Source organism: Pungitius pungitius, chromosome 18 (assembly GCF_949316345.1).
Source record: "Pungitius pungitius chromosome 18, fPunPun2.1, whole genome shotgun sequence".
In the NCBI taxonomy this organism is placed as follows: Eukaryota; Metazoa; Chordata; class Actinopteri; order Perciformes; family Gasterosteidae; genus Pungitius; species Pungitius pungitius.
In genome coordinates, this window is record NC_084917.1 from 2,759,454 (window position 1) to 2,889,607 (window position 130,154).

The 130,154-nt window shown below is 46.1% G+C and overlaps 2 protein-coding genes across 2 annotated transcripts; both read right to left on the reverse strand.

Annotated features, from left to right (window-relative positions):
* Positions 1-1,961: 1,961 nt before the first annotated feature.
* Positions 1,962-9,241, reverse strand: aif1l (allograft inflammatory factor 1-like). Its single transcript, XM_037485475.2, has 6 exons — positions 9,096-9,241; positions 8,845-8,906; positions 7,443-7,509; positions 5,750-5,791; positions 5,189-5,354; positions 1,962-3,328 (listed from the first exon to the last, which is right to left on the reverse strand). The coding sequence occupies exons 1-6, from the start codon at positions 9,112-9,114 to the stop codon at positions 3,241-3,243; spliced, it is 444 nt and encodes a 147-aa protein (XP_037341372.1). The 5' UTR covers positions 9,115-9,241; the 3' UTR covers positions 1,962-3,240.
* Positions 9,242-25,907: 16,666 nt separating this feature from the next.
* lamc3 (laminin, gamma 3) lies at positions 25,908-92,741 on the reverse strand. Its single transcript, XM_037485188.2, has 28 exons — positions 92,226-92,741; positions 86,490-86,794; positions 76,649-76,779; positions 74,458-74,624; positions 67,153-67,341; positions 65,874-65,991; positions 62,675-62,773; positions 61,960-62,099; positions 61,213-61,332; positions 55,155-55,359; positions 48,723-48,832; positions 46,893-47,120; positions 37,542-37,730; positions 36,976-37,215; positions 35,856-36,009; positions 35,590-35,732; positions 35,309-35,487; positions 34,000-34,171; positions 32,779-33,029; positions 31,658-31,734; positions 31,199-31,333; positions 29,484-29,670; positions 28,846-28,992; positions 28,593-28,695; positions 27,666-27,868; positions 27,430-27,570; positions 27,257-27,356; positions 25,908-26,877 (listed from the first exon to the last, which is right to left on the reverse strand). The coding sequence occupies exons 1-28, from the start codon at positions 92,611-92,613 to the stop codon at positions 26,621-26,623; spliced, it is 4,878 nt and encodes a 1,625-aa protein (XP_037341085.2). The 5' UTR covers positions 92,614-92,741; the 3' UTR covers positions 25,908-26,620.
* Between the last annotated feature and the right edge of the window lie 37,413 nt (positions 92,742-130,154).

Below are 130,154 nucleotides of genomic sequence, written 5' to 3' on the forward strand. Positions count from 1 at the left end.
ATAAATAAATGCAGATTAGATTAACAACTTTTTTCATACTGTGCACCCATTATTTTATGTCACAATATATGCCATCAATATAACATCAATATATTTAAATTGCATGTAGTCAATTGTGGTTAGTTCTCCTGTTCATTATTTATTTTTCAGGGGAGAATTTGAGAAGTGAAGGCCACCAAATCTCTGTCCATAAGTGTGTTTCAGAGCACTAATCAGAGACCGAGAGACACAATCCCCCAACCTGAGCTCAGGGGCGCCACCTTGTGGTAGTTTGTCACTCTCACAGCCGCAATTTGCCTCCTTAGGTCCAGGTCAGCTCTTCTTTTAGTGAACCCAATGTTTATTTATTTGTAACATATCTTTTTTTTGGTACTAGGTTAAAGAAGGAGGTCCGAGTTTAATGTGATGTGAAGTCCACAGGCAAACAGATAGCAACGTTGTCCAAATTTGAGTTGAAATTGTCCAAAGGTGTGCGTGTGGATAATTTTAAGACACTGAGGCAAATTGTACAGAAGAAAAAGACACAACCGCTTTATTAATACTTCATGACAAAAATGTAAATAATGAGAGAAGCTAAATCAACAATATATATTTTTATATATACTACATTTGAGACGATATAAATGTGTGGCAGCCTGGCAGACGTGTTGTTTTCAGTGATTCTAATTTGCAAAAATGATTTCATTTTTAAAAGTATAAACCCAAACCTCTGTGTGGGAATCAGTGCGTCGTAGTATCACCTGTAATGCAGAGCAATATCTTAATACTTAACAATTGCCTTAGATGCATATAAATACCATATGCGTGTGCTTTTAGGTTGAATATTGACCACGATCGTAATGGAGCAGGCTTTAATTCATCATCCGTCACCAAGCAAACGTCTCACTCGTGTCTTCCCACGGATTGACCAACAGGTGGCAGTAAACCTTTAAAGAGCGGACCTGTCCTTAAATCACTGCGGTGATGCAATCAAGTCAACGTCAGCTCAACGCCATCAATCACCGTCGATACAGAACGATCCGCCTCTCGAACACTCGACTCGGCGACCACGGATCAAGGTCAATTTAAACAACCGAGTAACGGTGACAGGAATGAGTTTTGTGTGTCCTGAAGCAGACCGACTGAGGTACATGAAACCATTCAGACTGAGAGGGAGGAGAGTGAAGTGGTGAGGATCCAGCTCATAAAGAAACCCGTTTGGGCCCCTGAAACAACTTACAATGCAAAAGAAACGCATCTGAAAGGTGACAAATCAACGAAACTGGGGCCCAGTGTCATCATCACCAGCTGCTTCTACTGAAAGTAAAAATACAACATCTGTCAAACCTTCATTTATTCCACTAAGGCTGCATAAGATGTGTTATGTTACATGGCAGCAATAGTTAATAATGACTTTAATCAGATGTGCTTAAAATACTTCCACAAAACCAGCCTGTTAAAAGGCTTATTGAAGTAGGCGTGTGCCATTTCACACCCAAAGCACCGATAGATGGCGTTTCATTAGAGAAAAATCCAACACAATCAAGGAGGAGCAGCAGCTATTTGACTTTTTATTGAAAAACGTACATGGAGAAATCTGAGCGTCAAATGAGAAGAAAAAAAAAATGGAAGGAGCCAAAGATTCACACAAGATGTGTCCGTCTTTGGGGATGAATTGGGAAAACTGAGATATACTCAATTAGGATGGATTCAGTGATGCAGCACAGGTCTTTTATCACATTTATCAGCACCGACAGACAAACACGTGTTGTGGTCATCTATAATAAATTGATTCCTTAAAAAAAAAAAAAAAAAGATACTTCCCAGGACTTTATTGACAGTGTTTGACTGTCGTTACGGCCATCAGTGGAGGAACAAATTCTAGTGTTAACTATTGAACAAAAAAACCCACTAAGAATATTCTACCTGCTTCCAAAAAATGAGTTTGAAAGAGAGCAATGAATAATTCAAAACGTAACAGGCCAGTGTAAGAATAATTTTAATTCCTTTGGTGTCTGCAAACAATGTGCATCTCAACAACATTAAAAATACACCCGTCAGACAAGTAATAGTTTAAAAACACGTTATGTGGATTAAAAACACTACAAGTAGCAAATTCACAGTAAGTAGCGTGAGTTACAGCAACACTGAGGCACAAATAACAGAATTCACAGGACAATGAACGCAGTTCAACAAAAGGGAGGGAGGGAGGGGGCCGGAAAAAAATGATGAACACATGTATGAAATATAAGGTAACCTAACAAAAATAATGCTTTAAATAATGTTAACAAAAAAAAAAAAAAAAAGGAAAAGACCACCTCACTCAAAATGTAGTGGAAATACAATACTAATAGACTTCAAACGTAACCAAAACTATGCCACCAAATAACAAAGAACATTTCTTCCTGTAACTGGTGAACCAAGAGGACTGCTGCGGCACGGCCTCCTCGTTCAAGCGGTGTGTTTGAGCTCCACAGCATCTGCATGTCGAGGCACTTGGAAAGAATATGATTGTACTGTGTGGAGTATATTATGTACATTTGTTACACACGTGTGTGTGTGTGTGTGTGTGTGTGTGTGTGCGCCTGTAAATCACACTCCCTCCAGAATGCACATGTGCTGAACCTTACAGATTCCAAAAAAAAAAAAAAAAAAAAAAAAAAAAACAGTCAACATGATCTTATTCACTCACACTTGGCTTGACAGAGGAATATTGACAACGCTTCGCGCTACAGTAGTCTACAAAAATATTACGAGATCACCAGGTGACCATAGTTAGCCGGGTACTGATTCCAGATCAGCGGTTCAGCCTCGCGGTTTTCGATAACTAGACGACACGGGGGGGGGGGGGGGAACAGTGCAAAATATGTGGTGCTTCTTGTTCTTGTGCTTCCCTGGAAGCATCCCACTCTCTGTAAAACGGTAAAAGCACACGTCTGAAGCCTGGAAGTCTTCCCTTAAAATGTATCCATGACATAACGATTACAAGTACGACTACTAATGCTACATCTACATACAAAAAAATAAAGGATGAATGATAATATTCCCAGTCAAACATCGTTTAGTGGCTTGTGGGACCTCCGAAATGACAAAACAGCTTGCTTACGCACACACACACACGCACACACACGCACACACACGCACACACACGCACACACACGCACGCAACGACGCAACACCCCCGAACCACCAGGTCCCACACGAACACAACACTCCCCCCCCCCGCTTCAAGTGTCCGTCCGGAGGGCTGAGCCCCCGCGGTTAAGGCAGGCTGGAGATGTCCCGCTTTGGGGGGGGGCCGTCCGGTTTGCAGGTGGCGCCGTTGGCTTTGTCCTCAAAGACCAAAATGCTGTGTGTGGAGAGAGAGAGAGAGAAATGATTTAATATGTAAGCAACCCGCTGGATGAAAAAAAACAAAAACAAAGACGAATGAAACATTTGACACTTTTAAAATGAAACACGTGGGTTCCCTTTACGGCTTCACCTCTCGACTGTTAGTGATAAAATCGACAATATCAAAATCAGGCGAGCGTCAGTACACATTGATTGGGATGAATTTGCATGAGCAGACTCGAAAAGTACAACTGATACAAAACGATAATGCAGAAGTCTGATTAACATCATGAAAACATCTGTAAGAGTGTAACAATGCAGTCGGTATTGTGCATTTGCATTATTACTGAAACAGCTTTGTTAGATCATTATTACTTGTCTTTTGGTCCTTAATTAAGCTTTTTATTTGGTGGCACTTCATTAATTCATTATCAATTTAAAATGGGAACTTCTGCTTGAAAAGTTTGATAGAAAGCGCCGCAGAAGCAGCCGCTGAGTGGGAAGTGAAAGGAAACCACTAAGGGGGAAGTGAGGGGAATAGTGGTTTGGACTGGACACCGCAGAGTGAGCTATTCACGGAATGCCCGCCTTTAACTTCCTTTTTGGGATAACTCGGCAAAGCTCCACTAAGCTCAATGATCCCCGAGGACGAGAAAACGCCACTCGGCGGCTGGGGATCACACCTCATCAGTCACCTACTGAGGGGTCAAAGGTCCCGTTTCTGTAAATAGATTCTTCACGGCGGGTTTGTGTCGCCTCTTATCAGGACTGTTAATAGATAAGCTACATGGTGCCCGAATGACGTTTTCCGCGTACATACATATAAAATAGAATAAATTAACAATCGCTAGTACGAAATATTAAACGTAAGGCTCGTCTGGAGTTCAAAAACCTCTCGGAGTGCCAGTGTGTCCTTGTGTGACTTCACCCAAAAGAAAGGTCCCAAAATGGGCTCGACGTGTAGCGTGTGACCTTTAGTCATTTTCCTCCGTTACAAAATCAATTGTTGTGGTGCCAAAAGGCGTTGAATAACACGGTTCTAGAGCTCATTGTACCCTCAAGCAGCACCCCACCCCCCCTCCCCTCGGGGACAAAAACAGCAGAGCACAAGGGAGGCGTTGTGGACCTTTGCAGTCATCACAGAGTGGGGAGCAGAAACAGCAAGGTGCTGTGTGGAGGTAACCCACACCCTGTGACCACGGTCTCCCGCCTGCAGGTCAGTGAAAACGTGCACACGCACACACACACACACACACACACGTTTGCAGCCAATTGAAGCGGAGGCATTTATAAAAAAATAGCCGATTACAGGATACACTTTTGGGAAAAAAAGGGGGGGGGGGCAAAAGGAGGAAAAGTTCTGCATTTCCTCTGCTCTGCGTTTTGGGGATTATGAGGGATTTGTCTACTGAAAAGACTCCGGCCAGTCGAGTCGTGCAGAGCTGACCCGCAGGCTCACACGGGCTTCACCGACAGGCTCCAGGAGAGCAGCACACTACTCAACTCGTCCTCAAAAAAAAAACCCCAAAACATATTATTTGATTAAAAAAGAGTATCTATTGTAAAAAGCATTTCATTGGTTGGTGTTTTTCTGCCGGTCCCGCGTGACTCGTCCGCGGTTAATCAGCCTATAATCAGTTACCTAAGCACATGAGCCCAGCTCAGGATAAGGACGGGCTGACCATGGATAGGCTTACGTAAATGGGCTTTTGTCGCCATGGAGATAACGACTAATGCAGCATGTGGGCGTTAGTCGAGGCGGATCCTCCCTTTCTGAAGGATGGGGGGCAGAAGGCCGACGCAGCAAGTCACTCATATTCTCCCTCGCAGGCACGTGAACGCACAAAATGAGACACACACGCACACACACACTTACAGCTTGAGCACGGCAGAGCGCTTGCCCAGCATCATCTTCACAAAGTCCCTGTAGTCGATGGTGTTGCTGCTGCTGCCTCCAGTCACCTCCACGATCATCTTTTTCAACTCCAAGTGGGTCTTGGGCACCCCGAGCTTCTCCATCATGCGCTTCAGACCCATCATGTCTGAGAGAAGGTACGGTGGACAAACGGTGTTAGAAGCCTCCTTTTGGTTTTACTAAACGGGCCTCTGGAACGAGCCTGATCATCATCATGGGAAATGTGGGAGCTGGTGTGTTTGGAGCTTCACTGAGAAAAAAAGTCAGAAACTGAAATGCTGGAGTAAACGTCCAGGATCGGCTTCAATAAAGCTCTCCTGGATCCTGTTTTTATTGACTTCATAAAAACTTTGCAAGAAATATTTTTTTCCAGAAGGACCAAATATCAGCCCATCTATCGTAGGTGGACCAAACAACTTTTTAAGACGCCAAAACAACACAAACATTGACATGAAGGACAATTGGACAGAAGTATTGATTACTGCTGAGAGCGGGCGGTGTTTTGGTGCGTCTGTTACTCACCGATCTCTCCTTGGTCATTCAGGTCAAACTCTGAATATTTATCTGCCGGACAAAAACACACACAAAGGGGTTGTTAACGACACACACACACACACACACACACACACACACACACACACACAGCAGTGCGGTGAGACTGAAGATAACAAACCGCTGTCCAGTGAGACAGCTGAGCTGGCGGAATAAAGGACAAAAACAGCTGACCAAGACAGGCGCGTCCCGTTTGTTTTGAGCGTCTGGGGGGTGGGGGGGGGGGGGGGGGGGGGGAGGTGGATCCATGACGCTTTTCACACGACTGCAAAATAACTTCAACTTGTTCTGGTTCCAGCTGAACAAAAAGCTGCAGTTGTGCTGAATGTCCCAAAATAAGTCGTTTCATTATCAAAAGAGTCTTTTTTTTCTGCGGCTGTGTACTATGACGAAGAAGTGGAGGGATTTCTGACTGAACTCGCTGGGGGGGGGGGGGCAAGGATTAATAAAAGGAGCCCTCATGTGTAAAAGCTCATTGTTAAAAAGGCACTCTCCGTAAAAAAACAACAACAACAACAGCTGACATTTTACCACTTCTCCCCAAGTTTAACTATCGCACTACCTACTTCTGTCCCACACTGGAAGCTGTGTGTGTGTGTGTGTGGAGGGGGGGGGGGGGGCGAGAGTGGGCACTGTGTTAACTGTGTGAACCCAAGGGGAACAGGACAATGCTAACCCTGTTAGTAAACTCTGAGAGGGGCCTCCGCACATCATGCGCGCACAACCACACACACACACATTCCAACCCCCCCCCCCCCCGCAGTTCGAGGCGGCAACTTGCCGCCTGTTGATCATCTGCAGCCGCAGAAAATGTCTCTGCGAACAGAAGCACGTTCAGAAGATCGTTCCTACTTTTTAAAATGTTCCTGTCTAATACAAACTCCATCTTGACACCAACTTAAAAAAAGTCAACAAATACAAATTGTGAAATATATATACGTTTTTTTTTTACAGAAGTGGTGACAAGCATCGGCCGTATGATAACCATTAAAACAAAGATAAGACTTGGATCATTTCAAATGAGCGAAGTGTTCGATACGTATATTTATTTGGGGCATTGGCGTGATTTAGAGGCACCCAGTTCAGACGCTGACCTCTGGGTCACCATGGAAACAGAAGGGGGTAAAGATGGAAAAGAAGAAAAAGCAGCAACGCTCTCAGGCCCCCCCCGGGTGTCGGGTCCCCTTTTCTGTTTGTGTATTAATGCTCCACTTCCTGCGGCAACCAGGGAGGGAAAGTAGGACACCGCAGCAGCAGGTTTCTCATGCCCTCCATTCCAAGGAACAGCCTTACGCTGTCCCCGCCTGGAAGCTCATCCAGGGAAAAAAAAACAGAATGCTCTACATGCAAGCAGAGCGTGCTCCCCTAGTCGGCTCCAGGTCATTTCGTGTTACCCAGCGTAGCTCTGAATATTGAAACAACAACAGGCGGAGGAACGCCCCCCCCCCCCCCTGCATTCCTGCAGAGCCCTCTGAGGACTCGGCCTCGCTGTCTCCTTAGAATATCTCGGCAGCGCTTTCCCACATTGGGAGACAGAAAATACTGTACGTGTGTGTGTGTGCGCGCAGACTGCAATCAAAGACAGAAGCCAGATAAGAGGAACACACCCTGGCAGGGACGACGGCACACTGAAACTACGGAGGGGAGGGCTGAAGCCGCTTACTTTTGAGCCCCTCCAGTTTTTGGGCCAGGTCTTCTTCATCCCTGTATTTCTGGTCTTCCAGGTATTCCTGAGAAAGGAGAAAGAGGAGGGAGGGAGTGAAGGGGGGGGGGGGTGCAGAATTAGAGGCAAATTGGAGCAATTGGATTGAAAAAAGTATCTACAGAGACATCACTTATCGCTGTATTCATTAAGTAGAACACCCCACAAGGGTGCAAAATGAGAGCCTGAAGGGAGCCTTTCTAATGAAATGATGATGACACAATCTGCCGTGTGGGAGTCAGCTCTTAGGGGTCGGGGGGGGGCACACACACACACACACACACACACACACACACACACACACACACACACACACACACACACACACACACAAAGAGACAGGTTGTCCTCTGAGTTGACCTCTGCGGAGCTGGAAACGAAAGGTCGAGGAGGATGAACGACACATGTGGCTGTATATCAGCGAAGCCTGACTCAGCTGTGCTGATTCACCGCTGGCCCCCCCCCCTCCTCCCACACACACACAGGAATGTCCCCTCACAGTGTATCCTGAGCCTGTTATCACTAAGGATGCATCACAACGCGGGGGTCAAACACAGAATGTCTCCTCCATACGATGCGATTATTAAGGGTTTTATTCTAGGTCAAGCAACGTGTCTTTTAACGGCCGGTTTAGTTAGAGGATCTTCTTAGTATTATTAGGTGTAAAACAATATAAAAACACCCAATGGTGGAGAAACTGGAGTGAATTTCGTTTGCAAGGTAAATGAGGTTCTGATGAGATTAACACAATTGCATTGCAGTACAACTGGTATTTTTAGATATAGCCGTTCAGGAATTAAGGATTTATGGAGCAAATGTAGGATTTTACAGGACATGACGTGATGGGCGTGGAGAGCCGACGAGTAAAAGGAGGGAAACAGAGATTATACGTGCGGTTAATCTGAGGAACGAACGTTACTTCAGAGCAGACAAAGAGCTCATCCAAACACACGGGCCCTCAACGCAACAATGCGTGTGTTCTTCACCGGTGTGTTTAATACGACCGGGTCGGTGGGGGGGGGGATCCTCGTGTGACGGCATGCGGCCGTCCAATAAGTGCCACACCAACGCAGGGGGCGTAAAAAAAAGAAGAAAAATCAATAAAATGCATCAATTCTGTTACACGCGTGATGCGTTCAGGGGCTGCATTATTATGGAGGGATACACGCGCACACACACACACACACACCTCACCGCCTCGAAGCTGCAGCGTTCCCGCACGATTCAAAAAACAAGGCCAATGCCAAGTCAAGTGTGTGTGTGTGTGTGTATGTGTGTGTGTGTGTGTACGCGTGCGTGCGCTCGTTCAATTCGAATTCCCCTGAGGTGCCGCGAGACACGCCGATGAGGAGAACACGCGTACCTTGTTTATTTCTTCCAATTTGGACCTTTGCTGCTCCTTCAGCAGACCGAAGGCTTTCCCTCCTGCAGAACAGAGCAGAACATCACGTTTTTACAGCAGCGATGTGGGTTTAGCCTGGAGGGGGGAGGAGAGGAGTGGGGGGGGGGGGGGGGGGGGTCGGCCTGCTGATGCTCTACCGTGAAGACTCAAAGCGCCTCTAGCTCGCTGCACATGAGAGAGATAAACAAAGAGACAAAGCGCTTGTTTCTTACCCTGTACGTTCGAAGGCATCCCGGAGTTTATGTTCAGGTTACGGGTCCGAGGAATGAATTTACGTCCGAGGCAGAAGACTACCGCAACTGTCCGCCGGGGCGATACTAGTCCGAGAGGGACGAGGCTCAGCGGGTCAATAAGTACCGGCGTCAAGCCGGACGTAACCACAGGGGGGAGCATCCTGTTCACCTTTTCAAAATAAACTTTTGACCCCCCCCCCCCGTTAAGAGGAATATAGTTTAAACAATAAGTATGAGGGAACTGTGTAAGAAAATTGTCAACTAGTATAGAGAAGAATATTAATATTAAATATTGCAATATTACACTTCAATCACTCACATACATATATTATGTTTTACTATATATACAGACAACAAATATGTAAAATGAACCTTTCAATCACACTCAATTTGGGTGAGATACCACTTTTAATTAAACTAAATGGGTTTTTTTTTAAGATTAGGTGTTTACGAGCTCTTATTTTGGAAGACAAAGTGTCAAGATTCCGGTGTGAGTATGGATCGCTATTGGGTGATTGTGGATGATCCTTGTGGAGTCGCCTCTAACTCGCGTCCACCACCACGTGGAGGAGGAGAGAACTGTACGCGTTGGTGGCGTCATTCTGACAGTGGCCCAATCATAACCCTCGAGACAATTTAAACCCTTTTATGAACGCTTTGCCGTAAATCCGCATTTTGCTGCAGGCTTTGCACGAGGGAATTACCCAGAACCCCTTGCAGTCAGCGTGACGCTAAACACGGGATTGCTGGTTGTGGAAGCGTGGAGACGTGAAAAGGTAAACAAAGAGGACGGCCCACGTGTTCGGTCAAACCAAAAGGACATTTACTCAGAAACGATTAAAGACGGAACATAAAACACAGGATCAGACGTATTGGAAGCAGAGATTATAACAGAGTCAAATAGTTCATTCGAAATATCTCACATCTTTAATAGTAATACTACAATAATAATAGTTTTACGTTGTCATGGTGACGAGGGGGGGGGGCTTTGGCATCAGGCCAATACTGGTTATTCCTTTCTGACTGTGAAACCTGTAACATCTGCCATTTTTTAATGTGCACTGCCCCTTATCAAATAAACCGATAAATAACCCCCGTTTTCAGCTGCTATATTATGGGCTGTTTTGAATGCACGTTGTGGAAAGCTAATAAAATCTGCAGAATAAGGCATCCACAAATCTCGTCGGGCCAGATAAAGTAAACAGATTTAACAGGAGCATACGTTTAAATGTATGAAATTGTTTTCAAAGCAATAAAAGTACGACGGCCCTGCAGCCTCACATCCAAGCCAAAGCGTTTCACTCCCCCCACTTAAAATATTGTTTTTCCACGCCGTAAATGTCCTGTAAACACTGTGATTTGAAGCCCTATGAGGCAACAACAATGACATTCATCCGCTGACTGCATGCAGATAATTCACATTCTCTTGGTCCAAAGCGTTTCTCTGTCTTCTTATAATTGGGTTATGGAAACACGTTGGGACAGATGAGGCTTTATGCCTCTTAATGTGATGTCATTTTAGCCTCATAAAGACACCCTTGGCTCTACAGCAAAGCAGTTTGGGGACTCATATTGTTTACTTCATGGAGGAAATTTTCCGGAGCATTTTGCCAGGATTTACAGCGCCCTTCAAATCCACCGGCCTCACCACCAAATGATATTTAACAAGTCATTTCAAAGCGTATACAAGCCTGTGATGTAGACAGACTTAACCTCTATCGTTAATCATTAGGCCTTTAATGTATGCAGAATGTCTGACTTTGAAAGTGGTCACTATGTTTTCTCCACACAATGTTTTGTGAGATTATGAGCAGCATTGAGAGCCCGTCTAGTTTATAAACATCGTTAAATTGCGATTTGTAGACCACACACAGCGCAGTCCGTTTCTTTCCAATTTAAATAGTTGACTCACAATATTAAGTATTATATTAAGTAGAATGATTATCTACATTTCTGTTTTTGGCCTTTTCTATAGGACTGAATGTAAAATTTCAATGAAATGCATTAAACAATTGCAATACCCCCTTGTGGTCATTTGTTATAAAACACTCCAATTAATGTTGGATCTGATGAGGTCACTCTCACAGATTATCATTATTGATACACTATTTCTTTTGCTGGGTGTTAAATTTAGGAAACATGACGAAATTGGTAAATACTTCAGTTTTATGGGCTATTAACATTATTGATTAACACATAATCATTTGTGAAACATGTTGGAACCTTTTATCAGATTGCTTTGGTTGATTGCTTTTGCAGTTTCTCTTATAAACATATTTTAAAGTCTACTCGCCTCAGGTCTTTATGAGATGAACGAAAAGCCGTCTAATTAGATTCTTATTGTGTTTTCTCCCAGTTTCATATTGCATACAAATATATTCAAGTTTTGTGTGTAGGGCTGAATAAATATAATGCGTTTACTGAATAAAGCAGATGTTTGAGTGTGCTGCTGGACACTCAATCTACAATTAGCAAATTAGTAGTTTTTGTGATAGTTGCTTGACAAAATCCTTTTTTTCCCCATTTGACATCTTCAACTGGAATAAAATGTACTTTGGATGTGTGAGAGCCAGAGTAGGATATGAGGGATGTGTGCAAGAGAGGGGTGATCCATTTTTTTTGGGGGGGGGGGCGGAAGAACATCTGCAGCTTCGACCCTAGCGCCTGTTTCAATAATAGGATAATTGGGTTGTGTGAGGAGGTGGAACGTCACTGATGTCACGCAGACCGAGGGGCGATGTGGAAAGAAGGAACTGGGGCAACCTGCAATTTGGTGCAATGGGGGAAAAGTCAATTCAGAAGGATGAAAAAGGAGATCGTTAGTGAATTAGCTCAAAGGTTAGAGGGTAATTGCCTCCTTGGAGGGTGTCTAACTTTTTCTCAAAGTGAGAGACGCAGTCCTCTGTGAAACAGCCAAAACAGGGCTGAGATCAGAAAGAGTTTCATCAGGAAAAGGTGAGGGGAAGGAATCCAGTCGGGGGGAGATGGGAAGGGAAGGGAGAGGGGGAGGGGGAGGGTTGAATGCGTCCCCTCATACGCTGAGGTGAGAGAAGTAGGCAACGAGGACAGAATGTCCCAGCGGGTATTTTCGGGCAGATAAGAGACGAGCTGGGGAACCAGACGAGAGGACGGGTCGGACACCGGGAACCCGGGCCTTCTGACCCACAGGTAGAAACTATTGGAGAGTCAGAGAACCCTGAGGATCAGACCAGCTGAGGGCAGCAGAGATCCACACCGCAGCCGCGCTCATCCTTTTCTCTCCCGCAAATCCACATCACAAGTGTCCCCATCGAAAAGAGGACCAAACCCGTTTTAAGAGACACGTCTCAACTGCCCACCTGGGGATGGTCGGCACGTTTGTCCCACACCACTCAGCAGCTGAAGCGTTTTAAGCGTGAAATTGATCTCCAGTGGTTGACTTAAGAAAAACTGATTATATATCATTTTCGCGTCATTGTTAACTGTTAATTAAATTGACCATTTTCATTAAATCGTTCACTATCAGTAAACAATGTAGGAAGTTGATAAACAGTCCTCGCCATTTTATCAGATATTAATTAGCTTCTAAACAATGACTGATGCACTGCCTCACACTGATTATCAGGGTTTCTGATAGTCATTACATTTATCTTTGGTTGGATCATGTAATCTGTTTACAGCATATTCCGATAATCTAAATCGTCTTTTCCCTCTTTTGAAAAGTGAAAAACTTGAGCTGGTAGACTTTGGAAGTTGTAATGTTACGTCCTCCTGAATCATAGTAAAAAATGACATTGACATATGACACAATTTCTTTTTTCCAACAATGCCCAGCGGCCTGTTGTGCTAATCGTTAGCAATGCTAACATGCGAGGCTAAAGGTGAACATTAGGCCCGCTAAACACTAGCTTTTTAGCACAGCCTGACTATGTCACTGACACCTCAATTATAATATATTATAATTGAGGTGTCAGTGGTATATATATAATATATATGTATAACAGCAGAGCAGCCATCACAACCCCTTTATGTCAGATACTAAAGAATAAATATTGGTTTTAGCTACTTTCTGGCTCACATCGACATCATCATATTACGTCTCCATCTCCGCCCCGGAGGGACTGGACTCATTTTATCTGCTGGCGTGGACCGTCGGTCGGACGGTCACGTCCCAACGCTGGCGGGGCGAGCATCACATTTCAGATGGACCGGTTTGTGTGCCCCCCCCCCCCCCCCCCCCCCCCCCTGCGGCTTGACTGGACACAGGGCCCAAACTGCGACGTGAAACGCAAACATTTTCTGCATCGCTTTCATTTCAGCTCAGAATCAAGTGGCTGTCCTACACGTGACTTTCGCCAGGCGGCGTCGGTTCGTTAACGTGCCCCCCAGGAGTCATCTCCATTAGTACAAAAAGCCCGGTTGACCTCGCACGCCGATACAAATTCATCGCATGTAGCCAGCAGATACACAATGTCTGTCAAATGCCTTCAAATAAAACGAGTCAATAGTGAGGCGGGGTGGGTGGGGAGGGGGGGGGGGGACGAAGGGGGCTAAAAGGCTTTTTTCTATTGCAGTTGTTTTGAAGATTGTTATTGTGCCGCAGCGTGCACGGTCATAAATAGACAGAATGGGATCTTCAGCTGTTGATTTCCCTGTCTGAGGAGCCTATTTATAATCCCACAAAGGAAAGAAAAATGATTCATTGAGGGGCCCGAAGCGAAGCCCTCCGAAACATCTGCTCACTGTCCTCGAGGTAGACTTAACCCACTACCTTCAAAACCAATTAGCCCCTCCCAAAGAGCAGCGTTCCAGCCGTCGTGACTCCTCCGAGGGCCCCCCCCCCTTCCCCCCCCCCCCCCCCCCGAGGCGCATAGTTAACTCACGACTTCCCTTTGTGGGGTTAAAGCGAAGTTACAAACTATTCCGATTTTAAAAAACGCAAACTCGAACTACAAAGAGTTTAGGAGCAGCGAGGAAATAACCCTCTATTCTTAGGACTCTTTATTTAGGGTCTTCTGCACGCATCCCCCGCCCAACGGGGAGGTTTCATTTGTTTTATTGCAAATCTAATTTAGAGACGGAAAAAAAAGCAAAAGGCAGTCAGACGCATCATGGAGGCAGCATTAGCGCCATTGAATCGCTAAGCTCCAGCTGATACAATCTGCAAGCAACAGGCGCCACCAGAACCTCAGCCAGCGAAAAGGTTCCCTTCAAAGTATCACCGGTCTACAGCGTCCCTCATAACCGCCTTTAAGAAGGAACGGCTGGAGTCTTTAATCAGAAGCAAAGCAGCACCCTGCACACCTCCTGTAAGCTTGCAATCTTTTTTTTTTTTTTCATAGAGAGGAATTTTTACCCCACAAGGTCAGTTGTGAGGCTAAATGGGACTATTTAACATCACCATAGCAACCAGCACGCCTTTGCATTCTCGCTGTGCTGCCATTCGTGAAGATCGTCTCAAAAGTTATCTTTGCTACGGAGCTTTTTCTTCTTTTTTTTTTCACTGCTGGAATCCAACACCCCAGCGGAGGAATCCCCTTCGGCCCTTTCGTCCGATCTTCACATCGCGGGGGCCTGTGACATCACTCGTCTCAACACTCCTGATTGACGGGTGGCTCTCGGGGCTCATTTAATCCGCTGCGACGGCCCCTGTCACTGATCACGGCCTGTCTGCCTTTTTCGTCTCCACGGAGCAGATTGCCAAACGGAGAGCACCTGGTTTTGAGAGGAGAGGGAGGGGGGGGGGGGGGGGGGGGGCTGCTCCTGGTTTGGATCGAAAATGAAACCGATCTTGCAGCCATTGTGGTGTCTGAGGGGCCAGGGGGCGTGACATCCGCACAAAAGATGCGTTGCCGCTGGTTACGTGGTGTCACGTGTCCGCATTCACACCACAGCGGATCTGCTTCTACGGAGGTGTCATCTGTGGTTTATGAGTCTTAATTGTAAGAAGTAGGAGTTAAGTTCAATAAACTGCATAAACAATTCATTCAGAAATTGATGCGACATTTTTATAATAAAACATAAAAAGTACAACAATGGCTGACGGTAAAAAGAACAGTTAGACATTGATCTTTTTGCCTGAGGAGCAATTAGGGGTCAGGTGTCTTGCTCAGGGACACTTCAACGTGGCACGTGGGGCAGCCGGGATTCAAACCACCAACCTTGTGACTCACAGCGCATCACACTGCTCCACCTTAGAGCACGCTGGCAGGAATTGAGACCCCTGTACTGATAAAGGAAGTCAAAGACTAAGATAGTAGTTAGCTTTTTACAACTAACGTTAAAAAAAGGGTTCATAAAGAACCGCTTCCTCAATTCTCAACACATCCGATTGAGTCATAGAGCCGTGCAAAACAATGGTTTGAATTGAAACTTTCAATATATCAAACATGTCATGATATTTAGGATACTTTGTTTTGTTAAACCGTGTTTAAACTGCAGCAGAAGGACCAAAGTTTCATGTTGTAGCGGTGTAGAAGTGATCAGGGGAAGCAGAGGAGAAGAAAAGGCATCCACTATTCTACGGGAGGCCGATGAGTTTCACAGAGGTGGACTGAACCATCCGAGGCCCGATTGGTGCTCACAGATGGAATCGGCCTTAAACAACTGGTGAAATATTGTTGAGGAGAAATATGTTGAGGAGAGACATGTTGCCAATACATTTTAGTTGAATGAGTGTCAGCATTGTGTTCTAAAACCAAAATGAGCCAGAAACAGCTGTTGACATTTTGGTCATTTGTTTGAGCTTTATGTAAAAAGGAAGGAAGTTAAAATGAAGAAGAGGAGGAGGAAATGACCAATGCCGTGTCAAACTGCTCAAAGTGTGAAAGCCACAGAAGCGTTAGAGTGTCAGAGTGGACGTGAGGATGGGACACACTTTATTTGGTGTGTTGGGGCTTTTCTGTGAGTACTTTCTATCTTTTCATAGTTTTTCTTTTCACAACTTTTTAAATGACAGAAGTTAATAGTTTCTGTCAGTTTGATGATGCACCATGATGTTTCTCACTTTATTTTAGCACTGAATATTCTTCTCTACTGTGGACACGCTCAAGGTTTTTATACAACTTTCTTCATTTTGATGTATTCGAGATGATGATTCAACACCTTCTCTCACTATTTTACGTTTAATATTTATGTTCTCTTTAGTTCAATGAAGAAAAGAAAGGAAACACAATTCATTCTTTGCGTGTTGTGTTTGTTTCTAGATGTTTTGCTGCATGTTGAGCCAAACTGGTCCACTTTATTTACTGGAGAAACCGTTACCTTCATATGTGACTCAAGGGAAGGAAACGACTCGGACTGGAACTATGCGATCAGCAGGAATGGTTATGAGATTCACCCCTACGCACCAGTAAATAGATTCACACCAGAATATCTAACTACAGGAGATGGTGGTGAATATCAGTGTGTTGCTGTCCACAAATTCCGTCCCAACGTTAGAAGAGAAAGTAATAAAGTCTCTCTAACTGTATCAGGTAAGTGATCAAAGTTTTACCATCACAGCCGATTTCATTAAAGCATATGATAGAGTGCTAATGTAATATGATACAGTGATAATTAATGAATCTTAACTAGTGTAAAATAAACCTTGAAGTTGACCTCTTTGCTGTTTAGTCAGCTGATCTTTGTTTAAAAGGATAAATTACGAGATAATATTGATCATTTCAAATAAAACAAAGAAAGATGGACTGAAAAAACACAAGACAAACCATCCAATATTTTATCCCTATTGAGAAATTAGAAATGAGTTATTGATTCAATATAGGTAACACAAAAAGGTGAAATGTACTCATTACTTAGTGAACCTTTTATTATTCATTACAGGGAAACTTTGACGTCTTCTGTCTGCAACTTTATGTTAAGTTATAATTATGTTGAAAACTTGAATCACTGAGTCATTTAATGAAACTGATTTATTAAAGCAAAGAACTAAGTGTTCCACAGACAAAGACGTGATCCTTTAACTCCTGCGTCGTCCTTGTATGAAGGAGAATCAGTGACTCTTCACTGTAGACATGGAGACCAGAGAAAGGAGAAGAATGCTGACTTCTACAAAGACAAAACTCTTATTGAGATGGACACAGAATATTTGAGTTGTAAGATTAGTTAATATGTTTAAAGTATAACAATAACACCATTAGTTAATATGTTTAAAGTAGGGCCAGGACTTTAGCGTGTTAATTACGATTAATTAATTACAATGTGAATTAAGATTAATTAATTACACAAAAAATAACACATTAAACATTTTTTACGCATTTTTACACTTATTTTTTGCACCGCGGAACGTTTCTCACTGGATGAGTTTCGGGGGGACCGGTTATACTGGAGCACCAACTAGCGTTCATGACTTCAGACAACAACAAACCACAGTGAACATGAACGAAGAAGCTGACGAGACCGTGTCGGGTGGCCCCGTGAATGGGAAATCTTATTATAATAAACACACGGATGGAAGCGTCGATAAGAGCGTGGTTGTGTGCAAGCTATGCAACAAGGAATTCACATTGAGCTTCAAGTATCACCTCAACGCAAAACAATTAGCAGCTAGCGTGGACCAGATGACTGGTTTAAGGACCAGGGTAACTAAGTCCACGTCTGAAAAAATGTTCTGAATGTACTTGAAAGTATTGGTCTACTTAAAAAAACATAGTTTACAGAAGGTCTACTTACCTATAGGCTACCTGAATTTCTGAAAGTACTATATTTCTAAATATGCTATTGCTACACTTGTCTGCTGGAATTGGTTGAACAAAAATAAAAATGTGAAAAAAATTACGTCTCACTGTTCTCAGGTCAAATATTTATGCAATTAAAATGCGATTAATTTTGATTAATTAATTACAAAGCCTCGAATTAATTAGATTCATATTTTTAATCGAGTCCCGGCCCTAGTTTAAAGTGTACCATTAACACCATTAGTCAATATGCTTGAAGAAACGGATGGAGGACATCAGCCGTGAAAGTAATCCACCAAGGACTCATCATCACAACACGTCTTTATTCTGTGAAACCTCTCTCCAACAGCTGTCCCTCAGCCTGTCCTCACAGTGTCTCCATCATGGACGAGTCCTGGAGACTCAGTGACTCTGACCTGCAGGGTTGAACCTCCGTTCGCAGGATGGAGGTTCTTCTGGTTTAAGGCTGTTCACAAACGGTCCCTCTACTACTACACCTTTGATCTTCTAGATGGTAGCACCGCTGGGACTGAACAGGGTTCCTACATTCTTCATGGACAGACACACACAGCAGGATATGCGTGCACAGCTGGAAGAGGAGATCCTATGATTCACACTCCGTATAGTGATGTGATGTTTGTCTGGTCTGGAGGTGAGTTTGTTCAGACTTTTATATTCTTGCAGAGAAGAGAAGAAATCTTTTTGTGTTGACATTTTCCTCTCAAACATCAAATGTCGAGTTTTCCAAACTTCTTTCTAAAGTAAAGTAGTGTTGCTAGATGATTCTTCTGCTGGATTGGACTGCATTTTGAATAGAATATGAACCTCCTGTTTATTTTCACACACAATTTGTTTGTTATAATTTAAAACTTTTGACTTCAAATATTTATAATCCAATCTTGTAAGGCTAAGACATTTTTCACTGATGCTTTGTATTCACCACCAATTTACAAGATTATAAACTTAATAAAAAACCAGGTTCATTTCCAAGATGCTCGATTTAATCTCTATTGTTGGTCCTGTGTGTGTCTCCTAATGATGTGTCTTCAGGTGTGAATCCAGCAGCGTCTCTCACAGTGAGTCCTCACAGACTGCAGCACTTCAGCACAGAGTCACTGTCACTGAGCTGTGAGGGAACCTCTACTGAGTGGAGAGTGGTGAAGGCTGATGGATCTGGCTTCATGTCATCCTGTGCTTACTGGGGAGAAATGACTGGATCCACATGCAACACCGACATCAGAGCGAGTAGTGGAGTGTACTGGTGTGAGTCTGAAACCCAGTGCAGCAATGCAGCCAACATCACTATACACAGTGAGTTTATATTCAAAGGTTTTTATTAGTGCTGTCGGTTAAATGCGCTATTAACGACCTAAACGCAAACCCATTTTAACAACGGCAATTTTTTAACGGGAGATTAAGGTTTTCTTAAAAACAAAAATACAATTATTTGGGGGGGGGGGCGGGTGGGGGGTGGTGGATGACTGTTGCTGAAAAATGTCAACAGGCTTTTCTGTTTGAGTAGCTAGCTGTTTGAGTAAGCATTTGCATAAAGTCCACTCTTCTATGTTTATAAGAGCATTAAAATGAAAAAAATGGGAAAAAAATGAATGAAGGGAGACTTAGAAAAAAATTGTGATTTGCGATTAATTGTGATACATTTTAACTAACATGAATGTGATTAATCGCTATTTTAATTGTTTGACAGCACTTGTTTTTATCACCTCTGTCAAACAATTAAAATATTTGTAACCTAACTGTTTGAAAATTCGAAAATTTGACTGACATTAATTAATTAATTTAATCGTTCAAAATTAATCCCAATTCATCGCAAACATAAAGGTCCCTTAAATGATTTTTTTCCATATTTTTTTCATTTTAATCAAAACATGGAAGAGTGGACTTCATGCAAATGTTTTATTTTACTGAAAAACAACATTTGCCAAACAGGGTGGTACAAAATAAAAAAGTGCCCATTTCAGGTAAAGAAGGACTCAGCCTACTGAAGAAGGAGGCCTTCCAAAAGCTGATTTATTTTGTAATATGTGTGTTACAGTCCGATGTAGAAAAGGTATAACTGCATTAGACGTTATTTTAAACTAAACTATTTTCAACATGTAACATGAGCAGCAGTGAAAGGTGAATGTTGTGTGATTAAGAATTCATGCAAGTGTATTTGAGTGTATGTGTTGTAGTACTTGTGTATCTTTTCATGGTTGTGTGTACTTATGTGTAGATCCTGAAGAAGCAGCACCACACTCTCTGTTTCCCCTGCTGTTGGTTGTTGGTCTGGTTTCCGGAGTTTTACTGATTCTTCTCCTGCTGTTTCTGTGTCGCTACAGAAAGTCAAAAGGTGAGATCTTTTCCTTCTATTAGACTGATTTCACTGAAATAAGACAGTCACAGATATTATTACACACACTAATTAATGAACCATTTTCTTCCAGCTTCAAGCCTCAGCAGGTTGGTACAAGCCTCTCTTCTCTCACTCTGAACATGACAGCAGGACTTTACATGTTCCTCATTCAATCCTCTGTATTTACCTCATGTTTTGGACCCACAAGGTCTCAGGGGACCAATCAGAGCCCAGCTACAGACCACATGGTCAACCAGGTTGTTACTGAAGACGGACATTACGATTCTCTTCTGCATGGTCAGCTTTAATCTTGATTTATTTAATATTATGTTCTTAACTTTAATGACATTTGCATATCTAGTTATCTGTTTGAGAAGATTAAATAATCCATTCAAAGTGGTTCAAATGATTGAATGACCTTGTCTTCATCCTCACTGCTCTGCAGGTGATTCTTGTGTCTATGAAACACTCAGAGCCTCTGAAGAACGTGAACATGGTGCAGTACATCCTGTTAAAATACTAGAATCAGATGATCAAGTGACTGGTTGACCAGCCTTTAAATTAAAGACAAAGTGTATCGATGATGTCACAGACTCTGTGTTTAAGCTTTAAGACATTGATGGCTAATGTGAACACTTCTATAAGGGATCAACCTGCAGTAGTTGAGATGCTTTTGTAGGCCAGCAGAGCTTTAATAGAGGAGAATAAAGTGTCTCTTCATGCATTCATCTGATCCTTCTAACAGGGACGAATGATGAACCAGAGCAGAGTGTTTACTGTACGTATTGTTTTTTCTCCTCAGTCACTTTTTTAAAGCTATAGTAGAAAACTTTGAATGGAGGCTGGTTTAAAAAGCAGAAAAAAGCAGTTTGGTGTCTTTGAGCTTCAGTCCGTTGGTGATTTTATTCAATATGAAGTCATCTTTTATTTTTGACTAAAAAAAAACGTTACACATTTAATCTCTATTTGTCCAACATTGATGCTCTATAGTCTCTTTCAAAAAGGTTTAACAGGCGCTGCTTGAATTTGATCTTCATCTGTTTGTGTTTAATACATTTTGTAATGTTTGATCATTTTTATACATCAATAAACTTGCAATAAACCAGTCATTTCTTTAATAAATATTATTAGAAGAGAGGGAACATATGTCCACATGCTCCTCCTGCATCACATTAGTAAGACTCATATAGAAACAAATGCAAATGTCTCTTTAAAATAGTCACTACAGTTGAGTGTCTTACAGCTGAATTTTTATTTTCCCACATTGTCATTGATAAAAAGTTTCACGTGAAGTATTTGACCTGCTCATGTTTTTATCTAATTAAACAGGAATAGATCACAGCATCTATTGATGAATTGGATATAATAGGTAATTGGAGGTAACACCATAATTACAGATGATGAATGGCACAAATCTTTAAGTCCAACCTGAAGAGTGTTTAGCTGGAAGTTAAGAATGAGATATTTTAAAACACCTCTAGTACTGTAAGTATGACAGGAAGTATTCCCTCTTTAACGTAGAGGTTGGGGTCCAAAAGGAGACTTTTCTCACATTTTCTGGGATGGCCCTAAATTGCAGAAGTTCTGGGAGGATCTTGAATATAAGACAGTTCAATCGACCCTCAGCAGCTGACTTTGGGAACGACACCTTCAGGTGTGCTTGGGGGAAACAAACTGTATGGGATCAGCACTTCGACAGGTAACTGGCTCAGGCCCCGCCCACCTCCCGGGGACCAGGGGCTGCAGGCCCCGCCCACCGCCCGATGACCAGAGGCTGCAGTCCCGCCTACCTCTTGGGGATCAGAGGCTGCAGGCCCCGCCCACCTCCCGATGACCAGAGGCTGCAGTCCCGCCTACCTCTTGGGGATCAGAGGCTGCAGGCCCCGCCCACCTCCCAGGGACCAGAGGCTGCAGGCCCTGCCCACCTCCTGGGGATCAGAGGGTGCAGGCCCCGCCCACCTCCCGGGGACCAGAGGCTGCAGGCCCCGCCCCCTTTCCGGGGACCAGAGGCTGCAGGCCCCACCCCCTTTCTGGGGACCAGAGGCTGCAGGCTGAGAGGAGGCCACGTCCAAGGTGCTTTTTGACGTTTCGCTATGTGAAGTAACATTGCTTTATGAATGGCTCCTTCACCTCGAGATGTTCCTGGTTTGACTTCAGAAGGAACAACTTCCTCTGCTGCTACACATCTGGATTGTGCTCTTTATTAAAGAGAGGAGAGGAAGCGCATAGCAAACTGCTGTTTAGATTCAACAACTATTAGACAGTAACAGGCCGCGTCGTCTCCCACGTGAGGATGGAGCCCTCTCACATCGGACAGCCTGATTGGACAGAAGACTGCTCTCATAAGGAGAAGGACAGACAGGTCCTCGGTGAATAATCCCCCCTCCACCTTCCCGCGAAGCCGAGTGGCAGACGTCAGGGATCCAAGTGTCGGCGGTATACTTGGACTGCGTGAAGGTTGAGTGCACGTAGGGATTAGTGGGACGAGGCGTTTGAAGTGGGGATTAAATTCTTACACCCCCCGTGTGCCTCTTTTCTTCATTGGGCCCGAGCAGCTGGAGGGAGAGAGGACAGAGCTGTTCATTCGGGTTCTTTTTCAACCACAAACGCGTCTCCGCGTTGGTGCAAGAGGTTCGTGGCAGACCTCGTAAAATGGTCACATGACAATAAACGGCTTCTCCACTTGTCTTAATGACCAGATTTAAATTCCGTGGACAGGTAGAATTCAGTTTTTTGAAGCATGAAATAGAGAAGAACTTTTGAAAACTATTAGTTGAGTGAAAAACGCAACGAATCAGCTTTTGTCTTTTCTCAGGTTTCTACCTCATTTTGAGAAGTGGAGCTATTGAGGCCTGAGAGCAATGGTCTAATAAATCTAAATCCAAGTCTACTAGATAACGTTCACTTGGCTTCAGCTCTCGTTCCCTCAGGTTTGTTCTTGTTATCTGTGCCCCGGCTGCTATTAACAATTTGCACGGCACACTTGATATATTCAGGCACTCAAAACTAAATGCTCCTCCATCATTTCTCCCATTACACGCCCGCCAAGTCTGTTGCTTTTTTTCCTGTCAATATTGAGTCAGAATGCAAATCAAACATTCAAACAGTCGAATGCAGCAACTCGACGACAACTGCATTTAGCGGCGAATACACACACACACACGCAGCAGAGCCTCACCCCACACACAACAGCGGAGGAGATAAAGATGCGCACCTGTTTCCCGTCGTCAATCACCATCAGTCCTCGGCGCGGTGACACCGTTAAACGCGTGTTCCTCACTCACGTAAACACACCAGATGAATGCTGTGATTAACCTCATCTCCCCCCCCCGGCAGGTGCTCCCGTTTCAGGGCCACATTTTAAACGTGCTTCACGGCACAGAGAGCTGAACCCGTGATATCCGTTACATTCAGTAACCCAACACAATCCATTTGGAGCCAAACGAGAGGTAAACGAGGGAATCTGTAACGCGGAGCAGAAAGGATGGGACTTTGCTTCATCCTCTACCTGCCTGCATTACAGGGTGGAACACACTAGCTTTTCAATGAGCTCAAGCCAAGAATAACACAAAAAAACATGTCACCATCCAATTCATGTGACAAGTTGAGAGCCTCCCGGGACAAACATGACACGCATCAAGGGGCTCAGGCCAGCAGGTAGGGAGAGAGAGATTCAATTTAAATTAAATTCATTAAATTTAATCAGTGTTCCTTGTGCCCACTTTGTGTTTTTGAAGCCTTTCAGTGTTTTGTATTCTGTATTTTTAAATGATTACTGATGACTAACAGTTGGATAAGTAATTTAAAACATTTCCTTTGTCCAAATAATAATAATAAAACCCCAAGAGAGCATATACATACCCGTGGCATCATTTTAGAATCATCTACTTGATCTTAACGTTTCCCGATCATCTGCCACCTTTTTTCATTGAATCGGGAATCAGGAAGCGTTTATTGCCATTATATGTCAGACATACATGGAGATTGACTTGGCGGTTGGTGCATGACGGAAGACAAGTACAATAATGACAACGTAGTGCAGCAATAAGATAAAAATAAAATAAAAGTATAATAAAATATATGCTATGGGTTAGTACGCTAAAGCGTCTTGTTTGAAGCCATTGAAGCCACACACACACACACACACACACACACACACAAGCTTTCATGGCCCATTCGAGCTCCGTCAAAGCCTCCCGTTCCCCCAACAGGACTCGTGCTCCTCATCATCATCGGGGGGGGGGGGGGAAACTCGACAGCAGTTTATGCACAAGCTGCGATTGTCAATGAGGTCGTTTCATCACGCAGGGAGCGGATCTGCTTTCTTCCCCCGATTCCCTCCTCACACGCCATCATCAACGCAACCACTCGAATGCACTGATTATTACATTTAAAAGAGGACGGTTCACGATGCAGGATGATCCCGACAATTTGGGATTCCGTGTCAATGTGCCTTTGATTAAAGAGCTCACACACACGTGAATGTTTTGGAACAAATTGCAGAACCTCTGAACGCTCTGCAGAAAAACGTAAAGGCAAATGTCATATTTTGTTTTGAAAAGAAGAAAAAAAAAAATAAGGCGGGTCTGAATATAACAGACAGGGTTTAAAATGCATCTGCATTGTTTACATGATTTGAAGAGGTTAGTTCACAGCACGGACCCCGCCCCCCCCAGCAGTCAAAGGTCTCCTCTTTGTATTCTCCACTCATCTGACATTTAGTTCCCTCCTCGTCACGAGCCCCGTTTAAATCAATAATACTGTCTCTGACGCGAGGGGCATGACGTTTGAGGGTGTCACACACACACACTTTTGGCGAGAGTTCAGGGGGGAGATATATTTGCAAATAAAACGCTTCTGACAGTAAAAACACAATTACGTTTCAAAAAAGTTTTGCAAGGAGCTGCACGGCCTTCGTTTCGTTTGTTTTGCTTCTGTGCAAACCATTTAGCATTTGACAAATGCAGCAGCTCTGTGAGAGCCTTTGAGATTTCCTGGTCCTCAGCGCTGAGACGAGGACACACACCTGGCTGTGCTGCCGATGGAGTGATGGAGGTGAGTTAATCATGGGGGGGGGGGGGGTGTTGTAATAGGCGGGATCGCGGTACGTGAGACTTCCTCCGACGCACTAATTTGTTTTCTTGAGCTGCAACACGCAATTATCTACGCAAACACATTCGCTCCTTTTGGAAAGTGGGTTTGGTTTTGCGTTTCTTTGCCTCTTTAACGCTTTTAATTAGAACTCCAAGTAGCAGATCTGTGATGTGTGAGCTGAACCAATTTGGCTTTAACTTTTTAAGCCAACTTTCTTTTCCAGTAATGTTGTTAAGTGCTGACTGACTCCAACATTTAAAAAACCGAGGCTCACACAAAGCAGACAAAAAGTGGAACAGCACCAGGAAATGATGTTTTTTGACACTAAACAAAAAAAAGATGTAACATTTTAATTAATCAGCTTTTGAGGTGCCGTCTGAAAGTAAAGCTAAGTGGAGGAAAAAAAATAAAGAAGCAAACTCATCAAATGTACAAAAAGGTTGACACTGTGTAGTGTTTTAACACAAAAGAGAAATGCAATTAACTGTTTGGAAGTACAAGGAAATCAAAGGAGATGAGAGCAAATATATTAATTATATTAATCAAACCCCGATGCCCTTTCTATCAATTTGTTTTGCATTGAACATTTGAGGATTCCTTGAACTATCACCTACAAGTGTAAACTTTTGATTTCCATTGTTGCATCGCACTACGATTGTGTCCATTGAAAAGAGTGAGACATTTTAATATTTCAAGTATTCTTTATTTTGAAATGGTTGCTACATACTCAAAACAATTAATAGATGTAAATGTGGAAGTGGTTTGTCTTAAATCTGATTCCTGTATCAAGTATTCAACGTGATTTAAAAACTGCAAAATGTTCATCGCACATCACTTTGCTAAACCCATCCCTCCGTGAGTCATATTCACAATATTAATGAAGCTTTTACATTTCGTCCATCAGAAGCCAGCCAGTGGCACAAAGGTCGTGACCCCCGGGATTGTTAAATTAAAGCGCTCTGACAAAAGGAAGCTCAAGTGTGAATGAAGGCGTCAGTCCGCAGGAGCCCCCCCCCCCCGCCGACTCACCTGCTGACCCCCACACATAAGAAAACAAGCATTATTTCAAACTCGACAGTTCAGAACGATGGCTAATTATTCACGGCGAAATTAAACATTTTGGACGTTGTCAAGTGGGGGAAAAAATTAATGAAAGGTGAATGAAAACCAAGGATCGGGTGTGAAAAAATGGGAGAAATTAAAGGATATATCTGACTTTTGTGAAGCAGAATAATAAAAATGACCATAAACTTTATTAACTAAATGCGTGGTAGAATGAATCGCACTTAAATGTAGATGATCGAACAGATAACTTAAGTAGAATAGGAAATGACCCCCCACCCCCCTTGACTCCTATGATGTTCTGCTGTCTTCTAGTGCAGTGCACACACATCTAGCCTCTACCTGCTCCTGTGGCCTGCGGGGCACGACTGAGGCAGGTTTAAAGCGATGTCCCTCAGACTGTCCCTCTCCTCCCGGATCTCCTGCAGGTCCTGCTCGATGACGGACATCCTGCTGTGCTGCTCCTCGGCGGCCGACTGCAGCCTCCGGATCTTGGAGCCCAGCGCCGGGCTCTCGACGCTCCCGCGCAGCACCCCCAGGCGCCGCGCCGTCTCCTCCAGAATGCGGTCGAAGCGCGCCAGCGGCACGTTCCCGTCTGGCCGCGGCGACAGGCGAGGGAGAGGAGAGTTTTTTTAAAATATTTTTTATTGAGAAAGAGGAAACTACAGATGGAGGCGTCGTGAGTGATTCAAGCGGCCGTCATGACCCAATTAGAGCGATTTGGTCGCTGGCCTCTCAGTCGCGTCAGCGTGAGCACCTCAGAGAACACTTTATGTAACATATGCTTTAATGAACAGGTAATATGTCAGAAAGATGCCCCCTGAATAACTAAAAAGGAAACGCTCCCGGGCCTCGTGAACTGCCTTCGTCCTGGCAAAACCAATCCGAGAAATATTTCCATGTTAAAACGAGGCGAAAAACGACACCGAGCTCTTCAGTGATCTTTTATGAAGATTTACGAGGAAGAGACTCACCGATGCTGCTGATTAGCTCGGTCAGTGTAGCGGAATAGGCCTTTAGCTGGAGCTCGGCTGCCTCCATGTCCTCCACAACGCTGGCCAGGGACACCTCGGGCTGGAGATGAGAAGAAGAAGCTCTAGAAACAGGAAGAACAGATCAATATCCCGCCGTTTGCGATGCGAGGCACCTCCGAGGGGACCCGGGAGCGCAGCGAGTCAGCCAGCGTCTCCTGCTCAGCCAGCTGCTGTAAAGCAGGCTCCATGTGGGAGTCCAGGTGAGCAGACGCGGTCCTGGCCTGCTTGGCCTGGCTCAGAATGGCTTTGGATTCCTGCACACAGAGGGACAACGAGAGAGAGGGAGTATAGAACCAACTAAATAACTAAAATTGACGCGCCTTGCTGCCTAAACCCGACAGAAACGAACCTTTGCCACAGCGTGTGCTCTCCTTTCCGCTTCCTCCGTGGCGTTGCCGGAGAGGCTTGAGTTCTCCAGCGCCGGTTTCAGCATCTTCTCAATTTGTGAGACCCTTTTCCTGACGTCTGCTAGAACCTTCTCCTCCAGGGGTCTCGTCTTCTTCATGGCCGCCTTGGTCTGGGTCTGCCGGCGGGGAAACTCCCTCACCATGTCTGAGTGGAGGAGAAAAGAAAACTTGAAGTGGATAATTGTCATTTTTGTTCCTGTACAATCATGACACTTGAACGGTCACTTTGTGTTATTCATGTCTTCTCTCCCGTTAAGGAGACAATATAAATAGATGACTCACATTACTTGCTTTAAATTAAAGAGGACAAGGACATCGAGAGCGTCAAATGAATAAATCCTGATCGGTGCATGAATGTATGAGACATATTTCCAAATGAGTCCCAGTGGGAAGAGCTCAGGCAGCATCACAAACACAGATATATCTCATCTGGCACGACCATTAGTGTTCAAACAGGGGGGAATATTTGTGCTTTGATTCATGGTGAAAAGCTGATAAAGAAAATAGGCATTCGGGGATTTCAAGACATATTCAGCTTTCAAATGAATTCTAAAAACGGTGGATTCAAATAGATCATCGCCTACCGGCTGAATAACGTCATTATTCATCCTCATTCTGTGCCGCTATACGAATAAAACGAGGTCTGAGGAGAAAAAGTCCCTTAAGATTCTCGACACGGATCATAAACCGTCAGTCGATGCTGTAAAGACGCTGCTGCATTCAATAAAATGACAATTAGGTCAAAATGTTACAACAGTGACGGCGTGTGATTCAAATGGCTCTTGTATTGCTTTCCAGTCTCTGATCTTGACATTTCCATTTGAGTAGAATAAGTCACAGCGTCGGGCTGCAGAAGAGAAGAGACTCACATTGCAGTTCCCGATGCAGGGCGATGGCGTCGGACTCCACCTCTTTCCCCGTCACCACGGACGACAGAGCCACGACCTTTGCCCCCTCAGCGCGAGCTCGCGTCTTAAAAAGCGGAAGACACGCGAGAGGAAACGCAACCTCAGCGGAGGTGTGTCCAAAAACCCACAACAACAACTGATATGAAGGCAAAAAAAATGAAAATGTACTATACATTCAAAGTATTAAAGACACAAAGTCACGTATTAGACTCACCTCACTAATGTCAACCACCGCCTCCATCTTTTCCCCGGCAGCGCGTTTCAGAGGCTCCGCCTCCTCTCTGATCTTTCCGATGAGCTCGTCCTTCATCTGAATCTGCTGGTCCAGCTCTTCTTTTTGTCTTAGCAGGTCCTCCCCCGTCTAAACGGGAAGCACAAATCCACCAAGCGTTAACCAAAAAGAAGAAATCCCACTTCTAGAAAACATTGTGCCTTTAATCATCCATTTTCAGGGGGGCGAATTGGCCCATTTCTGTGTCCTTTTTACAATGTTTGGTCTGCCCAGAGAGGCTGCTGTGTTTAATCACCCACCCCTGGAATAACACGTACCCCCCCTCCATGAGCAGCAAATCCTGACAGGATCCTCTCTACTGCGCCTTCTCAGTGTCCCCCTCTGCTTGCCAATTGTTAAATAAGGGGGGGGGGAAATGATACGGAGGGAGCTACCCACTCTCCAAAGGATGAGGTACTTTGTCTGTACCTGTATATTAGCCTAGTTACATGTCCCAAAAGGGTTCTCAGATCCAATATGTTCAGCTCTAATGAGACCAAATGACCCACAAATGGGTCCATAATGTAACATAATAGTGCCCAGAATCCCATTCATGCACTGCAGGCGCTGTCCACGCTGACCGGTGCCGTGCGGTTGGTCGGGGGCGGTTGGTCCGGCTCGGGCGTCTGACGCAAGGAGGACGACGTGATGTTACCCAGGGCGGGCTTCAGACCAGCCGCCTCCCCCCGCAGGGCCAGCTGTAGGGCGGCGGCGGCGTCGTCAACCCGCGACGTCAGGTCGGCCCTCTGCCGCCGCATCCGCGTTATCCTGAGAGGAAAAGGCGTTGTGAGGTGCAGTACTGTAACGCAGCCTATTACACTTGATTTATAAACCGTTACAATGATGAACAGAGATTCCACGCTTCTCATTATGACTCATTGGAGCAAAACATATTTTACACCACGACTCGGTACATTCAATTTCACAACGTTAGTAAGACGAATTAAAAAAAAAAAAAAAAAAAAAAAAACGCACGCCGTGCCGTATTGAAAATCAATATGAATGTGGGGGAAAGACAAGGCAGCCGTTTATAACAGAGTAAAGAGGATTAAAAGGTACGGCGGAAATTGTGCAGGGAAAGCGTGATGGATTGTGGTGAGGTGTTGGGCACAGCGCAGTGGATGTTAAAGTGCCATTTTCATCACCTCCACAGCTGCAATAATATCCCATCTGTTTTGCCTCAGCAGAGCAGGAACACACGGCATCACAGCATGACACTTTCTTTTTTTTTTTTTTCTTTTCTTCTAATCCTGCATTCAGCAACGAGCTCACATTCTTCTCTCGGGGTGGTTAAAATTATTCATGTACACAATGATTAATTCAAGCACACTAGTGGAGGATGAAGCCTTTTCAAAACAACCCGTAAGGCACAGATCTGGGAACGTGAAAGTAAAAATACGACAATGTAAAAAAAAGAAGTATTCAATACAAAAGTAAAAAAAAAATACATCTTACACTACATAGAATTGTTTCAATGCATCAGTACTATTCCATTGTTATGGCTGGTCATGGTGAGCAGGTTTTTATACAGATCATTTATGTCTGTTTCTGAATATAAAGGACGATGTTGATTGGTGACACGGACTATTTTAACTAAAAAGGATGGGGGTCCTAACTGCAGCCTTGTAATAGCATCCAGGGCTATTGTTAGCGGCTGGCTGGGTCCTGGGGAAACATGTGTAACAAATACAATTTTATGCCGTCCATCTGTGCATAAACTGCACAAACCGCACACACACACACACACACACACACACACACACACACACACACACAGACACACACACACTGTCATACAGCAGCGGCTCACAGATTACCAACACTCTCCTGAACTGAGCTGACTACTCTTAGAAGAGAATAATCAATTTTGAGTTCCTTCGCTTCTTGCTCTCATCGCGGCCACCGGAGGGCTTTTTGCATCCCTCCGTCTGGCGTTGGGGGGGGATAATCCTCGGAGCAATCACACGCCGGGAGATGCGGCGAGCGTGCGGCAAATCCCAGAAAGCAATAGGCTTACAGTGGAGAGAAGCTGTCCCCCCCCCCCCACCCCCCCCCGTGGCTAAATGTCTCACTCCCAAACTGCAATGTGCTTTAAAAAAGGCTGCTGTGAAGCCGAGGCGTTATGCAGGGGACAGGTGCACTTTGTGAATATACCACGAAAATATACCACGAAAAAAAGCCCAAACAATCCAGCGAGCCGCGCCGTTTTTTGGGGGGATCCTTCAGTAAAGGGACGCCTGGCGCGGGGGCGACGGCGTCTCTGCTCGTGCACGAGTGTGTTTGGGTCTGTGCTCACTGCTCCGTCAGGTTCCCGGCGTACTCCTCCGTGGAGTTGTCCCGCAGAAGATCCTGCAGGAGAGCCAGGGTCCGCTCCGACACGCCGGCCGCCCTGCCGGCCGCGGCCTCGATGTGCTCCGCGGTTTCTCTGTGACTGAAAAGGACGAAGAAGACAAAAAGTGAAAGGAGGACGAAAAAAAAGGGACGGAGGAGCTGAGGAAAACAGAGCGCCCCGGGGGGAGGCCAAAAATGTGTCTCGGCAGCAGCGACTTCCCGATTTCTGTAACTACCAAACACAATAACGCTGCAGACGGCGAGCGGCCGAGGGCATCGATTCGCGGCGGCCTGACCCCGGTGTCGCTGACAAGCCCAAAGACCACAGCGGCAGAGAGAGAGAGAGAGAGAGAGAGAGAGAGGGAGTTCCACCGATTACTCCGGTGGCCTTTTTCTCGTAATTGCGCCATTGATCTGTCCTTACCTTTTCACCAGGGCCCGGGAGTCATTGACCAAAGTGTTCCATTCGTTGGGTTCCGACGCCGCCTCAAAAGGAAAGATCTTGGAAAAAGAGGAAGAGAGGGAAACGCAACGTGCTGAGCGGGGACTGAGAGATGAAACCATAAAGGGAAACACTGTTTCCACATATATCTTGATGATCTAATAGTAGAGAGTGATAGAGAGGCGCTTTTTTTTGCGGTTTGCTCAGAAAAATATGAAAGCAGTTAATTTTTTATCCAGGCCCAGATTAGTACACATAAAATAGATATAATGAAGGGTAGAAGTTAATTAGTATTAGCTTTGTTTAAGATGCTTTTCTGAACTACGAGCCCGATGGCCTGCGGCTTGCTTCAATACTTCCAATAATAAAACTCGTCTAATGAGCCTCAACACTTAAGTATTTTAATGCAAAAGAGTTCAAAGGAAAAAAAATAAGCTCCGTCAGAAATAAATCCCCTCAAGTTCCACCCTGATAAATGTGGTGTACACAGTCGAATGCAGAATTCTTCCTCAAGTTCATTTGAGAAAATGCAAATAAAAATAGGAAAACTGAATCAACAAATTACACTCCTGCATGTTTCCTTTTTTTGGGGGGGTGGGGGGTGGCTGCTCTGCTTATTAATACGGAATTAAATTGCTGCCGCTTTAGGCTTACCCGAGTGATAAGGGCTACGGAGGTACAAAGTGCATAAACACACCCAGACACACAATTAAAATAGACAGTTATGAACTGGCAAAACAAGCCCCGTCTCATCTCCCACAATCTGAATAAAACTGCAGCATATCAATGATAGAAATGATTCATTTCATGGGGCATGCGAACAGTCTTTGGATTTTTCTTTAGAGGGAGACATTTGCCGAGCCAAGGGGGGTGGGGGGGGGGAGGGGGGGGGGGGGGGGAGCGGGTTTTGGATGTGAATAAGAAATATTGTTTTCTGCCTCGGGGAGACTTTGTGATCGATACACAGGAGCTCCACCAAGAGGAGCCAACTGCCGGATCCACGTAATGAGGACAACAAAAAGGAATTGTGTTTTACGCTCGTGGACTCGAACCCTTAAACACAGCTCCTCTGAACCTTTCCTGCACAAAATGATTTTGCCAACCATGTTGTCCAGGTCCAGCGTCGCCTCCTCGAGGCGCTTCTGAGACGCGGCGACCGCGAGCGCGGCTTGTGTGAAGGTGTGACACGCCCCCCTGCTCCCTTCCTCCTTCCTCTTCCTCCTCTCCTTCGCCTCTTCCTCCGTCACGCCGATGCTGCAGTTCAACGCGGATGTAATGCCGTGCAGCTGGGCTAAGAGCGCGCCGTGGGAAGCTCCAAGCAGAGAAAATTGTTTTATGAAGGCCTCCCGAGCCTCTGAAAGAAAGAACAAAAAAAAAAAGAAAAAACACATTAAATCCTTCATGGATTATTTTACCAAGAACATTATTCCTGCAATTCTTTGTGCCTGGAACGCAGTGACACTTCTCTCATGTTCTTTGTGAATTCACACTCATCCTTTCTGTCTACCTGTTTCTACTAAGAACCCCCCCCCCCTTCCTGCTCCAAACCAGAGGGAATTCAGTCCACTTCAGTCACAGTCTCACTTTGTGTTCAGCATATTTTCTCTAGTGTGACTGACTGCGTAGCGCCGAGTACAATTAGTACAGCAACGTGTGGGTGTTACATGCTGCTGGTCTCTCTGACTGTGTGTCACATGAAATGAGAGATAACCAGTGGGGTTTCTTTGGCTCCTGAGATGCTGTTGATCTCACATACTCATTACACCGTTATTGGGCCACCTAGTGTCATAAAGGGCAGGGCTGCTAACTACGAGTGTGTGTGTGTGTGTGTGTGTGTGTTGGGAGGGAGGGAGGGTTTGTAAGACAACTGTTATTGTGATCGCAACTATGATCGTAATAAACCAGGGATTAGAGATGCATCGGCTGTCACATAAATAGGGATTAAGTTGGTCACACGGCGCCTTGTTCTATATTGTTATGATTTGTCTCCATTTGGCCTGTGCAGCTGAGCCTGTAAGCCCTTTCCCCTCCAAAGATAATGAGGATGTATCAGCATTGTGTTCGGTAATCGGGAGAGGTTAGCATTGTTGCCTTCTTCCCGATTTAATCGCTTTGCTTTGTTTGATCTGTGACGGTGTCACAACGAGGCGACACACACACACGCACGCCGTCGTGGGCGGTTTCGTGCCTGCTGGTCTCTGCGTGTAGCGATATGTCATGTTATCTTCGCACGGCCCAAATGGGACACGACGTGCGTGTGTGTATGCGGGGGTGTGTGTTGCGTCTTGAAAAGGAGTGAGGGGATTCTGGTCCGGCCGTTACACCTTGGAAGGCCAGGAAATCCTCCAGAGCGTTGGGCAGAGCCTCCTCCCCCTGATACAGCCTGGCCATGTGACCCTTCAGCAGGGGGTGCTGCTGCTTCCCGGATCTCCCTCGGCAGCCAAAGTGAGCCAGCAGCTTCTCCAAATCCTGCAGGCGAGTCCTCATCTTTTCTGCCTGTAGGGTAATTAGCACAGAGATTTAGCAGAGATTTGGCAAATCCAAGACTACCCCAACAAAAAAATATACATGCATCCAGATATGCATTTATTTGTTCAGACATGAGGACTGAGACTTTGATTCTTGGTACAGCATGACATAAAAATGTGGTATTTACAACAGAAAGCAATGAATAAATGAATACCAACAACAGAATAAGGATAAAACACAGTTTTCATAACCACGTCCATTCACACTGTTCCTCTGCGTTGCGCCTGGCCAAAGGAAACGCTCCAGAAGACGACTAGGTTACACTTCTTATAGGAAATGGAATTTTCAGGGGTTGAAAACTGAACGACGGCGTCGCGATTTTGCACCAATTTGTTGACCCTGGAAGAGAAATGGTCGTAGAAGCGGCGCGCCATCTCGCTGTGAGAACACGCCGCGTGTGCATGTGTGTGTCTGTGTGTGTGTGTGTGTGTGGACGTTCGCACAAACGGCGGCGATTGCTGCTCGTAATCGTCGGCGACCACGGCGAGAAAGAGAGCCCACGCGTTCAGTCCAGTAATTCTGCTGTTTGAATGTTTCTGTCTTTTTTCCAAACCTTCCTCCCTTTGCACTCGTTAGTCCTGCGTGCGGAAGCCATGTGAACATTTTTCGAGGAGGTAAGAGGAGTGAGAGGGAGGGAAGCAGAGCCGGCAGGGAGACGGGGGGGGAGTAATTGCAGGAAAAGGCTCGGGCTGTTAACTGAATTGCTAATAGTGTAGAAATCACACCGGGCCTTCAACGCGGGTAGAAGTCGGCCCGGGGAGAGCACGCCGCCCCTGTAACTGGCAAAAAGGATGAATTCAGAGAAAAAGACGGAACATGTCGGTGGTGTTGGATTGACTTCAGGAGGGAAAATCCAGGCAGGGACGGACTACCTTAACAGAAAGAAGCTGCCCAGGAGATCATTGGGGCTAATGTCTCTTTCTGTGCGATCCACAAATTCAAAGGAGCCATACGGCTTTCATGAGGGTCCACAAAGGCACAATGTGAAGGGGGGTGGGGGGGATCGGGCTATTTTAAGATCAAGCCACAGCTTGGATGTAGGGAGAGACGGAAGATGGTGGGGAAATCGTTTGTGTGCTGGCCCGGTCCAACCATAAGACTCACCTTCTCCTTGACGAGGCCGTAGCAAACGGGGCACTCCTCACACTGGTGTGTGGCCCTGCTGTGGAAGTAGTTCATCTCGCATCGGTCACACTTGTAACCCACGGAGCCCCGGCGGCAGTGGCAGGTGCCGTTACCGTGACACTGCATCGAGGTGGAGCCCATTGGGTCACAGTTACAGGCTGCACGGGACACATGGGGAGGGGCGCATTGGACGTTAACAGAGAATTAAGTGCACGGCGCTCGGCGTGTGGTTGCGGTGCCTGGTGGGTGAAGTCCGGCACCTCTGCAGCCTCGCGAGGAGAATCCAAAGAAGCCGACGCGGCAGGAGCCGCACAGGCGCCCCTCCACCCCGGCTCGACACACACACTGCCCTGTGGTGGGATGACACGCCACGGACGGCGAGCCGACCGGATTGCACTTGCACCTGAAGAAGGCGGCGGCGGGGGGGGGGGGGGGGAAACGTGCATTCATTAGCATTTAGAGCTCAGTTCTTTACAGTCTCTTTTAAAAAAGAATCCTACCGAGCGCCTAAGCGGTGGCGTCATACCTCTCACATCCCACGCCTGGCTGGAGGTTGAAGAAGCCGACCTCGCAAGAGCCGCAATCCCGTCCGGTCACGTGGCCGAGGCACTGGCATTCTCCTGTCTGGGGGTGGCACTCATTCACATGTCCAGAGGTTCCTCCAGGATTGCAGCTGCACGCTAGAGGCAAACAATGAAAGCAGGACATTGTTAACTGCCAACATGTTTGTAATGTATCATCGCAGCATGGATACATTTTTATTGATTTGATTCCTTGAGTGCTTGAGGGAAAATTGGATGAAATTGGCAGTGCCTTTTTTTTTTTTTTTATACTCATGAGTTGTGAAAGGCAACAGCTGCAAATGGGGTGAACAAATGACTGTGAGCCAGAAAGATAAAGAGAGTCCAGGGAGGCGGGATGGGGGTTGGGAGAATCAAATAAAAAAAAAAAAGAGATGTAATTGAATAAAACTCCAAAGGCGGCGAGACACCCAAAGAAGCTGTGATGTGCTCATGCTCTGATTTGCTTTATAGTTTAGTTCTGCACGCCTCGGGTCAGAGATCTGTGAGTGGCCTATACGGAATTTGAACTCCTGATCCTTATGAAGGCACCACTCTCCGCGTTCCTTTCACAGCTACACCCAAGGCCACGTGGTCTTTAAAAGAATTCATTCATTTTCCTAGTACTTGACCCTGCCCATCGAGGGTCCAACAGAACAATCAAACTCAAGGACATGAACCTGCATGCCATTACAGCTAGTACACCCACCACCATATTGAGACTATTTAATAGCCAAGTGAAGAGGAAGGTTCTGAATGAGTTGAGTAAGATTTCATGAACAGATGTTTTGATACAGTTTCAGTGGTTTTAACACTTTTCTCTTGTTCTTGATGCAAGAAAGATTCTCATGAAGAAAGTATTTGTTTAAGGTCAACACAGAAACTCTTCACCCCCCCCCCCTCCCTGCTGATGTGGTACTCTGCACATTCTGCAGGGTGAAGGTCAAACACACAGTTTAATGAAGTGAAAGCCCATTTTTTCACCAGTGCTGTTCCACTTCAACATCGTCCTGCAGGAATATACAACTCCTCTCTTCCTCCGTCTTTCTCAATGATCACGACGGAACACGAATCTCAGTGACTCACGCTTGCAACCAGCGGCCTGGTTGAGGGCGTCGCCGTAGAAACCCGGCTGGCAGCGCTGGCAGTGGTCGCCCTCGGTGTGTCTCAGGCATTTCAGGCACTTCCCGGTCATGCGGTCACAAGTCCCCAGCGCGTTGAAGTCCACGTTGCCGCTGCAGTCGCATCGGGCGCACGGGCGAGCCGCGCCCGATTGCCCCAGGGGATCGCCGTGGTAACCGTCTTCGCACATCTGACAGCGCATGCCTACGCGGAGGGGGGGGGGACGACAGGTGTTAAAGGAGCGGGCGGGGATGGACCGCCGCGGGAGGTCGGTTTCGCGCGGGGCGCCCTGCGGCGCCGTCACAACCAGAGCTGACATCAAAACTGACATCAGATGTGTGTGGATCACAGGCGGCGCTGTCGAATGACAGGCCCTGCAAACGAGCCCCTCTAAAGCGCCGCCGTCTTTTCATCGCCAGGCTCTGTCTGTCTGGAAAAGCTCTCGCCCCCTTTGTTCTTGACACAAAGCTCATTATTTACTCTGTGGCGGCGGAATAAAATCATTTTCGCAGTCGGCGAGTTCGTCTCACCCGTCTGTCCCGCGGGGCAGTTGGTGCAGACCACCTGTCCCGTCTTGGCAATTTCGGCACAGCTGGTGAGGCCCGGGCAGGGGCACGGCCGGCAGTCACCGGGCGTGCCAATCACGGCGTTGCCGTGGTAACCGTCCAGGCAGCGCTCGCAGGTCGTCCCGGCGGTGAAGTCTGAGCACTCGCACGCGCCTGCAACGAGAGAGGAATGCAAGCGTTACGGATTCCGATCACACACACGCACACACACACACACACACACAGCCGCTTTTATGTGTTAATGTTTTCCACGCGTATGGGTCTGACACCAGGAGGCCACGCGGGTGGTATTCTCCCCTGTCGCCAGCAGAGTGCGCTGTGTCTCTGACCACAACTAGGCTGAATCCATGCAAACCATTTACTTCAAAGTGCAATTTCGGGGAAAATGAAACACACACACACACACACATCCCCCCCACAGCCCACCGCGGAGGGCGGAAGAAAAGCGAATTCCCACCCGGCTGTAATTGCTTTGGGAAATATAAGAGCCAAATGAAGTCCGAAAGACCTTCAAGAAGTAAAGCCATTTGCCCACCGAGTCGGGGGAGATTACAGACTCTGTGATGTCTTCACAAACACACTGTGGTTTCAAAAGCCTGACAAAATCAACTCAAAGCTCTGAAGCGCTTTGGAGGATTCACGCGGTGCACAGGTACACACATCAAATCTCTGGTTAATTCTCCCCAGTCCATTGAGCCTCATTATACCACATTTCAAGGTAAAATACTGAAAACATTGAAGAAGCCGACATCGTGTCTGATGATGATGCCTACATGCTTTTTGTGCTCGGGCAACTCCTGTGACATAATAAGATGTGGCCTTCTAATTTAACAACTGGCTGACTAGAACACAAAGACGACCACAAAGTCATAAGTGTTTACATCCTTGGAGAAGCACCAAGAAAGAAGCGACTGCCACGCAGCGCAGAAGATCAGAAGACAATAAGCAGAGGGTCATTACCTCTTGAACAGCAATATTTATGCAGTTTCATATGTAACAGATAACAACGGCTGGTTTTGCTGCAAGTAGATATTTAGCATTCCTTCCGTGCTGTAGGTTCTTTTGGCATTTAGTATTCACTTGGTGCCGGCACACCACAGGACTTACAATCATTTGAAATCCCTTTTTAAAGTTTCTGAAAAGACTTGATAACAATGATTATGTTGATTTTTTTTTAAAAATTTTTACCGACATCATCTGGATGCAGGGCGAACATCACTGTCCCCTCGTTGCCTACGGTGGGGTTCGGTGAGCGAATCAGCTCACACCGCCGCGTACAGGAGTAAAAAAAACTATTGGTGGGGGGGGGGGGGGGGTCACTGTGACCGAGGCCCACCGTCTCTAAATGAAGCCCCGTTAGCTTCAGACCTGCGAGTCAAGTACATCGGAAGGAGGCTACAGCGATCACGCCGCCATTAGTGGGTGGGGGGAGGGTGGGGGGGGGAGTAGCGCGCTGCTCGGCGAAGTGTAAACTTCTCGGGCGAAAAAACCATTAGTTTCTCGGAGAGGTGAGGTGACTAATGCATGACTTCCAAGCATGTAATGCCACGCCACTTAGACAGAGTATTTAGTGGCGAGTGGTCTCGTGAAAGTAAATCTTTCTCATCTTTTTTATTTTTTCCCCCCCCCTCCCCCCCACCACGGCACTTCAACGACACTGGACGGCGTGTCCATTTCCCCAAAATGAGCCACGGTGAGCAAGACGGCGGCCCCCACGAAATGTGCTGACTTCGCTGGGCGTGAAGACGAGGGAGCGCGATGCAGAGGAGCCAGCGAGGGGCCTTCCTCCAACGCCATTAGCATTCCATCCAACAAAGAGCCCCCCCGCATGATACCCCTCATCGTCACGCTAATCATTATCACTTCCCAACATCCCCGCAGAATCATTTTTTCTCTTTGCTTTTTTTCCTCGCCCCCCCCCCCAACGAATCCATGAGCGTTCGTTCAGCCTTAATGATTCGGGATTACGCCGAAGCTCCCCTCGGCGCCGCACGCTTCCAACCCCTCCCCCCGATGAATCCACACGATCCGGCTATTCCGCTCCCGCCCTCACGTACAACCCCCCCCCCCCCCCCATCCTCCTCCTCCCTTCAGCTATGGAGCACTGCACCTCAGCTCTCTGCCTGTCGTGTGTGTGTGTTTGTGTGTGTGTGAGAGTGTGTGTTTTGAGACGTTGCCATTACACTCCACAGAGCCACCTGCCCCCTGGTCCCCTGCACTCCTCATTGTGCTCTCTGAAGAAACACACTCACGCGTCCAGGTCTAATGCACTTCATTAAGGAGAAGCCACTTGTGGAGGGGCGCGGATTGGCTGCTTCGGTGTATTACAGCCGCCGAGGCGCTTTCGGAGCAAATGGGGTCGCCGTCAAATTTTTTTTCCTCCCCCCCTCCCCCCCCCCACATTTTCCCTCATCGAGTGGGTTTACACTCGTGCGTCATTCAGGTTTCCTCTCAGACGAAACGCGACGAGTAGCTCCTCCAAAGACATGAAGTTATCATTGTTTGCAGGAGCTTGTAAAGGCTCCGAGGCCACAAAAAGCAGGAAAGGGGAATTAACAAAGAGAAACGCATTTTAAAATACGGGTGCTTTTGTTCAGGAGAAGATAAGAGCGGGCCTCACTTCTGTTTGTTACATTCTCGCCACACTAATCAAATTTATTTACCGACCAAATTGAGTTTCTAAAGATGGTCGCATGTCCTTCGGCACCATCTTGGGAGGTCTCCCCCCCCCAATGTGTGGGGTCTCTGATGAGGTGCGAGCGCAGAAAACAGAAGAAAAACAAGTCCAAAGCAACATGCGGCTCTACGCGAGTAATGCGGCTACTTTGTGCTTCCGCGCGATTGCGAAAGACCTTCAAGGGAAGAATAGTTGATTTCTTTCATGCTTCACACACACACACACAGCGCGAATGTGAAATCCAAAACATGAGCTTTTCATCACATATTTTCCAGGAGGAGGCTTGTCTACTTAGCCCCGGTGGAACATTGAGAGAAAAAAAATAAAAAAATAAGCAGCTCGGGGCCAGGGGAAATGCATTTACTAATGCAGGCAAACGGCCTGTTTTAATGAAGGAAGGGAAGACAACGGAGGGGCTGCAGCTCTGAGGCCTCCGGGGTGAATCTGCAGCGCAAATGTAGGATGGGGATGTCGCTTTCTAATTTAACACAGATGGGTGTGTGTGTGTAGGGGGGGTTGGGGGGGGTGTTGTGCATTCCGTCCCCCCTCGTACATCGTGTACACAGAATGGACGCCGCAGCGCGACCGCGTAATAAAGGCATCAATTCATGCGTCGCACATGGCGGCTGTCGGGCCAGATTGTTGCGTCCGTGGCCCTCGGGGGGGATGAAAACTCCCAACGGCAGTGGCTGTGTTTCATGTTGAGTGGCTCCGGGTCCCTAAGTTGTGTTACGGAGGGGGCTGGGTAAACAATGCACAATGCACCGTTCATCCTACTTGAATCAAATGTCACTGCACTTTAATTTCAGCTGATTTAACAACTTCAAAGAGTTAATTCCAGCCACTCTGGCGGATCAAAATCAGCACGAGACGCAGGTCCGGACCGAAATGCATCCATTAGTTGGACGGAGCTTCCTCATTCACGGTCCACAGATGACAAATCTGACTGTTAACTCAGTGCCACCCGCGGCGTTTCTCAGCATCCGACTGGACGGGTGGGCACAAACAAACCGGTGATACGGATGATCTCCGCTCACTTTTCTTCTAGTGCAATCGTGGTTTGAGAGTGAAGTATTTTTAACAGCTAAGGTTATGACTAAAAGGACTTCTACGGCGACTCCATTAATCAGTCTCTTCAGCTCAGCAGTAAGTTCTTTTCTTTAATTAAGTTCATTGATCTTTAGTTCCCGCTTTGAAAAAAATATTAAATAAATGCATGGTTTATTCATAGCAACACCATATGAAAAATAAATGAATTACAACAACGCACAGGTGTGAATAAATTTACTCAGTTTCAAATGTGAATTCCTAGTTTTTAAAAATTTCCGACACAAACTCCGGCCTCGATGCCCACACACGGCCTTTAAGGTCAATGCAATGCTGTTGCAGAGTGGTTCAGGGAAACAGGCCTTATTTCAGCCTCTAGATCAGTGGTAGAGGATTCTGAATGAGCCCTAATGCTCTGAATACATTATTACCTATAAAATAACGGGCAGGTAGTCATTTCCGTTATTACAGTAATTACAGTACTCCAACCACCGCAGCTACCAGATTTTTTTTTTTACGAGATTTACACAACGGTTTCCATGGCAGCCTGAACACCTAAACACAGAGCGCCAGTGCGTGGAATATTTCACCCGATCCGAGCTGCTAGTTAGTAAACAACGACTTAAAATAATCTTGTTTGGTTGGACGACACCATTCCAAGTCACTATCACTCCAAGTTCAACTCGAGGCCAATATTTAAGCTTTCTTTAATATTAACGTCCAACTTTGAGAAATGATTCAACTTCACATTCTTCTCCTCACCGAGGACCAATGGAAATACGGAAATGAGATTACATCACATTACAATGGCAAAGCCCACGTTCCTACATGTACTCAAGCCTTACACATCTGGTTACTACCACTGACTTTAACTATTCATCAAGCTATTGTTTTTTAATCTAACGGTATTTGAGGTTTTTAATTTAAAAGTTGTGATACAGGGGCTTCACAATACACAGTCCACTGCTTTCTATGCTTCCGCACCACGAACAAAGGAGTCCACCAGGTGATGTGCATTTTCTATGAGAGAGTCTCCTCTCATTGGTTAAACATGCTGGCCTCTGATTTATTATAACCCTCCATGCAGTAGCTTCCCTGTAAGGAGGTGTTGTTTGGTACAACGTCGTACCTGGTAAGGCCTCCGTTCTGTGCTACTTGGGGGCACATTTTGTGCAAGTACATCAATCACGTTCCCAGTGAGGTAATAAAAACGCCGTGGCGCCTCTCTCTGCTACGCTAGGAATACGCTTGTAGGTTATATACGGTCTTCTCATGCTACTGATAGCCGACGTCATCCGGCTGTTAGTCTTTGTTGTTTCTGAGTGTGGTAATTTTACACTAGTTGTCCTTTCATGAGCAAACAAAACCAAAAGAAAATAAACACACTCTCCGGTATCTTCAAGATCTTAATATCTTGTCTGTGACGGTCAAAAAAAATGTCCCTTTTACTGGCTGAGAAATAGCCTCAGAGAAAGTGTATTCCCAACCCCCCCCCCGCGGTGATGAAGGGCCAGTTCAGAGACAGTGGAATGCCTCTGAAGCAGTTACCCGCGGCGACAGGCGGACCCGCCAGGGTTTAATCCAGTCGGGTCCCATCCCATCGCGCTGCGCCATGCGACGGAGCATTTCCCGATGCCGGGAATTAATTCTGACGACTTCGGTGATGTTCATAATGAGGTCAGAAACTTAAAAGTTTACCTTTGCGTCATTAGCGCAGTTCTTGAATGTGCCTTTTAAAACACAAGTAGCAATTCAAAATGAACATCTCTAATTGCTACTTTGATTTTCTCTCCCCGCCCACAACATGGAGCAACATGTGTTTTCTGTGGCCTTCTCTGTAGGACGCAGAGCGCAGTTGTTCTTTTCCAAGGATTCTCTTTGCACCTGCTGTCTTTTTTGCAGGGGGGGGCGCGGGGGGGGGGGGGGGATCTTCCAAATTTTTCACTCATTTTGGCGACACAGCAGATGGTTGTAATTTCATCAAAGGTTGAAGCCTTTTTCAGAAACAACGCTCTGCGACAGTGTGACTCGGGAAAACCCAAGCAGGCCGAACAGAGTGAGCACGTCGTCGATCTCTGTTTATTTTGGTGTAAAATAAACGCGCCGGTTGCCGGGAGATAAGTAAAGCGTGCTGAATAGGATCAGCAGGAGCAATGACACGCTGCGATTCATTCGAACTTCCTACATCTGTCTTTCTTGCTCTTTCTCACTTCTTCTCCCCCCTCCCCCACTCGCTCCTCACATCCCGTCCCGCTGATGCAGGCCAGGCATCTCAGGGCTTAGCCTGCAACAAACGCAGCCCACCAGAGAGATTAGCGGAGCCAAATAAGCCAGCGCCAGAGCCGGCGTCACTCTCGCCATCAGTTTGTCTGCCTCAACTTTTCCCTCGTACATTTCCTCTAAACTAATGACCTTAAAGAGCCAAAGATGGCATTTAAGCAGCCCTTTTGTTGGTAAAAACAGACTTGCTCTTGGTACTGTCTTATTTTTTTTTTGGGACTATTTTGATGTATTTTGCTGCAGGAGCTCCGTTCTCCTTGGAAGACCAGGAACTAAGGAGAAGCTGCTATTCTTCTCCCTCCTCCTCCACCGTGCTGCAGTGGGCGTGACATTTAGCTATGCTAAACCATTGTGCATTATTCAAAAGAAAATTGGCCCTGCACAAATGTCATAGTGAGAAAACACGCACGTGCTGTTGTAAAGGACAACAAGGGAAGCTCATTTATTGTGGGCTTGGTCGAGCACATGCACATGCAGCATCCATGAGCTTGCAGGCTAAACTGGAGCTAGCCTTCTTGATAGCCGCCAGATCATAGCTATATCAAACTAGGTTTTAATCAAAGTCTGTGCTTTGGGGACATGATCCTCAAGTCTGTCTCTGGATGTTTGTACAGACCCAAAGAAAGATTGCTTGGATCCACATCAATCCACTTCTAACAGCTTCTATCTCATGCACAATACAACGTGCCAATGGGTTAGGGTAAGAGAAGAGGAAATTAACCATCGGTTCAGCACAATAATAAGCGCTCCACTAAGTTTCCGCTCGTTCCACCACCAGTATCAACATTGGCAATCTGTTGTGTTGCGCTACGGCAAAAAGAGCCGACACGACTCAGAGAGCGTTAATAAATCATGATCATGAAGCGCGCCATCGGTGAATAAACTCCGCCCCCCCCGTTGGGTCTGCGGGCACACCCGGCACGCCGATGCAAGTCGTTGGGCAATTATGAAGCAATTAAGATTCTGATAGGAGAAACAGCAGGTTGGTCCGCCCTCTTGGTGACAAATGATGAACAAGGGTTTTTCCAAACCGCTCATCTTGATAGTTCCCAATGACCTCAACTTAGATTTTATGGAGCGCTTCCTTATAAATGTTTTTACATTTTTTTTATTTAAGATGAGCCAGCCGACTGTCAGAACATGGCACGCCAGAAGGACCCATTGGAGCTATTTCTAACCTCCTCTGCTGATAGTCAGCTAGTCCTATTCAAACCGGGAGCGCCATGCCAAAGAACACACAACAAGCGAAGGAATTTTGATTCCCGTGACTCAGAGGACACGTCGCGCTGTTCTACGCTCCAACAAATATTTCTAAAGCAATAAAGCGAGTGCGTGTTCGTGGGTGTATGAGAAATCTTCACGGCCTGTGGGGACTTGTAAGGTGTGAACTTTGTTCAAATGCTAAATGCAGCTAAGCTCAACCTGCAGTTAAACGGGTTCATTAATAAACTCACACTCCCATATTCGTGTTTGCAACTTTTTCATTATTCCTGAGCAGCAGGAAAAAACAAAAGAACAGACTTTTCTTTTTTTTTTAATCAGACCACATTTCCTCTCACATCTGCTCTTGGATTTAGGTTGGATTTAAGTTGTCCTGCTCTTCATCGAATCACTTCCAAATCGCACAGCGCGCGGATGGATCAGAGTGTCGGATACTGTATTCACACAAAGCAAACGTGTCAACGGCAGACAGACACGATGTGCGAGGAGAGGCCACCTGAGGGGAGTCTGCACAGAAGCAAGAAACAAAGCCAAGGTGACTGGGGAAAGCAGGTGCAATGCAAGCTGAGAGGAAGAACCAAGACGGAAAGGGGCTCGGTTGGGAGTCTGGGGAACAAGAAGAGTCAGAGAACAAGTGTGTGTGTGTGTGTGTCTGTGTGAGAGAGACAGAGGGAGACATCCAGATTGAGAAGGAACATAAGACACGCAGGAAATCTGCAAGCAAATTAGACATCATTAGCCAAGAGGCGGCTAACAAGTCTAATTAGGGGGGAAGCAGGCAGGCAGTGATACCAGACTTGCTTCCGGACCTCAGATGCACACACAGTCCAAAAAACACACACACACACACACACACACACAGTGGCAAAGCACACTCACAGCCAAAGCTTCAGGCTTCTCCTAACTAGGTCAGATCTCTGATACTTTAAGTCTGAGGGTAGGAGGCAAAGATAAAGAGGAAGAGAGAGATTGAGGATAGATAAAAGATGGAGGGTGGGACGTCGGAAGGGAGACCTGTGTGTTCTCGGCGAGCTGGAGAGACTTATTTAAAAGGTGCGAGAGGGAGATAGTGTGAGAAAAGACGAATAAATAACTGCGCAGAGGTTGACTTGTTTACAAACCCAACAGCTGCTGTTTTTATTCCTGCCATTTACGGGGCGTTGCGTTTAGGATATGAATCTGAGAGAATAGTGCAGCTGCTGTTATTATCTCCCATAAAGATGTCAACTGTGTTAAATACACACGCCTACAGTAGTTTAGCTGTTATTATACAGACTTCCCGTGTGAAAGGAGGGCATTGCTTTTCTAGCACAGCGATCCAGTTCTGGGGTTTTGAGTGATAGCTTGCCAATACACCTGAGGGATGACTGAGCCGCGTTCCCCCCCCCCCTCGAAGCGCCGACGACTGAACGTCGGCTCCGGGAAGACGCACCAAAAAAAAAGAAAGAAATGGCTTCAGTCGAACAGCCCGCGTCTCTTTGTGTCGCCTCTGCTCACTCGCGCGGGGCGCGGCGACATATTGTCTCGACGGCTTCCGATGATCCCTCATCTCGAGTCGTTTACTAACTAGCGGCTCGGATCGGGTTTAATATTCCACGCACTGGCGCGCTGCGCTTAACGATGAGCCGAGCTCGTTGTCATCTGCCGTGCTATTAGCGCTAATAGTTTGGAGCGAGTGAGTTGTGAAGCGTCGGGACTCCCGTCTCGCAATATACGACTAAACGTAAACGACTCTTCTGTCTTTCAGTGTGGGACTTCGGAGAGAGAGAGAGGCCCTGAAAACTTAACGTGGTGCTAAGCAACGTTCAGCCGACCATGGAAAGCGTTTTGTAAAGCTGCGGTGGTTGGAGTACTGTAATTACTGTAATAACGGAAATGACTACCTGCCCGTCTAGTTTCTCCCGCATGCTCCGCCGGTGCAGCGTCTTGAAGGCAGTGAGTGCCGACATGAGGCATCTTTGCCTTTCATACTCAAAGTGACTATTTCGTGACAATGGTGACATATGGCTGCAAGGGAAGTGGCAACAAAAGTCGTTATGCACACACGTGTTTCAACAACAGCGGGGGCACGTGGCACACATTTCTTTCACCTGTCTCTGGATGGCAGGTCCCGTGCTGGTTGCAGTTGCACGGCACGCACGGCGAGAGAGGTCCTCCGGCGGGGTCCCGCCGGGTGAAGCCAGGGGCGCACCGCTCGCAAAACTGGCCCGCAAACGCCGGGGGACAGGAGCAGGACTCCACCCACGGGGCAGGAGGGTGGGCGGGGCCGGAGGAGAGGAGCGCCGAGGTCAGCGCGACCCCCGCAAGCTGCGACGTGTCTGCAGAGGAGGGGGGAGGAGATCGCTTAGATGGCTGTGATTTAAAAGTGATGCTTGAACAAGTCAGTGGTGAACATGCGTGTGTGTATCAAATAACGCTCGTCCATCCCTCCCTTTCTCATTGCAGGTTCTGGCCTGTGTTTACAGTCTGACACCCCCCCCACGCACGCACAAAAAAAAAAAACACACATACACACAATAACAGATTCATCCTCCACCCACCTACCCGCAAATGCCGCACATAATGCTTACTTTCACACACAGGGGCGCTGCGCCCACACACACACACGCACACTCGTCACCGGGGGGAATCTTTGATACGGCAAATGAATAAATCACTGCAGCAGAGCAAGACAAGAAGAAAAGGAGGCAGGAGGCAGGAGACAGGAGGCAGGAGGCGGAGGTTCGTCAGACGTGCGGCTCCTGTGGGCTTCGGGATCCCTCTCTCCTCTCATGAATAGTGATGGCGGCAGGCCATCCTGAGCCGAGTCCCTTTCACCCTGCACTCCACCAGACAAAATGACTTTTGTTCTCGGGGGGGGGGGGGGGGGGGGGGGGGACGGGTGCATCGAATGCCGCGCACGTCGGGGGCCGGGTCGCTTTGTTGCGACGTGGAATGGAGTGTCAGCGAACCGGTGGCTGCGCGATGAGGGTCAGGTGATCCAGAGGAGACGGTGGACCACGACTTCTGAGGGAGTCTTGATGCAGACGATGCTTCAGCGTTGATTAAACTATGGTCACTTGCACCCCTGAGGGAGAACCAGTAGGGACGCTCGTCCTGTACCTCTTGAATTCGATTGGTTCATTCAACAGGGGGGAAAAGTGCGCAATTAAAACAATATTTGGAAACTGAACTCTCTTATCGCAGTTAATTAAAAGGACTACTAGGCAGTGCAAAATCAAGCCATCAATCGTTTGTGCAAAGCTTGTTAAGACAAGTCCAGACTTAAATTCCCTTGAATCTCTAATGGCTCACTGCCCCTGTGGACTAACACTGATTAGCGCTCTTTTAGAAAACTTTATCATTAACGTCATTGACCATAAACTCCCGATGAGGCTATGCTCTCCCTTTTCCCGAAACTCAATTGGTTAGTTAAAAAAGCTGTTCCGACCAGCTGCTCCGTCTTCATGCCGCTCCAATCGGCGGCGACGCCTCATTGATGTTGCTTCTGTGCTTTTAGGATGCAGACTGATCGGTTTGGAGAAGGAGCAGCGACGTGGAAGAAATAAGAGTAAGATTTCGTGAAATAGTTGCTAGCATCTGGGAATAAATGTCCCGTTCTTTGGTGAGCCAGATCTGGAGCGGTTGAACTATTCCCCGAGCACATGCGCTGACATTGTTTTTCGTAACTATTTTCAGTGCAGCTGGAGCTCCTGTGTGATGTCAATGTATATTTGATTAACACAAATGGGAAGTCTTTTGAAGTCATTCTGTGGAGCTTCAATTTTTTTTGCAGATATTGTGGGTACGTCTCATAATTGGAGAAGATCTTTATTTTTCAACCATGCATATGGTACACACACACACACACACACACACACACACAACCGTACCCCATAGAATGTGTGTAAATGACACAAATAGAGGAAAATGACACTTACAGTTGTGTCCTCCGGCGTTGCTGATTCGGAGCGCTGTCAGGTTGTTTAGCAGTCGTTGGAACGCAGAGGCAGACAATGGAGGTGTGAATCTCATCTCGTTTTCATGAAGCCTGTGAGACCAGAACACACGAAACCAGCAACAGTACGTTAAAACGCAAACACACTGGGATTAGATTGTTCAGATTATCCACAATTGAAGTGTTTTTCTTTTTTGTTTGTTACTGCCCACGGCTAACAAGATACCACACGGTGTCACAAGTGCGCTCGACCGTTTTCATGCACGACAACACAACGGCACACGGTGTGCAGAAACATTGGACCGAGCCGACTTCCACACACATTCAGGGTTCTGATCACCGAGCTTTAACCATCTGCGGAGCGACATTGAGCGCCACGGCTGGCGCCTGCCCGTTGCTGCCTTTTCTCCCAGGTAACGTCGCAAGGTCCCGAGGGTACGAACCCGCTGTGACGCGTAGTGAAAGGAAGTATTTTCTCCCTCGTTAGGAGAACTCAAAATTGCCTCAATATCTAAGAACCCTCTGAGTGTGTGGCTCTGAATAAAAGGGTGTAATTAGTGGATTTCAGTCCAGGTGATTTTACTGAAGTGCTAAAGTGCCATTTCTTCAGAATCCGCAGACTTTCCGTTGAAGCTCCCCGATCATGCGTTGAGGCGTTCGTTTACAACTTATCCACCAAAATGAGTGCTACCCAATTATGATATACGGACCGTGTGATCGTAACGGAGCGTTAAAGGGCAGGGCCTCAGGTTCGTTGAGCGCATCGGCCTCGGTCAGGAGTCTTTTCATTCATTACACTAATTCACTTTCAAAATGTTTTTTTTTTTTTTTTGGGTACATCCGTGTCAGCATTCACACTTACTACCGCGCACATGACACACCGCGCGTGCTTGTGTGTGTGTGTGTGTGTGTGTGACCCTTCGTTGGTGCGGCGGGTCCTTCGTTCTTTGGCCATTGGCACATGTAGACACAGTAATAAAAAAGAGGCAATTACAAACGGGGCCTCAAAGCCGTGGTAATGGAGCTGGTCAGGCAGAGATAAGCATGAGTGTGCATGAAAGTGAACAAACTCCCGGTCACGCTTTCCCTCACGGAGCGTCGGCGTCCCTTTTAATCAGCGCCGAGCAGAGAGAGAGAGAGAGAGAGAGAGAGCGCTCCGAGAGCCGGCGCTGTAATTAAAGCCCGCTCCGCTGAGGATGAGAGGAGATCATCGGGAGTGAAAAGCCCGGAAAAAAAAGGAAAAGACAAGGGAACTGGACACACACACACACACGCACACGCAATCACAAGTACCCTTAGAGAGAAAACAAGAGATAGGGATACAAGGCGAGGAAGACATGAAAGGTGTGTGTGAGACAAAAAATAGAACCTGCGTGGGGATAAATCGTGACAAACACCAATCGCACACACACATTTTATCTAGATGTTCTAGTAATAAAAATGATAAAACTGTCCCGTCTATGGAATCCAACTTTGGCATTTTCAGTGACACGTAAAATGAGTAAAAAATGGTTTCTGACCATGAACTGTAAATGTCATTATTAAAATACAACAAGTCTCAAAGGTTCATCCGGGCACAACGTTTCCTCTTTTTTTCTGTTTTTTATTCAGCTGACCCTGATCTTTGATCAAAGTGGGTGAAATTTGAAAAACGTGACAGAAAGGAGCTCTACTGCCGAGTCGCACACACGTGGGCACCTGAGGCCCCCCCCCCCTTCCCCCCCTTTGCCGGCGGAGAACAGCTGATCACGGTGTGTGCGGCGTTAATCGTCCGCCCGGGTTCCTTGTGGCCTACAATATGGCGCCCGCAGACGTAAACATATGGCTACAAACGAGGCGGTTAAAGACCTCCCCCGCCTACTGGTCTCATGGCAACATTATGTGAGCCACCTCCTCCTCCTCCTCCTCGCGTCTCCTATTGACCCAAAGAGCTTCCACCCAATATCGAGACTATCCACAGGAACCAAACTGAGTTACATGTTTATCACCAGGAAGGGGGCCTGATTAAAAGGAAAATGTCCAATTCCATATTAATTGATGTTTCGCTTGCTACCATCAAACTGTCTCTCATTCCCATCCGCTGACTCTCTCGCTGAAGGAGGCATCTCTACTTTTACCCACTTCCCTCCACCACAGACATTGATGCAAGTGTATTGACTCCGGCCCAAACTGCCAACATTGGTAGTAATGTGTTCAAAAACGTATAAACTGGGTGGGACCTTAAGGATTGGTTTAAATAAAAAATAGAAGTTGTGATATGACTGAGACGGCTTTGCACCTTTATCAGAGTACATAGTAAGGATAAATCACTTTGTCTTTTTGACTTTACTAATACATAATATCATGAATATCATAGGGGGTGGAGCGTGAGCCCTTCCTCGCAACCACAACCAGACTGTGCAGGTTCACGCTTCACCCCCCCAGCCCCTCCATCCCCTCCACCTCAGCCTGACCGGGCCTCACTGCCGACTTTGCTCATATTTTAAACATACACCATCCCCACTAGCAAAGGGCATATCTCACTCCGACGCTGTAACTTTCTGTACAGTTTCTTCAGCTTCTTTAAAATTGAACACATCCCCTTCGATGCCGGCGGCGGCCCACTGGCACAGCGGGGAGGAGCGCGCTCCCTTTGCGGTACTGGACAGTTTTCAGCTGACGGACCGGAACGTGCGCCGCGTAGCGCGTTCCGGTCCTTCGGTGCCGCTAAACATTCTGCCTTTTTTTTTTTTTTAACGGTTTTCTTTTAAACAAACTGTCGAAAATAAAAAATATATAATCCCGCCTTAGGGGAGAAGAGCTGGCTGCAGGGAGGGAGTTGTGTAGTTCTGCGTGTAGAGACTCAAAGATAGAAACACTGGGGCAAAATTGAATACAAATTGCTGCAAAAAAGGAAGTGTGACGGAGGTGCCGAGTGGGATGAGGAGGATTACTGGCTACGAGACGCCGTGCCAAGTGGGGGGAAGAGAACAAAAAAACACAGAGTGAATGACTTAAGTCTGTTCTCAACAGGTTAAATCTGGAGACCGGGGGGGCCAGCTTCACCCACCCCCCCCCGCGCCAAGCTGAAGGACGACGAGCTCCTTCTCTCTCGCTCTCTCTCACACACACACACACACACACACCACTGATTTACGCTCACGCATCCCCACAGGGGCACCGCACTTCAGCTCCAATCACTCCTGCCTCCGGATTGACCACTTCACACTGAAGTGGCGAGAAGAAACAAAAGAGAGAGAGAGAGAGAGGGAGAGAGCGAGCAAAGTGCTGCGAGGTGACTTTCGGGGGGGGGGGGGGTGACGGTCGGTCCAATTGGACGTGTGTCGCCGCACGGGGCGAAGAGAGCGGGCGGTTTCTCTCGAGGAGGGAACTACGTGTTCTAGCACAGTCTGCCTTTTTTGTTTTTTTTGGGGGGATGGAGGGCGGATTTCGTCACTTGGCTGAAGGCAGTAGCTCGTGGTTTGTCTTTCAGACTTCAGGGCCAATATGTGCACGGGAGAATTACTGAAGGCTATTGTAGCTGACCACATATTTATTATATCCGTAAATATAATAAAGAAAAAACTGACTGAATGATGGCACATCAACTCTCACTCAATCCGACGAGGTAGAGGCTTAGGAGCCGTGAAAAACAATAAAGCAATCCAGACATCGTGGGTGTAGACAGCGACCCGGACGTGGATTTCAACCTTCAACATTTAGACGATTAGGAGGCCTGCTTACTTTCACATTTAGAATATATCAAGGATTAAAGGACTCACGTCTAGCAGGATTTGGATTTCAGTGTATTTGATTCACAGGTCTCCTTAAGAAAATGGATTAGACTGCTGCAGACTTTTCTACCGTTACGTCTTATTACTTTCTCTTCGCTCTAAAATGCATATTTTTTGTCATATAAATATTTTGTGTAAAGTGCTCCTAATCGGTTCGTTGCTGCACTGTGCCACGTGAAAATAAACTTGCTTTGCTTTAGTACGACTTTCCCAATAGGAAAGAGGATAATTGACTGTCGAGAACACAAACAAACGATTACAAATGCCGCGCACAAAACTTTTTTGTAATCTAACACGAGACAACAGGAAAACGTAAACTACAGACTGCCAGCCAGGACGTAAAATAAACATCATCAGCTCTGTGACAGGAACGGTGTCACAGCTTGATGTTGATTTGCTGCAGCCTTTGAATCCTAACAGAACCTTTGTCTAAAACAGCTCGGCGAAGGTTGTATCTACATCTCTCTGTCCATGCGGTAATGACGTCGCATGGCTGTGATCCGATGCGTGTGGGCGGCCCCAGAATCCATTTTATCCGAGCAATTATTTTGAACCATTTTGAACTCAGATATATATATTTAAAAATGCAACTGTTAACAGCAAAGTGCTGTGGTGAGAGAAGCTCTAACTCAGACATTCACGAGACATCTTTTAACTCAAACACAACTTGGCCATTAAGCTGTGCACAGCCTGAGCGCACACTTTCATCTCCTTCAGGAGTGTGTCACACCAGAAGACCTCCACTGTCCCTGACGAGGAAATCTACTTCATGTACTTGCATGTGCACACTCAGAGCAGCATTTCATATTAGCGTAAGACGTATATCTCTTTATTGCAACATTATATATTTGAGAAAAAAATTGAATTTATATACACATGTTTAATTTGATTTAATTTACTTACTCATATTCATACTCTTCAATTTGTCCACATTTGGAACATTTACTGCTGGTGGATGGTGAGAAAGTCTTTTCTTTTTGTAGGAATATGTAAAATAATAAAATTGCCACACACACACCGCTATCATATACTTTTTTGACTGGAACCGAAATGAATCAATGAATCATGCAGTGCGTTGGAACCCCGCCATCAAAACACATTTATTTGCACTTTCAATGGCCTAGTTTTCCTCATCAAAGTCAAAATATCTGAATTCATCTGCTGGCTGTTCGTTTGCTGCTTTTATCCAAATTGCCGCCCTGGTTTCGTCACATCAGGCCGCAGAGGGACCGCTCTGTGCACCTCACACTCAATCTGGTGGCTCCGCGTGTTGTCGCTGCGATCCCCTTAGCTCTCCTCTCCCCTTAGCTCTCCTCCCCCCTTAGCTCTCCTCCCCCCTTAGCTCTCCTCTCCCCTTAGCTCTCCTCCCCCCTTAGCTCTCCTCCCCCCTTAGCTCTCCTCTCCCCTTAGCTCTCCTCCCCCCTTAGCTCTCCTCCCCCCTTAGCTCTCCTCCCCCCTTAGCTCTCCTCCCCCCTTAGCTCTCCTCTCCCCTTAGCTCTCCTCTCCCCTTAGCTCTCCTCTCCCCTTAGCTCTCCCCTCCCCTTAGCTCTCCCCTCCCCTTAGCTCTCCCCTCCCCTTAGCTCTCCCCTCCCCTTAGCTCTCCTCTAGAACGACCTCGCCGGCCTCGTTAAAAAACGTCACGCTCTTGCAAGTTCCTCGGGAACTTTATCAACATAGTTAATATATTTGTGATCCGATGGGACCTTTTTAAAAAAGAATACTGATACTGGCGGTGCGGCTCGGTCAAAAAGGCAAAACCCCCCCAGAGGCCGAGGTGATCCCTTAACTTTAAAAATGGCACCAACTGCAGGTTAAAGTTTGATGAATTGATACAAAACAAAATGCGCAGACGGTGGTTTTAAGTAAACATTCCTCTTAGGAAGAATTGCAATAACTATTGTAAACCATGGTGACTCTCTTCCTCCAGCGCCAAATTACTCAAGATCAATTGTCAAATTGATTTGTTCTTGACCAAACATCCACAAAGCGTTCATTTCTCTCGGTGTCAGCTGTATTTTATTTAACTAGGCAAAAAAGCTAGCATGCTAGCATGCTAAACCGAGACGGTGGTAAATATTGTTCCTGCTTAACATCGGCATGTTCGGCACGTGGCGTCTTTAGCATTTAGCTCAGACCGCCGCCATTGTACACTGTTGACTCTTAGTTGACCTTTGTCCCCCTCAAGTTCATGTCAGGGTCACGATAATTGCCAGTTAAGTTTTGACTCCCTCAGAATCACTCATTTTGTACTTTTCCCGTCATTCCACTTCGGTGCTCATTTTCACCTCACTCCATCTGCTGGATGTATGAAATGGAAATGGGATGCCGGTGCTCTGTAGCAGCAGATCTGCATGACAGCGAGCGCATGGGGGGGGGGGGGGCTGGCTCATCGCCACATTCATACCCTGACATTCTTCTGGGACAATGCCAGCACAGTCAATGATGTGGAGCTGCAGTCAGCTCACGGGCATCCTCCCCCCCCCCCCCCCCCCCCGATACACCTCATGCACACATTCAGGCAAACGCTTTGTTATTCTCGAAGAGAGACACAGGTTCAACGGTGAAAAAATAAAAAAAATAAAAGGCAATGCGCAAAGACCTGTCAGACTGACAGACAGCGCGCGGCGGGCGTCGTACGGTACCTGACGACGAAGGAGCGCCGCGGCGTGCGGCCCCCGTCGCTGCCGCCGGCGTGCGCCGGCTGGGGTGAGAGGTCGGCGGCGAGGGCGACTCCGGCGCCTTGGAGGACCAAGGTGACGCGGCGGGGGAGCAGCTCGGCGATCTCCGAGGCGAAGGTGACGGAGAGGAGCCGCCCGTAGCTGTAGACTCGCTGACCCAGGAATTTCTCTAGTGGGGGGGGGGGGGCGATCAGAGGTTGGATGTTAGAGAGGTGAGCGGAGTCAGCTTTATTATCCAGCAGTGTGTGGTGGTGGGAGCTCAATGGGTATATGTTTGTGTGTGTGTGTTCATTGGAGCACACATGGAGCACTGCAGGAGTCTATGTGGGATGACCCCGCCCTCTCGTCTCTGGCTCATTACAGCACATTTAACAGAACATCAAAGAGTTCATCCCCCACTCGATTCACCCCCCCACCCTCCTACCGACGTCCCAAAACAAGTGGTGCTTTTGAGATGTAAAAATAGATGGGAGGGTTTTGCCGATAACAACAACAACTATTGGGCCAAACCGACAGGTTGCAGCCTTGTTTTTCTATGAGCGTAATCGCGTGTGAAGTACATCCTGAGGGTGGGGGGCGCTAAGGACTTGAGTGGGTGATTTAGCCTGCAACGGAGCAATTGAGCCGTCCGATCGTCTGATATCTGCTCAACCAACAGCCCTCCTTCGTGCACACCTCCCGTGCAGCCCGCTGCGCTACTGACGGACAGATTACTCCAGTGGGTTTGTTTTTTTTTCACCTGACCTGCAACACATTTTCCACACAACGGAATGAGGCGTTTGGACGCCGTCAGTCATGGGCTGCTCGGTGGCGTGTGAAAGCAGGAGAGGTGGGGGGGTCACCGACACAGGGTGAATTGTGAAGGGTGTTTTCACGTCTTGGCGGTCCAATACGGGCGCGCCTCATGCGTTCAGAGGCCGCGGGGATTATTAGAAGCAGCGGCGCACATCTTTCCAGACGACGCACTCCCAACTCCCGACCAAGGACGAAATTAAACAAAAAGGCCCGGTGTCATCAGAATGGTTCACACATTTAATACGCATCAATGCTGTAAACGGCGAAGGGAACGAGGCTGGAACAAATAGTTTTAATGACGATAGCTAACGTCTCCGCAAGAAGATGACAAGAATGTAATATACTGCTCAATATTGAGCTGAAGGATAATTTGGTTCAAATTATTTTAATTCAGGTCAACTTTTCTCCTTTTTTTTAATCATTTCGCAATCTAATACATTTGGAGTTGAATTTAATTTGTTCCCATGTGGTCGAACTCTGCCGGCAGATTTAGTGTGAAAATTGAACATGAAGATGAAGAAGTTCCCACGTGATTAGTAGACAACAAAGCAAAAGGATGCTTCAGGGCGGGGCCACCTAGTGCTTTGGTTCATGTTGTGACCTTTTGACCTTTTCAGTTTTTGATGAAAGTTCATTTATTCTAGACGGTCACTTATCAAGTCGTTCAGTCGGGACTGTCACTGTCGAATCCGTGCTTTTGTTCCGTTTCGACTTGACTGCAGACTTCAAAACGAGAAAAAAGTGATATTTCTTTCTATTCCTAAAGCTCGGCCGCCTGCTGCGTTTTAGGTCCACCTGCTCCACTCTCCCCGTGACACCAGTGATGCATCACTGTCTCCGTTCCCTCTAATGAGCTGCGAGCTTTCACAAATAACAAAACCCAACTCGAAAAAGCTGGGCTCGTCTCACATTGTTACATGAAAGGAAAAACTCCCGCTCAGCTGTACCTTTGAGCAAATTCAATTTACCGAGAGGATCCAGGAATGAGTAACACACAGTTAGCTATATTTACCATTTAAACACTGTGGGACCAGTATTTGTAAGGAAGGGTAAACTGGCATTGATAAAAGGGGAAAGGGCTTCAATTACACAACAAATCAATAGCACTTTCAGTGTCCGTTCAGGCGTCATTTATCATTTATTAGAGTTCGGAATCAATCGAAAATAGATAATTACAGCCAATCAGGAGCAGGGGGAGTGGCTTACAAACCACCAATCATCCGCAGTAAATACGAAACGCTGTCTGAAGGCAAATGAGCTTCCATAAATCTCAGTGTAGTTTCAGAATCAATACTTATTGATGCCGAGGAAGAAGAAAAATCAGCCTGTCGGGAAAAGAAATGAGCGATTAAATCCATCACCAATAAGACGGGGGAGCACCCGCTCACATCTCAACACTTGTGGAAAAACAAACAAAATACTCCAAATCCCTACAGTCAACAAGGCACCACTTGGTGTCAAATGACAAAATTACAACGACAAAACAAACCTTGTGTTAAGACGGTTTTCTCAAATGCACTTCTTACTTGTGGTTGCACGCTGTCCTGAGCTCCTAAAACGCTTAAGCTGACATTTACTGATTTGGCAACGGGTAAATAAAAATGAACCTTTGCTGAACTGCTTGTGATGGTTTTGTGAATCAAAGATGGCGGCAGCGCTCCGTTAAGAGAGGAATTTATAAATCAACGCTTACATTTACTGCCTTTCGACATCCGTTTTATACCTTTTTGTGCAATATGAACGTGGACATTTTATTTTTTTATGTGTATCATGTGAGGTATATTTTATAACCCTTGGTCTCTCCAGTAAGACACTCCCTGCCCCTCAACAGAATAGCACTCACCAAGATGCGGAAACAGAGAATAGGTACTAGTATACGTGCTAGTACATGGTACAAGTGATGCACCATAAGAATGAGTAATATAGGAAACTTGTGTTCACAGAAAGTCAACCGATATTACTTTTGAAATGATTAATAGGAAATACATACTGCACAGTCCTTGCAGAACAGTGGGTAATGAGGCCAGTAATGCCGCTGTGTGACTAAGCTAATATCCTTTTTCCTAAAGTGCTCCCTTACGGTTCTGAGTGGTTATGTTTCCGCTTGCTGGCCATTATTCTGCTGGGGTTCGGATTTGCATCAGTGTGGTTCCTCGTGGTTCTTTCTTTGTCTGTGGTACCACAGCAAAATTACTGCTAACCCCTAATAGACCATCAACAAATGGTGGCACTTGCGGGGTCCCTCACAAAAGCAATGGATCACCATAGAAAACAATGGGAGGATTAATCATGTTTAAGCGAGATCTGCTGCATCATATGGAAAATTGGTTGATTAAAAAGTTAGATATCGATCTTTTAAAGGGACGTTTGCCCAGAGTTTAATGAGAAGATTGATCCCTCTGTAATGTGGGTTTAAACATGTGTTATCGAAAGTATCCCACAATATGGCAACTTTTTAAAATGTGCATGTGATACATGCATGTAGGTATATTTGCATTCATTTGACAGACTGGAGAATCAAAGCTTTAACCTTTGCCGTTCATTCCATGTTCTTTCGTTGACACTGTTGACAGGATCACATTCAGCCAGTGACTGATTCCTCCACAACTTTTGGGGCAGAAGAGCTGGCGTTCAAGTCCTCAAATCAAAAATCTCTCCAACCGCGGCTTTGATTGGTCAAGTGTTTGGATCCCTCTCCCATCCTCTCTCTTCCACTACATTTTTGTGTGTTTTCGCGTGTGCAACCGCCCCCCCCCCGAAAAGGATGATCCGAAGAAGAAGGCTGTGATGGAGGGCCTTGCACCGGGGGCCTTTGAGTGAGGCCATCTGGAAGGGGGTAACACTTTAGTTAGATGTGGTCAGACGACACGTTGCACAGCAATATTCTGCCACTCTGTGTTAGTGCACAGTTCCCTTCCTTCTCTTTCTAGGTCCTCTTGTTTTTTTTTTTTCTTTTTATTTCCTAATTCCCTCCCTTTTGCTGCATCCTCTGCTTGTTTTGTGTGCAGATGCTGCAGCCGGCAGACTGGTTTGTATGCAGACCTGGATGCGGGCACTGCTACGCGGGTTGTGTGAGGCGCTTAGCTCCGATTGCTACTTGAATCAGGCTGACAGGTAGCCCGGAGCGGCTTTCACGGATCCTTACCCTCTTCCTCTGCGCCCGACACAAGGGCCGCCACATGCTGCTCTCTTTGCCTTCAACGACAGCCTTGTTTCAGTTAAATGCAGACTTTCCAACCCCCCCTCTCCTCCCCCTTTCTTTGTTTTCCTTCTCTCGACTCCCTGTTGCTTGGGGCTTAGCAGGGTGTCTTGTGCTGCAGATATGAAAAGGATCCACATCGCAGGCTCCTTGCAACAGATGGCAGCGAGGACTTGTGTCCGATGATCTCCCCCCTTCAGCGCAGAGCGCCGCTCGGAGGCCAGCAGAATCTAGTGGTGGGAGGGGGGGGGGGGGGGCGCGCTGTTGTTGTTGTTGTTGGAGGCAGGTCAGAGCGGCTGTTTAGGGAGGTACTTTGCGTTCGTCCGTGATTGTTTCCGACAGCCGTGCCCAAGTGGTCGGTCTGTTGAGTTCTGGCGAGGATCAAGGAGCCCCCCCCCCCAACGTATCTAGGCTCCTGCATACATTTTACATTTTTGGCCCTCGGTGGACGAGTAGTGGGAGGAAGAGAAGGGAGAGGAGAGGGAAAGGGAAAAAGGCCACATCGTCACCGGGGAGGTCAGGAGACTTAATAGAATTTCTCTCTCTCTTGCTTTTTTTTTCTTTCATACCGTCTCAAACTCCCCCCCCCTCCCCCCCCTTCCGTCTCGTCCCGCTACTCCCCGTCAGGCGGCTTTGAGGGAATTTCTCCGACCTCTTGTCCTCTGCGGCGTCGGCGGATATTTCTGGAGCTGAGTGAGCGACGCGGATCCCAAACCCCCCCCCCCCCCCCCCCCATTCTACTCCGAGAATTCAATAAAAAAAGAGCCGGTGATTGAATCCTGTCCCCTGTGTGACAGCTGAAGCCCGAGACAAACCCTTGGCGACGAATACATTCACGGGAACAGCAGAAATTGCATTTCGCGTGACGTTCCGGCGCAGAGTTGTCACTCATATTTATCTCGTACTTTGGGAAAGAACACAGCGGAGGGATTTCAGCACGAATACAAATTAAAAGTTAAAAGAGCAGCGCGAAGTGGCCGAGAGAGAGAATTTGAGAGCCGCTTTCAAAGCCGCTGCAACCCCCCCCCCTATAATCTTTAAAAGGAAATGTACACACGCGGCACTATGAAAAGAAAAAAAAAAGGAGGGGAGAAAAGAAGATCGTTAATAGGGATGGCGAGGAAATAGATTTGCGCATTTATTATGTGGAGAAACAACATAAACAAGCGCTGCGCGAAGCAGATAAGCAGGCTGCCACAAAGCTGCTCTCGGCCGGTTGGGCCGCTAATCTGTGCGCTGTGGCCCCCCAGAGACGTCCGACTGTGTGAAGAAGAGAGCAACTTAAAAAAAAAATGCTATTAACTATGTGCATATATAATTAGACACACACGTCTGCGTACGGTGAGGAAGGCGGCAATTCGTTACTGGCTCGCGCGCGTAAACACACGCAAGTCACGCAATTTCGATGCCTCACCACCAGGCAAAAAAAAAGACGTCTCCAAATGCGAGTCGTTCTCTGTGTTTTGCGCGTTTTTTTGGGGGGGGGGGGGCGTTAAACCTCCAGGACGGCCAGTTAATGCGATTGCTCCTGTTTTGCTTTTGGCCGCAGGGGCCTGCGAGTTGATGCCTGGAACCGACTTAGCGCGAGACGAGAAGAAGCCGAGCCAATATCCACTTTGTTGCTTCTCCAGCACGGCCAAGACATCCAATTCCATCAGGCCTTCGCTGCTGTGGGCGGCTGATAGAAATGGGCCCTAAGTCCCGGAGCCGGGGCCGGCTTATTCCCTTATCTTCTAATGGCTCCGATAACGGATTGGAGGAAAATGGTGTCAGAATAACTGCCACATAACCCGCTGCCAAATTACCTGATTAATCTCACTAAGGAACAACAGGAACAAGCTACGGTATTAAAGCCGCTCTCTTAACACTAATATAATTTACATATTTGCTGGAAGAGCATCAACTGGAGGATTTATTGCCTAATAACATACATTTTAACAAAACCAAAACCGCTCCCAGAGGACAGCATCCCACGCGTTTGACCCAGCCCGAGTTAATGGTGCGTCTCCGTGGAGTTATTTTCCTCACCGGGGGCTTTGTAGAAGCCGACGTCCTCCTCGCTGAGAGGCAGCAGGTAGACTTCGCCTTCCTTCCACAGCAGGGGGTACTCCTGCCCTCCGGAGAACTCTCCCAGCCAGCCGTCCTGGTCTGCAGACAAGAAAAGGAGACGTTTTGAGAACACGAGTCAAAGCTTTTCTCTGCATCACACACACACACACACACACACACACACACACACACACACACACACACACACACACACAGGCTGGATGGACAAGTCTGCAAAACACTCCACCTACAACACGCGAGAAACAATAGATGAATCATCCTGTCAAAACCTAAATTGCTCATTTCCCGACATGATTGACAAGTAGTAAACTTCACGGGCTTCCTTTTTCTCGTGTGTTTTCTTCTGCATCTGCGGCGCGCTTCGATTCGCTTCATGCGCGTCGTCAAGCTGATTTGACTAATTAGTCCGTTTTTGTCTATTTGAGTGGCTTCTCTCAACGTGCAGTGCGTTGAGCACTAGTGTTCTCATCTGTTCTTGGTTTAAAAAGGCTTTCTAAAGACCAAAAAATAAAAACAAGAAATCCGGTACTCATCGGCGAGCACGCGCTCGCCGATGAGTAAAAACACACACGGTGGTTAAGGGAAATTAAGGCGGAGCGAATTCAAAGTAATCATTGTGGGGGTCTTGTTAATTTCATCGGGGTAATTACATCCACCGCGCACCGTGGCAACCTCATTAGCATCCGGCGCATTTGAGGACAATACCTTCAAGGAAGTCAGAAGCGATGCTGGCGGCGGCGTAGCGGTCGGAGGAGGAGGAGCAGGCCAGCGAGTGGCCGAAGCAGAAACACGCCTGGCATCCGGCCGGGTTCACCGGCTCGAGGTTGAAAAAGCCCGGCTTGCATCTGCAGGAAAGACAACACACACACGCACACACACACCCGCGTGCATGAAAATAAATTAACATTCACATGCTGCATCACAGCGGCTCCTTTGCCTCATCCTCGCTGCAGCGTCCTTCTCGCCAGGCTCTCGTTCTCGGTGCAGCGGGCGGCGGTGCGTGCCAGGGCCGCGTTGTCGGTGGACGGGGGGGGGGGGAGAAGGGACCGAATGAGGCTCAGCTGCTAGCACCCTGAGCTCTGACCCGCAGACACTAGCTGCCATATGGTTGGCAACACCGCTACAAATCAGCCACTACACTGGTCGCATTACACAGGAGACAGGGCCTGCTCAACCAGCTGTGAAATCAGCAACAACAACAACAACAAAAAAAACAGGGAGGAGGGGGGGGGGGGGGGGGGGGGGGCTGTGCGTGTTGCTGATGTCACGGTGGGTTCGTCGGTTTGATCCAAGAGGAGCAGGATGGAGCCGGAGGGGGTTATTGACATGCTGTAGCAGTGGTGTGTCCCAGTGACGGACAGCCCCCACGGAAACCTGCAGCACTTATTTCGGACAAAATTATTCCAAAGCAAAAACGCACCTGTCACAGCTGTGCCCCTCCACGTTGGGCTTACAGGGACAGCGTCCGTCGAGGGGGGAGCAGTCGCCCGCGCTGCCGCCGGGGTCGCACTCGCAGGGCCTGCAGGACGACGAGGGACAGCGAGGCGAAGAGAGTTTAAATCCACCGCAGCAACAGAAGTCAAACGATGGAGCTGGCCGGAGGAGGGACACTTGGGCCTTGACCCGGGGGAAGGGGGAGGTGGGGGGGGGGGGGCAGGACTCTCATGACTTGTCCCCCCCACCCATCTGCTCTGAACGTGTTGGTTATTCAAATACTGGACACTGAGAGGCGTTAGGAGACAGATCTGTGAGGGAAGAGGCTGTGTGAGGAAATCCGAGGCCCGGGTCCGCGGTCACTCGGATGACATCAACATGAGTCGGGTCGCCTTCATTGATTTGATTGTTCTGGTTTAAAAGTGTAACAAATAATCTATTTTTTTTTTAATGAGGCACCATTTCAAATAATTCAATTATCCCGAGATGAGCCGTTTCCACTTGTTTCCGCTTCAGTGGTCTGAATAATTCACACCTCAAGTCGACAGCCCGGATTTTTCTGCATGAATGATAGAAGACAGTGTGTGTGTGTGTGTGTGTGTGTGTACATGCATGTTAACATGTAAGCAAGCATATATTTGTGTATTGATAGGACTTTTTGACGATAATCCAAACTAAGATTCAGCTGTAAAATAAATGTACCCTTCTGTTTTCTGAATATTGTTGAGTTCAAAACTCGATGAATCAAAAAAGCCTCTAATGCCTCCAATGCGAGCTTCACTCTGATGTGTTTGTCCCGTCTTTTGGGCAGCAGAACGCGCTATAAATACAGCACTGGAATATATTTGAACAGCCTAAGTTGATATGCTGAACATGTCAGATGTTAGAGTTCCCAACACAGTATGAAACAAGATTAGTATTCATTTGGAGTTGTGTTTTTTCCCACCTGGCCAATACAAATTCAACATCTACTCCCATTTAATTTCTTTGGTCTCCACTATGTCTGGGAAGCGCACAAATCTACAAGCTTTTATTTGCTGTGGGCCAAATGCAACATTTTTTTTAATACAGAGCATGTTAAAGGCGCTGTCTGAATAAAAACAACTTCAGCCATTATCCAAAACGCACTTTATGCTAAATAGAACAATCAACTGCACATTTCTAAGAAGACGCATGTGTTTGCTGCTGTTCCTTTGACAGGATTTGGCCAAAATATACCACTTCATAAAATACCGGCTCATCTCTAAGTGCGTTGTGATTGGCGGGCACTGCTGTGCAGCATAAACGCTACTGTCTCTGAAACAGATGCCTCTGCACGCGCGACTAAATCAAGTTCTGTGCAGTGTTACAGAAATATTAAAGTCTCTAATGCCACAAATGTACAACATATATTCATTTTGGGGCACGTTTCATCGTTATTGTTATTTTTTACATGCTAAAAAGTAGTTGCCAATGAGACTTTCTACAAGTCACCAATTGAGACGTTCTTTCTATACAAAAGGTTGTTTTAAATAAAAAAACGATTGTTGATGTTTTTGGTATCCAGCCATTGATATGCATTTTGGCAGCATCAAAACTTAGCATTCCATCGGCAGAAAGAGTAGGTCAGAGAAAGCTGGGATGAACTTCTTATGAATATAAATGCTGCAACAGGCTTGGCATACCCACGCTCACACACACACACACATGCACATTCGTAGACGTATGCACGCAGGCTCTTATGCATGAGTACTCAGTCGTAGGAACTCTCAGGTCAGAGGAAGTTGGAATGTGCTTTACATCATTAAAACGTCTGCAGCGGGCCGGTGCATCTCCACGCGGCAACAAAGGACACCGAGAAAAAAGAAGAAATAAGCACCCAGACAGAGTGCGAGTGTGCAAAGCCTCAGGGGAAAATCTGTCTCATGTCGTACGGATGGAAGCAGATCTTTAAAATCAATTAAACTCGCTGAGCTCGTTCTTGAAAAATACTGAAGTACAAATATAAAAAATAAAATTCTTCCCGTAAAAAGTACGCATTTGGTTCTTACTCAGGATGAACCCTCAATTAATGGAAAAACATTGTTCATAGCCATCAATCTGTCAAAAGATATTTTTCAAATGAGTGATTATTTCATCTCTGCAATGAACACCAGACAGAATTTCTTTAAATAAATACAATTATTTCTTGACAACACGCTAAAAGAAATTTGATTAAATGAGGCAAAGCTGTGAATTAGCTATTACAGAATTGAATTATTCATGATCCATAAATAGCTCACTAATAACAGATGGTGACAGTTGGAATAGTTTATGGAAGTTCGGGCAGATTAGCGTGGGATAAACGTTGTGCGCACAACTAAACCCCCGCCGACCTCTCCTCCCTAAAGCGCCGCGTAGGACACCGCCTTTGAAGCAAAGCGGGTGGGTTTTTTATATATATATATATATTTTTTTTTAAAGCTAGGTCTGTCCTCGGGGTTGTCTGCGGCTAAGATGCTCCTCTGAAGTTTTTCTGAAGGCGGTGAGGCTCGATACGGTCACCATGGTAACAGGCGGAGGGGAGGCCGCGCGCTCTGTGGCCGGGTCTCTTCCCTTCTGTTGGGGAAGGGCCGGCCAATCAAGCAGAGTGGCGCCCGTCTGCGTTGTGTGAACGGCAAACTTTCTGTGTGTCATTTGTTGGAGAATGGCCAGTAAACCACCACTCCTGCAATCTGCTGCTCCTGTAAGGGGAGCATGGGGATTGGTGTGATTGTGCCTTGTCCTACTTTCTTAAAGAAAGAAACAAAATGGACATTAATTCTTGTCAGGAGATGATTTGCAGAAGTCTTCATGAGACCGAAGGGCAACTTTTTCGTTCACAAATGCGTGTTTCCGTGCGAAAAAAATGGCTTTTTACAGCGGTTGTCTGCAGTTCGATAGTGTGCGGAGCATCCTGGTAGTCGCTGATAAGAAGGTCACTAATTCACAGTGGTGTCACATAGAGAAATGAGAATGCTCTTTTTTTTATGGCCGCTTTCTACTTTGATACATTTGGGCCCTGGGAATTTGGATGATAAAAATGAAAAACATGAAACTAAAGCCAATGTCTGTTGTATTCACCCCCCCCCCCACCCACCCACCCCCTCTTTTCTATCTATTATCATTGAGCCATTCCTAAACCGTCTGCCTTGTTTTCTTTCTTTCTTTCAACGCATCTCGCTCACCTGCAGCCGCCGTGGCCGAGCGAGTGAAAGCCAGCCCGACATGCGTCACACTTCTCCCCCGTCACGCCGGCTGAACACGCACACCGGCCTTCTCCATCACACTGCAGACTCACCGAACCTGTGTGCATGTGTGTGTGTGTGTTTGGGGGGGGGGGGGGGGGGGCAGTATATGGATCATCAGGCAGAAAAAACATAAAAACGTAAGGGTACACAGGGAAACAGGGAGTATTTTTTAAGAAAATGGACCAAAGTACATCATAATCCTCCAGGTGAATGACATGAAATGGATCAATGTGTCATTAATAATTTGCCACGGCGGGGATGAAACAGAATACCTGTTATTGAATTCTGTTCAAAAGAGCCTAGAAATGAGCTCAGGCCGAGCAGGAGAAAACCCTGCAACCACTCTGCGGCGGACATACTGTAGCTTTAGCTAATGGAAAGAAAAAAAAGAAGACGAGCAGCCTGGGATTTTGTGGAGATGAGAAAAAGAAGCCTGATGGAGATTTCTACAACCCCTGATCCATATAATGGACTCAAACAACGGCGTCCCATCATCTGAAACTATCCAGGAAATGTTGAGGGAAAAGATTGCTGATGGGTTTTTCCAAGTATTCATTCTGTTCTCTTTTTTTTTACCCTGGTGATGATGCAATTAAGAGCCCAGACCTAAAATCAGACTGTTAACTGAGCACCGAGTCTGTTCACTGATAGTGTTCAGAGGCACTGGATCAACTTACAGCAGTCATGGATTTATTTAATGGTCATTTGGGAAGCTGAGGCGAGGATACCTCGGGAGTGATGTCCAAGACACGAGGAGAACAAGATTCTATGAATTATGAACCCGGGAAGACTCTCATGCAACGTTTTTGGCAGTTGAGCGGTCCAGGTCAGCATGATGTAATATTAATAAAGATTTTAAAAAGCATTTAGCCATAAAGTCTGCAACAACTGATCCCGTGAGTAGGTAAATCTTCCTTATGCCGCCCTGTTGCGCCAACGCAGCATTCCGATTGAACCATAATTAAATGTTCTCACGCCAAAGGGGAAACGAAAACAGCGAGTAATGTATTTTTTTTGTTGTTGCATGGTTTATAAAAAAGGAGCATTTTAAGTTTGAATTTTTTTTTTTTTTTTTTTTTTTTGAATTTGTTTATTTATTTGAGCAGTACACATGGTGCTCAAAAGGAGTGGACTGAAGCAAGAGCTTATAAGAGCCCACCCCCAAGTACAAGTTTATCGTCAACACATCGAAGGCCCATTGCGTCTGCAGTCTTACCGTTAACGTTGCAGTTGCACGGTAGGCAGGGCTCCTCGGCAGACGCCCGGTAGTGGTTCCGCCTGCAGCGCTCGCAGTGGGGCCCGTCGGTGTTGTCTCTGCAGCTCACACAGCGCCCCCCGCTGCCGGTGCTGCGGTACTGCTCGGCGTCGAACACGCACTCGTCGGACCTCCCGCTGCAGTTGCACCCTGCCAGGGTGGGGCATGGGGCAGAGAGAGAGAGAGAGAGAGAGAGAGAGAGAGCAAAAGGGTCAAGTGAGGAGAGGTGAGCGAAGGAGGCGCCGGGGGTAAAAAGAGCGGGGGACATAAATAGATGGGATGTGGAATTAGAGACTGATGTGATGTGTGTGTGTGTGTGAGGGAGATTATGTTCTCTGGGATTGGATCATAATTTAGAGGCTCGCTGCTAATCTCATTTCACACAGGTCTAATGAGGAGCCAATCGGCTGTCAGGGGGCACTTAGACAACCGTAATTCATGTTTGTACGAGAGCAAATTACTCAGCTGATAACGCGCGATCACAGGTCTCTTACCCCGAACATCAAACCCATCCTCACCCCGCTACCCTGAGGGGGGACTTTGGTAAATTGCCTGTTTTATTATGAATCAAGCCTTCTGTTGTGCCTGCAATAACCATGTGGTTATTACTTCCTGTTAATAAGCAGTCTCAGCAGAGTTCACCTTATATCGAGGATTAAAAAAAGAAAAAGAAAATTAAAGCACTTTTGGCTTGACGGTGAATACAGATGTTTCTATTTTCTCTTACTAATTGTAAATGTATTAAACCTGTCCACATGGATGCAGCACAGCAGGCGATAAGAACGTTTCATCTCCTCACACACAAACAGTTAATTACCATCAGCAGGAAGAACAAATAAGACATGAACACATTTTTTTTTAACTTTTTTTGAAACACGTGATTATTGGGTGGCAAAAAAAACAAAATTTGGGAACTTTGGCATTAAAAGCCTCAGCCGATCACGTTGCGTAGAGCGCAGCGTGGGACAGCGAGGGGACGCTGCGCCGCCCCGTCTGCAGACAGACGTCCGTCCATTCTCGCCTCCCACAGTAAAAGCCAGTGACGCATTGGGTGTTTACCAGCAGAGACTCGTGCGCTCACTCTCTCGAACTGCTAAAATTAAGCTCAATGAAATATCTCACAAAGTTCTCCCTCAGACCGACTGCCGGACGCGGATTTTTTTTTTTTTTTAACAGAACAAGCTCCGTTTTCTATTCCTAGACAAGTTAAATAAATAACACGCGTAAGTGTGGAGTTGTAAAAAACGCACCTTTGATAGAGCTGTCAATCAAGAAAGTGATTAAGAAATAATGGAACAAATGGCTTCTGGGGTTGATTATAGTGGTTTAATTACTTTTTTCCATGGGGGGGACATCTAAAGGGCAATTCACGGTTTGTCAGGCAAGTAGCCCGAAACACCGTGTACAGTGAATTTATATGAGCTTCATCCATAAAAACATCTGCCACCCGAGCCTGGGAACAGCCCTGTAGAGCGTTGTGCTGATTAGTGCGAAAACACCTCGTGAAGCCGAAGGAAAACTGCAGAGTCGGCCGATTAGTCTCGTTAGTTTAGGTTCTCCGCCACGACCCGTCGCTAGGACAAAAACGTTGCCCGAAAGCGTCCGTCCCGCGAACCGCCGTCGTGCCCGGAGAGGCGCTCCGAACAGAGGCGCTCCGAACAGAGGCCCAACCCCTAAATGACTTCCCATGCTTTTGGTTTGGTTGCGCAAACTGGCCTTGTACGACAACCTTTGCGCCTGTAATAGAATAACGTACATTAACCGCCCTTTGGATGTTGGACGCAACTTTGACCGTGTGCTGCAATCAGAGCGGCGGAGGGAAACTGGGACACGGCCCCCGAATCCATTAAGACCTGTTTTCACAGAGATGCTACACAAAAGGATCCTTTTTTTCCCCCCCACAGCCCACTTGTCCCGCTCGACCACAACCATCGCCTGACGCACAAGCCGCCCTCGGCCCGTGCGTCAGGCTCCGAACACACAACAGCGCACAAAGGACTCTTTTTCCCCCCGTGATCGACGGAGCCAGCTCTTCATCCGACGTTCCCAACACATTTTTGGGGAAGGGAAATCGACAGGATTACAATATCCTGAGGTGTTCTCATCCTGAGGGGAGGCCGCTTTTTGCCGTCATACGTTTCTATTTTTCTCAATTACATAGACGTGAGACATCGTAGTTTTATTTTTAAAGGAGGAGAACAAAGAGAAAATGAAACTGACATGTGACTTTTGCTCTTAGCTTTGCACAAGGTCTGAAATGGAAATATGTCGATATGCGATATATTTTTTTTCCACATGGTTACAAGTTAACCGCGTAACCTTGGTAACAGGTGACTTTCGGCAAAAAGCATCCCTGGACCTCCTATGGTAATTGTGTGCATATAAATGATAGATAAGGGTTATTGCAGATGGATTTAAGGCTTAACATTAATACAATATCATTTTTGGTGGTTTTAAGCCTTTGCTTTGTCTGACTGTTGTACTTCAAACTTGTAAGTGGCATCGGCCTTTTGATTTGCAAAGTGTTGGTGGATTAACACTCGTCAACATCGATGTGTCATTAGGTGTTTGATCAAAGATTCCTTTGGTGTTTGAAGTGGAATTCCTGCCGTGCGTTTGTGTGCGTCTGCCAACAGTCGCACTTCGCATGTGTGAATGCGTCCAAAATGTCACCCCTTCCTCGTTTTTTTAAAAACATCAGACATTTGTCTGAAATTGTCGTGGGCATCGGAATTTTACACTTTACAGGCCAAGACGATGTTTATTATGAGGTCACAGTGACCTTAACTTTGACCTTCAATATCCAATATGTAATAATTGAATCTTTGAGTCCAGGTTGACATTTGTGAAATTCCCTCCGGTCGTGTTGAGGCGGACGATCCTGAAAACGAATAATAACACAACGGCGTGAAAAGATATGCAAATTGGTGAAATGATGAAACCCAGGTTACCTCTCAAACCAAACCAGGAATGTTTTACATTTTTATTATTAGGTGAAAGCAAAATGGCCGGAAAGTTTAGTAGTGGTTTATGAATAAAATCATGATTTGAGTATGAAATTGAGCCGTTATGGGCTTTCTGGAGCACGCATCTCGTCACTTGCATGAGGGTGGATGCAGTCTTCGCCATCTTGTTCATGAGAATACTGTCCTGGTCCTGTTGCAGAATGTATCGTGTGGAGGAAGCACGGCCCCCTGCAGGCACAATCGTTTCTCAATTGTTAACATCTAATTTGCTGGAAAAATGAGATGCCGGACTTGCCAAAGGAGCTCGGGCGCCGGCAGTGATATGAAAGCGGTCCGTGAGGGATCGAGGCTGCATAGATATCTGTGTGACCTTTAGTGTTCTGCTGCAGACAAATTAGACCTCTACCTAACCCGTTGTGCGTGGGCAAGCATTATGACTTTTCTTTGCAAAGAGAGCAGCATTTGCCAATAAAATCATCCCAGCAGTCCGGAGAGCGAGCCCGGGTCAATGTCACGGTTATTGAATAAGTATTTCTGTTACACCTGCGGCTGTTCAGTGAATATTGCAATGATTTTCTCTCAGACCAGTATTTGGTTTAATCTGCGTTTGGATTTTCGGTGTGCAGACTTCTCTTTTCAGAACTGTCGTCACCTGAGCCAACTTATGTGTAGTCTGAGACTGCGTCATCACTGCTAAAAGCTGCCGTTTCTCCACAAAGTCACTTCTAAAACAGCTTTCACTGATTTCCAGCAAGGAAAGCTCTAGTCCAGTTATGCAAGTTATCCTTATACTCCGCAATTAGCTTTCTACCTACCTGCTGTTCCCTTGTTTCTATACTGGGAGTTCAGTGGATCATGTTTTCGTTTTTCATGTTTTGCTGAATTATTAGCTAGATTATGAGTTCACAAAGCAAACACAAAGCATAAAAGAGAACCAGCTTTAGAGCTTAAAGCAAATCTGTGTTATAAATGTCACTTTAAGAATAACCATCAGGCTTAGATGATAAGCATCTGCAGTGTTTTCAGCGTACGTTTTATATTCCCCAGAACATTATCATAGTCTCCCGGCTGCAACTGCAGCCTTCAACCTTGAATACGTGTGCGGGGGAAAGATTGAAAGTGTCTTTTTACTGGAACAGATCGATGACGGCCCCAAACAACGGGAATCGCGAAGCCCAGACGCGACCTGCTTCGGGATGGAAAAGCTTTGGGTCTCACAGGCAGAGAAGTCTCTGAGATATAGACTTCACATTTCACCCCTCCCTGCACACAACACGAACACGCACATAACCGACCCTGTGCATGTTGCTCCACACCTGTTTTTTTTAAGACCACAAAGAAAAGAACAAGGACAAATCAAATCAGCATCCAGGATACAGTTTTGATAAACAACCTCTACTCAGAGAGATTCTCCATAAAACACGGAAACACACATACGAAGCCCATCGGAGGCTTCCATTTTCCATCTGCTGCTGCAGCTCACCATTCAATAACACTCGCAGAGATGAATGTAATGAGCGCACATCGGTGTCACTACCGCTCGTTTTCGCTTTGCTTTTTGGATTCTGAAGCTATAAATGTCTTATACAATTTCATATATATAGAGTGTTCAGAAGCCTGGAGAGGGAAGAAAACAGTGATAGAAGAGACATGAGGAGGACGCCATAATGTGGGGATTTATTGGGAGAGCTTCTACACCTAGGATGCTTAATTCATACTTTATACGTGAACAAATACCCAAACATATAACGCACTGAGTAAGATTAACACCTTTTGGATTTTTTTTTCCGTCCTACTGCAAATTTTTTCCCATTGTGTTATTTTGTAAAAGTTCAAGATTTATCATAATTAGCTTCTTGTTCTTAGGTTCCATGGTTTTAAAAGCCCCAAAAAGGTCATGAGTCTGTTATAGTTTATTCTCCATGCTACAAGATTAGTATTTATCAGCAATGTACACAATTGCACTGTTATGTGAAAAAAAGATTAAATCCAAACTGAAGATGTAAACAGCTTTAGCTTTAAATTATGGTGACTTGTAGCTATGACATTTCCACTGTGATTTCTTTTGACGTAAAAATAAACTATACTCTAAACATTTTATATGGACATCGGGTGCAAACAGGTGCTACAACGTCAGATGGGCTGTGCAAACGTTAAGCATAAGCAGATACATTAACAGATATAGCACATAAACTGAAGTTCTGTAAATAAATACATAGTCCAAATACTAACAACTTTTTGATTATTTTTTTTCTCACTTATTTCCTTTCAAAGCCAAAGATTGTTCCCTATATTCGTTCAACTTCACACATTCAGTCCCTGAAAGAAGAATATAAAAGGTTGGTGAGTCAAACCGAGGCGAAATGAGTTTTGTGCAGCATTCAGCATTTTGTTTCCATATCGAGTGTCTCTTTTATATGGTGCATGTATTTATTTATTGCTAGTGCGCATTGATTAAGTTGGGCTCAGTCTATTTAAGAAACCATCTGCTTGGAACCAAGAGAAAGAGTAATTAAAACAAAATTGCTGCTTAATAGAATTCAGAAAAAAAACAAATGCAATTTGTGAGCTACTCTTTTATGTTTTTTTCATCCCGCTGCCAAATACAATTCATCCTCGACAGCATTCAGCGAACGTGCTCAGTGTGACGAGCAAAAACCCGAAAGCACTAAAAACGCAAATTCACACAGGAGGGATGTGAACATATGTTCAAATATCCACTGAAAACGGATACTGAAGAAGGTGATTTGAATATACATGTAGTCCAAGATGCCAATAATTAAATTCAATAAATTCAACTTAAAAATGATTTTATTGCCGACTGTAACAATCGCGTGAGTGCTATAAACCTGTGGGTTTTTTTTTGTTGTTGTGCAAATTAAAAAACGTATATCTTTGAATATGTCCATATGGGGTGAGGTTAATGAGACAACAGACTTAGAAGGAAACACATTTCATGTTGATCTTAGAACTGAAGTACGAAGAAGCACAACGATCAGAGCAGAAATATCCCTGAGGTCTCAAATCAAGGCAGCTTGGTTTGCGCATCGAGTGGTGCCAAATATTTCAGAAAGAGGAGGGCTGTGATAACGGCAGAGCAAAATCAAGGGGGTCCACGTGTGAAAACCAAGACCCCGGACCGACCCGCCCAGAGTAAAGGTGAGCGGCTCCATAACTCAAGAGACAGGGACGTTGTCTCGGTCCTGTCCTGTTTGCTCTCAGTATCGAACCATTTGACCCAGAGATCAATCGGCGTGGACCTTTTTTTTTTTCCTCGCAGATGCCGATGCCTCGGTAAGAGGCTTAATAATAAAAGTGATGCAAAATTGATGGGCGTACGTGTGGCTGTGCACAACGACGCCAAATTCACAATGCTGTCTGGGACCAATGATAATCACATCAACCAAAACACGAGACAGGACATAGAAAAGCGGTCCACGTGGACATTAAGCAGTCGGATCAATGCAGGGAAAATTAGTATTTTTGCCTCGGGCCTTGTATTAATTTGAATCCCTGCCAATAAAAGAAACCACTAAAACAGAATGGGATGAATGTATTTAGGGAAGGGAAGAAACTGTTGTAAGAAGCACACAACTTCTACTGCAACAAGCCGGCTGGAGGAGATGTGTCCGTACGGATGCAAAATGTGCAGACATCTCCGTAGAGTCGCTGTGGGCTGGAGTGAATCCAGAAGTATTACGACGTGTAATCTCCGAGTGTTCCATTTTATACCGAGGCAATGCGGCCAAAGTGGTGCTGAAGGATAATGACTTGTGGTGGAAATCCTACTCACAGCTGGCAGAAAACACATTACAAGAGAGACCGGCTCGGAACTGTCCGCGCAGACCCTTAGTTATGGTACAAGAACTATCTGAGAAAAATCCCTTTAAAAAAAAAAAAAGTGGACAAAGATGAACTCAACATGAAATAGAGGAACTAGATTTAAGAAGTCTGCACTGTGGGGGTTTTATGGACGATGTTTTATAAGCGTTGTAACACAGAGACACTGCATAACTAGTTTTAAAGAGTTCACCCCCCACTTTTTGTATTTATAAGCTAATAAAAAGTGTGTGTAAGTGATCACCTGCAAGCAAAGTGCTTCGTACCCCTTTTGTGTACTTCAGCTCCTCACTATGATAACAGGCCTAAACCTGTAAATCACCTCCAAGTGATCACCAACCAGGTAAAGTAGCCTCGGAAATGGAAAACACACACCAAATCTACCCGGGAGGCGGGAGAAGGGGGGGGGGGGGGGGGGGGGAGAGGGGGTGTGTGTGTGTGTGTGTTTCGGACTACTCACTCAGACACTCGTTGGCGAAGTCCCCCGTGGCCCTGAACCAGGGCCTGTCCTGGTAGAAGGGCTGACATCTCTGGCAGTCGTCCCCCGCCGTGTGATGTTGGCAGGAGCACACCAGGCCCCGGCGCTCCGACGCCACGCACTCGCTGGCGTGACCGTTGCACTTACATCTGTGGGGGGGGGGTGTAGGGGGGGGGGGTAGTTATTCCTAACGCACACAGTGGATGGCGGGCAGAGCGAAAAAAAAACTTCCACCTTCCACCAGGAGTTGTCGCTTCATATTATCTCCAACGAGCATGATGACGGCTCGGGATGAGGGGAGGAGGGGGGGGGCGGGTAATTTACCCATCAGCCCCGGCGTTACTCCACTGTGCACCGTTGACGCGCTCAGTCTGTCCGACAGAGGACACGGCGAGTGTTTGTTTGTGTCAAACGCTCACCGGCAGCATTTAATTTGTACCTTTACATTACGGAAACAGGATTTAATAAGTGTTTTTCTTTTTCTTTTTTCCCACAAACAAGGAAGCCCGTTTTCTTTTTTTTTCCCTCCCTCCCTGCCTGCAGAAAGTCTATCATTTCCTCGGCAGCACGCTGGCAGCGACGCCCCTCCCTGTGCGTAACATGTCCTGGCAGCGTTGTCGCTTCTAGTCAAGTGGCAGCGGTTGGGGGGGGGACGGGGACGGGGGGGGGGACTTGTCTCCGAGTGGCAGCCTCTGTCAATTTAGCCAGCTGTCGTGGATCCAGACGCTTGCCCGCCCGAGGCTCAGAACCAGTTATTTCCGTTCACGCAACAAACCCGTTGACTCCAAAGTATTTCCCGATTCCGCGGCATCGAATCTTTCCGCCAGACTCGACGTGGAGACTAAAATGACATGTCGTTATCACGTTAGGCCCGAGTGACGAGTAAAAAAAAAAAAAGAACGGACTCCCGGGGGTACCAGCACAGTTCTTCTCCTGCAGAGGTTCAACTCGCGGCTACGGCTGCATTGATATTCTACACCAGTCACGAGGCGAGTAGGAGCGGGCCGACCCGACCCGGCGCGGCGCTGAGGTGTGAAGGTACAGGAAGCTAAAGGCTTACGGCTAACCTGTTTTTGATGTGGGTCTCTCCCACCCCAGGTGTTGCTGGGTAATTTGTCCTGCTGCTGCACTGATCCTAAACGATTATGACATGTGTCAGATTACATTTAGATTCTGCCTGAAGGAGCTCATCTCAACTACTTAACCGTCTACTTCCAGCTAAGGCTCGACCGGGTCCGCCCGCGTCCCCGGCACCGCGTCCCCTCTCATTACTTTGAGTAATAAAGCGAAAGAAGCGAAAGCACAGTGGGGGATGTTCCAGGTTTACTCTCGCCTGATGGCCGCCTGACAGACAGCAAGGTGTCTTTTTCTAATCAGTTAAAAAAAAAAAAACAGTTTTCCTAAAAGACGGTCGGCTGGTCACGCTTTGGTGTCTGTCCTCTTTGAGCGGAAGTTCACTCGGATACATTTTCAAATGAGTTTTGGACGAAAGGTAACAATGGACATTATATTGTATGTTTACACTGAATGCAGGGATACATAATACCACCTCTGGAAAAATTATAAATAATAAAGAATTTCCAGGAAGCTTGGGAATAAGACTTTGCGATTGTAAACAATGTTTTACTGAATGATGTTACCATAAATAAGCTGTTTGGATTTGATCTGGCAAGGAATGGCCGGACGCCATTGACCTGCCGAAAGAGGCCGGGCTCCTATTGGCTGGATTCCTAACACACTTAATCGTTGGAAGTCAAAAATGGTAAATTAAAAATAATATTGGATTTATTGCTCTACCCTCTCTGAAAAACATTTTGGAAAATGGGACATGATTGATTGTTCTATATTCAACCAAAAACTATAATCCTTCCGACACTTAATTTATTTCTTTAGGAACCGCTCCAGAAATGTGTGAGACATTGGAAAATGCACGCCGTGGCCTCAGAAGCTGTGCTTTGTACGCCTCACCACCCGCCTCCGCCTCAACAGGCAGCTGTTCCGTTTCCTCCACAATCGAATTTGGCAAAGCGAAATAATATTATATAAAAACGCATTTTGTAACAAAAAGCTTCTGCGTTCCATCGCGTTTGAAATAGCCGCAAGCAGTCAAATGACCAAAAAATACAACAACAACAAAAAAAACGGGCGCTTTTTGCAGGCGGGTGTCTCTTACCTGCCGCCCACGGAGAAATCGGAGATGGCATAGAAGTACGAGCGCAACACTTTGGCGTCCTTGAAGAACTCGTCTCCAAAGGTGTTAAGCCTGTCCAGAGAGACGAGCAGGTCAGTGGCTGTGACCCATTCCTGAAACAGACAGAAAAAAAAGGGCAGGGGGAGGAGAAAGGACCAGTAGGGTGAGAGGGACATTGGGTAAAACATCCACTTGAGTGTACAAGGATGAGGGAAAGGAGCATGTGCATATAATGAGTATAAAAAATGAATTGAAGTTAACGTCAGCGGATAAATGGAGACAAAAGCCAGAATATAAAAAAAGAAGAAAAAAACCATGAGAGAGTAGCTACAAGGCTGCAGCCGTACTTCAGAATAATGGACGGCACATGGCAGAGCTCCCTTCCCCCCGATATGATTAAAGCCGCTCTGTTTGAGCCCACTCCGAAAAGGTAAAGACGGGATTGAAGCGAGCGCGGGAGAAGAAAGCGCAGAGGGATAACACAAACAGAGGGGAAAGGCAGAAGGGGAAGTGCAATAGTGGGGCGCGAGATGAAAGCGAGGAGAGGTTAGAGGGAGAACAAATGACAAGAGGAGTCCTGCTTCTCCACAACACAACTAACTTTAAAGCAAATAGCCGAAGAGAGAAACTTTCTGTCTGTTCCTCCGCTGGATCGGGACTCCGGCGTTTATGAGGCTGTACGTTTTTGAAGCTTCTCCCAGCAGCCTCTTTGAAGTGTGGCAATTGGGGGGAGGGGTGGGTGGGGGGGGAGATTTGAGAGGACGGGCCTCAGACTTAAAAACACATGTGATGAGTTCATCTGTTCATGTTCGTCTCAGTTCTTCATCTTGGAGTGTGTAGAGCCCACGGCACTATTTATTTTGCCTGTAACGTGTCCCCTGTGCCACCGCGTTACCATGGCAACAGCGGGCTCCTCAGGGAATACGTGCAGACAATCAAGTTCTCCAGAGGATAAATCCCAATCGCTTTAGTGCCCCCCCCCCAGATGTCTATAGCGCATTTAGGGATTTGACCAAACGTGAGATGATGAAACAGCATTTTCAATGCAATGCTCTTAGGAGTGAAAAAAAGCGGCTTAATTGGTTGGGAGCAAAGAATTGAACAAAGGTGACACAACCCCCCCCGAGGCTCAAAGATACCTCAGGTGATCTTTCTCGGGTAAAAATAGCACTGCAGTAAAAGTTAAGGACAAAGTTCACTTCATAAGGCGGGGGTGGATTACCATCCGTTGTGTTTCAAAGTGAAAGGTCTTGGGTTTCAGACCCCGTGCTGGGGCATCAAAAGGTCGTAGCTCATTCCTCAAACATCTGGTGTGAATATGTCTCACATGTGTTTGAGCCGGGGCATCAATGGTGTCAGCATTGTCCGTAAATAGCAGAGTTCTGTGCACTTGGCAGCTTGCTGCAAATCTCCATCACGTCGTTTTGCAGAAAGAGAATATTGCCCTCTCGCTCACCCTTGTATCCGGTGTCTTTTTTTGCCCTCTCTCTCTCTCTCTTCATCTTTGCGCCCTTCCCCTATCTCAAGCGGTCTTCGGGATGCCTGGACACCTCTGTGCCGTGGCCGCCTATCGTGGGCTACGGAGCCTTTATTTTGTAGTAACTGCAGTGTTGCAGAAAGATGGCCCGGCGTGATATTGTTCCAGTACCCGGCTGATCGACTTTGGCCCCTGCTTGACATGGTTCCACATGGCTAATGGGGTTTGGGAGACTGTGAATGACCCCGTCGCCCTGCAGAGAGGGAACCGATGCTGATTCTGTATCCTGTTTTACACTGCCTGGACCCGCGCTGTACGAGAGGTGAGCGGTGGGATCTGGGACGGGGGAACTTATCTGCAAGGCAGCACTTTTATGCAAAGTCGAAGGGCAGTAAGACGAAAATGGAGATGCAACGTAACTTTTGGTTTAGTTCTGCAAAAGAAACAAGGGGTCAGAACAAGAGATTGTAAAAGCGGGACAGGAAGTACTGTATATCCTCAGACTGTATGCTTAAAAAACATGAATTCTCTTTGATTAATAATTGTTTCTATCTTGTCGTCTAATGCCGGGTTATCTCTGGCACCAAGTGAAGTAATCAAAATGTATTCTAATGTTCCCGTAATGATAATACGTGCCCTTTGCACAATGATTGAGGCTTTCAATCAATAAAGGCCCTGAATGAACGCAACGTGCGTGGAAACAGGTGGCGGCGAGAAACAGAAAATGTTGAAAATGAATAGTTGCCAAACCCGCAAAAAAATTACACAAAAAGAATAAAGGAAGTAGGTAAAATGCATACATTTTGCACCAATCAGCCGCTTTCTGAGCCTCGCTGCAAATGCACGCCAATTCAAATCAACAGTAATAGCAGCATTACGGGAATTTATTGGCGTCTTTAGAGAGTTGTTGGTATTTGAAGCTGTTACGGAATGCAAAGTCCCCCAAAAGTACTATTATATAAACAATTATATACATTTTTCTTCCCTACCTCTCTGTTAATTGCTCTTAGGTGATTTTGATGAAATAGCTCTCTGGCAACCACAAAAAAAGAGCTTTAGTTGAAATTTTATGAAAATCTAGCTTAAAGGAATATGTAATATTTCCCAAAATAACGAGGGTAGGTCGCCCTGGACGTGACCTGACCTTTTGTAAAAATCATTTAAAAAAAAAAAAAGGATTAGCATAAACTGCTGATGATTATTGTTGACGATCATGACAATGCATCACACTCTCTCCTCTAATAACGAGAGAGAATTCTGCCTTTACTGTTGTGTCCCGCATTCCAGCTCTCAGCCTTTAAAGACCAGCGGGGGAGGGACGATGATGTCTCTTAAAACGCATTTTTAAAGTTCTTACTTACAGCACAATAGAAGCAAATGCTCTCTATTCATTCATCACGGCCTACGCGGCGGCCATTATCATTTTCGAGGAGTTGTTAGCCATGCCTCGGTGGAGCGGCGCTAACTGCGGCGGGAGAGGAAAGTACACATTGTTCCAAATATCAGGCGGCGCGCTGAGAGCAAGGGCTCTTTCTTTGGGTTAATTAGCAGTCAACCCATTGCACGTCATTTCTGCAAACCACAGCAAAAGCTTAATTAACTTTGATTCTCACTCCCTCGGAGTTTGTGCCCGCGGTGCCGCAGTGGTGCTGAAGTAGGAGGGGGGGGGGCAACGAGCCGGTCCTTTGCTTGAGACAACAACGGTCCGATGACACACACACACACACACACACACACACACACACACACACAGTTCATTTTCGGATGCTATCCGCGGCCTTCACCTGTTCCATCGCTCTTGTCTCCTTGGTGTCTCTGTGGTGTTTTTTTTTTTTTCCCCCCATCTCTCGTGTCCTTGAGTCAGTCTCCTTGACCTCTGAACCCTCTGGCTGCAGGCATCGACGGAAAAAGAGAGCCGCTTCCCTCATTCGCAAGTTAATAACTTTTTAATTGAATTGCTTACGTTCACTCTGGCCTCAATATGTTTTTTTTTTCTTTTTTTCTACTCGTTGTCATTCAATAAGGGAGCGCCAATTTGCCACACTGCTTTTCTAGAGAGAGGAGGGAGATGGAAATGTGTGTGGAGGGGGCATGGTGGCGGGGTGGGGGGGGGGGGGGGGCGGGTCTTGGACTTGTGGCTGAAAAGGCGCACAAACAGTTTTTAATGGGTGACTAAACAAATTCAATTAGAATTGAAAAAGCAGCTTTCATCCCGTGCGGTGTTGTTAAAGTAAGCCATTACACCTTAGAGCAAAACATCTAAACGCTACATGCCACAAGGTGAGCGTTGTTTATTCTAAAGTTAAAGCCTATGGCAACGCAAACGCGACACGTTTAGACGCCTGGTGTGACAGATAACACTGTTCAGGTGACATGTACATGAGAAGAAGAAAAAAAAAACACCTGTGTCACGTCATGTTTGTTCTTCTTTCTATGTAATTTTGCCCCGACCTCTGGAAATGACAAGGAGATCTATTTTAAAAAGCAAGAAGATGAAGCTTGTGAAGTCTCTACGGTGAAACTAAGCGCTCTTCAGACTGAGGCACAAGCGTTAAATCTGCAAAGGGATTAAAATGCTAATAAAACAGGCGGAATGCAATTCCTGTTTTAAGCCTCATGCAATATGCATGAATATTCTGTATGAGCCATGAGCAGAGGGAAGAGGAACAGGGATCGTTTGGGAATGTTTACGTAGCGGCTACAAACACTGACACAAACGCCCAAAACTCTAAACTGTCATTTCTTCTCCCCGAGAAGTCCATAATAACTGCAGCATCCATTCAAGGCTCGTTTTTTTTTTAAATCCATCTGCTGTCTGTGGCGGACGGCGTCCGTCAATGCGGATGAAACGCCGTCGGCTCTTGCTTTTGCACCTCCGGGGTATCAACGGTCCTGCCGCATTAGCTGCGCAACCGCTCGCTTCGGATGACAAAATGCTGGAAATAATGGACGGCAAGTGCTTTGAGCGCTTCCTCTGATTGCAATAACTTAATAAAAAAACTCATTTTGCCTGATAAACACAAAAAGGCGTCTGTGTTTTGCAGCGGCTAATCAGCGATTCCAATCACAGCGCTGACATTTCTCTTCACTTCTCTCCTGCTAAACGTTAACATGAGCATACGAAACGTAGTGCCGACGCCTGGGCGGACATGCTGAATTAAAGCAGGTCATGTTGACCATGTGCAGCCGATATAATTAGGCTGGTTAGCGTGCTTAGCTCAGATGAGCTAATTCTCAAGCTGACGGGCACTGGTCATTCATCTCAGCGAGGTTTTGCCTTCGGTAAAAAGTAACGAGGAGGCCTGAAGTTGGCGTTTCCTGGAAATCCCCGAAACCCTAAACGCTGCATTCCACTAAGCCGCCTGCAGTGTTGCAGTGCCGCTCGCTGGGCTCAGAACGACGGGTCAACAAGCCAACAAAGCGGCCTCCGGGCCTTCAAATAGAAACTAAAATTGGTTCTTTAAACAAGAGGGGAAAAAAAACGACTTTCTGGATTTGTGTAAGAGGTTTTCATTTATTGCTCAAACCAATGGCTAATATAACCTTGCATGTACTGTAATCCCTTCTTTTATGTACCTTTTCTCCTCGTTTTTATAGGATTTCATCTCAACTGGTGACCACTATTTTCTCACCGACATTGATAGGCCTCTGTGTTTTGCTCACTACCCCCTGTCTGTCCCATCACCGTCCAAATAGAATTGAAATCGGAGATATAATGAAAGAAATTGTGCAATTGATTCGCCTTTCATACTAATGGGAGAACGGATCACAGTCAATTACGGGTCTTCTCGTCTCGTTGTTTAAGACGGAGGCAGAGAGGGAGGGCGGAGCGAGGGAGACGGGGTGTTTGGCAGCTCTGCTGGGAGATTTACCACCCAATCTATGTATTCTTGGCTTATATTGATCCCCCACAGCTTTACAATGAGTGGGTCGATGTCATTCAAAGCACACTGAGACCCAGCCAACAACACCATTAGTAGGCAGGCCTTAATGTACTTAAGTACTCGAAGGCCCCCACGCCGACCACCCAGGAGCCCCTACGTCTGTCTTCACATGGCTTTGGCGTGAAATTAAAAAAATTAAAAAACTGGAAATGTTCGAGAGCGGTTAATGAGAAGTACCATATGTCCTGCTGTTATGAAAGAGTCATTTAAGGATCAAAATGGGGTTGCATTTATAGACAAGAAAGGAAAAGCCTGGCTTGTATATTTCTGTACGGTGAACACAAGCCATTTGGTGAGAGTCTGTTGAGATGAATGAAGCGATCCTGCAGAGGCAAAAACTCATTTTAAAGTAAAAATAAAGATGTAATTAAGCTACTCAGCTTGAAAAAAATTGCATTGTGTTCATTGTAAAGCTTCATGACAGCGGCCATTAATTCAACAAATTTGTGTACAGCGAAAAAATAGAAAGGATTCTAAAAGATTAACTTTTATCTTTACTTCAATGGGCTATTGCTTAAATGTGGTGCATTGCATTTTCCCCCTCCATAATTATTTAATGTGTAACAGCAGTTCCCACAACTCGATGAATTAAATCCGATCTGGACTTTTGATACTGATCTTAATTACTTTCCACAAATATAATGAATCATTCAATACTTTACCATAATAATTTATTGAATTGTATTTTACATCAGGAGAAGTTTTAATGCCCTGGCATAGATGTAACAGGACGTTAAGTGCCAGAGTGTTGAATGGAATAGAACCGAGTTAGAAACAGGAAAACGCATGCAAACAAGGACATTTTTCAACAAAATACTGCTGCGAAACCCCCCCCCCCCTCACTGACTAACGCGCGTGTTCATTCCAGCGAGGCGACAGCAATCGAGACAGGAAGACGCTTGGAAACGCGGAGGGACACCCGTGTGAGTCAAACCCTGAGGTGTGAGAAGTCAACCCCCCCCACCTGCCCCCCCCGTTCGATAAGCTGAGTCATTGGGACGTTGAGGTCGCGAGCCGTAACAGAAACGCTTTTAAGATCCGGCGGAAAATCTAATTTGAAGTTGCCGGGGTCCACGGAGGGTTCACCAGGTGTTAAAGTGCTTTCGCTATGTCTGTTATTATCTTGTGTGTCGTTTGGGAAATACATGCTGTTGTAGATTGAGCCCAAAAATGACCTCCGAGTACAACAATGAATCCAACGGCGCCGCCGAAAAGTTCAGCCTTCAACGTGAACATCGGTCCTGTGGAATCCTTTAATAGAAATGTTGCAGCTCAGGGTGCACGGACGCGCTCGCCATCACGACGCCAGCATGCCGAGGTGTGCGCGTGTACTGTTTAGGGTTCATTCAGTGTGTTGGCATGTTGACGTGAGCGGTGACGTTGTGTTTTTGTTCCTCATAATATTCTCTCTTCAAGTAACCAATGTCGGGTTTGATAACTACTGAAGCTGCAGAAAAACGAACATGTTCGATAATTTGGTGTGCAGAACATTAGCAGCTTCACACAACAAGTTGTTTTTGGGGATTGTCTCACGTTGCAGGCAGAGTGTGAGAACACTGCAGAAGGCCCAGCACCAAACAGTGTCCCTCACAAAGTGTTTCACTCCTACCTCAAGATGCGTTAACTAATGTCCTCCTCATGTTTTATGTTTCTCTTACTTTTTCTCTCCCAAAAAATAACATTAAATTCTTCTATAACTTGTACCAGTAGACGGAGTTATATAAACAGACTAGTGTGCAGGGATTAATCAGAAAAAGGACAGTTTAATAACCTTCGAACAGCTAAAGCAGGGTGTTTTTTTTAATGGAAAGCATTTTTATGAACAATCTACTGCAACAAAATAAAAGAACTACTAAAGCAGGATGTGAAGAAAAGGAACACACTCTGAACAGGAAGTGGATGCGTCACCCAAAGCCGGGAAAAAAATAAATAAAATGTCTTTGCTCTGCTCTGCTCTGCGGCTCAGTTTAAGCTCGAGAGCGGAAGCGGCTTCACTGGCTCATCCTCCGTTATGAAACGGGGCGACTCTCGAGGAGAGCTGCTGCCTTCTCCTCCGTGGGGGGTCTCAGACATGTCAGGTTTATGAGAAGACAGCATCCGGCACAGAGAGTGTGTGTGTGTGTGTGTGTGCAGGCAGAGGTGCCATGTGTAGCTCTAAGGTCTTGTAAGCTGCATCGCACTATTCTGCTTTTGGAATCTAACGTTCAATTCACAGAGCTTTAACAATGTAAATAAAACGGATGGCGGGATAATGTGATAATTTTCTGTATTACGTTTAAATCTAAACTTCATATTGCAGCTTTTGAGCAGAAACTACATCAAATCTGTTAAAGGGAAGGGTTGAATAAAGAAATTCAGAAACACTGGGCGAAGGCACACACACACACCATTAATCTGCCCCCGAGTCCGTCCGCGGTTTGCTCCGGCAGTTTTTCATTGAACGTCGCATTCACCCATTTGAAGCACGACATATTTCACAGCAGAGTTTCAAAACGTCCAGACGGAGCTCGGGGGAATATTGAAACCTGGGCGTACTATAGCAAAATCATCTTTAAATTGATTTATAACAGCCACATGCAGCCCACTGCGAATATATCGGAGGGGGGTGGGGGGGGGGGGGGGGGGGGGGGAGCTGAGCAACACAAACCCTCCAATAATCCTCTCGTTGTAACTTTTAAGAAGGTCAGGGTGATGGTTTCTGTCTTTGGGAGCAGGTTGTGGTGTTGCAGGGTCACGCCGCATGTCCTCAACTCGTCTTCCAGAAAGATAACCGCACTCCTCTGGTTTAATGATGTGGAGGAGGACAGCTTCCTCCACAGCCAGTCGCTAGTCTCGACTTGCTCACAACATTTTGGGAGAAAGGTCACTCAGACGAGAGAAGGACTGATTCGCGGTGCCGTATGCTTTAATAAGCCAAGACCACGGTTTTAAGACCTACGTGTTTGGGTTAGAATTCCAAATGCCGAACAGTAAGAGTGGGCCTTCTGTACCCACACACACTCATCGAGGTGGGACTGCGAAACAATAAGTTAGATTTATAATCCTTTAATCATCACGGGCCGCTCATGAGGGCGGGTCTTAATAATGCATACTTTACATTGTTTTACTGTAGTATTGCTTATTATTTATGCTTATTGTTGCAACAGCAAATTTTAGGGGCATTTTATTGTAGTTTTTTTTTTACAAACAAAATGATAGAAATGTTTTTTGCTAATCATGTTATTTCTTACCCTACAACAACCACTCTTGCTACAATTTGGCGACCAGCAATATTCATGTTTTCATGTACGTTCAGGCACTCAGAGAAAGTGATTATAAAAACTCAAATGAGAAAACATTTGAGGAATCCAAGGAAAAAACAGAACGTTTTTATTCCATCAATATTTAATAGAACCCATAATCTTTTTCTAATTTCCCCAACGTGCATTTGTTGCTGAACACGAACGCAAACCTCTGATCTTTGCCACTAGCCTTTCATGTATTCACAGAGCTACACAGCTGATATATTGTAGATATTTCAGCTTGTCTTCGTTTTTTAGATCTGTCTTCTCACTTATATTATAAATATATATTTTGACTGTATATTTTCGCGCCAATTGGCCTATAAGTTACTAATTAAGTAATACAGACACCTGGAATTACAGAGATTTATCAGAGAAAAGTCTTTCACTGAAGTAGGGAGGCCAGACGCGTACAGCACTCTAGGAGAAGGAGGAGAGCCGCCATTAAGCGCTATATTTACTCGTTTGTAGCCACGCTTTACTGTGTCCGCCCCTCCTTGACTCTCCCCCCAAGAGGCCGCCATTAATTCAGCTCAGCCCTCTCAAAAGCTTCATCAATGTTAATCAGAGCTAAATATAACCTTACATTCCCTTCAGCTGCCTTAAAAGAAGGCTTCAGGTCTTGTTTGTGTGAGTATATGTTTGTTTTTGTAAAAGTTTACGCCTGAGGCGGCGGTCCCGATAACGTACAAGACGCTATCTACATAATGAGAGCAGCCCTTTGTGGCTCCAGGTGAACGGTAACCTTTTTTTTGTGTGGTAATTTGTTCGCATATATTATTCATCACACGTTTATGGAAAGAAATATGGCAGAGGTCAACTCGATTGTATATCATCAAATATGGATTCAATGTTATTAAATCGAATCCACTCAAAAAAAGCAAAAGGTTTGGGGCTGTTTTTCCTATTTCTTATCTATATAAACACGTGTCAATTAAAATATTTATTTTGCACTATATAACTGATTAATTCCACTACATCCAGTAATTAGATTAAGTGTGTCAGTTGTGATCATTCTGCAAAATTGGCCGCGTTGACCAAAACACGTGAATAAAAAAAATAAATGAAAGAAAGAAAGATCCTTTCGTGCAAAGACACAAAAAAACAAATTGGCCCCTCACCTTCAACACTGCGCTTTGGTCGAAGTTGTACGCGCTGGGCCGCCCCTCCAGGGTGGAGAAGGCCACGTTTCCCCCGGTGAGGGGGGAGATGTCGCTGAACTCGTCCGTGCACAGAGCGGTCCTCTCGTCATCCCCCGGGCGGATGTAGGCCCCGGCGTCCTTCCCGTAGGTCTTCCTGCACGAGGCGCTGTAGAACTGGTAAGGCACCCAGGGGCCACCTTCCTCCGTGCGCTTGTAGATGGCGAAGCTCTCCGGCCGACTGGTGTAGAATTTCAATCGTACGTAGGTTATCTCGAAGGCCTTCCCTGCGGAGGGGAGATGTGATTAGCCTTGAATGGAATCGTTGAAAGAATTACTGCTGGAACTGGATCCATTGTAGCTACGCAGTTAGATCAGGGCTGGTTGTATAAGAGACAAATACTGCGGGGGCGATAGTTTAGGGCCCAGGAGCAGAGGAAAGAAAAAAAAAAAGAGACATAATTGCATTACTGTAAGAAGGAAAACAATGGGGGACCGGCTTAATTTCCTGTGCCTCTACGCGGGATGAATGAACGTCGTCCCTGCAGGAGGAGAAGAATAGCCAGGATTATTTCCTCATCATCCAGCTTATAATGGGCCCCAGAAGTGGAACACAGGTCAAAGGAAAAAGACACAAAATGTCTGTTTTTCTTCTCATGAGAACTGTAGGGCCGAATAGATTAACGAGTTCAGAACCACGGGGAGGCGTTTGTCGGCTCACTTAGAATGTTGTCTAATGCAATCATGGGGGGAGGGGGGGTGTATGGCATTAAACCCAAACGATTATTGATTGGTATATTAAACGTGAGGCTTTATTTGTGCATCCACCATTTGTTTTTAAGGGGGGGGGGGGGGGGGGGGCAGAATTAAAGATGAGGCCTTTTCCATAGACCTGTATTCTACTTAAATACGACTTCAATCTGTGAAGAAAGAAAATGGGTTTCAGAGTCCAATCTCATCTAGAAGGAGATGCGCAGCAAACGAGGAGATGGAGCACACCCGGGTTTCCATTTCAGTTCGGGGATTTAGCGCATCCGAATAAAAGAGAGAGTAATTGGTGTGCCATCATAATTGAAGGAATGCCAGTAAAGTAGTTTTTAAGGTGCGTGATGATGAGTTGAGGGATGATTCTCACAAGCTACAGGGGGGGGAAGGTGAGGAAATAATGCATTGGAGCATCTTTTTTTGAAACATATTTCACACTCAGGTGGCTTGAATTAACTGCTGCTTTGGCTTCGTAATGTCTCCTCGTGTAGAGAAACAAAAGTGGAACCTTGATGATTTGCAACATCCCGTTCTGCAGAAAAGACGGCACCGTCTCTCCTAAATCGAGCAAACACAGCCTCGCTGCTTCTTTTTGATCCGGCGTGTCATTTCCTCCTGTGGTTTACTCACTGTGGACACTTCAAGCCGTAGCACTGCAGGCTACGAACCCTCATTCAAAGTCACACCAGAACGACGAGCAACACGTAGAAACTCTCTTAACGGGCGTCGTCATTGCCCTCTCTGGGATGCTTTTCTGCATCATTAGACACTAACTCTCAGCCGGCGCCGCACGTTCATAGGGGGACGCCGTCCACTGGTGCAGCCGTAATGACATCTGTTGCTTTTTTATCTCTGCCAAGTCAGATGGAGGATGCTCCGTGTCTTCTCTCCGCAGATATCGCTAATGGCATCTTTCCTTTAGGAGTCCCGAGATCGTTTGCTCGCTGCATGAGGCGAGCTCAGCCCCGCTGGGACGGAGGCTAAAACACAAAACATGAAAGAGGCAGAAGAGGAAACATTTGCCGGATGTCCCGTGATGAAATGCAGAGTAATTGCGAATGGTATTTGTGTGTCGGTTTGCATAACGCTTAATGATTCGCGATTCTGCATCCTTGTGCGTGTGCACAACAGAGGGGGTTTTAGCCACCAAATGTTAGCTGGGCAAAATAACTCACATATTCTATTGATGAAATACGCCTTGGGATAGAATTCACACATGTATTTTGGACTGCTCGGCTTGAAGCAAAAAGCCTGTATCTGTCTGCCGAGCGACATTTCTTTGGGAGGAACAGCATGGTGTCACTCCACTTGGACCGATCTGGAAACTTGTGCCATCACAGATCCAGAACTTAAAGACACCGACTAGGTCGGGGAGCTGCAGAAGCACCGCGTGCGACTCGCCGCCCGAGCCATTAGTGTCGACTAAACGCGGCGCAGGCCCGAGACCTCCTGGACCGAACTCGCCGCGCTCAATATTTACAATTTGTTTACTCCAAGCTGAGATTTTTGTGCTAAGAGCAAAGAGGGGGATGAGTGGATCTGTCTCCCATGTTGAGTTGTGACTCACGCCAATAGTCTGGCTCTGAGAGCGTCGTGCCAACTGGGCCAGACTTTAATCCTTGTTTTACTTCTGAGGCAGGATGTGGCTCGTCTTTCGGCAGGAACGAGAACCAGCTGCACGGTTTGTGTGCATCTCAACAAGTCTTTGTGGGAAAAACCTGACCCCCCAAATGCAGCCCAGCATTTTCGGCTCTCTCTACCCCCTTCTTCCTCGTTGTGTTTGGTTTACACCCCCCGAAGCAGCCCCCTTCCCCCTCCCCCCCTCTCCCTTCTACTCTTTCACAGAACCACTGTGACCTGGCTGCAAGATGTGTCCCTGCCTCCTACCGCTGTGTTTATCATCCCAGCATTTGCCTCTCGTCCTTTCAGGGAGAGCTTGTTTTGTTTGGAGGGCCAAAAGAACCCCCCCCCCCCCCTCCCCCCAGCCCAGATGGATCACAGAGCTTTCGTTTGGACCAACAAGATATTAATTTTCATAGAAAACATAATCATCATTCTTTGAAGAATGCTAGACGGACTCAAAAGTCTGTCTAGCATAGTTTGAAAGAGGGAGGGGGGGGGGGGGGGGGGGCAAAGGGCAATTCAGTCAGAGGGAGAGTCAGACATGTGGATGTTGAGATTGACTGAAGGATAACAACCCCCACCCCCCCCCCCCCCCCCCCCCCCCCCCTCCCCTCCCCCAGACGACGCACAAGCAACATTGGTGACTTCAAAAGAAAATAACTATAGATTATAAACAACGAAGCATCAAAACATGGCCAGAGGTCTTCTGGATATTGGAAATCAATGTTCTCCGTCTGATGGAGGTCGCTGTTTGCGTGACGCAACAGTTTGACCCACAGCTCTGACATTTTCAGCTTCTGCCATCAATTGGTCCCCGTCTCCGGTCGCTTTGAAGAAGGACTTTTTGATGGAGGAGGAAGAGGAGGGAGGAAATAGAAGACCAAACACACACTTTGCTCTCACCATGAAGGCACCGTTTGATGTTTTTTGGGGAGAAAAGCCTAGAAGCTAATTCACTCCCTTCATTGCAAAGAGTTGGATGAGATGGTTGATAACCTGACAGCATTTGCGTGTCTCCACACGCTGTTGGTCCAGACGACAACATATTAAACCAAAAACATGACACATTTAACAGCGTGGGAAATGCTGATGATTTCTACCTCGAACTGAGAAAACATAATGGATCTACTACTCCATTAAATAAAGGAGGCCCAGGGCATTGTACTGCATGAGATTCCTGTGCACGGCCTTACTGAGACACTCCTTTACACACACACACACACACACACACACACACACACACACACACACACACACACACACACACACACACACACACACACACACACCTCAGCAAATAAATGGAAGTAGGGTGGTAATTTCATAGATGCTTTGTAACATTAATCGCCACCACTTAATTCAGTTAAAGTGACGAATGTGGTGTGTTACTTGTTTCCGCGGCTTGGTGCCGCGCGGTAATGAGATAATGATGCTAATGGCTCAAGCTCGTCTCACATAACATTTTGTGAAACGAGAAATGTCTTCGGATGCAAATATATGCACAGTGTAAGAAAAGTGAGTCAAAGGCATTTTGTAAAAGGCAAATCCTCACCTCTGTGCTACTAACACGGGATAATGAAGCACGCTAAAAAGGCTCAGATTTAGCTTACGTGAAGTGTAATTATTATAACTCACATGTATGAGTTAAGTCAAGCTTTTCAAATGGTCAATAAAAGAATGGAATTGGAATTAAACAACATGCCACTAAATTCACTTCATCCGGTAGAAACGTGATCACATTAACATCAAATGTGAGAAACAACAAATGATTTGTCTGCAAGAGTTTGCCTCATTCTAAAATATAACGAGGTATTGCATGCATTTGTGATTCACGTGTTTTTCACACCCAAAGTTGTCCGTTTAACGATGCACTCGTGCTCACTGCATCATAGGTCGCATCAATTAGAACCACTAAAAAGGAAAAAGGCAGGAACAGACACTTTCCTCAAGTGGTACGAGAGCACATCAACTGCATTAGCGATTCATGATGTTGCTGCTGGGAACCAATCCGGCCCAGTCAAGCTGTTTGTTGTTTGGATGTTTAGCTGTCGATTAAGTTCCGACTGTAACCGCGTTACCCGCGGCTGTCATATTTTTATGAATTCCAAAAGTTGAAGTTTATTTTAAATTTATAACCGAGGGGGTTCTCTCCGAAACTCTGAAGCAGAGTGATTGCATAATTGCAGGTGACAGTCGCCATGCTGACCAAGTGCCCGGCTATGCAGAAATGAATGGCTGAGGGGTTGATGAAATTTACCTGGCTGGAAAGTAAGTGCACCGTTTGAATTCCAAATACAATTTATGCAAATGCATGGCTAACTTCAGCTGGTCTCTTGTCAAAGGTTTCTTTCCTGCCAAACTCTGGGCTTCAGCTGCTTATTTCATGAAAAATGAAGTGGCTTACTTGTGATTTATAGTCAGCTGCACAGTCTAGTTGCTGTGGGGAAACCTGATTATTGATGACATGAACACATTGAATTGAGCCTGCAGTAGAAGGCGATGAATTTGTATCGTAGCACACGTACGAAATGCGCACTGCAATGCAACATAGTTACAAAAAGCTTGATATTTGGCTACTGAAGGATAACAACCCCCACCCCAAATCACGCTACGTGTTTCTAGGGCATGCATATGCATTTGTGTGACTGCATTGTGGCAGAAAGATTCGGATGGTTTCACCAGCAATACCCACGGTGGTACGTGGGCTAACATCTAAACCTGGTCCTGCACTGAACCATCACGCCGTTGCTATCAAGGCATGCCAGATGCAAGAGTGTGTCCCCCCTCATCCACTTTAGACCCATGTGCTTGCAAACACTCCAAGCGTAAGCCACGTCTGGGCCAAAGTGTTTGTTTATGGAGGCAGCTCAGAAGCCTGGTCTGAATTATACAAAGAATGTGTTGCTAAGCACAGCTGTTCTCTTTTATGGATTTCCACATCCGTGGACTTGCAGGACTCAAAGCAAAAACATCAAGGATACTTGTGGCAGAGCCTTAACTCGACTATCCGCCCCGGCGCGCATCGATGTGGAGTCCCATCACCGGACTCTCTAACTCTGCACACCACCTGGACTGTGTGGAGTGCTAAATCTATTACTGATAATCAGATTGGAGTCCAGGACACAGCGAGTGCAGCGCGCGTTCATGCACTTGGAAATAGGACATTATATACAACATTATCGTAACAGAGACCATAATTGAACCCCGGGGGGCATATATGCTTGACTTCGATTACTCAGCCTGACCACAGACTACAGTCGAGGGAAGTAAAGGAAGGAAGAGTTGTCGGGAGGTCAGGCCTGAACCGGTGAAGTGCTGATGAGCTCTTACCCAGGTGCAGGGTGAGGTTGACAGAACTCGGGTGCTGGACTCCGTAGTACATGGACTGGCTCTGCCACCACGTGGGCTCCTCGTTCCTGTTGAAGTCTGTCAGGAGGCCGGCACTGTGGCTCAGGTCCGGGTCGGACGCGTCACAGCGGTGGCATGAGCGCGTGGAGCCGGTCTGCATGCAGTAGTCCTCGGGCGGCGAGCCGCACGCGTTGGACGCCACCACGCTGCGATTGAAGGCGACGTTCTCGAACTTGGGCATGCAGCGGCTCGGGCCGCCGGCCTCGTCGGAGCAGGAGTCCATTGCGGCCCAAGCGAGGAGGCTGCAGTGCAGATGGAGAGAGAGCAGCAGGGACGGGACGAGAGAGCTCACAGAAAAGGACGTTTCCATGTCTAAAAAAGGGACTTGAGAGAAGTAATCCACCAGGAAGAAATGAGTCCGGACTGTGAGCTTTGTTTGTCTACTCCCTCTGGTGAGTCTGCAGCATGTGCTTCCCCCTGAATGAAGTTGGCGCAGGACCCTCCTCTCATCAGGGGCAGCATAGGACAGGCAGAGGAGGGATCTTTCGGGGTGGGGGCTGCAGGGTAGAACAGGTCATGGAAAGTTCTCCACCTGCTGGCCAACGCAAGCGCCGCACCACTGTCTGCTGCTGTTTGACAGAAAAACACGTGACAACTTTAACTATGCCAGAGTGAGCTTGTTACACCTCTGAGTACCAAAGTGTACCTTCATTCATCACATACGGGGACGTAAAACATCATCCATATGGCGATAAATGCACTTAGCAGTTGGCCCCGCGGCGGGATGTCCTGGTTAATGCTGACTGGGGTAATTCAAGGTGGAAGACTGGAGGTGCTAAAAGTATCTGGAATATTTCAGGGTCATCTCCATGAAGGGATGTTGCTCGGGGGGGGGGGGTGCATATGTGACCTAAAGGGACAATTTATTTGCAAAAATAGAGGAGTGAAGCAGCTGCACTGCTTTTTCAGCAATATCCACTCAAGGCCCAGCCACCGTGAAAGTGAGAAGTGTTTTGCATATCCCTGTAACTCACACAGACTGCTCTGGGACCCAAGCAACGCATCCACCAGGGTCGAGGACGGGGGGGGGGGGATCTATGGCAGCCGTAAGTCAGTAGCGACAGATCACCCATTAGTGGGGATGCTAGTGCTATATTTACTCCAGTAGTTTCCAGCGGAAGGCGGAGGCAGCTTTACACATCGACCCGTTAGCGACTGGATCCTTTTGTGTGTAACAGATCGTTTTAATCGGCTGGTGGTCAACAGCCCTCAATTCATCTCCAGGTTGATTTATAATAATAATAATAATAATCACACAGTTCCATCGCTGGGAATGTCTTTTCTAGAACACAGAGCGTGTAACGGTGTATATTGTGGCCACGATATCGTCACAGTGCCAAAAGTGCCAAAATGTGGTGACGGCTCAAATCAGCACCAGTACATTCAGAACGACGATTGGATGATTGTCGACGAGGAAGCGCTTGAGATGAGGATGGCGGAGAAAAGAAAGAACTATAAAAGAAAGCGATGTGAAGGGACGGGCAGTGTGGACAGACGCGTTTAGATGCCCTACGTTTACGATCACGTCAAGTCCTTCCCACATCTCCGTGGCATTGCCTTGATTTATTGGGGCAATGCCACGGAGTACTCAGTACTCAGATAGGGACATTGTAAAAAAGGAGCACATCAATTTGCCATGAAGTCCTCTGCTGGATGAGAGCGGACTCGCCGTCAAATCGGTCCGGCCGCGTGTGGATCGGCCGTTACAAAGAATAATCCAACCCTTCTACAAAAGCCCCATTTAGTCACTGAGGAGGTTCATTATTACACCACCTGTGTCAAGTCTGTAAAAACACAACCGTAGCACGGAAACACCGCGTGATTGAAGTGATTGGGGGCAACGTTGTTCTACGTCAGAAACTGGTCGTGTGTTTTATTTTTCCTCCGAGGGCCTCTGCAGATGAGGCGGCCCGTTCCGGGGCCCGGTGAATCAGCGCGATGCAGCAGAATCCATCTGCAGAGAACAATGATTTCGATGTGACACGCGACTCATCCGGGAAGCCGGTGAATTTTCCAATTCTTCTCCACCAGCATTGCAATCCACAGGCAGTGCAGTCGCGTTTGTGACTTCACAATTGTGGGCAACGCTCGAGTTGGGTGAGTGAGCTCAGCGGGGGGGGGGGGGGGCCCACTGAAACTAGGGGGAACGTCTGGAAAGCGCCGATGGGACCCCCCCCCTGTTGTTTTGAAAACATTCAGACAAGCCAACCAGCAGGCTGCAGAGGAGATAGAGCCCGAGACCGACTACGTACAATAGCCGTAACAAGAGGAAAACGCACAACTCCTAAAAAGATACGGTTGCACTGTTTCTGAATCAGCGTCACAAAACGGTTGAATGTGTCACACAAAAAAATGACACAACTCAAAGTTTTTTGGGGGCCAAACATTTGTTTGCAGCCGCCTGGCCCGGCTTTTGTGAAATTTGGCTGTGAATTGTGTTTACCAGAGCAAGTCCAGCTCCTTCTGAACCGCTGCCTAAACCAGTGATTACACAAAGCGTTTGACTCTCATGATACACTGGTCCCAGCCAAAGTAAACACGCACAGTGTCCATTGCCGATTCTTTTAAACTAGATAATTTTCTGTCTTTTCCTCCTTCAGATTCCTCATCATCCATCATCTCTCTGCACTGACGTCTCTCTCCTCCCCCTCCGGTGCCTTGTCATACTTCAAATTTCCTCTCTGCCCTCCCACATTCCCTACTCCTTTCTCCCTGTGCGTCTTACACATCCTCCCCCCTTTCTCGCAATGCCACAGATCCTTTAGCCTCCACCCCCTGCCACCCCAAACCCTTTCATAGACGCCGCACGTCGGTGCAGCGGGCTGTCACCACGTGAAGTGCGCCGCGCCGGGACTAGCAGGTACGGCCCTTCTTTTCACCGTGCCACAATGTCGTAGGGATGAGTTGCGCTTTCAAACAGTGATTTGATGTCACAGCTGTCAGCGCTCCACTTTGCAATGCAGGAGGCAGCCGCCACGTCCCCGCGGGGAACGCTTTATCTGACAAAATAATGAGCGCCGGGTCGTCACGCCGGATTCCCCCGGCGTCACGCCGCCCCTTCTTGAAAGTTCTCGTGTAGCGGGAACATTTATTTACACTTTCACGTACATAACGACTCTGCCTGTAATTGCACGAGTGTATTTAATGACGTTGTGGTTGCAACATTGTCACACACAAAGCTAACGGTTTTCCAAAGTGCGTCTAAACATTATTGCCTCGAGCTTAATACACCAATGGTATGCAGGAAGATTTGGGGCGTTTCTTGAGTTTGTTCATCGTGGTTCACTGTGTTCCTGTCAGAAGAGAAGAATCACTCAACCTGTGAGGACCTTTTCTTATTCCTCCTCTTCTCCAGTCTCTCCTCATTAGTGGACGATGGAAATTTGTTGTTTTTGAAATATTCTAATTCAATCCAGGTTCGATGTGGAGACTGGTAACTAATTAAATTGTCTGACCTCTGCACAACACATGTGTTTTCCATCTAACAATTTAATTATTATCAATTAGATACTGCAACAAATGAACGATTCCACACATCAAAAAGTGTCCAAGCAGGTAGTATGAAAAAGTTAAAAAAAACTCAAGAATGACTTCAATCAAAAAAAAATCTAAAGTAATGTCCTACCAGACCTCTATGCACAAGCGATGTCCAGGTGAACTGTCCCGTTTGATATGACGGTTCTGTTGTTGGTAGATGAGATGGATGGAGATGTGGCGGGTGGTGGCAGACAGGACCTTCTATCCAAAAAAAACACGTGCACAACAACAGTTCATTACCAACTAGGCCTGCGACCCGCACAGCTTAAACATCTCACACAATTAACGAGTAATTGACAACCATAAGCAACTCGGGGCATTCAATTATAAGTATTACATATTCATAAATGTACTTTTGTACCCCTTTCAGATTCCATTTCTGTCTGGTTCTAGCACAATACACAACTTTACAAAATACTGTCAAGCATATTCTTGCTAACGCAGCTAGCATGCACCGGTAGAAGCATTGAACTTAACACTTAACTCACCAGGATGCCAATTGTTCAAAGTTCTTCACGAAGCTGCAGTTGTTGAACAGCTGATACTTCAATATTTAATTTAAAGTTGTTAACTTGCATTAATCATATATTTTCGGTTCGGTCCAACTTTGCCGAAAAAAAGTCGGCGGGAAAAAAAAGCAAAGATCGTCTATCAAGAGACAGATGATCACTTAAATAAATCTCTGTGCAGGGAATAACAAAGATTGAGTATTAAGGAAAGGATGAACTCTCTGAACAGGAAAAATGTGACATCATAATAACTTCACATATGAACAGTAACATATTTTCAAACCGTGGTTACATATTCTTTACACATCAGGCTGTTGTTTTTGACTTATACATAATCCCCAAAATCAAGTTGTGAGTAAGTTCACCCAAAAATAATTGACTATGATAACTATTGTACCGAGATAACGCTATTTCAATAGTTATCTAAACCCAAACCATGATCTAATACTTGACCTTACCAAGTAATAATGTTCTTCCCAAAGCGCTCCAATCAGTCAGATGATGTTCTACACCGGCAGAACATCTTCACAGCTCATCATGAAGGGAGCTAGACGACCAGATTGCAGACACAGATTTCCAGTTGCAGAAACCTCATCAACGTGTAGAGAAGCAGACTCACTGTTTAAAGGAACAGCTCCACATAGAGAAAAATGTTAATCTTCTAAAGGATTTAGATGAATAAAATGCTTTTAAAAATACTCGTATTGTCTGTAACTGCTCCGTTGTACACCTTGTGTACCTCACATTATCTTTGCATTTTTTTATCACATAATTTAATAGTCACATACATTGTGGTCATATCATGTCAATGTTATGACTGAAAAAAAATACCCAACATTTATATATATTCGTGTCCTCAGGTAACGGGTAAGAGATTTATGTGCCAGCCTCAGGTGCTGCTGCAGCAGCTGAACAGCGCGGGCGGAATATTCATAAAACTCTCACATCAGGGTCAACATGCCCCGGCCGGCTTTTTCCACCGGTTTACCACCGTGAAACAAGAAGCCAAACAAGGCTGCAAATCCACGCGGTAATCCGCCGGACGGCAGCCACGTCAACACCGCCAAGGAGAGAGAGAGAGCATGCCGCAGGTCTCAGCGGATCAATAAGCCAGATTCACTCACGACAGAACAAAACCATCCTCACGGTCAACACTTTGACTTCAGCGGGAGAGAGACGAGACCAGCGGGTTCTGCTGCTTGGTCTCTGATCCAGGACCAGCACGGAATGTTTTTGAGATTGCTGGTGAGCTCAAATCTAGAATGAGGCTTGAGCCTAAATGCTATTTAAAAATGCCTGGTTACAGATGGCTCTCTGTTTTATACCGGTATACCTGCTGATCCACCCAGGGCTTTTTAATCAAGGGCACATAATACAACATTCTGAGAGGCTTGAATAGATTATCTCGTTGAAAAACAAACTTGGGGACGTGAACAAACGCGTGAAAAGACTCTCTGGCTCTCCGTGTTCATCTTGCGGAGCTGTGAAGATGATCTAGTAGTGGCAGATGTGTATTTAACGTCAACCACGACTTGGACGACCATAAACCTTGGACGCCCCGCGAAACTGCTCGAAGGAAAACGTAATGCCGAGATGGTCCGTGATGGTCCTAGTGTCCCGTTTTAATCTCGTGCGCCGGTAATCCCTGACGCCGCAACCTTGAACATGCTGCGCCGCGAGGGCCCGACGCTTCAAAGACAGATGCCCCTCGACGCGTGAAGCACCAGGGCCTCATGGACGAGCCGTTTCGGATGGAAGATGCCCAATCATCCGTGACCTCGGGTCTAGGCTACCCTCCCGTCGTACGCCAAATGGACCAATACGTCCAGAGCAGAGGAGAGGTGCTTGTCCAGCAACACAGACGAAACCGCCCGCTCAGCCGACAGTGAGATTTCATTTCAAACAGGAAATTTGTACATATTAAAAGCAGAATTTGATGCCGGGGGAGAAAAAAATGTAGCAACGCTTTCCCAGTGACGGTCGCCATGAGAAGTCCAACTGGAAGCCAAGTAAACAAATGTGGGACCAGGCCGAGGAGCCCTTGAGAAAAAGAACCATTATGGAGACATGATGACAGTTCAGTCAGGGCTATTTAAAGAAGTGTAACAGCAGAAGTGCTCTGTATGATGCCCCCGTGGTGGATTAAATGTGAAGAAACTGCTAGAAGAGCCATATAGACAGCTGGTGCCCTTTAGCTAATGTTCTGCCCCTGCCTCTCAGACGGAGTCCATCACAGCTGCAGCGAACTGTGTACCATGAAATGCACATATTGGTTCCATTTTTCGTACATGTGAATGGCTCATGTTATAGATTAGAGGGTTTTAATTGGTAATCCCTCTCTGAAAAAAAAAGAAGACAAAAACTTCCAAAAAAGATCCTCTGCTCCGATGGCTGAGCCAAGCCGACAGCACGGCGCCGCGGCCACAGTGAAGAGCAATTCCTGTTTCTGTGTTACTGCGGGTCAATAAAGGTGAGGTTTGTTGTTCTTTTTTCTCTCTGGTTCTTTCCATTAAGGGTCTGTTTGGATGGTCCAATTGCGAAAGGCTAGCGGCTGCGGCCCGGGAGACCTGAGATCGATATCTCCCTTCAATAGACGCAGAGTGCACTAAGGTGATGAAGGTGTGCTTTAGATCTAAAAAGTCCAACTGGTAAATCTTGGTGAGCTCATTTAGATTTCCAAATATCCATCAAGGAGACAATTAGTGAGTCCATATGAGTTTTGGGTTGCTTTTGTGAGCTTTACATTGTATGCAGTCTTATAGTCTGCCTGCATCTATACAGCATTACGTAGTAAACCTGCCTTTCGGCTTGTTAATGGATCCATTGTATGATAATGATGACGATCCCGTGGCCAGATGTGGACCGCAACTGCTTAATTCACATATGTCAAACTCGCGGTGGCCCCTCGTTCGGTCCAACTGGGCAGTACCTGGCCCAGACCTGAAATGAGTTTGACAATCCCCCCCCCCGACGGAGAGTCTGCGCTAACTGGGGGGAACATTTGAGACGGCGTGCCGGCACTGCAGAAGCAAAAGAGGCGTGAGGTGTAACACAACTAGCGGCTAACGTGCGCTCCTGCCATGCTTGGTCTCCCTCTCACACTGGCGCCTAATTGGCTCCGTGTCCACCTTTGATGCCGGCTCAGAGGTGGGGATTTCCCATTTAACGCCGTTCCATGTCCGTGCCTTGTGCACAGATCAACCGGGGCGGAACGATGAATCGATCCATGGGTCCAACCCTGGGAGGCTCCTCTGGAGAACCTGGAAAAAAAAAAAAAACTTCCAGAAACCTGAGGCCTTGTTAATGCTTTTCAAGGTACTCGCCCAATGGCCCAGGTGGGGACACGCAAGAGGACAAATGGTGGTTTGACTTCAGTGAAATTAAGCGAAAGATTTAGTGTTTACAAACCACCCAGAACCGGTTAAAAGTAATTAGCTTCACAAAGCCCTCATTAATGGCATAGCAGAGATCCCGTAAGCAGTGGTGCTGGTGTTTAACTTCATTACTAAATAGCACATTCACACATTTTTCTACATTAAACACTGACACAATTTGCACAAGTAATTGGCCAGGAGATGTTGGCGGTGCACCGCAGAGACTCTGTACCCCTTAATTCACTCGGCCAGGCGTCACCCAACTCTACTGCTCTGGATAATGTTCGATTTTGACAGGGTCAAAATAATTTACCACTACAGGGGTTGGGAACCCTGAGAGGAACAAAAGGATTGCTGCTCTCCAAAAGAACTTTACACTTCACAAGACCTGTAAACATGTTAATATGACATTTTTGCCGCGGGGGGGCCGCCCATGGGGAGTATTGTTTGAACGATTTGAGGGTCTTTAAAGAGCTGAACAGGGGCCCTGTAACAAACCAGGGATTGTAGATATTTATTGTGTCTGAGTTGTTGTTAAACTGCTGTTTGCAGCGTCGCCTGCATCCTTCAGAGCCGAGTTTCCTTTCCTGTGTCCTTTTCTTTTTTTTCTTAAGCGTGGAAGGACACGTTTTCAAATCTTTCTGTCCAACCCGTATTCTTGAAAACAGCAGCTTTTAATTCGTAGCATCCCTGGGATAAGTAATTAGTTGACTGTTGATTAAAAAAGGGCTTTGGAGAGAAAGGAGAGATCCGGCAATTACCCAGCATATTAATCCCCTTCAGTGGCTTCATTAGAATGCTGCACGCACCCTGGTTTCAAGTTTTACATTTAAATTTGACTCAGAGATTTTTACACTGCAATTTGCACTTTTAATTTGTGCCGCCCATAATTGGACACAGCCGCTTTGTGCTTGAGTCGGTTTGTAAGTGTCCTGCCCTCTTATTTGTGCGTGAATGACTGCGGGCCGGACAGGTTTGGAAAAGAAGGGGGTAAAAAAAACACTTTCTACACCAAAGTTCATTTTCCATGTCGTGCATTTTCCTCTCCTGCCTCAGAAAGTACAGGATAAGTACGGGATGAAGGGCGAACTGACGGTTTGGAGGTTCATTCACTATGACATAATTCAAAAGGTCCTCTCCCGACATTCATTCATGACATACCAAAAATAAATTACTTGTGTCTGATATGCTTTTTTTTTTCTCCCCACAACAACAGATATCTTTTCCACAGGTTTGTTGGGACGTTTCGAGGTGCATTACCAGTCTCGCTCATGGGTACTTACAGCAGGAAAGGTTTCAAGTCATCGTACTATTAAAAAAAAAATACCCTGTGGCAAGGCTACACAGGAGAGATGGCAATTCGACTTTATGCCACACGCACACACAAGTACAACCTCTAACATCATAACCATGCCAGAGGATCAACTCCACTTTGGCCTTCTTCTAGCATTCTACCACATTCACTTCACACAGTACTAGTAGTTCCAAATTTTTTAAAGCCTTAGGTGTCCACTCCAGGAGTCGTGCATTGAATCCTCACGAGACAGCGCATGAAAACACAAGGAGATTATCGTAAGGTGCAACACCCGTGACCAATGGGGTGTGTCCACTTTGACGGACCAACGTGACTCACTCAGGCGTAACAGCTGGACCAAGAGCCGCCTCGACATACTCCATATAAATCATTCGTCGCTCATTTTCGGTCTTACCTGCGCCGGCACCCTCTTTGATGCCGACCCATCGCTCAAGTAATAATTTACATTGTTTAAAGGTTCTTGTTCTTGCTCCTATCCCCATGCATTCACACATACAGCCTCATACGCACATGCAAGCGGGGAGAGCAATTTATGACGTGGGGGGGGGGGGGGGGTGTGGGCGCTGCACTTTGACCTGCAGTCCGCCCACACGTGCGGTTAATCCATAAATCTTTCCATTACACAATCTTTACCTCCATCCTTTCCCCCCTTTTTCCTCCTTCTCTTCCCTTCTCTCACCGAGTGCGCATACTCCAAACCCACACAGGGCTGCACCTCCAGGCTGTACAGTGTTTAAAAGCCAGTGGAGGGAGCAAAGGACGCAGGAGGCGAGGATGGAGAGACGCTAGAGGCTGTAGAGAAAACTGCAACACAAGGGGAGGTGCCATATGGAGGCAGAAGAAGGGGCGTGAACAATCGGGGAGGGGATGACAACGTGAAAACATCAGGGCTATCACCACAGGGTGAGAATGTGTGTGTGTGAGTGTGTGAGCTACTGAGGCTCTGTGTATCACACAGTGTTTTTTTTTCTTTAGGACGTAAAAAATTGAGTTGAGTTGAGTAAATGATTTTGCCTTGTAAGGTCTTTTTCCAAGTATCCAACCGTCAGGGAGAGAGCCTGAAGCTCAGAGCTCTGTTCACAACTAATGTGCCAAAATGACTGAAACGTCAACCTATTTATATCCTATTTATATCAGAGTGGTGCAATTTCATGATAGATTCAATGATAAGTTTGGGATTATCGCTAGCACGGATTAGTCTTAATGTCCTCACTGTTCCTTTCCATGTGTTGATATGCACCCTATTCCTTTAGCCCTAGGTTACAATGACTGTGTAGTGAAGGCCATTTCTCATATTAGGGTTTTTCTTATTGACTTTTTTTTCTGGTCTGGACGCATTCTTGCGTCTCTTTCTGTTCAGAAAGAGAATATGTGTACTAGGCCATTAAGTGCTGTAAATTTACCTTGGATTTATAGAAGCATCTTACAATATATAAAAATAATTATTAAAAACTACTCTGAAGACCAACAAATATCAATTCAAGTATATTTGCAGCTCATCTTTATTGATGATGAACATGCAATCAATGTGTACATTAGATTCCTGGAGCAGGTGTGAACCAAACGGATGACGACACAAAGGCTAACCCCAAGCACACGTGAAGGGAAAGATCAAAGCGATCACAGAGGGCTTGTCGAGCAATTTTATTGATGATCCCGAAGGAGAACAAGAGGACACACATGCAACATCTGTGACCTGCAAAGCGAGCTGGATCGAGCTGAGGCCAAACACACCCCGGGGGACACCCCACAACCTGAAATCCTGGCCGGATGCTACGGATTGCTAAGCGACAGCTCGAGCGGCGGACCCCTAAAGAAAAACCAACGACCTTCAAGTCGGACGGGAGAGGGAGGCAGACAAAGAGGGGCCAATGCAATCCAGTCAGAGCTCCGTGCTGTAGACAATCTAGAGAACACAAATCTGAGAGGAAGACTGAGCGGCAGCTAAAAAGACATGGGGACAAGTGTCAGGATGACAGCCGCTTCCGACAAGGAGCAGCAGCGGGGGGAACAAAAAGAAGAAGACACAGAAGACCCGGCTGGAAAAACCCAGTTGGAGCGGAAAATGTTGCCTTCTAAGGGCTCCAGGTGTCTCGAATAAGGAGAGAAAATCCTCTTCCTCCTCCTCCTCTCAACTTTCCATTTATCGTCTCTTCGCGTTCATCAGCGAAGCATGTGGGTCTGTGCCTGCCTTCAGTTCAAACCCTTCCAGGAGGGGCCCCCCGGCTGCGATGAATGGCAACGAGGCGATAGTGCACGCTCCTGCACGCTCCTGCGCGCCGGTGTAATTAGACCACACGTTTTATCGGAAACATTCGACAGTAACGCGCGTTCATTACAACACGGAGTTAAGTGCTTTCCGTGACAAGTCCTTCAGCTACAGATGTGAACACGTACTTGAATGTACACCCCCCCCCCAAAAAAACCCCTACTTCAACCTTTTTGATGTTTCCAATCTCGCGGCACAAAGAACCGTCTCCCCGTTGGCAACTGACAGAAACGAGCAGTCTAACAGCCGAGCTTCCACGTTCCACTCTTTTTATAGCACAGTAGAAAACATGACACAATCACATGGGGAATTGATTCATTCTGTGAGTTGATTGGAACTCTTGGCAGAAGTGTTATTTCAGTTTGCAGTGTGTGCAGTTGCATGTCACCTCTTTTGTGCACTCCAACATCCCCGTTAATGATGCCGGGAGAAAAGCTGCCACTGCAGGATTTCAGTGAGTTCTACATGGGTTGCATGAGGATTTAATTTTCACAGAAACCTGGCTGCTTACCAAAGCTGTGGATAAAAAAACATATCTATTCATATTCCTTGCTTATTTGCAACAGGAAAGGTAGAGGAGGCGGTGTATTGATTTATGTGAAGAACCTCTTTACTGCCTGTAACACTTCTTCAGTGCCTAAGAGCTTTCCTCTGGATGCATGTTTTTCATCACTGCCCCTGGTAATAATCCCTTTGCAAACTCAATTTACAGAATCTCCAGAGCAAATTAGCACTACATGGTAAATGTATATATCTCCCAGGTGCTTAAATTAGTCAATCTACACATTAAATAAGTAATATAACCTCTCTTTCACCAAACTTGGCCAAGGATTGTTGCTGCCCAGACTCCGAGTGACCCCAAGGGGGTCCCAGCGTATATAAAATTCCAATCCAGTTGAATCTGGAATTCCTCCTGAGGCCGATGAAACCTTCTCCCGTCTCCTTTACTTTCACATCCTGGTTGTGTAAATTGTTTTGATGTTTATCGTGTTGATCTTAAGTGAGTCTTAAAGAATAAACAAAGCTTAATAAGAGATCCATAAGTAGGAACCTTTGACCCGGCAATCCCTTACCGAACTGGAATTATGCTTTGGGGTGACCTCTGAGATCTTTAAGCTGAGCTGCCTCCCTTAATCAAAATAAACTGTACACATCAAGGACATGGGGCTACTACATTGGAAATGAGCAGGCCCAACAATATTTATCTCTCAACCCGATTAAACGTCTTTGACCGATGTTAGACCACCACCAAAAAGTAAAAAAAACATCTAATGGAGAAAAAGGCAAAAAATATTAGGTCGACAAAAGCTTTAGGAATAAACGTTAAAAGACATTTGGTTGAGTATCACACACAGTATTTTGTCAACATATTTCAAGGAGAAAAAAAGATAAAATATATGTGTTTGAAAAACTGTTACAGAAAAGATGTTTAAGATGTTTAATCTGCAGCAGATGTTTAATCTGGAACAAAGCCCCTCACTCCCGCAGCTCCTTTAAATCCAGATTAAAGACTTTTCAGTTCTGCCTTTAATTGACCATGTTTGCATTTCTGCATTTCAAACCCGTGTGTCAGTATTGTGTCGACCCGTGTGGTCTGTGGGTGTTGTGGGTGTCTTTAGTCGGTGCAAACTATGGATGAGTGTGTTGTGTAAAAGCCCACTTGTGATGATCTAAGCACTTGAGTGGTTTGAATCATCAGAAAAAGTCATCTTAAACTCAATTGGTGGACAGCACACACCTCAGCATATAATAATGTGTTTTCTCATACTGTCCCATCTGTCGTTATCCAGTTTTTACCACTAACCAAACACCTTGACATCTTCTTCCAATCAGCACACAACCCGTCAAGTAAATTGTATCCTTTCTTAACGTGTGCATATCCGTTTGTGCATTTGTATCGTTCCCCACAAATTACACACCAAGACACTACCTAAACTAACCTTCACTCATGACTTCTCTGCTGGACATTCATCCCTGTCCCTGATGTCACATCTATACAATTTACTTGTATATCACAACTCCAAAGATTCCAAAAAAAACACAGAATTAACAGAAATGACTAAATGGAAGCTGATGGAAACTAATCTTGTCCTTCTCAGAGCTTTGCCACCGTCTCTTTATAGAAATATTGCTTTGATGTTTTTTTTTCCATGCGTGCAGCAGCAAGACTTGGCCATGGCCTGTCACTGCTGAAATGTACGCCGAGACAGCCCTCGGCTTTAAGGACACTCTTAAATTATTTCAAATTCACGAGTCAACAAGCCGAGCAGCGCAAACGTGCGAGATGTCAGCGTTTCACGGGCGAGGGTCGACGGAGGGCTCAAAGCGGTAGAAATGTGAACCAGCGCTTGAAGTAGTCTCACTAACTACTACTCACTCAACTACGCAACGGGATGAGTCAACTGACAACCACGTACACCCCTCTGTGGAGGAGGCGCAGGAACAAAGGATGCGAACCGGGGGTTGAATCAGAGTGCAAGCGTTGAGGAGACTGAAAGAAGCACCGCTGGTTAAATGGCCCCAGCAAACAGGATGAGCAATGTACACTTATCTAATATTCATGTCATAGTTTGCATCAAATATGAGGGCGGCGCACTCTCGCCTTCCTACCTGACTGAGGTTTCAACTATTTCTACTGTGCGCAGTCACATCGAGCAAAGTGAGCCATCGACCCTTCGAAGTGATCTAATCCCAATCTCGTCTGATTTATCAAACTCATATGAGGACGGGAGGCAAATTGTTTTCATCCCGGGTGCAACTACTTTCTACCTAATAGTTTTGCCAAGTTTCAATAATTGTCTTTCTTTGAGAGAAAAAACCCCCCCTCATTGCACCGTTGGTTCCGTTTTGTTGTGCAACTTCCTAATCTATAGAGTCACGTGACGAAGACTTGTTGCTTCTCCTCACTGGTGGGCTGGCAGCGCTATGGATGACTTAGCTTGAGACAAACATCTCCAATAGGCAATGCAAGGGATAATTGACAGTTCTCTCCATCTCTCAGTCGTCAACAATGAACACTTCCAACCCTTGATTGGACCAATGCACCGCTCGCTGGTCTTTGCCTGTACAGCTTCCAAATTACACACCGTGCCGGCTGTTGTTGAAGTTTACAGAAAAAAAATGAAAAGGACTCGTTTCATCTCTTAACCGGGCTCCAAAATAACTGATTGCTGTCCATACACAAAGGATTGACACATTTAGTGGGTCATTAGTACGGGAAGAATCAGCAGGGAATTAGCTTAGCTTTAGCTTAGCTTAGCCTACAAACTGGACACGGGAGAATCATTTGGTTCTGCTCAACGTTGGTCGAATAGCTAACCTTAAGATGTGTCGATGCCAGGGCAGCGACGGGCCAGTTCTGAGACGTAAATAATGAGGGGAAGGGTCTTAAACCTCACCTACGGGCCAGTCTGGATGCTAAGCTGTGCTACACCGTTTATGCATTTTCTCAAATGGACTGCTGGAAGCACCAAGCTCTCGGGAAGCCTTAAATTAGCCGTCACGTGCAAAATGTCCGAAGCTTCATGCGCTGGACTGGACCGCGGTACACGCTACATGGACGGTCACAGTTTCACAGAAACGGACCTGTGCATTAATTGCGTGTAGGCGGGGGCTTTAAAACATAGTGCACATATGGGGTTGAACGGTTCAACTGTTTCAAGCTCAAGTGAGACAATTAAGTGCCGTATGTTCCCCCGAGTGGTGTATTGTCGGATAGAGATAATATATTCATTCCTCTCTCTCTCTCTCTCTCTCTCTCTCTCGCTCCGACACCCACTGAGCTTGAACAGAAACAGAACTGGATGTCCAGCACACTTACCCAGAATTAAAAAAGCTCTGTGTGTCTCCTTCACACACTTAGGCTACAGGGTATTTTCACTCTCGCCCCGTTCTCGCTCTAATGATTTCTCTCTCTACTGAGGTCTTACTGTCCCATTTCAGCATTATCCGCCTTCCTTTTAGCACCAAATCTCCCTGTGTCATCCTTTATTCTTTTTTTTTTGCCTCTCCTCTCCCTTTCATTTCCTTTCCTCTCTCTTCCTTTCCTTTTCAGCGAACTCCTTTCATCTCCGGCTGTAGCCCCCTACTGGGTCTCTGCTCCCAGGTTGTCAGTTAAAGGTGAGGATCTTCTTTATGGTGCTTGGCTCAGCTCTAGAACGTCCTTTGTGAGCTCTGGCGGTGGCATCGCTGATTGGGCCGCGGCGAGAAGGGAGATCTTTGCAGTGAGTGACCTTTGTGGGTTTCTAAAGCTCATTATTCCTCATTGGACTCAGTTGTGGCGCGGCGGGGTGTGGCACAGATGTGGCGACAGCTGCTGCTGGGCCAGTGAAGATCTTTGTGAATCACTTTTCTTTCTATATTTTTTTTTTATTCTTGTTCTCTTTCTCCCTCTGTCCCTTTTTTTCCCCAGTTATTTCACTAATGCTCTCTATGTTCCTATCTCACTAAAACCTTTCTGTCTTTATTCCCTTCTCATCTGTCGCATTGCATTCCAAAAGGTTTTAAGCACTAAACATGCGTCGTGAATACTGTTTACACTCTGCAGCGGGAAAAACATCTTCTAGACACTAATATTAGGATTTTCAATCCTGCCAGCGGCAAATTGTAGGCATTAATTTGTGTTCCGCGGTGACAAAGGAGAGGAAGGAGTAGGGCAGAGGAGGAGGAAGCAGTTCAAAGATAAAGGCCCGTATACTGGGAGCAGGATACAGCGTCACAACTAATTCATGTCTGTCACAGGTGATGTATAATGCAGATCCCGCAACCTGATACGCCGCTGCGGGTTGCAGTCTTGTGGGCGCTCCCGGCTTGCAGGCGCAGAGCGTATCAACGCGGAACACATGACGTATAAAATGCGGGCGTCGAGGATGGATCCTGCAAGCCTCAGACGCAGGAGCTTAGGTATTTGTCAAATCGTTAAGTGTGTGTTTGGAATCTTAATTAGCCATATGCATTATGAGCGTGCACGCCGTACCCTTGGCTGCCCTTCTAGTCCCTATCGACTCATCGATGGCCTTAACAGAAGGTGTGTTTTCTCTGAAGAATAGGTACGTCCTCTGTAGCCAGAAAGCACGTGATGTTTCATGTAAAGCGATTAAGGTTGGGGGACTTTTGATTGATGAGATTTCAGAAAGACACTTTTTTACTTTTTTTATTTTACATAACTTTGAAGCAACTGACCAAACCACATGTCATTGTGTTGACATTTGCAAAAAATGAATGAGCCATTAAATAAAGTCTGGTGCTGGGTAAGAGAAACATCATCTCTCACAATGCACTTTAAGAGTTTTCAAGGAATTAATCAATGCAGCTTTTCACAACACGACGAGCCGAATGATACATCTTCCGCTTTTTGGATGCGGGGAGAAACGTGTCGAATATGCATTTCACGTTTTAATTGACTAATTTAATAACAGTACCTTGAAATGTGGTGATTGAATAAAACTCACCGGTTAGTGTTGACTTGAAAGCACTTAAATACTGAAACAGCCCAAGACAACGAAACAGTTTTAACAAATTAAACAAAAAGATTCAAAATCACATTAATGACCTCAATGAATTGGCTTAAAAACATTGCAAAAGAAGGTCCACTCACTCACAGCGATGGTCAACGACAAGCTTCTGGCCTTATTAATAGCTTCTCCCGGCTTTGGCCGCTTTACACACGCTTGACATTAATGAGCAGAAAGCTATCACACGTTGACACATGTGACATTCTTTGATGTACGAGTGCGTGTTCCCTGTAGCAAGACACACCAAGTAGTTAGACAAGGTGCTGCTCACTGAAGCCTGACATAACTTTCAAGAATATATATATATATATTGCATGTGAGGAATGTCCTTAAAATTATTGAATTGAGGGAGTTAATGCAACATGATGCATTTGTTTCTGCTGGCTGTGAGTGACCTTCCTAAGCATGAGCTTTACATTCAGTGTTATATAAGGTCAACACTCTTTTGTGAAGCCAAATCCTATTTTCTACGTCGGTTTTGCCTTTTTCACACGAACAAATCAGGAGGCTGGTGTTCCAAAAAGGTCAACATGACGGATGTGGGGAACGAATGGTATGTGCTGTGTTCAGATGGTAAGCGCAGCCACTTTTTGACAGACACTGATGATTAAATTTTCATGCGGTTTGTGCAGCCACCTCCAGGATCCTGGTACCAGATGGTGGAGACGTGGCTTTTAATGAAGAAGCTCTTGCCGGGCGGAATCGATAGCGGCGCCTCGGCGCGTGACGCAGCCTCTGCACCTGTGGAAGGAGCCCCGCCGCAGTGGCAGCAGCCGGCCATGCTCCACCCGACATGCTCGGCCAGACTCCGGCATGTAAGTACAGCGGCTGTAATTACAAGTCATTGAGATTCATTAGCCGGTTTCCTTCCACAACAACACAAAATCCATACGGAAGGACCCCTTTGGTGATTGTGCTGCCCCTCCAACACACACACACACACACACACACACACAGGAATGCACCGATGTTAAATGGTGACACTTAGAGTCACCTGTTCCTGTTACCAGTTCATTTTCTTTGATTTACAACCTGGAAGAAAGTGCAAACGAGGAACAAGCTATTCATGACATTCGGGTGGGATCAGTGGATTGCACATGAAAAAAATGTAAATCTTAGGTAAAGAGGTAACAATGAAACACTAAAAGGAAGCTATACATTTGGTAACTTGTCATTTGTGAGTCATTTCAGGTGCCGATTGAAGAAATACATGTTACTTGGCTGCCAATGGCTGCCTTGGAGCATCTATCTGAAAGTTTAAGGCCCGCTGTGTTGAAAACGCAGCAATAGAACATTTAGAAGCGCAATGTTGATGTAAACAGCTAAAAGTAGCTCAGTTGTCACCCTGTTTCGACCCTTCTGTGACATCAATACGGGATGAATGATTACGTTCATTTGCTCCAGAAAAATTCAATCTGTTTCTCAAATTCGACCTTTTGGACTGACTGGTGTAATTTGTAGTGTTAACGCATCCTCGTCATTTGTTGCTGTGGATAGACATTGACCAAGAAATGCTTAAATGTATTTTAATTAACATTCAAGTATCCATTAATTCATCATTCACTTGTGTAAGAATAAAAAACATAATATATTGCATGTTTTTATTTATAGGATTGTTCTACCAAGGGAAAATGTTCTTTTTTCACCCATTTCGATTTTGGTCCTATTTACAATAGATACACTCTTTGCTCATTTTACAGACCTCATAATGCATCCAAATACAAGGCACACAGAGGCTCTAGTGCTAGGAGGCGGGAGCCAAACAAACCAACCTTTGCTAGGGGGTTATTGCGGTGAGACGGGGGGGGGAGATTATGCACACAAATAAGCAATGAAGAGCATAATATAAAGAACAATATAGTTATTCCCTTGGCTACTTGAAACTGACGGGTTTACTCTGGACCGTATGCAAGGATAAAAACAAAGATAAGGGGCCGAGACTCAGAAGGGACAAACAGCAGCGGCTCTTGAGATGAGACAAGGGAGGCCGGGGAAAGTAAACAAAGGAACAGGGAGATGAAGAGATAAAGACAAAGTGAGCGCTAGAGGGAGAGGGAGAGAGGGAGAGAGGGAGAGAGGGAGAGGGAGAGGGAGAGAGGGAGAGAGGGAGAGAGGGAGAGAGGGAGAGAGGGAGAGGGAGAGGGAGAGAGGGAGAGAGGGAGAGAGAGAGAGAGAGAGAGAGAGAGAGAGAGTTACGACGTCAGTGAGCGGTAAACGCAAGACGCAGAGAGACACAGCTTGGATTCACACACGTGGGTCTGTGGTTCATTCCTTCGTCCCCCCCCCCCCCCCCCCCCCCCCCACCGCCCCCCCACTGCACATTTCTCTAATGGTCGTGTCATTTTGGTGATGCAGTACAACAAACACAAATGACACGGGTCTGCCACTGATTACCTCCAGCAGTCTGCTCCATTTAGGAGGCTGCTGTTCGCCGGGCGCCTTACACCCCCCCCCCGCCCCCCCCTCCCGTCCCCCTCACCCCCCCCACACACCCACACACTCCCGTGCGTCTCTGAGGATAAATGGCACTGTTTTGGGCCTTTCTCTGCAGTCCGGATCATATTTCATGCCACGCAGCCCAGGAGCGGAGAGGGAGGGAGGACTTTTAGGTAAGGAGGACATAGGAGGCAGCACAGAGGTTCACGCGTGTGATGGTTTCAGCGACAGAGTGGGGGGGGGGGGGGGGGGTTCCTTTGAAGCTCGGGGGTCATTTTGCTTCCATTCTCATACGTCTTTGTCCAGAAATGGTTATTGATGCATGAAGTCACACGGTTCATTTTGGATGGACTAAGCACTGAGTGTGCTCTGTAAAACGTATTTGATAGTGCCGTTGTTTTAGATGTAAAGGTATATTTACCTTGGCAAGACGCAGGCTCAATGAATAGCCTTGAGTGGGTGGGTATAGTGAAAAGAACGAGATGGCTCCATTTGGAGTGGGATGATGGGATCACGTCTGCTATTTATGATGGCAAATAAAACCATCTAATTTATGTTCTTCTGACAAGAGAGACCAATTTTATTTTCATTAGCAAACTAACTGATCTCGTTGCCTCAGTCGTGTTGGTGTGAAAACCATCACAGCGTGTGTGAAGACCAAAAAAAACAACTAAAAGTTATTGCTTTACGGCCTCAATCCTGGTGCAATGACTTTAATCTTCGGTCACTAATGCAAAGAGAGAAGTAGATTGATTTTTATATTATTCCACAGATACCCAGAGTCAGGTAGAAAATATAAAAATGCTAAAACATTCTATCTGTGTTCATTTAATATGAGGCAGATATTCTTTGTGAATGTCCCCTGTTTAAATAAAGAAAGAGACTTGCCTTTTCTTTAAAATGCCTTTCCATTATCTGCCAAGTAAGGCGTTTAATTCCACAAAAGGTGCCCATATATTCTGTGCCACTTGAATTTGTCAGTCTCCACTGTCCCACTCACTGAAGCACGCTGCAGTCATTTAGACCAAAATGGCTGCTCATAATACAGCGAGGGGGGGGGGGGGGGGGGCGCAACATGGCTGCAGGCTCAACAATTTCTCTTGAGTGTACTGGCAGCAAATGAAAAGAAAAGGAAATTAATTTACATCTCGGGTGCCTCACGTTACAGCGCAACTTGACGGAGCTTTTTGTTGAAGACGTGAGAGCAGAATAAAAAGCGGTCGGAGGAAAAGGAAGAAAACAACAAAGCTGGTTCAGAGGGGAACCGAGACATGGGAGCGTGAGGAAGGGTAAAGAGAAGAAGAAAAAAGAGACGCAGACAATTGTGAAGATGCAAATGCCCCCGCGACGATAAGCCAGAAAGCCGATCTCAGGCGACAAATGGAGCGGCGTGGAGAAGGAGGTCCTTCAGCACAGGCCTTATCTGCAGAATGACTCCTCTTCAGCCTGATTGAATGACTAATCTCCTGTTCTGACAGCATAACAAGGCTGAAACTACACCGGCACACGGAGCCCCCCCCCCCCCCCCCGGGGGGGAGAGTGGGGAAGATGGAGGGAGCCAGGCCGACCTGGGGGAAAAAACTGCAGGGAATTTAGCCTCAAGATATCGCTGAGAGAAATGATTGGCAATACGCTGGGAGCAAAGAGTACGAATGCAGCCGAGGACAATGTCAGACAGATGGGCGGCGAGGCAAGAAAAAAGGGGGGGGGGGGGGCGGGGGGGGGGAGACGGCAGAATATTCTCAGGTAAAATAGCAAAAAATAATGCTTTCACGCGGCGGAGGAGGCGCAGGACCGTCTTCCTGTTAGAATATGGATATATATATTTGTTACCAGGGGCGGATGGTGTATATAGGGGGTGTATATATAGATTTGGGCAACGCCCCACCAACTGGGAGAAAGAGTCATTGTCCAATCAGATTCGTCAGATTCAGGTCACGTTTCAAATGGTCGTGCGAGTCCCGCCTCTCTCGGGGCGAATTCATTGACGTGGAAAATTGCCCAAGCGTTCTCCTCGTTGACTCTCATGGTGAAACTTATTTTTTTTCGAAAATTGAGCCTTCAATGCATTTTCAACGAGGATTTGGGGCTCGTACTTACGCGCTTGCGTCATACGTAACTGAGCAAAGAGAGCGAGGGGGGGGGGGGATATTTTTGACCGAGTAGCTACTTAGAATCACATTCTGTTAACTTTTTAGAATGTTAACTTGTGTGTAATTCCCAATTTCTATTGATGTATTTGCACTTAATCTTGCTAAATTCTAGAAGGCAAATAAATTAAGTTAAAACTTTTTCCTTGGCCCCATTTGCCTTTGTAAGATGTTCTATGTTGTCTTTATTATTTTGTCAGAATGCACCAGAATGCTTCGTTTAGCCCCCCCTACAATAAAATTTACCAGCCGCCACTGTTTGTTACCAAATTTTGCCCCGACGAGAGTCACCGGCAGCCCGAACCCTCCCTGTTCTTTACTCCGTCACTGCATTTAAAAACGAGTTGTTGAAGGTTTAACAAACACGCGTCGAACGCCAGTCGGTGATAAGGAAGACGCGCTGGTGCAGACAGGCGTGTTGTTCCACTCAGGGAAGAGCAGCCGGGCGTGTGCGGTGTCCTCTGAGGATCAACGCGTCACTTTTTTAATAAACTTGTAATAATCAAAGCTCAGTTTTGCCACTGAGCCATACTGTATATTGTACCATTGGGTCATGTCAGTCTCTCTCTCTCTCTCTCTTTCTCTCTCTCTCTCTCTCTCTCTCTTTCTCTCATTTTGGAGACATCCCGGAGTTAATCAGCAGCATGACTTCATGTAGTGCAGACTGTTTGTCAAGGTTAAATCAAACTCCATAAGTGGCTAATTATCCCAAACATAATCTTGTACTCTTACTTATTTAGCATCAAGATTAAAACCATGGAAATTAAAATGCAGCACTATCGAGGCAGCTTCATGGCAGCAAAAATTTAAAAAAATAGAGCCTTGATTTTAAATGCTTTTCCATATATGGTTATCAAGAAGTAGATAGATGGACTATCTATCCATCTATCTAATTATCTATCTATCTATCTATCTATCTATCTATCTATCTATCTATCTATCTATCTATCTATCTATCTATCTATCTATCTATCTATCTATCTATCTATCTATCTATCCATATACAGTTCATCACTGTAGTTAGAACTGCGATTTTGAAATACATGGTAAGTCTGTAGTAAGCCTCTAACTAAAATATGATTGGTAGTACTTGAATACTTTTTTTTTTTTTTTAATTGCCAGTGGCGTATTACCAAGAAAGCCGACTAAGAAGTACAAATGAGATGAGTGGCATGAAGTCAGAAACCACTGTGACTACGGGGTTACATCATGTTTTCTTCCCAGATCTCGGTGCATAAGAGCAATGTTTCATCTCGGGCTCAAGCTATTCCCCGCTGGAAGATAAGGAGCCATGTGGTGATGCATGTTTGTAACCTTTCACTTGAGCACATCCGCGACTCAAGAGCACCGCTACGAAGCCAGACAACGACATGCCGTGCAAGCCTCGCCTGTTTTTTTTTCACTTGAATCATGCAAACGACGGTTGAGGGGCATTATTAAAATATGACAAAAAAGAGGCTCAATGCGCCATGCTAAATATGAGTAATGAGGCACAATGTGTTTTAGTTAAAAAATGTTCCTTGCTTCTCATAGAAATGCTTGATGAATTACATTGATAATCTTTGGTAAATCCATGTGACCAATAAAGGATTAACGGAGATATATGAATCTACAATGTGTTTGTCTTTGTTTGCAGTATTCTCTTTACTAAGGAATTATGAGATATCATGGTTCCCGCCGTGGAACCCACACCTCCTAGATGAGGTTTGGCATGGCCCCCAAAATGTCTTTCTTTCTGACAAAATCATCCATCTCATCCGCAAGCATCCTACCACCTAAACAACCAGCCGCATTTTTGTCATTTAAAAAAAGATTTTATTAGCCTGTGCAGTTTTAAGAATGTAACTAATGTGTGTTTTGGGTTCGTGATGTATTTGGCTTGTTTGAGGATTTTAGAATGGCGTCTACAAGTCGTTCTTTTCTGCGCCGTCTCCTTTCGTCGCGACAACTTCGCTTGTGTTCTTGTGGAGAACTTTTCTCTCCAATAAAGTGTGAAGTTTAACGAAGAAATTACCTTCGAGCCACATTTCCTCAAATGTTCACCCTTTGTTAACAGGGGATACAACCTGCTGGGTGAAGAATACACAGACGGGGAGGAGATGGAGATGAGTTGGGGGGGGGGGGGGGGGGGTGCAGCTACGGACACGGTGCCCTTTTTAAAAAAAAACAAAGGAGAGGAGAGCAGCGTCGGTGGAACAGAACATGACACGACTGTCGGATCTCCGCTTGTTCTCTCGAGCTCCCGAAGCCGCGGCCTGATCGCAGCACTGGGACTAATTTCTCGGGCAGGCGAGCCTGCCTTTGTAGGCGGGCAAATGGTTTAGATGGAATAACTTGGAACATATTTCCCACCGGCCCCGTGGCTTGAGGATGGAGAAAGTGAGAATGTCTAATTGAGTCAATTATGAGTGTGAAGGACAGCTGAATGTTATGCGCAGGTCCGCGGCACCATCGGAGAGGGACTCTGCCGAGCCCACGTCGGCCGAGGCACTCGTCGGGGGCCGCCCCAAAAATTTGTGTAGCCCAAATATTCCGCGGTTCTGCGCGCGTGACACCCTCCACAACAATATCACAGAGATACAGATACGGCGGCTTTGTGATGCTTCTGAAGCCTCCCAACCCCGAGATGAGAGATGCTTTGCCCTCAGCCTCCAGGGAACACTGAGACTCTCGCTAATGGATTGTAATGAGCTTAATTTGCTTCAGGATGAGCGATAAGGTGGCGAGAGCACTGAAGGGAAGGGATGAGGGGAGAGCTGTTGGAATAAAAGTCCACTGGAAATCCACATCCATGCAGAGACCGCACATCGGCACTTTTCCGGTGGTGGATTGTCTCTTGTCTCGAACAGAAAAAGAACGGGGACGGACGTTTCTCTGGGTGCAGGCAGACGAAATATTGCAAACCCTGAAGCGATGCCAGACGTCCTCTCTTCACGCCCCCCTCCCCCCCCACACACACAGAATATACACTCACCGGCCACTTTATTAGGTACCCCATGCTAGTAACGGGTTGGACCCCCTTTTGCCTTCAGAACTGCCTCAATTCTTCGTGGCATAGATTCAACAAGGTGCTGGAAGCATTCCTCAGGGAGTTTGGTCCATATTGACATGATGGCATCACACAGTTGCCGCAGATTTGTCGGCTGCACATCCATGATGCGAATCTCCCGTTCCACCACATCCCAAAGATGCTCTATTGGATTGAGATCTGGTGATTGTGGAGGCCATTTGAGTACAGCGAACTCATTGTCATGTTCAAGAAACCAGTCTGAGATGATTCCAGCTTTATGACATGGCGCATTATCCTGCTGAAAGTAGCCATCAGAAGTTGGGTACATTGTGGTCATAAAGGGATGGACATGGTCAGCAACAATACTCAGGTAGGCTGTGGCGTTGCAACGATGCTCAATTGGTACCAAGGGGCCCAAAGAGTGCCAAGAAAATATTCCCCACACCATGACACCACCACCACCAGCCTGAACCGTTGATACAAGGCAGGATGGATCCATGCTTTCATGTTGTAGACGCCAAATTCTGACCCTACCATCCGAATGTCGCAGCAGAAATCGAGACTCATCAGACCAGGCAACGTTTTTCCAATCTTCTATTGTCCAATTTCGATGAGCTTGTGCAAATTGTAGCCTCAGTTTCCTGTTCTTAGCTGAAAGGAGTGGCACCCGGTGTGGTCTTCTGCTGCTGTAGCCCATCTGCCTCAAAGTTGGACGTACTGTGCGTTCAGAGATGCTCTTATGCCCACCTTGGATGTAACGGGTGGTTATTTGAGTCACTGTTGCCCTTCTATCAGCTCGAACCAGTCTGGCCATTCTCCTCTGACCTCTGGCATCAACAAGGCATTTCCGCCCACAGAACTGCCGCTCACTGGATGTTTTTTCTTTTTCGGACCATTCTCTGTAAACCCTAGAGATGGTTGTGCGTGAAAATCCCAGTAGATTAGCAGTTTCTGAAATACTCAGACCAGCCCTTCTGGCACCAACAATCATGCCACGTTCAAAGTCACTCAAATCACCTTTCTTCCCCATACTGATGCTCGGTTTGAACTGCAGGAGATTGTCTTGACAATGTCTACATGCCTAAATGCACTGAGTTGCCGCCATGTGATTGGCTGCTTAGAAATTAAGTGTTAACGAGCAGTTGGACAGGTGTACCTAATAAAGTGGCCGGTGAGTAGATCTGCTGCAGAACTCGGAGAAAAGTCACACCATGAATTAGTCACAGGGGTCACTTGTTGATGTCCCGCGGATGATGATGGATGGCGTTGCAGGTGTGGTTCATTTACCAAATGCCAAATACCTTAATGCGTGGGCCCAAGTCTACTTCAGCTGAAGAAAGGAAGCTAATATTGTAGACTGTGTATTTGGTAGCTGAGGTTTGTTATTCTTTTTTTTTCACTCGTCAGAAGTCGGCTGTGTCGTTTTTTTTTAAAAGGACATTTAGCTAATCGCTAAACCCACGTCAACGTGCCGAAGACCTCGCAGAGATCGGCATGCAAGCGGCGTGTTTCACCTGCCGCTCTTTTATCATTCGGATGTAATGGGGCCCCTGCGAAGCATGAGCCGCTATCTCTGTGGGTTCACGGAGCGTAATCCTGTTTGGTTGAGTAGATATGGCAAACACGTCCGTCCGTCTGTGAGCGCCCAACCGCTCGGAGGAAACAGTACCGTGACATACAGTAAGTTTGCCTTTGTGATGGCTCGGCGAGGCGCGGAATAGATATGAGGAAATGAGCTGTTCAACGATAGGCCAGCTGGTCACCTGTAGCCTGTGAGCAACCTGTGGATCAGGCCTTGATTTCGCACTGTAACCTGTCTCGTCTCGTCTCCCCCCCCCCCACCACCACCACCTTCAGTGTGTAATTATCTTCCCTCTTATCATTCACACTACATGCAGAGACACACCCACATTCATAAGATGCTTCGATAGCTCCTCTGATCTAATTAATGCACCAATTAAGAAAAAGGAAAACTGTCTTCCCAAGGGCGGCTTGGCCCGGGCTCTGCTGATTAAATCTTGGGGAAACATGAGTGATATGCTTCCTGATGGGATGTGGCTGTTGGTTGCGTTGGCGCAGACAGCGACCAACGGGGTCGGACCACACGCCCGCATGGCTTGATGTGGAGGAGCGGGGGGGGGGGGGGGGGGCGGTTTCGGTGTGCAGCAGATTTTGCGTAGTTTAAATCTCCGATGAGGTCCAGACAAAAGACAGACTTTTGCTGTCTAATTTGTTTTTATTTTCAAAGTGACAATCGCTCGCTCCCACCACTGGCACCGCCACCACCTGTTTCTGCGTGTTTAACCTTCCGCTTAAGTGTTAAATAAGTCAGCCTCTGCTAATGTCTGTGTCCAATTAACACACTTAAAACACTATCTTTATTCCAACAGAACAGTGAATTAAATGCCACCGCCTTTAGCCAAAAGGGGCAGTTAATGAATTATCAGTGCTGAAGAGCGGTTACAAAGGAGCAGCTATTACAATGCAGAGGCAATCTCATTCAAATGCTGCACGTCCCTCATCCCACATTAGCATGTCAAAGAGGAATTCGTGGTACGCATGTCTCGGGCTTATGTTGTCTTTCAGGGCTGTGTGGACCGAAATGTGACCCGTGTTGGACACGACTGATCACACCTTGATGAGCCCATGTTTTAGACTCCTGTCCTCCATCACTCTGGACCAGAGAAACAAACTGGTCCAACGCAGCTTCCGGTGGGGGGGTCAAGCTACCGCGTTTCATACAGGCAAGCGGTGGACACTCCTTTGCAATCAGTTGCAGTTCTCACAATAAGCAATTTATCCATAAACAGTCAAGCACAATGCCATGAATGTGGAATATTAATCGCGGTGTGATGAGGTCGCGATGATTGAGAGCCTGTAGTTATTCGAGGAGAATATTCTCCGTGTCTGGGACTGAAGTCAGGAAATTCCCTTTGGTGGCTCTTTAGCATGACAATGCACTCTGTCTCCGTCTGTTCTACACGTCTGCAAATGAAAAAAATGCGCTCAAACGGATGTACAGTTCCGCAGGTTATAAATGAACCCGGAGATTTAAGCCATTTGAATACTGTAATCATCCCATTGTCGTCGTTCTAGAGTATTTTCACCGAAATTAATTCAGCTTTAAAAACAGTCGAGAGGCCATTATTCACCCATCTTGTCCTCCCTTTGTCCTCCCTCTTGTACGCCTCTTCATCTTCCTTCCCTTTTTGTATTCTTCATTGACACACGCTATGGGCAGACTTGAGGAGAAGAATGAGCACCTAAAGACCCGACCCCCTTTTCACCCATCCGTATACGTAACAGATCAAATGCAATCAGCAGAAAGAAGGCCAGAGAATGCGCCCCATGTGACTAGTTACCTGAGGACAGGTGAAGATTAGAGACAAATACACATGGTAATCCTCAGACCAGTTAAAGTACACCTGGTAATATAAGTGTTTCTTTAACCACATATTGAATAAATGCAACCTACATGTATATGTTGGCAACATTTAACGCCTTAATTGGACATAATTGGTTTATTTTTTGTGAGAATGGAATGTGTGATTTTTTAAATGCTTTACAATTAAGAACCCCGTTTATGCTCTAGTGACGACGGAGGAGCCTCACACCCATCATCAGAAGCTGGTCAGAAATGATGGAAAACACATTGGTGGATACCAAATAATTGCAATCTGCAATATTAACAAATACAAAAATAAAGCACCTTATTAAGTCCTCAGGATCTCGACAGGTTCTGTTCCGCTGGTGACAAAGACAAGTGCAGACAGGAGGACTTCATCTTGTATTATTTGTGGCCCTTTTCAGTCTCGTCAGCTGGTGCTGAGTGCCTCTCCATGATAGAGGACATCACAACTTTGACATTGAATCTCAAAAGTTGCCCCCCCCCTCCCCGATCTCCCACCGTTCTGCTCTCTGCACTTCATAATTTACCACCAACGTTCCCCGAACGCCAGGTGGAGGCCCCCCCCCCCCCCCCCCCTCCCACCAGGTCTGACAGGGTTCCTCTGAGCCTCAGCCATCCTTAAAAGAACCGCCCCCCTTGTGCCGAATGAAACACCCGGGGAGTGAGTTTCGGGGGCCGACATTTCCCGACCCCCGTGACACTATCTCTCTCAAAAGATCAGAGTGGAGGGAAAGAGGAGCTGGGGGGGCTTTGCGCGGGGGGGCCGTCAGTCTCGCTCGGATGGCGGCTCCATCTACCTTCGCTGGGCTCGTCCTCTTGCGTGTGCGTGTTGGGCTTGGAGCGAAGCCAAGCCTATAATGTGTCTGTAATTCTGAGCGGATCGCTCCTCTCCGGGGTGCTCTTCCGGCACCCCGGAGAGGAATAATAATGTCACCTCGGTCTATAACTATGGATGGTTTCTCACCATCGTTGTTGGAAAGTGACATTTCAGTTTCACCAGCCCGGTGAGTTGGAGAGCAAAGAACTGAGATTCAAACCCCTTATTGATTCAGTAGTTTGACATGAAAGTCAGTAAATGGAGGAAAAAAAAAACCCGGATTCGGTGCAGTTAAATGCATCTTTCCACCCAGTCTCTTGTTTTCCTTTTTTTTCTTCTAATGGGGTTAAATCTGCAGCAGAGGTACTGCATTAATGATTTAACCTTGTGGTTGTTGATATGCGGGAACACGGATGCAGCAGATAGCGTAGATACAGATTCTGTTCATTTGTTTTTGTCTAGTTGCACACCGGGGTTAAAAATGCTATTTAACTGCACCATCCATCAGTGGGGAATGTTAGAAAAAAAAAAAGAGATCAAACATTCGATCTCACCTCCAAAACAACATCCGCTTCCATTCTTACGAAAAAGTAAAAGAGTAAGAAAAACATCGGATGACTAAAAATGTTTCATTATTAAGAGAGAATTAATATTATTCTTTTTTTTCCAATTAGAAAAGACTTATATGTACCAGTCTGAAACAGAACCTGATGTTCCCCTCATTCAAGAAACAGGAAAAAACTGCGAGTCTGAGTCCAAACTGATCTTTTTAAGTGTAGCCAACATTTGAATATTTACAACCGTTTATTAAAGAAAGAAAGTATCTTAGGTCAAGGATTTCAGTGACCTCGGGCTTTTGTCCGACACCCCACAGCACCGTTCTTTTGTCGGTACATACACTTTACGGCTTGGTTCCCTGGCAACAGCGTGTCCTTGGTCCTTCTTGTTAATGCAGAGTGTGGATGGATTTTCATTCAGAGTAATAACGGCAGGTATTAATGCTGTGAAAAATACCGGATTTCTAACACTTGCAGTGCATACTATATCAATAATGAAAATGAAAAGATTTAATGTGTGTCATGTTTAATAATCGTCATGGAATGTGCATTTCATTATGGCCATGCAGACATTATACAGCCCCTTAGAAAGAATAAGCATATGCCTAATGAGGGCATGCGTGTGTTTGTATGTAACTATAAAAAAAACAACTTTTCCTTTAAGGTTAATTTATACAGATATTGACATTAGCTCAACGTGCCTGACTTGGGGCCCTTTTTCCATCTATAAGATTTTATTCTCCATGGCAAAAAGAGAAAGAAATTAAGAAATATAAAACACGCCAATGCACCAAAAAGAGTTAAAAATACAAGACTCCTGGAATATCTCCACCGACCAATTAAAACTATTTTCTGGGGAATTAGAGTTCAACAGTACACGCAAACACCACATAGGAAGCAGTTCTGCTGCTTCTTTCCATGAAATAATAATATACTGACAGAGAATGGGCTAACAAACAACAATGGGGGGGAGGGTGGGGGGTACCACAGCAATTCCTTTTGGATACAAAAACCTGCTTGAAACAGAAACCAGAAGGTTTATTCATCCATTTCCCTTTTTTATTCCTTGCGTGAAACCATAACACAGAAGACATAAAAGATTATTTTATTCATAAGACCTAATTTCCTTCATTCTTCTTTAAGAATTTTCCTCCCCCCAAAAATTCTGAAGCGAATACTCAGCACAGCTGGATCCAAATCAGTCGGTGGACTTATTGAGGCGGAACCGCAATCTCGAGAGGCATCAGATTCGGGGCCCCAACAGAGATGATGGGATTTTTTCCGGATGGGACACTTTAAAGTCAATCATGTCTTTTATTAGTGGGCTGATGATAAGTGTCGTTTGAGGGTTTAAAAAATAGATATTGCCAAAACTTCTCAAACGTAATCTCTCTGCTTCAATAATAATTTCCCTTAACGACGTTATCTTAATGTGGCTGAGCTGTTGAAATAATTCTATTTCTGACCATTCATTCAGCCCTCTAATTATAATCCGCTTCCCCCCGAGAGACACCGTCTCCAGACTTATGCGGGGGCCACATTTCAACCAGGGGTCGTTTTGTTAAGCGATGTTAGATTCGCGGAGTTGAAGACGAAGCCTCGGATGAAGCCTCGGGATTCAGGCCGGCAGAAAGAAGGCAGAAGCCGAGCAGCAGCAATGCCGGACTAATCAGTGAAACGGGGGGAGGGGGGGGGCGAGTGAGTGGGCGAAGGGTCGTTGGGTGGTGGGAAAGAGCAGGAAAGGGGTTACTGCAGGGCGGTTGGGGGGGGTGGTTGGCTGGGTCTGCAGAGAGGCGGCACGATATTCCCGACCTAATTGACTTGGCGGCGTGACCATCCACTCATTCAACGAGTGGAAGCCGCTCGCACCTCGGATTCGCCGGCCTGCTGGAGCGGCTCCACTGGAGCGGGTCGGGGGGGGGGGGGGGGTCGAGCGCCTTGCTCAAGGGCACCTCGGCGGGTAACATGGAAGGAGGGTCAATCGGAAAACCTCTTGCCCGAGCTCCGCTTTAGTTTCCTCTCGTTATCAGGGTTCCTATCGGCCGCGCACTGACTCGAAATAGTGTAAAATAGATCTCAGCAGCAATGTCAACAAGATATATACGGCCTCCGCAGGTGAATGCACGACAGCCTTAAACAAAGTGGCACGTTGGCCGCCCCGTAAGCATCTCGCAGGGCGAGAGATCTGCCACTCTGTTTCTGTGTGGAGCGCGTGACCCCCGGAGCCCCGAAGCGTCTCATCTCGCCCGGAAGGCAGGCGGGGCGCTGACGAGCGGACGCTGTCCTCATATGAGATGCTAATGCGGGTGAAAGTGTGGTGTTTTTTTTCCCTCATTAGCTGTCTCTCGTGGTTTGACGGAGGTATGGTGGTGGCGGCGGCCATTCTCCCGGGCCTAATTGCCACAAGTGTTCAATGAAAGAAACCCATTTTTCTCCGGAAACAAGACTCCCAAAGAAAACAGTGATGCAAAAGTCAAGCATTTTGCTGTGACGGACTTGTCTGACTAATGGCCTATTATACTTTACAGCTTAATAAGGCATGCGTACTAGATGTAGGGAATAAAATGCAAATAGCGCATCGTGCTAGGCCTGCCCAGTTGGGGAAATGGTTTATTAGGGGGAATAAAAGTGTTCCCACACTGAGATTCATACTGAATGTGTTTCCTCTGATAGAGAAAAACCTTTATTTTTGGCAAAGCTTCCAAAGATATTTGTTCTCAAAATGATTATATTCACAGGCCCATAACAGGCGGGCACTTTCGTCACTATCCATAAAACGAACACGTATCACAGCGTAAGAGCCTTTAACCGAGCGTGTGTTTTGCAAAAATGGATTTCTCTCCGCTGTGCAGAAATAATCACTAACGGAGGTTTTTTTTACGTTTCTATTTGTCCGAGTTGCGGCCCGTTTCCCAACTGAATCGTGTGTGGTTCTTGCGTGAGTGTGATTCCGTGATCTCCTGTGGTTCCACTGAAAAATAATTAAAACTAGCGCTCTTAGGTTTCCAGTTGACTGCATCACAGCTAGTGATGCGCCAAAGAAATAGAACCAAACTCCCGCTGTGAGATGAACTTTTCATGACCATCTGTCATGGGAGGCGAACCCGAAGAAGATGCAGAAGTGGTGGCCCGGCTGGTCGAGGAGAAGGTGACTCGAGTGGCGAGAGGGTCGCAGATGGGACTCATTGTGCGACTCTTGTCCGGTAGTCGGACGGACATCTGTCCTCACGCACCGCTTGACTTCCGTTCGTTTCATCGCCTCGTTCGGGGGGGGCCCGGAACCCCCCCGATATTTGCCAGACCACCGGTAGCAGATGTGAAATAAATGAACTTTAAAAAAAACAATGTATCTGTGAATGGAAAATGCAGAAAGGAACAGTAGAAACAGATGCGCACATTGCGGGCAGCATCGCTACCCCGAGCCAGCAGAGCTTTGAGTTTCCGTGGAGCCGGCGTGCTGGTGCGGAACATCACGCCCCTTGTCTTTCACCCGGCTAAGCAGAGCGAGGGAAATGAAATCAGCGGGCCGAGGACGCGGGGCCCGTCTGCAATCAGCTTTCACCGCCCTTTGCGATCGACTGCTGGGTCAAGATCGTATGAGCGCGCTGCTGTGTCTGCCCACCGTCCTGCCCGTCTCGCCCTCACTCGACCCTTCACTCAAATTCAGCCCCCCCACCCCCCCACCCTCGCCGGTGTGCTGCTCTGCTTTTTTATTTTTACTGAAAGTAACAGGCAAAGAATATAATTGAGTTTTGGCATCAATCGGAGGATGAATTAGATACAATCTGACTCCTTGTAGCGCACAATTGAGAACAAACAACGCAGAGTTAACAATCACTGTTGCTTTGTTATTATTGCATTGTGTTATGAACAAAATGCTGCAAGCCTTTTATTGAACATATGCAGTCCAGAAAACACCATTAATACAAGGATTGGATATATATTTTAAGAATGAATCTATATTATCAGGGTCACCTACCAACATCAATAAAGAATAAGTGTGATGACATGCATATTTTGCTATTGTGTGTTTGCAGGGAGGGATATTCTACTGCAGGAGATGACATAGAGTCAGCACGTAATGAGCCTTGATGAAACCTAATAGCAGTCTTTTGAGATGGGGAGCGCTCCATTTCACTGTGATGGAAGGGCTTGTCTCTAACAGATCCATTTGTGTCTTACCAAGGTCAGCCTTTTGTCCTTAATGAGAGCAGTCACGTAGCGGAGCAGTAAATACCGGAGCTTTAACCAAAGACACTAGTGTCACACGTAATGGACCCCAATGACACACCTACTCACAATTCTTTTACACTGGAAGTCAATATCAGAACAATTAAATTGGGTTTTTAATCAGTTATAAAAAAAGAATATATGAAATAACTGCTGATTAAAAAGTTGTCGTTGTTGTCATTGTGTGTCATTTACATTGTTGGTCAAGTTGTTGAAAGCTCCTGACCTGTAACCTTGTGGATTAACAGGAATTTGGGAGTGACTTATTTTAGGACTGTCAAAAACAAATTTCTGATTAATCGCACGTGTTAAAATAAATGTATCGCGATTGATCGCGCTCAATGCATTTCTAGATAACATAGCCTAGCAGTGCATACACTATTTTGACTTTTGCCACAGGGGAGAAGTTCCTCTGCACAATTGTCCGCTGTATGTCGTGCCTCTGTTTGTTTTACTTTCAATTACTTCCGACACAAAGACCAAAAGTTGCGTTAACGGCGCTAAAATAATTGATCACATTAATCTTGGCCACATTAATCGCACAGATTAACGCGTTAATGTTGACATCCCTAGTTTATTCATTTGTTTTCAAGTCCTTTCAGCTTGCACCGAGCTAATCAAAACCTTTATTCCACAGGCTCCAACAAATAAATGCGTTGCTTTGAACTTGACCTATTCCAATTTTGGGGGGGATTTTTCAGCAAATCAGTTCCCTGAGCGTGTTGTGAGTGACCCTGTGACCCCGTTGTGGTGAACAAACAGGACCTTCTCCGGGGCTCTGTTGATACCTCCATCTTCCAGACAAAGAGTAATCAGCTTAGGCAAACAAGGCTTCAATTTTTGGAATAAACTTGAAAGATTCGCCCCCTATGAGAAGCATTACCCTGTCAATCATCGGACGCTGTCTGAATCCGCTGGCTTAAAGCCAATAATCTCACAGAAAATGAACAAAAAGGTTGCTTGCGTGCTGTGCATGCCGCATGTCCTTTGATTCTTTTCCACTTATCAGGTGTCACTAACCTGAACTCTTCGTCATAACAAGTGTCCCGGTAAGGGCGTGAGACCATGGGGCCCCCCAGGTACATTCGGCGGTCCCCACCTTCTTGAGCCACAGACTCAGGGGGATGTTTTTTTGTTGCTATTTTTCAATCTTTTTGTCTCTTTTTGGTTGTTTTCTGTCTCTTAGTTTTTTTCATCCCTTTTTGGTAGTTTTGGGGTCTCTCCGTGAGGCAGCCCATGTTTACTCGCGTAGCAAATTTCAACAACAAGGCAATTCAAAGTGCATTTTAGAAAAACCATCAAAACAGAGATCCAAAGCATCGACTGGTTGTCTTCCCTTTGTCATTATGTTCCCCCCTGAATGTTTTGGTTTCCATCCGGTGGCTTGTTTTGAGCCTTTCAATGTTTCTCTTTGTGTGTCTCAGTGCTAGTATCGCTCTTTGTCTTAGTGGCCAATTTTGTTTCAACAAAAACAAGTGTTAGGGACTTGAAAATAGAGGCTTGTGCCTGAGGCTGCCTAAAACCTGTCGGGCCCCCGCACCTGTGCTCAGCAGTTCCTGTTCAGCGATCCAATAATCCAACATTATTGGATTGGGAGATGTGTGTTTATGTTTGTAAACCTCGCTGGCTGAAGCAGACATCCCAGGGTTTTTTTTTGGGCCACCTCTGGATTTCTCCAATTGAAATCTTAATCCCACCACAACAGCCCGTGTGGTTTCGGGAGGTGAGTGGAGAGAAGCCTGTTAATAATCAGCTATTTCTCAGTCAATTGTCCATGGAAACGCCTCAGACGTTGACAGAACTTCCAGCCTCGGCTGCATGAGCTGCCGCCCATTGTCCGTGTGTGTGTGCTGCTGTGCATCAGTGTGTGTGTGCATGTCACAATCCTATCATAACACGTACGTGTCAGGCTGTATGTTTGCTTCCAAAAAAAAATCATATTTATTGTCCAAATGGACAAGTATGGGTATTAGGGTTTCAGCCTTTTTACTATATTTTTTCTGTTGTTTCCTTAAAGAATCATTCTCAGCAATAATGGTCAAAACTTTGAGATGTGCAACTTTGACAAAATGGCTGAATAGAATCCTTGTTAGAGGAAACTTCTCAGTGGACAAATAACAGTACATTAGCAGGCATTTCAAAGAAATCCTGCACTTAGTCTGATCCGATCCACGAGAAGATCGAGAAACATTGCGATTTCACGTCAGGCTGTCACAAATCCACTTTAAAAAAGGCTGCCTTCACTCCTTCCAGACTGCCTACCTGTCACCTGAAGCGCCATCACACAGGCTGTGACAAACTGACACGAGAGGCGTCTGGAAGCTGTCTGCCAGCCAGACAGCCGAGTCATCTCATCCTGCTCCGCCGCGCGGGCATTCACGAAAAAACCGAGGGGATTAGACCCGACGTTGACTTCGCACGCGGGGAGAGCTCCAGACGCCGCTCTGCATCTCCACACGAGTGGTGGTGGTTCATGTTGTCGGTGGCGCTGTTGGATCAAAATGCTTCACAGGTTCAAAGACTTTTTGCCACTAAACCGCCACGTGATCGTTGGGCCTCATCGCCCAATATTTTAACAATTTAACACACTTTCCTTGTCTATGCTTAAATGGGGGACGTGTTGTCTCGTCGCTTCATATCTTTCTCTATCTACGGAGGAGTTTTGCCGGGAAATGAAACTGCAGAGACGCAACATTGTAGGAATCAAATTGCTTTGCTGCTATAGCTAACATTTAATATCTCTGCTTCAGTCCCAAAGCAGCAAAAAAACCTGCCCACACTTTTGCTCCGATCACACCCATCACAGACGTCTCAATCATCAACTGTTATCTATTCACGTGCACAGCGATGATTCACAGTGGTTTGCCACAAAGACACACAGTGTTTGACCGAGGACAGCTATTCTTTCTCGTGTCCTTCTCCCGTCAAAGGAACACCTCCACATCCGGGAGGGTAAGAGGGAAAATGTAGAAAGGAACCTGATTCAACATGATTGCATTGTGTTAAACAGAGGGCTGGGTTATCTCTCTCCCACTTTGTGATTGTCTCCCTTGTCCCGGATTGTTGTTGTGTTTGTTTGTCGCTCTTGGTCCGCTCTGTGGTTGTGTGGCCGGTGTAGTTCGGGGTGTTTTCTGGCCTTGTTCCGGCTCTCTTCCAGGCGTGAGACCTTGGTTTGAGCCTGAGTCCTCCTGTTGGGTCGTCCCGGTGATTCATCGTTTAATGCGCATTTATTTGTTCCCAAAAAGCACGGTCACCACCTTTTGAGTAATGCATGTTTTCATTAAAACTATTTATATAAATAAAATGTTAATTTAGAGTTAATCAATATTAAGCAACGCGCCTGCGGCGGAATCAAATCTCAAGACGGAAGGTGTCAATTCATGCATAAACCCCAGGTAATTGCTCTCTCACTTCTCTCAACATGGCCCAGAGCTGTTTGCATCGAATTAAACAAAAACTGCCGTTAGCGCCTCTCTCGCTTTGGCCCCCCGAACCCATTTTACGTTCCCAAATTATTTTTATTATAGCAATAGAATAGAAATGGCATGAATCCTAATGACGTTGTACATTTTCCGAGCTAACTAGCGAACACAAATAAGGGTTGAAGGCAAAATGGCGTCGCGACGTTGTGCTCATTTTTCCAAACGCTGGCTCTGATGGACGAGGGGGGGTCCGCGCTCCTTCTCCTGCGGGTTTCTGGATGCTGTTTTCTGAGGGAGCCGCTCCAGCAGACAGCGATGGCTTGTAAAGAAAAAAAAAAAGTGTGCGACGCCGGTTGTTAGGTAGTGACACACAGCCTTTCGGGGAGTGTGCGCTATGCGCTGGGGGAGAAGACACATCAAGGGGAGCGAGCGCGCGCGCGCAGCAACAGTCACGCGGATGTGGGAGGTAATTGAGGTTGAGGAAGGACTAGTTTTTCTTCCATTTTTTTTTTTTTGTTAAGAAAGAACAAAGCAGTCTAACTCGTTAAAGGTCAAAAAATATATAATTATCGTGTTTTTTGAGTCGGTGTAAAAAAATAAATAAAAAAAAGATGAAAAAGGTGTAATGTCATTGTGTGTTTTTGGCCTGACAATGAATGTGTCTTTGAACAGACACGCCCCCCCCCCCGCAGAGATCACTCAAAGGGTCACGTCTACTTTTTGTCATTTATTTGCAAGATGGTTTTAACCCGGAGTTCATGAGCTCCCTTGTCAAAGGCTTTTGATGGTTTCTAAGTCTTTTTTAAACCAAAGATGTAAGAAAATGGATCCCTCGACTGAACCTTGAAAAATGTATCGCAGTTGAAAACTGGGTAATTTCTCTGAGCTGACAGGTTTCAGGGATTGCAGCTTCACAGTCCTTTGTGTTGATGACCTGCTAATGAAGGAGGCGCTCCAAATGGCGCTGAATGAGAGCCTCCAACAGATTGGAAAAACAAAAGAAACGCCAATGCTGTTAAGATTTTAAAAGGGGCATCTCCAGGGAAGTGGAACAAAAAAAAGGAAAAATGTCAAAACATTAAAAGACAGCAGTAAAAATTCTAATTTGACTCAAGATTTTTCCTCCATTAAGGCACTTATTTCTGTATCTACTGATCAACTGAGTTGAAAAAAAAAATATATAATTAGGGACAGTAAAATAATCACAAATGCTTATTATCTGGAGATTTATATTCTTTGTGAAGGACTTGTGTGGCTTATTATATGTGTTTATCCCCTGGCCAATGTTCAAACATTCAAGACG

Coding starts and splice junctions, on each gene's coding strand:
- aif1l (XM_037485475.2), bottom strand. Junction 7,510..8,844: donor AATTGGAAGAAATAAACAAG/GTACGCGTGTTC, acceptor CTCCTTTCTCAG/GAATACCTGGAAGACCAGAA. Junction 5,355..5,749: donor GAATGACCAAGGAGAGATCG/GTGAGTAACAGA, acceptor ACCTTCTCTCAG/ACATGATGGGTCTGAAGCGC.
- lamc3 (XM_037485188.2), bottom strand. CDS start 92,613: ATGGAAACGTCCTTTTCTGTGAGCTCTCTCGTCCCGTCCCTGCTGCTC. Junction 48,833..55,154: donor CGGCGCTCCTTCGTCGTCAG/GTACCGTACGAC, acceptor CTGGTCTCACAG/GCTTCATGAAAACGAGATGA. Junction 27,357..27,429: donor GCTCCCGGGTCCCCTCGGAG/GTGCCTCGCATC, acceptor TCTCATCTCCAG/CCCGAGGTGTCCCTGGCCAG.